General features: G+C 46.9%; 1 protein-coding gene across 2 annotated transcripts; it reads right to left on the bottom strand.

Annotated features, from left to right (window-relative positions):
• Window positions 1-55,289: 55,289 nt before the first annotated feature.
• XDH (xanthine dehydrogenase) lies at window positions 55,290-126,685 on the bottom strand. Of its 2 annotated transcripts, none has more exons than XM_066378550.1 (38): window positions 126,583-126,685; window positions 124,233-124,362; window positions 123,733-123,868; window positions 110,537-110,594; window positions 109,431-109,527; window positions 108,156-108,264; window positions 104,881-105,007; window positions 103,923-103,984; window positions 100,074-100,142; window positions 99,685-99,771; window positions 98,033-98,174; window positions 95,702-95,794; window positions 94,967-95,118; window positions 93,215-93,308; window positions 91,613-91,722; window positions 89,508-89,692; window positions 88,262-88,436; window positions 85,947-86,030; window positions 84,326-84,495; window positions 82,124-82,247; window positions 79,970-80,089; window positions 79,407-79,503; window positions 78,407-78,531; window positions 77,547-77,680; window positions 77,052-77,139; window positions 74,980-75,066; window positions 71,953-72,144; window positions 71,609-71,754; window positions 70,286-70,367; window positions 69,656-69,751; window positions 68,119-68,247; window positions 67,393-67,467; window positions 64,839-64,891; window positions 62,998-63,112; window positions 61,125-61,190; window positions 59,576-59,764; window positions 57,922-58,098; window positions 55,290-55,892 (listed from the first exon to the last, which is right to left on the bottom strand). In XM_066378550.1, exons 3-38 carry the CDS (start codon window positions 123,772-123,774, stop codon window positions 55,842-55,844), a joined length of 4,002 nt encoding a protein of 1,333 aa, XP_066234647.1. In that variant the 5' UTR covers window positions 123,775-123,868; window positions 124,233-124,362; window positions 126,583-126,685; the 3' UTR covers window positions 55,290-55,841. The 2 variants fall into 2 exon arrangements, with proteins under 2 accessions (XP_066234647.1, XP_066234646.1); XM_066378549.1 differs by having other exon boundaries at window positions 99,685-99,774; window positions 126,583-126,684.
• Window positions 126,686-134,577: the final 7,892 nt, after the last annotated feature.

Raw genomic sequence — 134,577 nt, 5'->3', positions numbered from 1 at the left:
TGCAGCCACACATTTCTCTTTCTCATGAAATGAAGGGCAAAGGGAGGACCAGGCAAAGAGGTCTAGCCTCCTAATCAAGTGCCAAGCCCAGCAGAGACCACGTGTCCACTCTGTGCCTTTAAGCTGAAGGAAAATGGGAAGGAGACCACATAGGAGGGGGTGGAGTTTCTGTCTTTTGATTTTAGAAAGAAGGGGCTGTCTTAGTGCCCTCATCCCACCGCCACTTGGACACACGCCCCACCTTCCTGCCCTGCCTCCCCCCTGCGTCTCTTTCCTCCCTTCAGGACTCCAACCTGGAGAGACCTCTGAGGCCCGGGAATTCTGTGTTGGCACTTTGCCATCTCCCAAGAAAGAGGAAATGGTACTTGAGGCCCCTCTCAACAGCTGAGGGTCACTTTCTCTGGGACTGTCCCTCTGGTTCTTGCTGCCTCAGCCTACTGACCCCTTGCTGGCTCCAGGGGTGTGGGAAGATCCAGTGCCTCAGCCTGGAAAACATTCAACACAGAAAGTGGAGGCACGCCCCTAGAGGCCCCACTGGGCGGTGTCTCCATTCCCCCATACCACTCTGCCGGGGTCACAGAAGTCATCAGATAGGAAGAACAACACTATATCACTGCCCCAGGAAAGCCCGCCCCTGCCACTGAGGGCTAAGTCATGACCAAAGTCTAGCTGCGGACAGGGACACTGCTGGTCATAGCGGGGCCTGGGCCTCGGTTTGCAGAGTAGTGAGAGTTTGCCCCACGTCATCCCCACTTCTGTGCGTCCCCTCTGTTCCAAGAGCTCACGGTTATGTGTCGGCTAGTCAGACAAAGCAGAGCACTCTGGGGGGAGCAGGCGTGTTTCTCTCCCCTAGGAGATGTTAACTGGTCTACACCTATTCAGTCCTTTATTCATCCACTTACCCATCTGTCCATCCACCCATTCTTTCACCCAGAAGACCCTGAGAACCTCCTGCAGAAAAGACCCTAGGGCAAAGAGAGTCACTCACTGAACCATTGAAAGGTACTTCGCTAAATGGGGAGGAGGGGCAATTCTAAACCAACGCGATCGGGTTCTTGCTCTCAGAGTTCACAAGCCTCATCGGGGAAGGGAAGCATTTGTGCAGTCTGATAACAAGGAAGGACCAAGACAGGAGTGGGGGGTACAGGTTATGGGGGGGGGGGACACATAAGAGTCAGAAGTGGCTTCATTGGAGGAGGTGGTCAGAGAAAGCCCGGGGTGAGGGTGGGACACGAGAGAAGACCCTAAGAAGCCCGGGGTCTGCCCCTGGTGCCCGCTGCCTTTCCCCTCAACCCCAAGGAAGCTAGGATTTCATACAAAAGTAAACACAGCGCTCCCAGCCCACCACATCACGACAGACTGAGAGCCGCCGGTGGGTCTGAGGAGAAGCACGCTGAGAATTTTGCCTCTGGAGACGGGGCTGGCTTTTCAACAGCTCACTTTCAAGTAAAAATTTTATCGGTACCTTTGAAGTTGAATTTTTCAGTGTGCCTGGCGGAAAAGAAAAATGGTGATGGGGGGATGTCGGTTATTGCAGCTGGCGCAGGAGGGGAGCGGGAGGATGTGAGGGACAGCTCTCCCCTCGACCTCCCACCGTGGGTAAGCAGGGCTGCTCCTCAGTCCTGCCGGCACAGGGGAGGACTGGACTTTCTAGCCCTTGAAGTGAGGTGAGCTGTGTGACTGTTCGGCTAGTGGAATGTGAGGGAAGCAACATGCCCCTTCTTTGCAGAAAGGAGTCTGCAGTTTGCTACTTTTTGCATATGGGAGCAAGTGTGAAGATGGAGCCTGGGCCAGCCCATGTCCCGAGGTCACATGAAATCCCTGACCAGCCTGCACTGGACAGTGGCATGAACAAGACAGAAACCCTAATCATTTTAATGTCAAGCCACTGATAGCCGTGGGTTATTTATCACCCAGCATAACCTAGACTATCAGACCAAAGACCTAGTAAATTCTTCCAATAGTAGTAGCAAAGGAGACTAGGAGACTGAGCCCCTGCCTTCTTAGAAACCAAGGCCACCTGAAGCTGAAGTTGCTGGTGGTTTGCACAAAGTCCTTTCGAGTCTGAGCCACCCTCTGCAATGCCCCAGACCCAGCCCTTCATCATCACTCTCTAAACTGAGTAACTGCACTAATGGGATCAAACACCGGTAGGACTTGCAATAATGTAGAGACTGGGAATTGACTGGGCGTTTGTCTGCCTAGACCTGAAACAGAGGGTATAAACTAAAATCCCCAAACTCCCTTGCAGCCAGGTTCAGGGTGTGATTTCAGGTCCTGCCAATCAGATGTACACGTGGGAGAGTTTGCTGAAGCAGAACCGGCCAGAGGTGGACGCAGCAGCTACGCTCAGTCAGGACAAGAGCTTCCTGACTTTGCAGGTTTCTTTCTATGTTCAAGAAGCTAGAAGTCTTGTTTGTGAGGTCAGCTGAAGCCGTGGCCTGCACCAGGAGCAGCACTGTAAATGACCATATGCTGCCTCGTGTTTACCTACCTTGCCCAGGTGCCCGAGCACTGCTGAGAGGTGCAGAGGACGCCCAGCTGCAGCAGAGAGGGTTCATGGAAGGGGTGTGCGCGTGTTAGGAGGATAGGCTCATGTGGCTCTCGCTGCGAAAGTGAGGAGGAGAGGGTGTGGTAGGGCTTTCCAGAGAGAATGATGGCGGGAGACTTTCAAAGTAAGAATCCCTCTCTGAGAATCCAGAGAGTATAAATGGGTGCACTTAGAACACTTGAGACTAAAATAAGGACATGTTAAAAACAGCAGCTCTGGCTTCTCCCTTAGAATTTCATGAGGGGGCAGTACCTGCCACATCCCAGGGAAAGTCACTGAAGTGTAATGGTGGCAACCATGGCTGGAGGGCAGGTCAGCTGTCACACTGTTCCCCCACATCGTTCCACAGGGAGAGACTATTCCCCCACACCGTTGCACAGGGGAGAGACTGTCCCCCCACACCGTTCCCCAGGGGAAAGACTGTTCCCCCACACCATTACAGTGGGGAGAGACTGTCCCCCCACACTGTTGCACAGGGGAGAGACTGTTCCCCCACACCGTTCCAGTGGGGAGAGACTGTCCCCCCACACTATTCCTCAGGGGAGAGACTGTCCCCCCACACCGTTGCACAGGGGAGAGACTGTCCCCCCACACTGTTGCACAGGGGAGAGACTGTCCCCCCACACTGTTGCACAGGGGAGAGACTGTCCCCCCACACCGTTCCAGTGGGGAGAGACTGTCCCCCCACACCGTTGCACAGGGGAGAGACTGTCCCCCCACACCGTTCCAGTGGGGAGAGACTGTTCCCCCACACCATTCCAGTGGGGAGAGACTGTCCCCCCACACCGTTCCAGTGGGGAGAGACTGTCCCCCCACACCGTTCCCCAGGGGAGAGACTGTCCCCGCACACCATTCCAGTGGAGAGAGACTGTTCCCCCCACACCGTTCCCCAGGGGAGAGACTGTTCCCCCACACCGTTCCAGTGGGGAGAGACTGTTCCCCCCACACCGTTCCCCAGGGGAGAGACTGTTCCCCCACACCGTTCCCCAGGGGAGAGACTGTTCCCCCACACCATTCCCCAGGGGAGAGACTGTCCCCCCACACCATTCCCCAGGGGAGAGACTGTTCCCCCACACCGTTCCCCAGGGGAGAGACTGTTCCCCCACACCATTCCAGTGGGGAGAGACTGTTCCCCCCACACCGTTCCCCAGGGGAGAGACTGTTCCCCCACACCGTTCCAGTGGGGAGAGACTGTTCCCCCACACCGTTACACAGGGGAGAGACTGTTCCCCCACACCGTTCCCCAGGGGAGAGACTGTTCCCCCACACCGTTCCCCAGGGGAGAGACTGTTCCCCCACACCGTTCCCCAGGGGAGAGACTGTTCCCCCACACCGTTCCCCAGGGGAGAGACTGTTCCCCCACACCGTTCCAGTGGGGAGAGACAGTTCCCCACACCATTCCCCAGGGGAGAGACTGTTCCCCACACCATTCCCCAGGGGAGAGACTGTTCCCCCACACCGTTCCCCAGGGGAGAGACTGTTCCCCACACCATTCCCCAGGGGAGAGACTGTTCCCCACACCGTTCCAGTGGGGAGAGACTGTTCCCCACACCGTTCCCCAGGGGAGAGACTGTTCCCCACACCGTTCCCCAGGGGAGAGACTGTCCCCCCACACCGTTCCCCAGGGGAGAGACTGTCCCCCCACACCGTTCCAGTGGGGAGAGACTGTCCCCCCACACCGTTCCCCAGGGGAGAGACTGTTCCCCCACACCGTTCCAGTGGGGAGAGACTGTTCCCCCACACCGTTCCACAGGGGAGAGACTGTTCCCCCACACCGTTGCACAGGGGAGAGACTGTCCCCCCACACCGTTCCAGTGGGGAGAGACTGTTCCCCCACACCGTTCCACAGGGGAGAGACTGTTCCCCCACACCGTTCCACAGGGGAGAGACTGTTCCCCCACACCGTTCCAGTGGGGAGAGACTGTTCCCCCACACCATTCCCCAGGGGAGAGACTGTTCCCCCACACCGTTCCCCAGGGGAGAGACTGTCTCCCCACACCGTTCCCCAGGGGAGAGACTGTCCCCCCACACCGTTGCACAGGGGAGAGACTGTTCCCCCACACCGTTCCCCAGGGGAGAGACTGTTCCCCCACACCGTTCCCCAGGGGAGAGACTGTTCCCCCACACCGTTCCCCAGGGGAGAGACTGTTCCCCCACACCGTTCCCCAGGGGAGAGACTGTTCCCCCACACCGTTCCAGTGGGGAGAGACTGTTCCCCACACCGTTCCCCAGGGGAGAGACTGTTCCCCACACCATTCCCCAGGGGAGAGACTGTTCCCCCACACCGTTCCAGTGGGGAGAGACTGTTCCCCACACCGTTCCCCATGGGAGAGACTGTTCCCCACACCGTTCCCCAGGGGAGAGACTGTTCCCCACACCATTCCCCAGGGGAGAGACTGTTCCCCCACACCGTTCCAGTGGGGAGAGACTGTTCCCCACACCGTTCCCCAGGGGAGAGACTGTTCCCCCACACCGTTCCAGTGGGGAGAGACTGTCCCCCCACACCGTTCCAGTGGGGAGAGACTGTTCCCCCACACCGTTCCAGTGGGGAGAGACTGTCCCCCCACACCGTTCCAGTGGGGAGAGACTGTCCCCCCACACCGTTCCAGTGGGGAGAGACTGTCCCCCCACACCGTTCCAGTGGGGAGAGACTGTTCCCCCACACCATTCCCCAGGGGAGAGACTGTCCCCCCATACCGTTCCCCAGGGGAGAGACTGTTCCCCCACACCGTTACACAGGGGAGAGACTGTTCCCCCACACCGTTCCCCAGGGGAGAGACTGTTCCCCACACCGTTCCAGTGGGGAGAGACTGTTCCCCCACACCGTTCCAGTGGGGAGAGACTGTTCCCCCACACCATTCCCCAGGGGAGAGACTGTTCCCCCACACCGTTCCCCAGGGGAGAGACTGTTCCCCACACCGTTCCCCAGGGGAGAGACTGTTCCCCCACACCGTTCCCCAGGGGAGAGACTGTTCCCCCACACCGTTCCCCAGGGGAGAGACTGTCTCCCCACACCGTTCCCCAGGGGAGAGACTGTCTCCCCACACCGTTCCCCAGGGGAGAGACTGTTCCCCCGCACCGTTCCCCAGGGGAGAGACTGTTCCCCACACCATTCCCCAGGGGAGAGACTGTTCCCCCACACCATTCCCCAGGGGAGAGACTGTTCCCCCACACCGTTCCCCAGGGGAGAGACTGTTCCCCCACACCGTTCCCCAGGGGAGAGACTGTCTCCCCACACCGTTCCCCAGGGGAGAGACTGTCTCCCCACACCGTTCCCCAGGGGAGAGACTGTTCCCCACACCGTTCCCCAGGGGAGAGACTGTTCCCCCGCACCGTTCCCCAGGGGAGAGACTGTCCCCCCACACCGTTCCCCAGGGGAGATACTGTTCTCCCGCACCGTTCCCCAGGGGAGAGACTGTCCCCCCACACCGTTGCACAGGGGAGAGACTGTCCCCCCACACCGTTCCCCAGGGGAGAGACTGTTCCCCCACACCGTTCCAGTGGGGAGAGACTGTTCCCCCACACCGTTCCCCAGGGGAGAGACTGTTCCCCCACACCGTTCCCCAGGGGAGAGACTGTCTCCCCACACCGTTCCCCAGGGGAGAGACTGTCTCCCCACACCGTTCCCCAGGGGAGAGACTGTTCCCCCGCACCGTTCCCCAGGGGAGAGACTGTTCCCCCACACCGTTCCAGTGGGGAGAGACTGTTCCCCCACACCGTTCCCCAGGGGAGAGACTGTCCCCCCACACCGTTCCAGTGGGGAGAGACTGTTCCCCCACACCATTCCCCAGGGGAGAGACTGTTCCCCCACACCGTTCCCCAGGGGAGAGACTGTCTCCCCACACCGTTCCCCAGGGGAGAGACTGTTCCCCCACACCGTTCCCCAGGGGAGAGACTGTCCCCCCACACCGTTGCACAGGGGAGAGACTGTTCCCCCACACCGTTCCCCAGGGGAGAGACTGTCTCCCCACACCGTTCCCCAGGGGAGAGACTGTCCCCCCACACCGTTGCACAGGGGAGAGACTGTTCCCCCACACCGTTCCCCAGGGGAGAGACTGTTCCCCCACACCGTTCCCCAGGGGAGAGACTGTCCCCCCACACCGTTCCAGTGGGGAGAGACTGTCCCCCCACACCGTTCCCCAGGGGAGAGACTGTTCCCCCACACCGTTCCCCAGGGGAGAGACTGTCCCCCCACACCGTTCCCCAGGGGAGAGACTGTCCCCCCACACCGTTCCAGTGGGGAGAGACTGTCCCCCCATACCGTTCCCCAGGGGAGAGACTGTCCCCCCATACCGTTCCCCAGGGGAGAGACTGTCCCCCCACACCGTTCCACAGGGGAGAGACTGGCAGGGGCCAGGAAGGGGGAACCAGCACCAGCCATGTGGCCGCTCTATGCTTGTTTCCTTTCTCCTAAGTAAAGATCACTTCAATCTTTTGGAAATATTACAAGGACACAAAGAGATGATGGATGGGAAACTTCACTAATAACAAACAGTCTAGATAGGTGAGCTCTGTTGGCATGTGCCAGAAAAGTCATGGTTCAGGGGAGAGGGAAGAATATTACCCTCAGGAAGGAGAAAAAGCCAGAAAGCCCAGAGGGAGGCAGGAACGAAAGTGGAGACACGGAAGGTCAGGAAGAGCAATGCTTATACTGCTTGGATTCCTGAGAGGTGCTGGGAGGCCCAGAGATGCCTGTGTGTGCCTGCGGGCCCTGGCCTGCCGTGGACCCTGCCACCTGTGTAAGTGCACAGCCCTGAGTCCCTGCCTGGCCTCCAGAATCATGGTCTGTGGGCTGTGGACCCTCACGGTGCACTTCCGTCGGGGTGGGTTTGGGGCAGGGTGGCATGGTAAACTGATTGCCTAACTGCAATGCAGCCTACCTACAAATTTCATAGATAATAGCAGATCCTCCAATATAGTGAACGCACAACCCAAATGGCAAATGTTTATTTTCATTCACAGTTTCAGAATGACACTACTGTGTAAGGTGAAGTCTCCTTCTCTGACAGCCAGTGTCTTTTCATAGCATATCTGAATCCTTGTTTTAAGAGGAGCTAAGGCAATAGCAAATACCAGAGCAGTGTAGAGAGGAAATAACACTCAATACATCTCAGTCTCATCTGGGGTTGGAACTTGGATTTAGTTCACCTCTGAGAGAATCTCAGACTTGTTGGTGTAAAGATGATGGGGTGAAATTTGACTTCAGTCCAGGTTTACTTTTTCACCAACTACTTCCTCTCCCTTCCCACCCTCCTCCTGTCTTCTTTCCACCCCATTCCAGGATGTTGAGGGTCATGCCTGCCCCAGCTGAGCAATGTGCATAAACACACATGCATGTACGTACACACACACACACACACACACACACACACACACACACACACACACACACACTCCAATTCCATCATCCCATGGAGTTGGTCTTGCTATGAGACCACTGGCTGATCTGAGGAATCAAGAGTCTGCATGTGTGACCATGGGGTCAGATGCTGTGCCAGGACCCTGGTCACAGGTATGAGTCTAGCAGGAGCGCAGTGGGAGAGGTTCGGGTCATCCCGGCAAAGAAGAAGATGAGAGATTCAGGGTCAGGTGGCGTCGGGACACACCAACATGCAGGCACCTGCTCAGACACAGGCTTTCCCTCTGGGTCTTGTCTGCTTCCCGAATGCCTCCACAGCTCTCTTGGCAGTACAAGGCAATTCGCTGCATTCCAGAAAATTCTACTCCTCAGGAACATTCCATGGAATGAAAAGATAGCGCTCACTGCAGGGAAGTCAGCTGCTGCGTCTCACCCCGAGCAGAGCACCGGTCCAGGCCCCAGAGCAGATGCAGCCTGTCCTCTTTGTACCCTGGCATGTCAGCAGCCACGGGAAGTGAGGCCTGAGATAACGGTAGCCCTGAACCCCTCAGTGACATTTCCTGGAACTTCTTGAGATGAAGAGAAAACAAGCAAGCCAACTCCGAGCCAGCACTTGGCCAGATGTCACTCCTCAGCCCCAGGGGGTGACTGCATGCCTAGCTTGGACTCCAGGTCTAGTGGTCTGTGTAAAACAAGCCCCACTTTGTGCCCACAGATTTCTATCAGCTACCTTGACTGGTAATGACAAAAATCCTCAAGCCATGATTTTCCAAGACCAGGTTCAAATGCTCCCCCACCCCCACCCCCACCCTCCCACCTCCGAGCACATGACACTGCCATTTCTACCAGCATCCCCTCCATCTGCAAATCCCCAGAGTTTCAGAGCTCCATCTGCCTGTTGCTGTTTTCATTCGCAATGCTTGTTTAATTTTACCATCTAGATAATAAACTCCTTTAAAGGCATAGATTGTGCTTAGCACAGTGCAGTGGACGCCCTGCTGTATTCTTGGACCTAGATTGTCCTTGAATGCTTGTTTCCCCAGTTACAGGTAGTGCTGCCAGCTGTCCCCAGAAATTGCCTGCAGCCACTAAGATCTCCTCCCCTAATGCCACACCCGCTCCCCAGGGCGGCTCCTGTGAGTGTTCAGTGAAGGCAAATAAGGCCTGGCCCCATTGCCTGCACCTGGAATAGTCCTGAAGGACTGACCCAGCTTCAGAACTCCTCATGGGGTTGACCAAATCCTCATGACTGTATTGCCTCCTTCCCTTCCATTTCCAAGTGTTCAACCCAAGAGCACTCTCTAATAAACTTCCTGCATGCTAAACTCCATCTCGGAGTCTGCTTCCCAAGGAACCCAACCTGTACTAGAGGGTCTGGCAGAGAGGAGCTGCTCACTCAGTGCTGGTTGGCTTAATCAAACAGCCAGTTGCTCAGCGATAAATCCAATCATAGGATGGCTGCCCAGGGCCTAGTTAGTTGACCTGGGAAATAGGAGCAGTGGCCCTGCCAGAAAATAAGTACCACATGGCACCAGACCCTACTTGGCAGGCCACTTTGAATTACTGGGAGGAGCTGGCGCTATGGAACACATGGGAAAAGCCAAAAATGGTTCCATAGCTCCATCACAGGCAGCTCCAGCCACAGGGCTCTTTATTAGCGAATAATGAGAAGCACCAGAGGACTCTTACCCTGTGCAGAATGAGACCATTACAAATCACTCTCTATCTGTAATTTCTTCTCTTCCTCCCCATTCTGGGACTTGCCACCACTCTGAGAGAGACGGAGATCAATAGATGAGGGGGTGGCCCTGGCCAGGCAGCTCAGTTGGTTAGAGCATTGCCCTGATACATCAAGGTTGCAGATTGGATCACCAGTCAGAGCACATACAAGAATCAACCAATAACTGCATAACAAGAAGAACAACAAATTGATGTCTCTCTCACTTTCTCTCTCTCTCTCTCTAAAATCAATACATTTTTATAAAATAGATGAAGGAGAAAGCATCTTTTCCTGGGTTGCAGCTCCAGCCACAGCTTTTCAAAAAGTAAATACTAGAGGAAGGACACCTCCTTAGGAATGAAACTGATGGCGAAGGTGCTTATCCTTAAGCAGCACTCTGGAGCCCCTGCATGTAGGGACTGAGACTTCATTTGATAGAGAGCCCTGGTGATCAGGATGAGACTTTTTAACATTGCAGACTTGTAGGATAGAAAAGATGAGTGAATGACACAGAAATGGGGCACCAAAAGAAGAGCTGACGGGGATCCGGATACTCTCTGCTGCTGTCCACATCCACATGGCCACGGACAGGGAGCAGCTGCCCGGAACACCGAGGAGCGGAGGCTGAGCCCCTGTGTGGCCTCTGTGACCAGGCAGCGATGACTTTGCTAGCCCAGAAATGAGGAACTGTGGCCCATTCATCTTAGACTCAACTGCCGCCAGTTTCTCAGAAAACAGTTTTCCATTTTAACACCACAGTCATATTGTATATTACAGGTGGTTCATTATATAAATATAAATAATGATATGTTAGACATAGCTAATAGTTTAACAAACCATGCAGATCTAATTCCTTATCTTCAATTGTTTTATCATCTTTGAGAAGTCTGGAGAAAAACAGTCCTCTTCAGATACTATTCAACAAATGGAAGCTTGGACACAGTGAATCCCTGTTGGCCAGAGTGGGCAGAATGGGTCAGCAGCCAGCCTGATGGAAATGCTTTCAAAAGACTTGCTCCTGATTGCGTCTGGACTCAGTTATAGAATCACAGGTCTTGGAGATGAATGGGACCTTGGACACCATCATATCCATCCAGCTTGACACCCACCAATGGAGTTCTGTTTCTTTAAGACTGTCTCTGGCCACCCACATATCTGGGCCAGTTTTTCCTGGATGCAGTTTTTTCCAGCAGTCATTATCTAGTTATTGCAATACTTTGCTTTATGAACATGGAACTTCATCAGAAAAGAAAGTAGGATCAATATATATTTGTCAGAACCCACAGGACATACAATATCAAGAATGTAAACAATGGGCTTTGGGTGATCATGACATGTCACTCTAGGTTCATCGAGTGTAACAGATGTCCCACTCTGGGATGGATGTGGATAGTGGGGGAGTCTGTGCATGTGTGGGGACAAGGGACATATGGGAACTCTCTGTACTTTCCACCCAGTTTGGCTATGAACCTAAAACCGCTCTAAAAATAAAGTTTATGAATTTTATATAAATAAACAAACAAACCCAAGCCCTCTCTGTACATGTAGAGCTCAGTAACTGCACGCATCAGTAAACGAGGTGCTCCCTGCCTGAGCTCTGGGGTCCACAGGGCCCTCGACCCCTTTCCATCTCACTCAGACAGATTAAATCACTGACTGCTGTGTCATGTGAGGAGGTGTTTGATCTTTGAGTTGGGGGAATTAGGGTCAAGAAAAGAAAGAAGGTTTTCAAAGATGACCTTTTAATTGATGATCGGCAACGTCCTCATCGTCGCAACTGTAACTTGTGTGGAGAGCGCTTGGTTTCCCTTGCCCCCATCTCCCTCTTTCCGGCACCCCCTGGCCAGGGAGTGAGAGCCTGCCTTCCACTGTGGCCACGCTTCCAGATCATCTTGTCCCACCGTTTCCCTCTGCTGTTGGTCTCAGTTGATTCATTCGTGGAAAAAAATAACTCACGATGACTTATTGTTGAAAGCAAAGGAGATAAGTCACGAAAAGGGAAAATATATTTTTTTTCTGAAGCTCAGGAAATACAACTCTCTAGATAACTTTTTTTTTTAGAAAAAATGAACTCTTTTAATTTTCTTTCAATGCAAAAATAAAATTTTCCTTAGAAACCAAATGTATCATTCAAGTGTCCCAAACCACAGGCATTGTTTTTTAAAATAAAGCAGGCAGATTTGAGATGGGGGGTGATAATCAATTTCAGTCCACCCTCTTTCTCTGTGAGCCTTAATTAAACAGGGATGAAAAGTAAGATAATCCTCCCAGTGCCCTTCCCCTGACTCGTCCCACTGCCCACAGAGGTCTCACCCAGAGTTTTTCCAGCTATTGTCATTTCTGGCCCTAAACCAACATTTTTGCGAAAGTATGTGTTAGGAACACTGCAGTGTCTACGGGGCTTCAGCACCTGTGTGTGCATGCACATGTGTGTATTTGTTATTAGTTTGTGTGTGTGTGTGTGTGTGTGTGTGTGTGCTCGTGTCTGTGTCGATAATTGTTTTTGTCCTGTTTCCCTGGTAGGATGACAGTTTACAGAGTACCTGAGAACCACTTTACTCCCCTTAGCGGAAACTTCTATTAAGCAGCTCCGGCTCTGGAAAGGCAACATTGAAACGTGCCTCCAGCTGAGCAATTTGAAGATTCAGGACAATGTTTACATGTCATTAAACAGTCAGCTCTCAAGGCCACCAAGGCCATTACTAGCACCTCTACAGCATAACACCTGGGCAGAATATTGAAGCCTTCTTCGAGCCCCAACTGTTAAATATAGAGAATTAAGCCTACCATCACAGGTGCTCATGGGAATGAAAGAGGACAGTGTAATGGACCTCACACAGAAGTGGTGCTCAATCAGTGACAACTGCCTCCCTCTCTCTCGCCCCTCTGTGGGGCTCGGGCAAAGGCGTGGCTCTGCACCCTTCCTTCCTGGTGTCTCCTGTTGACTTGCCCCCAGCAGCAGCCAGGAAATGAGCCGACTATGATTTTCACCACTTCCCCCTCCTTTCAGCCCTGGTCATAACTCCACTGTGACCTCTTCCTTTCCTGAACTGGAGTGCACCCACAAAGTCAGCACCTGATAGCATAACACTGAGCTGCTTATTAAGGGTTTCATGTGTCATTATTTTGTCTGCTAACCGGACTGTAAGCCAACATAGGGCAGGCTTGAGTTTCCCATTCCTGTTTTATCCTCTCAAACTGACTAAACTCAGTGACCTGTTGGTTGATGGTGGTGGACAAATTTGGCACAGTGAATGGAGTCCCTGGAGGGCCAGAGTCAGAGCAGCCTTCACCCAGCCTTGCGTGAACATGGGAGTCACACACCCACTCAGTGGAGCCTGAGGTTCAGTCTGGCCATTAGAGGAGAGCTCTCTAGCCCTCTCATACCCAAAGCATCTGCCCCCCTGTCCTCTGAAACTGAGGCAGGCAAATGGTGATAAAGACAAATCTTGGAGGGAAGCGTGTGCTTGCTGTTAACAGTTCATCTTCAAGCTCCTTTCCCCATCAGGGAAGCCCCTGTGCCCACTACACACCTCATCTAACCTCAACTCCAATAACTATCACTTTCAGACCAGCTGTCCAGCTCACAAAGCCGAGCACGAAAGTCTTCTATGTTGCTCTTGCTATCGCTGGGACGGTACTACCCTGTGCAGGGGAGGTAGAGTCATCCAGCAGGACATGCTATTCTAGGGAGTTAGCAGGCCCAAGATGGAAGCCCAAATCTACCATGTATTAGCTGTTGGGTGATTAAATACTAGTATCTTCTACCTGCAAAATAAAGGTAAAAAGGCTTCGATCACCAGCACTTTTGTAAATAATGAAGTTATTTATCATTGCTAACTTTTGTTAAGTACATACTATTGATATATACTGTCCTAGGCTCCTTATATGCATTTTAGTTGGACCTCAGAAAAGTCCTGTAAGGTAAGCACTATTATTATGACCCCTACTTGGCAGATGACAAAGTATGACTTAGATAAGACTAGAGAGATAAAGTCACTACCCAAGATTGACATCCATGAGGCTAGGATTAGTAACAGGAAGTCCTCTTAAGGGTTGTTGTTCTTATGCATATCTTGTCTTCTGTCTCTAATTAGAGACTTTTCAAGGATAGAGATACACCTTCCTCTTATTTTAAAGCAACCTCAGAGCCTTTAAAAACACTGAAAAGTGCTTCATAAAGGAATGAAGAATATTTTTAAAACAGAGGGTACAAACTCTTTAGGAAAATTATAAGAATTAAAATATTTTTTTAAATCTGCCCTGGCCCGTTGGCTCAGTGGTAGAGTGTCAGTCCAGTGTGTGGAGGTCTCAGGTTCAATTCTCAGCCAGGGCACACAGGAGAAGCTCCCATCTGCTTCTCTACCCTTCCTCTTCTCCTTTTTCTCTGTTTCTCTCTTCCCCTCCCACAGCCAAGGCTCCATTGGAGCAAAGTTGGCCTGGGTGCTGAGGATGGCTCCATGGCTTCCACCTCAGGTGCTAGAATGGCTCTGGTTGCTATGGAGCAATGTCCCAGACAGGCAGAGCATTGCCCCCTAGTGGGTTTGTCAGGTGAATCCCAGTCGAGTGCATGCGGGAGTCTGTCTCTCTGCATCCCACTTCTCATTTTAGAAAAATACAAAAAATAAATAAAAAATATATATATATTTTTTAAAATCTGAGATTATGAACCTATAGCCCCACTAGAGACCAGAAGAATAGACAAATTATTCTTCAAAGTCTTTTCTAGACTTGTAACGCTAGATACTAAAAAGAGCTGAAATATTTGAGCTGTTGACCTTGTTCACATCTTTAATTTCTTATGACCTACCTGTTCACTAGTCACTGACTATGTTGCTCTGCTCTGCCCTTTGTGCCAATGGAAAGATGAATGAACCCGTGATGAGTGAAAAGACTTTTATCAGCTGGGAGAATTTTTTCCACATTAAGAATGATTCCAGGACTTGACTAGCAGGTTCTCACCTGTCCCCACCAAGGTCCTGACTGCACTGTGAGAGCCTTGTGATCAGGGACTTGTTGATTACCTGCTTGGGAAGAAAGAGGGTACAAAGTTAGGTAAGGAGAGAGCTTTCTCACTCCAATGTTAGTTCAAGAACTCTTCTCCCAACTCAAGAATGGGGATATTTCCAAAAACTCTGAGAAGTGAATTCTTGCCTGTGGTGTATCCAGATTTATCTCTATGTATTTAGGTGAAAATATTCTATTTCCAGGTTGAACCATTCAGCCTATTATAAATTTGCTTCATGTAACAGCTGGACTCCAAAAGTGCATGCAAACCAAGGGTGGCCAACTCGATCAAAAACCTGCTAAAGTGAAAAACCTCTCTAGATGAAGCACAGATACTCTGGTTCTCTGTGTCTTTCTTAAGTCCCTTTTGGACTGGATTATCTTCCTGACTCTTTAGCCATTTGTGCAGATGAGTGAGGGCACAGGACCAAGACCTGAACCTTGAAGACCGTCCCCACATGGACAGAGAGAACAGAGGGAGCACTCACTCCCTAGACCTGAGACAGAGAAGCAGCAACTCAGAGCGAGAAGGAGAAAATGTGATTCCAGAACCCAGTGGCTATCAAGTAGGGCTGGTGAAGTTTGACAGGGGAAGCTCAGGAATCCACTGGAAGGTGAGGGGACTTAGTGAGATGGTGGACGACATGAGGAAGAGGTTTAGAAATCCGCAGATGAAAAAGGATGGAGTAAGAGCAGAAGGGAAACAGAATTGCTTAACCAGGAAGAGTCATGGGCATGTTCACGGGTTAGGAAGGACTTGGTGGAGAGAAAGATCTTTTTTTTTTTTTTTTACAGAGACAGAGAGAGGGATAGATAGGGACAGACAGACAAAAACGGAGAGAGATAAGAAGCATCAATCATCAGTTTTTCGTTGCGACACCTTAGTTGTTCATTGATTGCTTTCTCATATGTGCCTTGACCACGGGCCTTCAGCAGACCGAGTAACCCCTTGCTCGAGCCAGCGACCTTGGGTCCAAGCTGGTGAGCTTTGCTCAAACCAGATGAGCCCACGCTCAAACTGGCGACCTCGGGGTCTCGAACCTAGGTCCTCCGCATCCCAGTCCGACGTTCTACCACTGCGCTACCACCTGGTCAGGCAGAGAAAGATCTTTACAGTGACTTACCATCGTAATGTGCCCATAACAGAGACTTCCTGGCATGTGGAACTTTCGGTGCTAAAACTGATAAAGTCCCAGGGAATCCAGGAGTTGGTCATCCTGAAGCCTGCAAAGAGGATGGCCCGGGGATGGAGTGTGATAATAACAAACCATAGAAGAGGTAGAGAGACTAACCTGAAAAGGAGGATGGATGCTTTCTAGACACTAATTTTTTTTTTTTTTTTCTGAAGCTGGAAACGGGGAGACAGTCAGACAGATTCCCGCATGCGCCCGACTGGGGATAGACACTAATTTTTATTCCACTGAGAAGTATCTTGGTGCACAAAGAACACTGCAGGTTACAAATTATAGAAACACTCTCAGTTGCTCAGTTGGCTTGGCACAGGGCTTAAAGCCTTGGTGTCTCCCTCATTTCATGCTCACTCCAGTTTATCTAGAGCCTTCTGGTCACTGACCTTCCAGCTCTCTGCTCTCCAACTCAAGGTCAAGCTTTCACTCTGTTAGTGTCCTCAGCCCCTGACAAATAAAGCTCCCGAAAGGCAAAGCCCTAGAGCGGGCCCTGCTTTGCATCAACACTTTCTCCCAAACACTACATGGGGAGGAAGTGCTCAGCCCTGCAGCATGTGTGTGGATGTCGCTCGCATGTCCCCAACCTTCTCCTGCTCCCATCTGGCCATATGCCCACAAAGCCCGCATCCTCAAATCCCTCTGACACTTCATCTTTACCCAGCCTCACCCATCCTGGGTCCACTTCTTTTAATAGTGGTTTTTGACACACAATTCCTTTCTGGTACATCTCAGAGTTTAGGATATTCTCCAAAGCTGGCCAACCTCTTCCTTTTAAACCAGTAAACAGTTGGAAGCAAAGAGGGTGTCTTGAGAAGATAGAACCAGAAAATCAGGGAATCGCTGTTGGCTCTGCTCCTGTTCGTCACGTGACTCTGGGTCCTTTAAACTCCGTAAGCTTCCATTCCCTCATCTGTAAAATGGGTAAATGATGCCTACCACCCAGTGTCTGACTAATTAAATTAGAAGGGATAAAGAAAAACAGTTTGTCAATTCTTAGACACACTATAAACAAGCTAGCAGCACCACGAAGTAAGGAGTTAAAAAGACAAACTAGAAAGCCAGCAATGAGTGTTTGTTGGATGAACAAATAAGTGAACGAGTGAAGTGAAGATGGAATTGCTAAGGTCAGGAAGACCTGTGGAGAACCTAAAAACCGGTCACTGGCAACCTGGGCATAAAAACAAGGGTGAGCATTTCCAAGCTTATGGAGGTAGAAGTTTGAAGTAAGTTGGAGGCAGGAATGTGAGCTGGCAAGACCCCAGGGGCAAATCACCAGCCACAAAGAAGGCCTCAGTGAAGAAAACTGATCTTGCTGGGAGAAACCTCCTAAATACAAGGCCAAGCACAGGGAGCGCTGCATGCTGAACTGTGCTGGAATCACATGCTCAGAGGCTGCTGGAGCCAGAACAAGCTCAGACGCGAATGTAAGTGAGCAGGTGTAAGACAATAGGCGTGCTGGCTGCTGGCGCGCTGGAAAACACATGTCCTTTTACATGGAGGCATTTAAAACTCAGTTAAAAACAAAACCTTTGCCAGGCAAACAAACAGATGAAGATGCCGGCTCAGAGGGTGGAAGAGCCTGCCAGTCAGTTTCTGACAGCCTTGTTACTGGAATGTAGATCTCCCGACAGAAAGCAGTACTTTGTCAAGACTTTAGTGGGGAGAGGCGGGTCTGGTCAAACACGGATCTTCTGCTTTGGGTCCTCAGCTCGAGATGAGCTCCGCAGCACTCCGCGCACTGGCTGTGACCCAGCGCAGATTCAGAGATAAAAGAACAATGAGGAATGTGTGAGGAGCCCACATAAGGACCTAATGCCCGGTCGGTAATGAGACACAGAGACAGACTACCTGTATTAATTTGCTAGGGTGGCCATGAAAACGTACCACAGACTGGGTGGCCTAAACAACTGAAATTCTTATCCTCACAGTCCTGGAGGTTAGAAGTCCAAGATCAAGGGGTCAGCAGGCTTAGTTTCTCCTGGGGCATCTCCCTTTGGCTTTGTCTTCTATATATATCTTCACCTGGTCTTCTCTCTGTGTGTGTCTGCGTCCTGATTGCCACTTCTTATGAGGACACCAGTCATGTTGATTAAGGCTCACCCATGACCTGTGGTGGCGCAGTGGATAAAGCGTCAACCTGGAAATGCTGAGGTTGCCGGTTCGAAACCCTGGGCTTGCCTGGTCAAGGCACATATGGGAGTTGATGCTTCCAGCTCCTCCTCCCTTCTCTCTCCCTCTCTGTCTCTCTCTCCTCTCTAAAAAAAAAAAAAAAAAAAAAAAAAAATTATTAAGGCTCACCCTAATGACCTCAGTGAACCTTCATTAGCTCTTTAAAACCTTATCTCCGAATACAGTCATATTCTGAGGCTCTAGGGGTTAGCCCTCCAACATATCAATCTCGGGGGGGGGGGGGGGGCTGGGACACAATTCAGCCCGTAACACTAGCACTTGGTAAAAATCAACACTCCTTTAACATTTTGATGAGATTTATCCTCTCTGTACTGTGTGTACTAGAAATAGTTTTTTAAAAACTTATAGGAAGAGAACAAGGGGGCGTAGTCATGTGAGGTTGCAGCAAACCTCAGCTAATCAGCCTCCCCATCTCCCCAAACACCTTAATTCTTACACAGAAGAACCCTTTTTATGGATTGAACCTACTACATTTGGGGCACTCTGATTAGTGCTGGGGACACAGTGGTGAGCAAAGGTGACCTGACTTAGGCTCTCGGGTTACTTGGTCTATTGAAAACATTATTTCCTCTGGTCCCACCCTTTGTTACTTTTGAGCTTGCTTGACCCCAGTGCACCTCGGTTTGCACATCTGTGGGACAGAGAAAATAACGCCCATCCTTAGAGAAGATAACATGACACAGGGTCTGTCAGACTATGTGGAACTCACACATCCTCAATACACAGAAATCTCCCCTAAGTCTTAGCACCTCAGATTCCACATAAAATGATACATAGTAAAAAAAAAAAAAAAAAAAAAAAAAAAAAGTAACTTCAAATTTGACATGGAACATCTTTATGTTGCCTAAATATGCTACTTCCCATTCCAGGGCAAGACAAAAACAGGACCATAACTTATTAGTGGAGACAATGAATATGTTATCAATAGAAATGCACGTTCTGAGATACTGCAGGTCCTGCTTCCCAGGGTCCAGCTTATCCCCCCCTTCTAACGCAGTGGGTTGAGGAAGGACTGGCGCCATCTTGGACCATAAATCATTTCCAAACAGGTCCTGGAGGGCACAAACCCCCAGAGCAGTACCTTCCACACGCAGCTAAAGAATTTCCTGCCAAAACGGATAAGAATTTCCTGTTTTGCTTTTCATTATTACTTTAAATAATCATATTCAGAGTCCTGGAGGATCCTAAGCAGCAGGGGCCGAGAGGGTGTGTCAACATCTTTTCTAGATTAACTCAGCACAATTGCAGCAGCTTTAAAAATGGCAAGTTCCTATCTGGACAAAATGTACCAAAGGACCAGTTGGGAACTGGAAAGAAATACAGCTGACACATGGGATCCCCCCTTCGCGTGGCACTGGACTTAACTCGCGCTTTTGACCATGACTCCAGACGAGGCAAGAGTGTTCTCCCTGCCACTGGGCCTGATGCTTAGAGTCCAGGAGGGAGCCCCACAAGGCCTCATGGTACCAGGTACCCTTAGAAGCATGAACCTCCGGGGCAGCATCAGCAGTTCCCACACAAATCGCCCCTGCCCCTTAGGGGCATCTGACCTGCTCAGAGAACCCAGGCCGAACAACTCAACGACCCCCTGTGGGGTCCTGGGGATGCTGACTTGAAATCTCACATCCAGGAGGACTGCTTCACCTAACTGCACACTGCACCCCCATTCTCCCCTCTCCACACGCTCCCTCGTCCAGAGACGGGAACATAGACTCCCCCCTTATCTCCAGAACTGAGTGCACCTCGCACCTCCCCACTCCAGGCCAACTCCCCATGCCGACTCCTTCCTTCTGTAGAGGCCACCCCTTCCTTCCAGTCGTCTGAACTCAAAACTTCCTGCTTCTCTTTACTTCTCCCTCTTCCTTTTACATCACCAACCATCAACAAATGCAAGCCGTTTGAGTAGCGTGCCAAGACCTGTGTGGGTCCTTTCCCAGGAAGTCTCACTTGCATTTGTCCTGATTCTTCCGCTGTCCCCACCCCAGAATAAAACCCTAGGCCCTGAAAGCTTTGTCACCTTCAGCCCCAAGAAGAGCTGTGGCCTCCACCTCATCTCCCCCACTTCCACGCTATTCTCCTTGCCCCTTCTCCAGAGCTGCGTCCGCACACTGCTTAGTAAGTTCACAGACCTGCTCGGAAATTTCAGAGCCTGGCAAGCACGGCACACACCCCTCTCCTGGCACTCAAAGCCCTGTATGATCTGCTCTCAGATTTCTCTTATTATTCCTCCCCCTCATGCACCCACACTTCAGCCAAATCTGGCGGTTCCCCACTGTTAGCATTTCTTATCCTTTGCCACACCCCTGCGTCTGCTCCTGCTGCCCCTCCTGGATCCGGTATTTTCTAACCTCTGCCTCTCCAAGTGCAGCCTTCTCCCTGAGGTCTTCCCATCAGCCCACTTGGGGCAGGTGCTTCCAACCTCACCGCCCACTGCCCACACAGCCCTGCACTGTTTTGTCCCTATGTGCACACCATGTGGGTGGTAAGTCTGTTGTCAAGGGTTGGGGTCTTCTCTCCTTCTGGTCATATGGTGAATGACCTGTAACTTGCTATGGTCAGCAAAATGTAAATGAAAGTGACCTGTGTCATTTTGTGCCAGAAGCTTTAAAAGCCAGTGTTCACTTTGCCACATCTTCTTCCCCGTGACACGCATGTTGAGGTGGAGCCTCCATCAGCCAGAGTCCCTGCTGGCTGGCTATGATCACATAGCGTGAGTGGGAAATAAGTTTCTGCTTCTTTGGCCACTGAGATGTGGGGATTGTTTGTCATCACAGCCAAGTCTGGCTTATCCTGGCTACTCGAACATGAGACCTAAGACACCACTGAGTTCTGTCGCCTGCTTTACAGATGAGGAAACTAAGGCTTAGGGAAGTGAAATGACTTGCCCAAGGTCATATCATTAGTAGTGATCAAGTAGAGCCAAGGTCCCCTAATGTCCAGTCCAATACCTCTTCCATGATACCCTCCTGCAGGATCTGTGAGACAAAGACCTAACAACAGAAGTCTGAGATAGTGGCTCCTGCCCTTCACTACTTAGCTAAGTAATCCAGGGTAGTCACTCCTGCTCACAAGCCTCAGTTTCCCCTCTTCTAGAATGAGACTGTGGAACAAAAATCCCTTCAAGGCTGTCTTCTATGTACCCCTGTGTGTGCATTGTCTTCCCCCCAGTGCTCATTATGGTGCTGTGCAGAGCGAGGACTCATGATGTACTGATGACCACCTAGCAGTCTCACAGGCATAGCCCAGCCTCCCTGTGCACTGATGACCACCTAGCAGTCTCACAGGCATGGCCCAGCTTCCCTGTGCACTGATGACCACCTAGCAGTCTCACAGGCATAGCCCAGCTTCCCTGTGCACTGATGACCACCTAGCAGTCTCACAGGCACAGCCCAGCTTCCCTGTGCACTGATGACCACCTAGCAGTCTCACAGGCACAGCCCAGCCTCCCTGTGCACTGATGACCACCTAGCAGTCTCACAGGCACAGCCCAGCTTCCCTGTGCACTGATGACCACCTAGCAGTCTCACAGGCACAGCCCAGCTTCCCTGTGCACTGATGACCACCTAGCAGTCTCACAGGCATAGCCCAGCTTCCCTGTGCACTGATGACCACCTAGCAGTCTCACAGGCACAGCCCAGCTTCCCTGTGCACTGATGACCACCTAGCAGTCTCACAGGCATGGCCCAGCTTCCCTGTGCACTGATGACCACCTAGCAGTCTCACAGGCAGAGCCCAGCTTCCCTGTGCACTGATGACCACCTAGCAGTCTCACAGGCATGGCCCAGCTTCCCTGTGCACTGATGACCACCTAGCAGTCTCACAGGCACAGCCCAGCCTCCCTGTGCACTGATGACCACCTAGCAGTCTCACAGGCATGGCCCAGCTTCCCTGTGCACTGATGACCACCTAGCAGTCTCACAGGCATAGCCCAGCTTCCCTGTGCACTGATGACCACCTAGCAGTCTCACAGGCAGAGCCCAGCTTCCCTGTGCACTGATGACCACCTAGCAGTCTCACAGGCATAGCCCAGCTTCCCTGTGGGAGTAATCCACACAGCTTCTCCAGGTGGGCAAAAGCCAGACGCAGTGCACTGACCCACTCTGGAATCACCCTTCACATCTTCCAGCTTCTCATATAGAGAAACTGCCCAACAGATATGAGTCTAGTTTCAACTTTCATCTACCTGGCTCTGCCTTTAACTGTTACTCATTGAATTAACATCCAGAACCCTTACCTGACTCTACTAAAGTACCTGGCTTTTGGCAACAGAGCAAACCACTACAATGAGAGGTGTGAGCTTCTTTTCTGGTGTGTGTTTCTTTCTTTTGTTCTTTTCCTATCACACCCTAATTCTTGAGTATTCTAAAAGCTGTCAGCCTTCTAACCAGGTCATTGGTTTTTGTCCATGACATGCTCTAATTCCTTTTTTTTTTTTTTTTTTTGTCTTTTTATTTCCTTTCCTTAGGCTACCATTGCATGAAAACAACTAATTCTTTGGACCTTAAAATATTTATAAGGATTCAATTTTTCTTTTTAATTTTCCCATTGATTTGAGAGAGAGAAAAGAAGGGGGTGGTAAAGAGAGAAAAAGAGAGAGAGAGAGAGAGAAAAAGAGAAGCATCAACTCGTTCATTTAGTTGTTCCATTTAGTCGTGTACTCATTCCCTGATTTATTGATGTCACCCCAGTAAAATTAATAATAATAATAAAAAAATTTAAAAAAAATAGTTGTGTACTCATTGATTGCTTCTCCTACATGTCCTGACTGGGGGTTGAACCCACAACCTCTGGCTCTCCAGATCAATGCTTTTACCACTGAGCCATGCAACCAGGGTGATACTTATCAAGGTTTCAAAATGTGCCAGACCATCTCTTACTCCTGGACACACTGTCAAAAATTGAGGCTGCCTCTCAATCATTAGCCATATGCTTGGCATTCGTAAGGGGCTGATCAACCTCAAAGAAAGAAGAATCTCAGAGTCAGGGTGACCTCTTCCTCATACTGGTGACAGAGAGGGCGGGCTGTGACCTGGTGTGGCTCCTTTCAGAGCAACCATCTGGCCACATACTAGGTCACTGGCAGTTGCAAATTTTCCCTGTCCCCTTTGGGCTAGCCCTGTGAGGGACATTCAAGGAAACGAGGAGCAGCCAGAGGTAAGGGTCTGTGCAGCCTCCAAACAAGAGCCTTCCAGTAAGCCCCCTTTCGCCTAACCCTGAACATGTGAACTGACCGGACCAAAAGTGGAGAGGGACCCAGAATGTCTAATCCTACCTGTCCACGAGAAACATAACACGAACCACATATATTTTTTAATGTTCTAGTAACCATATTAGTAAAAAGAAATAGGTAGGTAAATTTAAATATACTGACTTATTTTATTTAACTTAATATACCCCAAATATTATTCTTTCAGCATGTAATCAATATAATGATTATGAATGAGAAAGTTTACATTCTGCTTTTTGATCCGTCTTTGAATTTCAGAGTGTATTTTACCTTTACAGCATATCCCAGTCTGGACTGGTCATGTTTTAAGGGCTCAGTAGCCACTGGTGATGAGTGGTCTCTGCCCCGAAAACCCAGGGCTAGTGAAGCCTCATATTACTGTAGATGAGGAAGCGAGGCCCTGGGAGGAGAAGCAAATTGCACCAAGCCCCCAGCTGCGGAGGCGGGGTTAAAGACCAGGTATGTTGCAACACTCTTTTAGTAGTACCACTTAAAAAAAAATCAGAAAAAAACAAAAATACCACTCAGCAAGCAAATAAGGTATTGGTTCCTACCAGCAATTCGCAACCAGCATGCCACAAGAATTTTTAAAACAAGCAATACCTGACTATTTAGTCATGGGCACTGACCTCTTTTCCCTTAGATTGTCAAATTTAAATAATGACAATGGCTGTCTGACCAGGTACAGTGCATAGAGCATCAGCTTGGGGCATTAAGGACCCAGGTTCGAAACCCTGAGGTCACCGGCTTGAGCATGGGCTCACCAGCTTGAATGCAGGGTCACTGGCTTGAGCACGGAATCATAGACATGACTCCATGATTGCTGGCTTGAGCCCAGTGTTGCTCTCTTGAGCAAGGAATCACTGGCTCGGCTGGACACCTACCACCCTCCCTTCATCAAAGCACATATGAGAAGCAATCAATGAACAAGTCAAGTGCCGCAACTATGAGTTGATGCTTCGCGTCTCTCTACCTTCCTATCTTCTGCCCCCGCCCCCCGCCTGCCCTGATGCATGAGCACACACATTCTAAAAAAAAAAAAAAAAAAAAATGACAACAGCCAACAAAACAGCCATCTGGTGTGAATGAATCAATATTATACTTTTTTGGGGGGGTCAAATCAGCAAATAATATGATGTCTTTTTGGTGTGCTGCAGAATTTTAGTAATTAGTTTATGTGTCCCCTGAGATGAAAAAGATTGAAAATCACTGGTTGATAAGAATCCCGGACAAAAGGATAAGGGTGTATTAGCAGGGTTATGAGGAGTCAGGTGACTCTCAGGTTCAAACATGCTAGGCATTGCAGGAAAGAAAGTCTGACTGCCCTGAGTGAAGTCGTTGTTTGTGCTACAGTTAAAGCCGAGTAAAGGCAGCTGCCCTGCTAAACAGGCAGATGTCCTTCCCACAGGAAGGCTGCCGCTCACCCACTGGCAGCACCCATGCTAGTGGCCACTGCGTCCATTAGCTTGGTTTTTGACCTGCAGCCGGACGTAGAACAGAACAGTGGAGGTAGAGAGGAAAGAGCGTGAGTTCTGGAATCAGGTGGATGCAGGTTCCATTCCCCAACAGCCTCTCTGAGCCTCTGCTCCTTCCTCTCTGTAAAATGGGGCAGATGCCGCTGCCGCTTCCCACCCACGGCTGCTGGAAAGACCCAGGCCCTGCTCGTAAGTCCTTGGCGCACAGGCAGGTGTCAGTAAACTTGGAGGCTTCTCTTCTGTGCTGTTGTTCCCAAGGTTGGTTTCTCACAGCAAGTCAATGCCATTCCCCTACCTGCTTTGGGGAAAAGGGTCCTCTGGCTTAAGGGTCACCCTAGGCCAGGCCACTTATTTAACTTGAGAGCATTGCTTACTGGGGCTCTCTCCACGTTTTAATGAGCGGCGCAGCTTCCTGGGTCCATCCACGACTGGCGTGGAACATCGTCCTCCTAGAGTCAGATGTGATCCTCAGGGCAGTGCTGCTGCCTGGGGTTAGAAAGAAAACCAAGTGGGGATGTCACAGCGCTCAGTCACACCATGCCATCGGGGCTGGTCTCCGAGGGAGCAGAGCGTGACGCAGCAGCTCTGGAGGAGAGTGCCTCCGTGGGGATAAATTTAGTGCCCGGCTGGGATATGGAAGTGCCTCTCTGGTATTTTTAATCTAACATCAAGTAAAAATAGAATTTCCTGTTGATCTGATAAGAAATTCCTGTTTTTCCAGGGAGCATGGCAGCCTATATTGGGGGCACGGACAGAGGGGCTTACCAACCACTTCCGAGATGGATGATTAAATAAAGGAGGGGCCCAGAGGCCCTCAGTTCACATTTATTTATTTTTAAAGTGTAAAGACAGCTCATACCCAGAAGAATCACAGTGTATAATTAACAATTTCCTCCATACATGGAGGACCTTGGCCGGCTTTGGGGAAGCTCCCGCCGGTTCCCTGGAGCCTGGGTATTTTTAGTTGCCTGTTGGGTCCAGACTTCTCAGGCTGGGCTCTTGCACCTCACACGTGGAACACGGCATATAAGGGCTGCTCCCTGCAGGGGGTGTGCAGGTGACAGGCACCAACCTTTAGCCCAAATCCCTAGTCACCCCAACCTGTGCTCAGCAGTGCCTGCTGTGCTAACTTCTGCATAAACGGCTCAAGGACTTTGTCTCTAGTGGATATTTGAGACTTCGGGACCTCCCAGCCTCCACTACCTCCGCCTTCTGATACAAGCACCCTCATTTCCATCTGGGGAATCACCTCTGCCCCACAGTGTGCAGGCCTGATAGAACTGTTAATCAAAGATTCTTGCCCTCCCTAGGGGGCTCATCAACCAGACCCTCTCCTGGGATTAGGAATCCTGCCCCTGGATGCCCAGACTTTGTCTGGCCCCCTGCCCTTTTGAGCCTGGTTATTCATCTCTCCAATTCTATATACTAGCCAGGAGCTTTCTGAACATCTCCATTTTCTAATATTTGCAAATAACGCAATGTGACGAACACAAACCTGCACCAATGCTGAGTCAGAAATGTCACCTTGCGTGTCTCCTAACTGAAATAATAGTCACAGCACTAACGTGTGATTCATGATTACCTGAGAAGCGTCCCTACATAAGACAGCTCATTGTCAGTTTTTAACAGCTCCATGAGAAAAGCAAGCAGCAGTCATTGCACCTTTTAAGGAGTGAGGAGGCAGCAGTTCCGAGAGCTGTGCAGCTACCACCCAGCCTGGAAGCAGCGGAGCCATTCCAGCAATGTGGGTCTGTCTTCTGACTTCACCCTAGGATGGTCTCCACCAGACCACTCCGTCTCTGCCAAGCCTCCTGAGCAGAACTGGAGCTGTTTCTCCAGGATGGCTGTTATTCAATATTAGCCTCTCTGCCATGTCCTGGCTCACCAGTAATTGAAATTGGGAAACTAACATCTGAAATGTATTTCATGAAGTCACTCTGACCTGCCACAGCACCCAAGCAGAGGGCACAGAAACATATCTTCAAAGTCACCTTTAAAATGTCATCAGGGGCCCTGGCCGGTTGGCTCAGCGGTAGAGCGTCGGCCTAGCGTGCGGAGGACCCGGGTTCAATTCCCGGCCAGGGCACACAGGAGAAGCGCCCATTTGCTTCTCCACCCCTCCGCTGCGCTTTCCTCTCTGTCTCTCTCTTCCCCTCCCGCAGCCAAGGCTCCATTGGAGCAAAGATGGCCCGGACGCTGGGGATGGCTCTGTGGCCTCTGCCTCAGGCGCTAGAGTGGCTCTGGTCGCAACATGGTGACGCCCAGGATGGGCAGAGCATCGCCCCCTGGTGGGCAGAGCGTCGCCCCATGGTGGGCGTGCCGGGTGGATCCTGGTCGGGCGCATGCGGGAGTCTGTCTGACTGTCTCTCCCCGTTTCCAGCTTCAGAAAAATGAAAATAAAATAAAATAAATAAATAAATAAAATGTCATCAGGACTAGATGTGCATGTTTCTACCGACTACTTGCAATAGCCCAATGTCCGTTAACAGATGAATGGATAACAAATTTTGGTTATATCCATACAATGGAATATTTTTCAGCCACTAGAATGAATGAAGTACTGATGCCACATGAAGTACAATGTGAATGACTCTCAAAAACATGCTGAGTGAAAGAAGGCAGACAGAAAAGGTCATATGTTGTATAATTCTATTTATGGTCAATGTCCAGAAGAGATAAATCCATAGAGTCACAAGACAGATTGGTGGTCACTAGTGGCTGGAGGGAGGGAGGAATGAAGAGAAACTGCTTAATGGGTACAGGGTTTTAACTGGAGTGATGAAAATTTTTTGGTAACTAGATTACTGTGGTGATTGCACAACATTATGAATCCAGTACTAAATGTCACTGGATCATTCACTTCAACAAGGTTAATCTGATGTTAGTTAAATTTTACTTCAATAAATTATATAAAAACTTAAGTTGACAAATAATAATAAAACTAACTTAAAGTGAAATAAAAATGTCATTGGGATCCATCCTCCCCTTTATTTTATTTCTATCAGTCTCCCTGACTCATTTTCCCTTCCTTACATAAGCAGTCAGACTCGTCTGTCACCACCGGGCGCCCTTCACACCATTTTTAACCACAATGCTTGCACTCTCAACAATGATCAATGACTCCCCAGTGATGACAGACGAAGGCTCATTTGAGTGTTCAAAATCTTCCAGTCTCTACATCTAAACTCCCAAGCATCTCCTCCACTTTTCCTGGGATTTTCCTGACCCCATCATTCCTGACCTCATAGGAGAGATAATCTTCATGAATCCTTATCTATAAAAGTGGGTGATGATGGTGATGATAATGATGATGATGATGATGATGGTGGTAGCGGTGATGATGATGATGGTGGTGATAATGGTGGTGGGTGGTGCTGGTGATGTAATTAAACCACTGCTGCCACTAATAATACCATTCATTTGTTCAAAACTTTGTATGCCCCAGCTGTCCTAGGTGTTTTATTAATTTATTTTATTTATTTATTTATTTATTTATTTATTTATTTTTATAGAGAGAGAGAGAGAGTCAGAGAAAGAGATAGATAGGGTCAGACAGACAAAAACGGACAGAGATGAGAAGCATCAATCATTAGTTTTTTATTGCGACACCTTAGTTCATTGATTGCTTTCTCAAATGTGCCTTGACCGTGGGCCTTCAGCAGATCAAGTAACACCTTGCTAGAGCCAGTGACCTTGGGTCCAAGCTGGTGAGCTTTTTGCTCAAGCCAGATGAGCCTGCGCTCAAGCTGGTGACCTCGGGGTCTTGAACCTGGGTCCTCCGCATCCCAGTCCGACGCTCCGCCTGGTCAGGCTCCTAGGTGTTTTATATTGAGGAGGCTTCACATAAGAACTGAGACTTTTCCTGGCTCCTACTCCTGTGTGGTATTAACTCTGCTCTGGTGACTACTTCACCCCCTTTCCTTCTGCATCAGACACGGAGCAGCCTTCTCTGCATTTCTTCCACGATAACCTCTACTCTCTTTTGTTTTACATTTCCCCTTCCCCTCTCTCCTAGTTGATATGTAGGATTTATGTGGTTTTGGTATTTGTGTGACCTACTGAGGCTATACAATGGCACTGGAGCCAAGATATCAGGACAATTGCCATCTATCAGGAGCCTTCCCAAGAGGTGGGGCTGCATGTTTATGGGCCAAGAGGTCTTAAGAAGAAGATAAAGTAAGATCTCCTGAGAACAAAGATCTCTGACTTGAGGGCAAAGATCCCCTAGGCAGGCTGGCCACTGCTGAATGGAGGATGTGGCTTAATCAGAGAAGTGCTAACTAAGTGTTTGTTGAGTGAATAAATGAAAAGGAAGAGCACCTTTTGGATGTTGTTGCAATGTCTGGTTCAGCTTCCCCTGAAGGGGTGTCGCTGCCTCGTTCCACCTGGCCAGCACCCAGGCCTGCGGCGACACAGCAAAGGGAATGGAGACACTCTGACTAGTGGGCTGACATTACCGTCAGCCGTGGCCTGTCAACCCCCTACTTAAAGCTCATGTCTCCTCTTGTTCCACAGACAGACCTGCCATTAGGTGCTTCCCATACCCCAACCCAGCTGCTCTGAAAAGCAGTAATTAAATAAGCAGACCTCAATGTCTGCTTCTGTTCTTTTCACACCTGTCTGCCAACAGCAGGATCACTGGGGGAAAGATCTCGGCTGTGCCCAGACTGGGGAGCACCCTACAGAAATATCCAGAAGGCCTGAGGTGGCAAGGAGGGAGGTGGTTGTCAGTGGAGTGCAGACCAGCATCTAAGACATTTCTTTGGGGGCTGCCCTGAGGTCTGGGGGAGCTGTAGGTGGGGCTGGAAGGAAAGAAGTTCCCATTCAGAGTCAGCAATAGGCTGCTGCTACCGGCAAGGACTAAGTGTTCGCTTCATGAGTAACTACTGGGCTTCCATGCGGCAGGGGCTGTGCTGGCACCTCTGTCTCCATTCCTTCCCTAGCTGGCCAGAGTGGAGCATTTCCCCAGGTTGAGGACAGCACAGCACGCCCACAAGAAACATTCTGAAAATACCTGCAGCCTGGGCAGGGGCAGAGGTAGGTGACAGTCGAGACCAGAAGCCAGGGCTGCAGCAGGCTCAGCTCCTGAGCCGCGTCCCCCTCGTCCTCACACAGCTCAGTGACCCGCCCTGCACAGTGTCCTGTGTTTGGGACAGCAGGCTCAGCTCCTGAGCTGCGTCCCCCTCGTCCTCACACAGCTCAGTGACCCGCCCTGCACAGTGTCCTGTGTTTGGGACAACAGGCTCAGCTCCTGAGCCGCGTCCCCCTCGTCCTCACACAGCTCAGTGACCCGCCCTGCACAGTGTCCTGTGTTTGGGACAGCAGGCTCAGCTCCTGAGCCGCGTCCCCCTCGTCCTCACACAGCTCAGTGACCCGCCCTGCACAGTGTCCTGTGTTTGGGACAGCAGGCTCAGCTCCTGAGCTGCGTCCCCCTCGTCCTCACACAGCTCAGTGATCCGCCCTGCACAGTGTCCTGTGTTTGGGACAACAGGCTCAGAGGAGTGGAGAGGAGATGCCTCCAGCCCCCCAGGGGCTCCTCAGAATGCAGGTCACCATGTCACTCTCCTTTCCCAGGACCCCCTGTGGTCTTCCGTAAACACACATAGCTTGGAATTCCTGACAATCCCAGCTGATTATACAGGAAAAAGAAAGAAAGAACCAGAGAGCCCCCATTGAGCCCTGTCCCTTTCCAGGTCTCATAAATACTCGGATGTTTAAAAATACCTACAACCCTGAAAGGGCCATCTTACTCACCAGAGCCCGAGGATGGGGCCCCAGGCCCCGAGGCAGCAGGAGCAGTCCCTAGCAGAGAAAGCGGGAGGGTACCTCTGCTCTGGGGGCCTTGCTAAAGAAAGTGGAAGTGGAAGCATCCTGGAGCCCAGAAGGCCTAAAAATGTCTGCAGGAGGCCTGTTGATTCCTACATGGAAAAACCTGTGTGTTTTCCTTTCAGCTGGAAACACCAATGCAATGAAAAGCAGAATACTCTGCTGCTCCCTCCAAGTGGGAAAGCTTTCTTCCCCAATGGGCCCTGGACGATGCTACCTGCCGGGCCTGTCCTTGCCTTGCAGCACCCCAGGGAAGGCCTGGGTGTGTGCAGGCTTGACGTGCCCTCAGGAGGGACTGAGGTGCAAAGGAAAGTTTCCACCCTGGGGAGGCTGCGAGTCTGCCCCCATGCTACTGCCGGTGTGTGTGTGTGTGTGTGGGGGGGGGGGGGGGGGGGTGTCAAAGTCTACACTCCATTGCTGGTATGTGTGTGTATGTGAGTGTGGTGTGAGTGTATATGTGTGGTATATGAACGTGTCTGTGTGTGTATTAGTCAAAGTCTATACTACACTGCTGGTGTGTGTGTATGCATGTGAAAGAGAGAGAGAGAGAGAGAGAGAGAGAAAATAAATGAGACTATGGAGGTGGGGGACACAGACACACAGGAAGGCAGCTATGGAAGCAGGCCATAAACAGGTATAAGCCCTGAGCAGGGAGGACATGCTGCACCTTCCCTGAGCACTGGATGACGTCAGAGTCCTACTTTGGGACAGTCCATTCTGCTCACAGAGAAGCTTTCCTCAAACGTCGATGCCAGCCTCAGGTGCCCTGGTGGCAGTATTGCTGCTCCTGGCTCTGGGAACGAATGCTGCTGAGTTGTGTGCGCGCTCATCCAGGCTGCCTTTTGAGGGGCCACGGCCCCAGTGGGGAGAATACGTGGGCCTGGGAAGCAAGGGGCAGAGGCCATGCTTCCCATCACTCTCAGAGGCCTTCTTGGGGAATTCTTCCTTCCCATCTCTGAAGCTCTGGGCTCTGCAGGTTCGGGTTCTAGTTCTCTAAAGAGGACCTTCTACCAGAGATCACGGAAAGAGTTCCACTGAAGCATGGCTGTAGGTGCCACCTGGGCCCTGGGCCACCAGGAGCCCAGAAATCAAGAAGTGGACTCACTGTCTGGCAGAGGTAACTGACCCTGACAGCAGGAGAGGGGGCTGCTCTTGTTCCATTGGGGCAGGAGGAGTAATGGTACCAAGTAATTTGCTTGGCTGTCTCTAGGCATTTTGCCAATCTTGACAGTGAATGGGAAGTGAATCCATCATGGGCTTAGAAGAGCATTGAAGAGCCTCAAAGATCTCAGGGGTGAGGACCTACCTGGGGACCGCTGAGCCCAGTAGACGTGCTGGCTTAGAACAGCCAGTGGAGGAGGGAGGCCTGAGAACTGATGTGGCCCTGAGACCAGCGGCAGCATTGAGGGCTGAGGTTTGTCTCATTTCTGCTTATAAATTTTCCCCAGGAAAAGAGGCCAGCAGAATTCTGGAGGAGCTGCTTCCAGAACTTGTAAAGAGAGTGGATCTGCGTGGCACATAGCGTGGACCATTGTCGGTGCTATGATGAGCAGCCAGCCGCCCCTGCAAGGCTAAAGAACTTCCTCGCTCAGCTAACGCCCCAGGTCAGAAGGGCGTGGAAGGAGAGTCCCCTCACCCAAAGTCACATCCTCTTCCCAGGACTACCTGCATCCAATGACTGGTCAACCTTGCAACTCAAGATAACACTAAAGGTTCACCCCGGCTTCTGGGCTCCCCACGGGTCTGGCCACTGCACCACACCCCAACTTTTCCCTCATTCGATCCTGCTTGCTCATTCCCTTCCTCCCACACATGTTAATCCCAAGAGCACTCCCTCACACCCCACTCCCTGCATGCTGAGCTCTCCTGAGCCTGGCATACTGGCATAGAGCAAGCACCCCAGGTGCGTTTGGCCAAATAAATACACTCTTTGAAGTTTGTTCGCTATGCATGTATTACTTACTAAAAAAAATTAAATAATAGTATTAGGGCATATTAAACTAATCTCCTCTGCACCGCCCTTCTCCCACACACAAGCCTATGGAGAAGCCCCGGAGCCATCGCTAGAAGCTCTCAGGAGTGCTGAAAGTGTCCCCGAAGGCAGAGGGGGTCCTGGGAAGGGCGTGGGTTCCTGTGAGTTTGAGCTGTGCTTCGGCCCCTTCAGCTGGGTGAGCTCAGACAGCTCAGCCCACACCTCTGCACGGCCCACCCTCATCTGTAAAACAGCTGTGACCTGAACTGCCCACCCCCTCCCCGAGTTGTGGAGCTCAAATGAGACCTTCACACATTATATTTGGAAGTGCATTTTAAACTGTAAAGGGCAATGCGAAAATAAGACAATATCCCTTAGTGCAGGGGTCCCCAAACTTTTTACACAGGGGGCCAGTTCACTGTCCCTCAGACCACTGGAGGGCCAGACTATAAAAAAAACTATGAACAAATCCCTATGCACACTGCACATATCTTATTTTAAAGTAAAAAAACAAAACAGGAACAAATACAATATTTAAAGTAAAGAACAAGTAAATTTAAATCAATAAACTGACCAGTATTTCAATGGGAACTACAGGCCTGCTTTTGGCTAATGAGATGGTCAATGTCTTGTTCCATATTTGTCACTGCTAGCCGTAACAAGTGATGTGACGTGCTTCCGGAGCCGTGAGGCGTGCATCCCACGTCACTGGAAGTAGTACTGTATGTGAGCGATGCCATGCTTTGCGTCTCTCACTGACCACCAATGAAAGAGGTACCCCTTCCGGAAGTGCAGCAGGGGCCGGATAAATGGCCTCAGGGGGCCGCATGTGGCCTGCGGGCCGTAGTTTGGGGACCCCTGCCTTAGTGGGTGGTCAGTGAATTGTGTTCATTAACTGTGTTCGTGACTAATTCTGCCCATTCATCCCCCCCCCCCCAGTGTTTGATAAATAAGGTATCAGGGAGACCACCCTAAAGACATCCATGGTCTTTCTCATCTGGTTCATTCTGAAACTCAAATAAGATGAGTATGAGAGTGTTTTGACATCATACCTGTGTACATAGCTATGACACGCCGTGTGTGTGCCTGGGGCTGGGAGTACTGGCCTGGACCCAACAGAGAAGACCTGGGTTCCATCCTTTCTCCACCACTTCCTAACTTAGTGGTCGTGGTCAGATCACTTAACTGTTCCTCTGTTAAATGGGAATGGGAACCCATGCTTTGCTTTCCTTACAGAGTTGTTTTGTTTTGTTTTGTTTTGTGAGGGCCAATGAGAATATGTATTTGGTAGCATTTGGGGTGGGTAAATAGAGGCCAAGAGACTTACAAAGTCCTGACCTCTTGTAAGTGGAGAAGTTGGATTGAACTCAGGGCCTTGACTCCCAAGCTCAGCCTCATTCTAGACTGTCACGTAGCATCTAGTAATAAAAATAACAACAGTATGCTGATTACAAGCAGTGATCACCATGGTCTTTGAAATATCTCAGGCCACTTGGCACTTCTGTGCTCATTAGAGATGTGCCCTCAGACTGAGGAGACACAGCTTGGTGAGGATAGCAACGTCTTTATTTTAGGCCCCTTTCACCTCCCACCCCTTCTGCCAGGCACTCTTGGGCAGTCTACCAGCTGCCCAACTCCACATTGGCAGCCCCCCATGGTTATCACCTTAAGTTCTTACTTGTTTTTCTGCAGCAGGGTGGCTGTGTGTTCAATATTTCACGAATTCCAAGGCTGGCCCCTCGTAGAACAGTGAGATCAGTGAGCCAGAGCACAGAGCTGGGCCAACAAAGGAGAGGGCCAACCTGACAGACAGAGAGACAGACAGACAGACAGACAGGCAGCACCCTCCATCTCCTCCTTTCCTAGGAGACTAGGGGAGACAGTGCAGCCTAACAGCAAAGGGAAGAAAGAGGATCAGAAGGAAAGGGGAGACAACCATGTGATCAAGATTTTGGTCAGGCAGGTTCTCAGCTCATTGGAGAGAAGAAGCCATTATCAAACTTGCCTTTAGAGAAGGGACACAGAGAGAAAGGAATTTTGAATGTCCCCAGTGTTTCCAAAGGGTCTTCCCATTGCTGTTGCAAGCTTTCTCTCCACAACTGGGAGGTCAGGCCTCCCATGTAGCAACCAGACGCCCATGGCCCTCATGGCAAGAGGAGCTGAGCCTTCTTGGGTGAGAGCTGAGGAGCTGGGCTTGCATCTCAGTTTCCTAGCACACCAGCCCAGTTTCTTCCCTGGCCCCTTCTCTTCCCATTTATCACACATTTGTTTCTTCTGGGCGTGGGCCAATGGCAAAGCTAGTTTTCGTGCATCTTGCCTTTCGGAGACATGACCCAAGTTCTGGGGTACACAGGGCTCCATCCACTGCTAGCAGCTGTTGGAATAATTCAACATCTAGCAAAAGCCATGTGGTAGCGGTTGGTGAAGGCAGTCAGCCCGGACAATACTCTATGTGCGTTACCAGGTCAGAGGAGTTTCTGGATCGGCAAGGTCAATGGGTTATCTGATAAGAGCACAGTTTCAAGCCAACTGACCTAGATTTAAGTTCTGACTCAGTTACTCACCCAACCAGTTCATGAGTTGAATGAATTAGCTAACCTCTCTGAGCCTATTTCCTTATTAGAAAAGTAGAATTAAGGCCCACATCATGTTGTCACTGTGAATTTAAGCTGAATTGAAAACCAAAGTGTTGTGAATTATGAAAGGGTACATGAGGTGGGATCGTGTGAAAGTGAAGAACATGGTGTTTGGAATTAAGGAGCCCTGCCTGCGTTTGGGTGCCAGTTCCACGGTTCACTAGTGCCAGGACCTAGGACAGGTACTGAAACTTTTTTTTAAATACAGACTTTATTCTTTAGAGCAGTCTTAGGTTCACAATGACATTGAGCGGAAATCACAGAGACTTCCATGCACCCCATCTCCCTCCCTCCACAGCCTCCCTGACCATCTACGCCCTGCACAAGCACAGTTCATGGTTCTGATGAACCTGCATTGTCACCCAAAACCATTATCACCCAAAGTCTACAGTTGACATTAGTGTTCACTCTTGGTGTTGTACATTCTGTGGGTTTTGGCAGATATACAATGACATCTACCCTTCATTACAGTATCATACAGAATAGTTTCACTGCCCTAGAAATCTTCCGTGATCCACCTGTTCATCCATCTCTCCCCACCCCAACCCTTGGCAACCAGTGAACTTTTCATCTTCATAGCGTTGTCTTTTCCAGAACGTCATACAGTTGGAATCATACAGTGTGCTTCCTTTTCAGATTGGCTTCCTTCAGTTAATAATATGCATTTAAGGTTCCTCTGTGTCTCTTAATGGCTTGAATAACTCACTTCCTTTTAGCACTGAGTAATATTCCATTGTACTAGAGTCTATTTATCCATTGACTTACTGAAGGACATCTCGCTTGCTTCCAAGTTTGGACAATTATAAATAAATCTGCTCTAAACCTCCATGTGCAGGTTTTTGTGTAGATAGAAGTTTTCAATTTGTTTGAGTAAATACCAAAGATCACGTTGCTGGATCACATGGTTCTGACAGTTCTTGCTGAGCCTCGTCTTCTTCATCGGTGAAATGGAGACAGCACAGCTCATAGGGCCTGTGATGTTTAAATGAGCTCATGCACGTGAAGCACTCAGTGCACAGGCAGTGGTAGCTGTGCTTGTCACCCTACTCAAGTGTTAGTGACAGCACTATAATGAGACACGCGAGCTCAAGCACTGACTGAGGGAGATGACCTGTGGGTATGTCGTGGTTGTGAATCATCTGTCCACAATCCCAAGAAGGCATGTGGCAACAAGAATGTTTGGAAGGCTATCAGAGCACCACTGCCTGCGTCGAAGAGGAGCGTGGTGGGCTACCGAGCAGCCTGGGCTAAGGGGGAGCAGCAGGAGATGAATCCACAGTCTCATAGCAAAGTCTGGGTCTTGGGGGGAATCGTGTGCCCTTAGACATCCGTTGTCCTCCACTGTGCCCTCCTCGCCCTCCCAAGCTTGCTCCTCTGGCAGCTTCCCCAACTCCCTGCCTCCACTTGACTCATCTGAAGCTAAGCCCCGCCCATAACCAGAAGCTCAGAGGTGACAAAAACAAGGCTTTTTTCTGTTTTCACCTACTTCCTGTGAACTCACTTCATTGTTCCCAGAATTACCAGGCCACCAGGAAGTTTTGCCAGCTCAGGGCTTTTGTTTGTTTGCTTTTCTTTCTGCTTCTCTGGAATCAAGCCCTCCGTGGGATCTAGAGGGCTTGTAAAGCTTGTGTGTAAAGCTTGAGTGTGTGATGTTTCTTTGAAACCCACTTCTTTAGAAGGTCTTTGGAGAGGCTGAGTGAGGGGACGGCACTGAATGGCTGAATGAGGTGCCCTGTGGGGTGTGGTTTTCAGAAGGCAATGCGTTCTGAAAACCACATGCAGAAGTGACTGAAGGGCACGTTCTCTGAGCCTCCAGCACTGGGCCATGTTAGCTGGAAACAATAATGGTGGCTGTGTTTTGTTTATATCCCACCCTTCCTTCTCCAGGATGACAGAATTATACAGTGGTCGAGTCAGAACCGAGCCTGAACCCTCCGGGGCCTTTGCTTCCTCAGTCACTGCCAGTAGCTCCTTAGTTTAGTCTTCCGTCAAATGGTGTCGTCACACCATTCGTGTGTCCTTTGCTTCTGCTGCCATCCCCCTCCTCAAAGACAAGCTTGGGGGATACGCGAGAACGGCTCTGCCCTTTCCTTCTGGAAGCAAAGCCCTTGGAAAGCTGATGTTTCTGCCAATGATGCTTGCAAAGTGTGGGTGTGGAGGAGGCTGCCAGGTGAGAGCCGGGCGTAGGTACCACTCTAGTGACGTCATTTCAGCATCCTCCAGCACGTCACCTCTAAAGCGAAGGTGCTGCACTTGTGACCTCTTTGATCTCTTCTGGACCCATTTAAAAATACTTTTCCAAGTGATCTTAGCACTAGCCAGTAGAAGTTTCTGTGATGATGGAAATGTTCACTAAAGCTAGGCGACCAAAAAATGGCAGCCAGTAGCCCTACGTGGCCACTGAGCACTTGAAATGTGTCTAGAGCAGACAGGAACTCTCTAATTCATTTAAATTTAAGTCTCCACAAGGGGCTAGTAGCTACCATATTAGACAACCCAGGTCTAGGGAGCAGAAGTCTGTCTTTAAAACTGTGTTCTCTCGACTCTACCTGAAAACGCTGTCATAGGCGGTCCACGTGTCATTTCCAGTGTCCACCCTTAGGCAGAACTGCCACCATCTCCTCTTGTCTTATTTCTTTTCTCCTGTTTCATCCCTATGATCCTTTCCCCACAGCACAGAGTAAGTGATCTTCTTAAGACACAGAATTGACCAAGTTACTCTTCTTCCTGAAACCCTTCAGCAACATCCCATGGCAGTAAAATTGAAAACCGTTTATGAGGCTGTGTGACCCTGACACGCTGAACCCTGCCCCTCAGGCCTTGCCCTGCTCCCGTGCCCCCCCCAACCCCGCACCCCAACAAAAGCTTTTCCAGCTCAGGTCCTTTGCATAGAAGTGCCCTTTGTTCTAGAGCCCTGCTGTCCAATGCAGTGACCACTAGCCCCATGTGGCTTTTTAAATACATATAAATTAATTGAAATTAAATTAAATTAAAAATTCAGTTCCTCAGTCACACTTGACACATTTCAAGTGCTCAGTAGTCACATGTGACTTGTGGCTCCAGAGTGGACAGCACAGATACAGAATATTTCCATCGTCCCAGAAAGTTCCTTTGGATAGTATAATTCTGGGACATTCATTCCCTGTGCTCAAGCTTGGCTAATTCCTACCCATCCTTTAAGTCTCAGATTAAATATCACATTCTGACAGGGGCCTTTTCTTACCCCCCAGTATAAATCAAGAGCCCCTACTTTCTTTTTTTAGAGCCTGAAACTTTTCTTTTTCATTCTTACAGCTGTTTGCAAAGTTATAGTTAGGTGTGGGGTTGTCTAGTGTACGTGTCTGCTGTTAAAGTCTAGTGTCATTTTTTGTTTACCAGTCAATCCTTGGCCCCCATCTCAGTGCCTGACACTTAGCAGGAACTCATTCACGGTGGGCAAATGAATGAAATGGTGGAACATTATTTACTCACTAGGTAAAGAGTGGGAACTGGGGAACCATGAGGTCCTGGAATAAAATCCTGACTTCCATACTTATGTTAGCCAGTTGAACCTTGTTGAGCCAACGTCTCCTGACAAATAAGATGCAGTTCTATTGTCCAGCTCAGAGCACTGGTGACAATGAACGGGATAGCGCAAGCCATTCGCACGCAGTTGGGGCCGTGTGAATGTGCATTTCTCTTCTCCCCTGTGTCCTCTCAGCCCTCTCTGTGGTCCCGTCCCCCTCACACTGCATCTCCGGCTTTGCCCTCTCAGTCTCTCACCCCACAGACCCATCCCTCTCTAAGCGGCCTTCAGTATCCTTTAAGCTCTCACAACTCCAACATAGAAAGCCCACCTTATTTGGGCCCCTCCTCACTGCCCTCCCCGTCTCTGGCTGACAAACTAGCCTGACCCCCCTACCCTCCCAGAACCCATAAAGGCACCTAATGCTGGGAATGCTCCCCGAACAGCGGGTGTGCCCAGCACCTGGTCAGAGTGGCCCCACTCTCTTTCTAGGGCATTCTCGATCAGTGTGTGCATGTGGACCACCTGTATCAGCAGCCCCTCCAGTGCTTATTCAAAATGCAGGTTCCTGAGCCACAATCCTGACCCACTTCATCTCTGCGAGGGGGACCCTGGAAGCTACATTTCCAGTAATCAGCCCAGGTGAGTCTATTGCTCTAGCTCCAGGCTTCTCGATGTTTAATATTTAGCCCCGTGGGGTCACTCACTGGTCCCCCTGTTCATTTGTATAAAATTTCATTTTTACATTAAAAGATTACTTACCAATTACCTACCTAGTGAGTTAAGTAAATTACTATTATTTGGGACCCATAAACTCACATTAAAAATCTACTGAGGGCCCTGGCCAGTTGGCTCAGCGGTACAGCGTCGGCCTGGCGTGCGGGGGACCCGGGTTCGATTCCTGGCCAGGGCACATAGGAGAAGCGCCCATTTGCTTCTCCACTCCTCCCCCTCTCCTTCCTCTCTGTCTCTCTCTTCCCCTCCCGCAGCCAAGGTTCCATTGGAGCAAAGATGGCCTGGGCGCTGGGGATGGCTCCTTGGCCTCTGCCTCAGGCACTAGAGTGGCTCTGGTTGCGGCAGAGCGACGCCCTGGAGGGGCAGAGCATCGCCCCCTGGTGGGCAGAGCATTGCCCCTGGTGGGCGTGCTGGGTGGATCCAGGTCGGGCGCATGCGGGAGTCTGTCTGTCTCTCCCCGTTTCCAGCTTCAGAAAAAAAAAAATCTACTGAGGTTTATAGTGGACCCCAACTCACTTGGACCCCAAGAGGAAGGCATTCATCCAGTACGGAGCCAGGGCTGCATGTCCACAGACATCATTGGAAGTTCCTACAGACATTCAGGAGGATTCACTGTAATCAGAGGACAATCTCTGTTATCTTGAGTTGCTCATGAGTCTAAATTGCTGCCCTTTTTGGTCTTTCATGAAAACTGATGGTTGGTTCATCATCATCATTTTAGTTGATTATGGGTTACACCCCTGTAGTATATAGGGATGCAGACAGCAGTAACACAAGTGGAACCTGTATGTTCCCAATAACTAGAGTTTATAACGTGCGGCTTGCTCTTCAAATATTAATCATCGTAAAGCTAAAGAATTGTGTGTGTGTGTATATATATATATATATAAAATACTTCCAAAATTTGCTTTAGAATATTTTATTATAATCAAGTTAACTTCCCACATGATGGTATGGGCTACAGAGTCATTTAACCAGCCCAGGTATTATTTCTCTTCTGTTTTACTGACAAAGGAAGAAAAAAAACCCAACAAAAACCAATCCTCCCTTTGCACCCAGGGCCACCTCCCTCAGCCAGTACTGTTGCAGTCTCAGGCACCTGCCTCACCCCTCGCAGAGGTTTGCTCCACTTGCCACTCCCCTGTGCCCACCCTGGGAAGGCCCAGCCCAGCAGCCCTGGGTTGAGGTTTCTCTGGCCTCAGAAGTAGCAGCTAGAAGGGCTCCCAGCCTCCATCTCCTTCCCCCTCTTCCCAGGGGGCCCTTGACTCCTCAGCCCCTTGCAGGGTAAATCAGTGCGTAGCAGCAGCCCAAAGCTGGCTGCAGTTTGCCCTGGAAAAGGCACCTAGGTCCAGGAATGTGGCAGGCACCATTCTGGGCTGTTATATACCGGGACCGAAAACCCTCACCATGGCCCAAGTCTGCAAAGTCACGCTACATCTGTCCCTTTTGTGCAGATGAAAAACTGGGGACAAAGCTGAGCCCCCCCCCCCCAAGGACCCCTCCCTTATGGCAGGTCAGCACCTAGATAGCCCTCCTGCGCCTTTCTTCCTGTCTTTACTCTGCCTTTTCCCATTTATGTTAACTGGCTCAAAAACAGCAAGATTCTGCTAGTTTGCAAATGTAGAACACATTTACTTTTTTTTTTTTTTTTAAAGATTGAGGATCATGAAATGTGTAGTTCTTAAGCGCACCATTCAGCAAGTTTTGATGGATGCTTAACACACACCCTGTTCAAGAAACAGAATGTTTCCAGAAAGATCCTCCTGCTCTTTCCCAGTCAATCCCCACCCTGGAGGAAACCACGGAAGGAAGGACGTGTTTAGTTTTAAGATTCCCCCAGTTCGTTCAAGCAGTTGGAAGCAGCAGAAGGAGCACCGGGGAGAGAGCAGAGGAGCGGGAGTCTGATAAAGTGAGAGAAGCACAAATATTGTCCGTGTCCTAGCTGCAGCTGGTAGCAATAGACTGTCCACCTTCCTTGGTCCCATTGAAGCAATACGTCTTTTGCTATTTTCTTCCCCTTTCCTTCCAAAGGAAGCAAAGTCCAAGAGTGGGTCCCAGGAAGCTCGTGCCTCCCTGGTGGCTGCTCTCTCCAGGCCTCGGAGCCTACCCAGCCCCCCACTCTGAGACTGATACCCAGCTGAGCTCCCCCTGTCCTCCACAGCTCTCAACCGCTGTTCTGACACCCCCTCCTCATGATGCAGCTGCAGGGTCCCAACTGGGGCCATGGGGTGTAGCTGGATCAGGTTAGCAAGAAAGTAATGGCCACGGGTACAGCCGAGAGGCCCAGATGAAGAAACTGGGCAAGGGGCCGTCCACCCTAACAGCTATGACTGCACCCAGGCCCCCTCTGCATTCCTGCGGAGAGTCTGATGACATCCTGTTCGACATGTCTGTAAAAACAACTCTTGTTATGTTCATCTCAGCGTTGTTTATGATAATAAAACAGCTTGGGAACGAGCCAGATGTCAACACTGGCAGATTCATTAAATAAAGCATGGTACCATCCATACAATAGAAAACTATGTATCCATTAAAAATAACATCGAGGAAGAACATTAATAGACACGGAAAGCGGAGTAGATACATTGGTAGTTTGAAAAGCATCTCACAAAACAACAAAGCCTTTAAAGTTCCGTCTGAGTGTGAGGACTATGGGCGATTATTACATTCTTCCGATTTGCCAGTACTTTGTGCAATGAATATGCAATATTAAATGAAATGAAAGTTATTATTGAAGGTTTTCAGAATTACACAGTTCTATTCTGAGGAACAAGGCATACATGGGAAGCATAGAAATGTTACCACGGCAATCTCACTTGCAAAACTGAAGCAGGTGGCACTGCGCTCCCCACCCTCCTCATATCAGGAGCCTGGGGCTGACTAACTCGCATCCCGAAGGACACATTCTGTCCAAGAGCTTGCACACATTCTCTCATCGTTTGGGGGAAGCTTGTTGGTTTACACCCTGAGAAGGTTTGGTGTTCTCTCTGCTCCCTGCACAAGGTATCCTGCCTCCAGGGTTTGTTCTTTCCATTCTGTCTCCTAAACAGCTCTTGCATGGCTCAGCATATGGTAAAGTCTACCTTTAGGCGGTTGACAGGATAATGGCTCTCTAAAGATATTTATGTCCTAATCTCTGGATCTTGTAAACTGTTTGGTTTGCAGGGCAAAAGGAAGTTTGCAGATATAATTTAGGTTATAGAATGAAAATAGAGAGATGATCCTGGATTATCCAGGAGGGCCCAATCTAATCATACGAGCCCTTAAAAGCAGGGAACTTTCTCTAGTGTAGCTCTGCTGAGTGCTCTGCTTAGCATTTCACAAGGTCAAAATCAAGGTGTTGGCAGAGCTGGGTTCCTTTCTGGAGACTCTGGGGATGAATCTGCTTCTGAGCTATTCAAGTTGTAGGATTCAGTTCCTTGTGGTGGTCAGACTGAGGTGCCGGCCTTTGTGGCTGTCAGCTGGGTGGCTGCCTTTGCTCCTAGAGATCACGACATTCCTCATGTTTTCCAAGTTGCTCCCTGCAGCAGTGGGGGTTGAGCCCCTCTCATGCTTTGAATCTCTCTGACTTCTCCTGCCACATCTCTTCAGACCCCACCTAACCTACAGAACCGTGGGATAGTAACTCAAGTCTTAACAACTTTAGAATATGCAATACAGTCTTATTAACCATACTCGCCATGGTGTACGTTATAATGTGTTGTTTTAATGCACTAATTAGTGGTGATTTGTTATGGTAACAACAGAAAACGAATGCACCATTGTTGGTCAAATAAGTTTGTAAAATATGATTTTTATGTTTGCTCACTTATAGTTTGCATTGGGGGCCAGGCAATGCCAGATATATGTGGTCTGTGAAATTGCTAATTACCTTCCTGCTTGGGAAGGGCCATTGTTTTGCTAACATTTGCTGGAGGAGAGGTTTTTGTGCCAGAAAGTTTTGAAAGATAGAGAAGAAGGAGAAGAGGCATGTAAAGCCAGCAGCCAAGGCCACCACCACAGCAGCCTGGCCCATGCAGGTTCGCATTGGATTCGGACAGTTGGTAAAGAAACAACAGAGCCAAAAACTGATGGGCCATCATCTTTAATCCTAGCTTGCACCCGGCGGGCAAGTAAAATACACACACTGGTGGCCCTGGCCGGTTGGCTCAGTGGTAGAGCGTCGGCCTGGTGTGCAGAGGTCCCAGGTTCGATTCCCGGCCAGGGCACATAGAAGAAGTGCCCATCTGCTTCTCCACCCCTCCCCCTCTCCTTCCTCTCTGTCTCTCTCTTCCCCTCCTGCAGCCGAGGCTCCATTGGAGCAAAGATGACCCGGGCGCTGGGGATGGCTCCTTGGCCTCTGCCCCAGGCGCTAGAGTGGCTCTGGTCGTGACAGAGCGATGCCCCAGAGGGGCAGAGCATTGTCCCCTGGTGGGCGTGCCATGTGGATCCCGGTCGGGCGCATGCGGGAGTCTGTCTGACTGTCTCTCCCCGTTTCCAGCTTCAAAAAAATAAAAAATAAATAAATAAATAAATAAATAACCACACACACTGGGCTCCAAAACCCACTCACATTCAGTGCTCACAAAGCTACTGACTTATCCAAGTTTCCTAGAATCAAAGATTTCTAGCTCACCAGACTTATTCACCTCTGTTCCCCATCTCCTTCCTTCTCCCTGCACAAACTCTGCACAAACTGGCCTCTCACTCAACACTCCACCATCTTGGCTGCTTCTCCTGGCCTCCTCCACATGGCCTCTCTCTGCTCTCTGCTCTCTAATGCTAATCTCAGGAACCAAGAGAGCAAGCTCCTGTTCTGCCCCCATTTTATAGTGTAGATTCATAACCTTTAATCCAATATACGAAATAGGAAAGTTTCTAATACAAAGTCACTTATCTGGGGCATGATGGGATTGTACCACCCCACATCAAAACAGGTGGGAAAGGCTTAATCCTAAAACCAAGCCCCAGGCTACAAGCCCACAGCCCACAGAGACACACATTAATATCACCTGGGCAATGGCCTCCACGTGGGCAGCGCCATCTTTAACAAAGTGAGCATAATACATTTTATCCACCCAACAAGGCAGAAAGAAGCTATGTTTGCAGAGTGAGAGGAGAGAGAATGTAGAGTGCTGATGTTGTAAAGTAACTAAATCCACAAATCTGCGGGTGTTCGTAGAGGCACGTAGTCCAAATAAGTTTTTTGAAAAGTTTTATTAAAGGAGGAAATTATTAAATATGCCAGCCACAAATGGCTGACACAGGGCAACAGACCCAAATTGTGCAGCCCCCCAAAAAAGTTCAGCCCTGGCCAGTTGGCTCAGTGATAGAGCGTCGGCCTGGCGTGCAGGAGTCCCAGGTTCGATTCCTGGCCAGGGCACACAGGAGAAGCACCCATCTGCTTCTCCACCCCTCCCCCTCTCCTTCATCTCTGTCTCTCTCTTCCACTCCTGCAGCCAAGGCTCCATTGGAGCAACGTTTGCCCGGGCGCTGAGGATGGCTCTGTGGCCTCTGCCTCAGGCGCTAGAATGGCTCTGGTTGCAACAGAGCAACGCCCCAGATGGGCAGAGCATCGCCCCCTGGTGGGCATGCCAGGTGTATCTCAGTCGGGCGCATGCGGGAGTCTGTCTGACTGCCTCCCCGTTTCCAGCTTCAGAAAAATACCAAAAAAAAAAAAAACCCAAAAAACAGTTCAGGAGCTGTTTATATACTCCTAATTATACATGGGAGGGGAGAAAACCTGACATCACGACATAAGTTTATATCTTTTGTTTAGAGATACATACATTAATTACATGCTTTCAGGAGGGGAGGGGTGGTTTCCACGGGAACAAATGCCTGCAAATGGCCCATCAGCCCAAGAAAAGATTTAATTCTTTTCTCCCTAAACCTGACTAGCCATTGACCCTTTCCCTATAGGTATGGGGAAGGTCAGGGAATCCAAGTCTCCTTCCTCTTTCTGCATTTACAACACAATGCCATCTTGGTCTTATGCTAATAACACAAAAATATAAGGATTATTTTCAAAATCTCTCTTTGTATGCCTAGCCCAAACCAATAAAATGTTCTTTAAACTTCCTAAAATCTTAATATTAATTCTGTAGCTTTTGGCACCTTACAACACTGAGAGAGAAGCGATGTTGGCAGAGAGAGAGAAGGTGTGCGGATGGGGAACCAGAGGTGAGGGGCTTTGCAAACTCCGCTGAGACTGGTGGGGCCTTTGATTCCAGGAGGAACTGGAGAAGATTCTCCTGGTTGTGGAACCAGAGAATGTGTCAGTGGCTTTGGGAGCCCTGTATGTTTGCTCATTGGCCAGTGCAAGACTTTTTAATAAAGGAATGGCCTACCATATTTTGGCTCCAAAGTTTCTTTACCATCTGCCTAAATCCAAAGGGAACCTGCATGTGAATGGCTGGAATGGCAGCAGCCCCTGGCTATACAACCATTGTTGGGCAAATAAGTTTGTAAAATGTGTTTTTTAGGTTTGCTCACTTATATATTTTGCATTGGTCTGGGCAGCACCATGTGTCTGTAGTCTGAGAGGTTGCGGTGCTTGCCCTCAGGGTGGCAGATTGCAAATTACCTTCCTGCTTGGGAGAGCCATGGTATTGCTAATGTTTGCTGGAGAAGGGATTTTCCCCAGCCTGGGTTTTGCAGGCAGAGGAGAAGGAGTGCAGATGTGGAACCAGAGCTGAGGAGCTTTGGTAGCTCTGCTGAGGCTGGTGGGGGCCTTTGATTCCAGGAGGAACCAGAGAAGATTTTCCGGGTTGTGGAACCAGAGAATGTGTCAGGGCTTTGGGAGCTCTGAATAGAGGGAAGCGGTCTTCCCTGCCTGTTTGTTCATCGGCTGGTACAAGATTCTAATAAACGTAATGGCCCACCATTTTTTGGCTCCACTGTTTCTTTACCATCTGCCTGATTCCAGTGAGAACCTGCATGGCCACAACAGTGGTGGCCACTGGCCATACAACCATCCTTCAACACCAGTACACATGCTACTTCCATAAAGTCTTCTCTGATTTGCGTCCACCAGATGTAGGTGAGTGACCCCTTTGCATTATCAAAGTCTCTGAGTCTCTTCAGCCATTACCATTGTCCACCTGGCACTAGTATTCTTTCTATACCTGTCCTATTACTCCTGCTAGAGTCTGTATTAATCAGGGCAATACCTGAGGCTTATTCAACTTCATTTTTCTTCCAGGGCATATATATGTAACACATATCTTATATGTAGTCAGTGCTAAATTTTTGTTGGAAAGATGCCTCATGACCTGTATGGACAGTTATTGTTTAATAAAATGAATTGCTGTGGCAATTAGGAATTGACAGGTGGACCTTAGAAATATTTGCAAATAGAGAAAGGACTAGCTGCCTGGTAATGGATACTGAAAGCATAAGAAAAACTGGAACATGCAAAAGTAGGATATACTAATTTTGGAATCTGAGCACTCCAGCAGTTGTCTCTGAAATGCACATTCATACACAAAATAAATAGGACTGAAATTCGGGGCCAAAATGTTTTAAAATATAACCTCTTAAACGTTTCAACTTTTGGCAACATGAAGTTTTAATTAAGTGAATGTTCTGCTTCATATGGATATAAATGTTGTGGGAAATGTAACACAATTTTTTAATACTGAGTTGAGTTCAAAATCAAAGAAAGGGAAATCCCCAAGTTCCAGAAAGAAAGAAAGAACTCAAGGTCAGAATGTTAGGAGTAAGAGCTCCAGAAAGACCTGTGGTCTCTGCACTGCAGTGTAGGATAGAGCCCCACCACCATCCTTCGATGTTGACTAGGAGTGAAGAAGCAGAGTGAATCCCCAGCACAATGAAGAAAACGGTCATCCATACCTGGATAACGGAATACCTTCACAGAAACAAAGCAGCCAGTGAGAGAAAATCTATTACCTGCAAAAAATGACAATTGGGTGGACATCAGAAAAATAGAGTCTAAAAACTGGGAGAAATAGCTGCTACCTAGAATTCAATACCCAACTGAATCATCATTTGAGGATGAGGGCAAAATAAAGACTTTTTTTAAAAATTTGGGTTCACCATTCACAAGCTCTGATCAAAAAAACTATTAAAGGATGTGTTTCTAAAAGAAGGAAATTGAATCCAGAAAAGAGGAGTGAGATATAAAAGCAATGATGAGAAAAGCAAAGGTAAGCATAGAACAAAATATTTGACTGTACAAGAATAACAACAGTGACTAATGGTAGTGCTAACACGCGGCGAAAATCCTAACAGCAGCATAGAGGAAGAGACAGAAGAGAGAATTAATGCATTCTAAGGTCCTTATACTGTCTGGTAACAGCAAAGAAATATTAGTTAAGCATAGGCTTTGCTAAAACTCAGTGTACATGCCAAAAATTTAAAGATTACTTCTACAAAAGTAGAAGAAGAACCTAAAACTTCCAAACTATTGTAGTAGAAAGGACAGGGTGGGGAAGGAAAGAAAAAGCTTGATTAAACCAATGGAAGACAATGAGAATAAGAGAAATCCAGAATATAGTTAATAGAAAAACACCAAATAAGATGACAGAAATAAAGTACATTATTAGTCACAATTGCTGCAAACACATTATTTTGCCAGTTAAAAGAGAAATCTCCCAAATTGCATTGAAACATACATGCATGAACACAAATGTATGTGTGCATACAAACATGCTATTCCTAAGAGACCCCTGATGAAACATGACAGGAATGGTTGAAAATAAAGGAGCAGAGAAGACATACCCAGAAATGCCAGTTTGGGGCATGGACCTTAGACAAAAATTCTCAGACCTTGCAGAAACAGGGATGTTCAAATATATTATTTATAATAATAAAAGATTGGAAACAGCATACACATCCATTAGTATGGGATGAAAAAATAAATTTTGGCTTATATGTATAATAAAACAATATAACAGATACATGACTGACCTAGATAAAATGGGCAAAGGGGATACGCATTAAAGGCATAATGTTGAATGTAAAAACAAGTTGCAGAAGGCTATACCATATGATATTATGGATGTAGGTTTTTTCCAAAGGAAACTTTCTATTGCAGAATAATGTATGTACATAAGAACGTACAAATCTGAAGAACACGTCTATGAATTGTCACAAAATGACATGCCCTGGAACCCAGCACCCTGATTAAGAAGTCAAACCTAACCAAGCATCCCAGAAGACCCCCTTGCTCTCTTCCAGCTCCTGTAGCCTTCCAGAGGTAACTATTATTGTAAATTCTAACCCTACAGATTGTTTTAGGCTATTTTTGAAATTTATGTACATGGGATAATACACCCAAAAAGTGTGTACTCATATTGTGCCTGTCTTCTTTGACTCCATGTTATGTTTTGACGTACGTACTATTGAAGCATGTAGCCATGTTTATTCCCTTTGCTCTGCTAGGGTCCCACTGGATGACTATGCTATGACTCATTTATGTACTCTATTGGTCGTCTCCATTTGGGATTTTTCTTAGTCTGGGGCTATGGTTGATCTTGAACTTTCTTTTGGTGCATATGTGCATGCATTTCTCTTGGGCACACACTCAGCAATTGCTGGGTTGAGGATATCCATATTTTCAGTGGAGATTCTCGGGTAGTTCTTCAAATTTGTTTTTACCAATTTACTTCCCTAGCAGTGTAGGAGAGTTCCAGCTACTCTGTATCATATGAACACTTGCTTTTTAAGTCTTTCTAATTTCAGTCATTCTGGTGGTTCAGGGGTATGAATTTTAAAACACACTCACACATAAACACTGTACATCACCCGTGGATATATACACAGTAAATATATAAAATCATGAATGGGAAGGATAGATGTCAACCTTGGGTTATTGATTACCTCAAGGCCAAGGGGAGAATCTGAGAGGGGAGAGATAAAATGGAAGGTTTCAACAGTACTTTTAAAATTAATTTTTAAACCTTGGAAACAAACATTTTTAGAACTGCGTGGGAAGTACATATGTGTCTTTTATTTTTTTCAAATTACTTCTGTTTGATATATACTGTAATTAATATGTTTAATTTAAGAAAAGAGTTCTTAAAAGAAAATATATATATATATATACCCTCCACAAGGAAGCAAACAAATTCACAGTGTATCTAGTTATAAACACAATATTCAGAACATGACTAATAGACCAGACATTCCACTTCTGGGTATAATTATCTCAATACATAGAAATGTTTTAAGGAGCAATATTACAAAATAAATAATTATGTGGGTGTGATAAAAGATTCGAAGTAAATAGCAAAGTTGAGTATTACCATTTTTTGCAGAGGGAATTCACTATGCTTGGGTGGCTACCTGATGAGTGTCCATTTAGAAATCAGAATTTTTAGATATGTTGTTATACTGGGAGATTTCTAGCAGAGGTCCCCAAACTTTTTACACAGGGGGCCAGTTCACTGTCCATCAGACCGTTGGAGGGCCGCCACATACAGTGCTCCTCTCACTGACCACCAATGAAAGAGGTGCCCCTTCCGGGAGTGCGGCGGGGGTCCGGATAAATGGCCTCAGGGGGCCACACACGGCCCGCGGGCCGTAGTTTGGGGACGCCTGCGAGAAAACGTTATCACGCACTTGCTACACAGGACTGGTACTATGAGGACGCGGAGACAGCAAGATCAGTAGAGAGAACACGACAGACTTAAAGCCTGCCTCTGCCACCCCCAGAGTCCTCTTTTGCTTCCCAGATGTCAAGATGGTGGGATAGTTAAGGGTTTCTCAACCTCAGCACTATTGACATTTGGACTGACTAATTCTGACTCATTGGTTCTTTCTTTTAACATTTCAACACTGACTCTCCCCCCTTTTATAACTGAGGAAACCAAGGCTCAGAGGCCGATAAGGGCAGAGGAGCCCACACACTCTGAGCCCGTGTGCTTTCCAGCACAACCTGAGCGCAGCCTGGCGCCTAGCCCTCACCAAGCACGTGGCTCGTGTCATTGGGAAGGGGAGGATCTGACCGTGGGACTCATGGAATCGAGAACTGAGCCGCTCGAGCCGTCCTCATCAGCTGAGGTCCACAAATGACCAGCCACTGTCTCACAGCCTCCTCTCCCAAGATTGAGCTCCATGGGGAACCAAAGGGAGGGGCCGTCTCCTTCCAGCTGGGAGACAGCTGGGTGAGCCCCTTAGTCAGCTGGGGTGAGCCCCTTAGTCAGCCGGGGGGAGCCGAGAGCCAGCCCTCCTCCCCACCGGGCGTGCTGGGAAATCACATCTGTGGGAGAAGCTGAGACACACTAATCAATCGTTTTTTTGTCATTTGCACTAAGATATAATAATATCAATTGGCCTTACCTCGTGTAAGACCACCACTCTCTGTGTGCCAGTTCCCCATCAACCCACACCTCAATATGACTCCTCGCAACTTCCCTCAGATCTGTGTTCTGATCAAAGATCCAGAAGCAACGGCTCTGCACTCGTCAAAGTGCTTTTAACCCCACCTCTCTCTTTCAATCTTCCCAACAGTCAGCAGGTAGGTGTGCTCACCCAGGCCTATTTACAGATGAAAAGACTGAGGTCCAGAGGAGCTGAGTGGCCTGCCCGGGAGAGAAGAGGGAAAAGGAGAAGAAACAGAGGGGCTCGGCCAGCCCCACACTGTTTCATGCAGCTCCTAAACAACCAGGTGTGGGCTGAGCTGGGGCGGCTGTCACTTCCCCGGAGTGGGAGCCCAGGCCCGCCACCATGGGTAGCAAGGAACGGCAGCACCCTCAACGATGGCAGGCAGCCAGGAGGACCCCTAGAAACCCACCACCTTGTGAGAGGAAGAACCGAGGGCCAACGCATGGGTCAGTTTAATATCTGTCAGATCTCAAAGGTTAGGACAACTGGCTGCAAAGGAGACGGGACTTGGTCTGCACCCCCACTAGGATGTGTTGAAGATGCGGAGGTGAGGCGGAAGAAGAGGGAGCAAGCCATGTCCTGCTTAGACTCTCAGAAATGTGCTCTGTGCTCCCAGGGCCAATGCAGAACGATGTTGGAACAATAGGAGCGGCCTGGGTACCACGTTCCAATGTCCCCCTCAACAATCAGGGCTCATTCTCAGGAAAGGGACCCGTGGTTTCACTCTCAGGCTGTCACAAAGGCACAGTAGAGAGCTCTGCTGCCTTCGTCCCTGCTAAAAGGTGTGTGTGTGTGTGTGTGTGTGTGTGTACACACTTCTGAGTGGTCCACTCAAAGCTCCCCCTCCAATAGCCTGGTCGGGGGAATGATCTCTCTCTCTCTCTCTCTCTCTCTCTTCTCTTTGGTAGGAAGGGAGCACAGCTTGCTATCTCCAAAGAAATTTTCTCTCTCCAATCTCCCAAACTCTGTATTTCAATCCTTTGTTCCCTTGAGGTAGGTGATGAGCTAAAGATGGGAAAAGCAGTTTCCAGGACCCCCTCCACAAATCTCTCATAGATGACTCAACATCTCACCTTGGAACGAGGGGATGTTTTGCACTTACTATTTTGTGCCCATGTGTGGGGCTTAAGAAAGAATTCCACTGTAGTATCCTGTCCCAGGAGCTTAGGCAGCAGTAAGGCCTATGCCCCTCCTTGACACAGTGCTCATCTTGGACCCCAAGCTCTCATATCTTCTTCCCAACCAGTATAACTAGATTTCTATCATATCCCCCAGCAATCTGACCCACATGCATGAGAAGTCTCACTTAGTGCATAGAGGTAAGACTTAAAGAGTCTGGACCAGGACTCAGTCAGCCTTGTTGTAAGCCGATCTCTCTCACTACAGGGTTGTGGGACCCTGAAGGAATCAGTCATCTTCTCTGGGCTTGTTTCTCAGCTCTAACACAAAGGGCTTGAACTTGATGGTCCCCAAGGTCCTTCCAGCTCTGGGACGCTGACTTGGTTTGAGGGATCGTGCGAGGCCAGTGCCAGGCCAGTTCGATGGCAGAAATGACGCTGCAAACCCCTTGGGCAGTGCCTGACATGTCCACTCCCATCAGTGGACTGCTTTGTTTCAGATGACAAGATCGTCACAGGATGTCTTCTACCTTAGGGAACAAGTACTCTCCCAGTTCAGGATAGAGACAAAAACAAAAGGGCAGGCCCCTGAGCCTGGGGCCCCAGGGTGATGTCAAACCTCAGCGGGTCCAGGAAGCTGCATGCTCCAAATAGCCTTATCCCAGGATCTAAAACAGGCAGCAAATGGAATGGTTTCCAGAATCCCCTTCAGCTAAAGATAAAAATATCATGGGCTCGGGGATGTCCCAGCCATAAATCAACCAGTGAGGCCTATTTCTGTCCTTACCCCTTGCCCAGGGTTTCTCCTATGACCTCCATCCATCCTGAACTCCCCGTCCTGGACTCCCAGCCACCTTAGCACTGAAGTAGGAAGAAGTTCATTCTTTGACTTTGGGCAGAAGTTCAGCAGTTTGGCCATGCCAGCATGAGAATCCCGCCCCTGCTGACAGGCAAAGACGTAAGCATTCTGGTGCCTCCATGGGTCTCTGTGAGCCTGCTTAGCATGAGTCCACTCTTGACAGGCTGGGCAGCTTCTGGTATGTAAAGCCAGCAGGCAAGGCCAGGGCCACTATCACAGCAGCCTGGCCCATGCAGGTTCGCATTAGATTCGGACAGTCGGTAAAGAAACAACGGAGCCACAAACTGGTGGGCCATAGTCTTTAATTCTAGCTTGCACCCAGCGGGCAAGTAAAAAACACACACTGGGCTCCAAAACCCAGTCACATTCAGTGCTCACAAAGCCACTGACTTATCCGAGTTTCCTAGAATCAAAAGTTTCTAGCTCACCAGCCTTATTCTCCTCAGTTCCCCATCTCCTTCCTTATCCCAGATACAAACTCTGTACAAACTGGCATCTCACTCAGCACTCCGCCATCTTGGCTGCTTCTCCTGGCCTCCTCCACATGGCCTTTCTCTGCTCTCCTCTCTCCTCTAATGATAATCTCAGGAACCAAGCGGGCAAGTTCCGTTCTACCCCTATTTTATAGTGTAGCTTCACAACCTCTAATCCAATATACAAAATAGGGAAGTCTCTAATACAAAATCACTTCTCTGAGGCATGATTGGATTGTACCACCCCACATCAAAAAGGGGTGGGAAAGGCTTAATCCCAAAACCAAGCCCCAGGCTACAAGGATTCTCAACACACATTAATATCACCTGGGTGACGGCCTCACGTGGGCAGCACCTATTTTTAACAAAGTGAGCATAATACATTTTATCTGCCCAACACGGTACATGCCCAGTTTCCTAGCCTGGACGGCCACGTGGCAGCCCACGGCTGCTGTGGTTTTCTCTGAGTAACCCCTCTGCCTGGCTGAGTAGGGCTCCTCCTTCATCTCATTACAGAAATTAAAGTCCCACCTCTTAAGGGCACTGCGAGGATTAAATGAGATGCTGTAAGTAAAGCACTAAATTTAGCACCTGGCAAGTTGCACACTCAGAGAATAAGATTTGCCCCGCCACCCCCACTGGCCATTAGCAGGAGCCAGACTTTTACGGCTGACTCATGTCTGCCGAGAGCTCCTTTGAGGAGATTTTTGTCCATTTGAAACCCTAAATCAGCTTCCAATCCCCCAGTTGGAAACACCTTTGAAGACACTTGGTCTACTCTGAGATCCTGAATCAGGCGATGCGGGGCCAGCGGAGACCTCGGTCTCATGTCCAGTCTTCTACCGCCCTCTGCAGGTTCCAATGTGATACCGCAGGCATGTTGGCTGCCTCCCTGTGACCAAGGATCGTCACTCTATAGACCTGAGGCAGTGTACAGAGTAAGACAGCAGGCAGGGCAAGGCCAGGCGTCTCAAGAAGACAGCACCTCAACTAATAAAACACGTGTGTTTGATTTTCCATGACCACGTTGCCTCGCCTCTGTCCCTAAGCTCAAAAGGGAATTCAGTCATTGTTCAGCACTTATGGCCTCACTAATATAGCTGGCACATCTCAGTCTCCAGGTATGCCCTAGAACATTCCAGAAAATCCACTGAAATATACATATGGGGATATCAGTGTAAATACTGGTTCAATTTCTAAAGCTCTTTTGTTTTAATCACGCCATCTAAAATACTCAGAGGAATGGAATTTTGTAAGAAAAAGTGTGTGTGTGTGGGGGTGCACATGTGAGTGTTAGGCATGTGCATGTGAGTGTAAGGCTGGCTAAGATATGGCCGATGTTAGCATTTGGTGTGGTTATAATGATTAATAAGCATTTCTCCTGTGCCGGCCAGCTAACAGTTTGCTTAGTAGTGACATCAAGCTGCAGGTTCGACTGCATGGTTTCCACTATCCTTCCATGGCCAGAATCATGAACCCTGTTGGGCAGAAGGTATTTTATACAATGAAGGCACATGACAATGTCACATCATCCCCCTAGTGCCACACAGTGATGGAATCATCTGTTGGAGTAACTACAGGAAATGTCTGCCTTTCTCTTGTCTCTCTACCAAACTCTCTAGCAGATTTCATGAGGCCCAGATAAGTACATCATAGTAAGGGAGTCAAGTTGTTGATAGCTGCAGATTCTTTATATAACTGGAGCTTTCGGGTCATATATTTATAGACTTTTAGAGCTGGAGAAGACCTTAGAGATTATTCCAGTCCAATTCTTTCATGTTGCAGTGAAATGAAGTACAGAAAAGGGAAGTGACAGACCAAGGTCACATAGAGACACAGCTGGGATGAGAACCCAGGCTCCCTGACTGTTTCTCTTCTGGCTGATGTTGATTTTTGGTAGTATTGTTTCTAGATGGAAATTACTCTGGCATCAAAGGAAGATTTTTAAACCTGACCCTTCTTCTGCTTCTTCTTTTTTTGTGAAATATACAAAGGGCAAGAGAAGAAAGCTAGCACATTGTACGCACTCAATAATTGAGTTTGTTGGTTTTTGGTGTTAGGGAGTAATCTTACTTAGTGCAACTTAACAAAATTAGATTCAATTAACCTTGAATTTGTTTCATTCTTTATTCTCTCCAATGACCCAAAGGTGATTAGAGGTTTGAATCTCACCACACTGTACCATTACAAATTTGAGTATGGATCTGAGGTTATAATATGACATTCACTGGTTTGAAGGAAAGGCTTTCTGAGGAAGGCACATGGATTTAAAGTAACCTTGGTGTAAGCTGGAGGTCTGTGGGATTCCTCTCTGAAGGGCAGAGACTGTCAATACTTGAGGTTATATGGTCTGTCCAGTGAGTTGGGACATAGTACTTCCTAAATCTACTTGATCATATACATGATTGATTTAAACAGATATGAAATGATTCTTAATTGCATAGTAGCCACTTGGGCCTTGGGCCTAATAGTTCTGAATTTGCTTGTCATTATGTTTGCAAATCACATTTTTGATCAAAATCTTCCAATGCACTCTGAGTTCTTCCAAACACCATTCTGCTGAATCACAGCATTGTCATCCTGCGACTTCTATAGATTCGTGTTCTGCAGGGTACAATCCACACTCCGTGGAGCCCCGGGTAGTATCAGAACAGTCAGCTGGGGGCTTTCTCTTCAGACCCTCAGAGACCAGCGTTTACAATTCTCTGGTACATCAGCGACACACTAGAAAGGAATGATAGAGAATTCACTGCTAGGGTCTTCCCATAGCAAATGTCCCCTCCCACCCTCTGGTACACATGCTACTTCATACCCCTGCCAGCCACCATTCTTAGACCAACCATTCTGCAGTTCCAGCTGTTGGAAATGTCTCCAGGGTAGGATCCCTTAATTTCCTAGTCATTTATTTATCTTTGTTGAGTACTTTCCACATGGCAGGCACTCTAGTGGGCTCTGGAGATACAGGGATGAGCAAACACAGAAGTAGCCTCTTCTCCCAGGCACTCCCAGTCCTTCAAAAGCACAGAATCAGCTGCTCAGTCAAATCTACTGCAGGCATTTTAAATCACTGGTGTGCTTTCACATAGCAAGGGGGTTTAGGTTAGAATCTCTGATTTAGGTCTGGGGCCTCGGAGGGGTTCATTAAATCATTGAGTTGTGCATCACATTGTTTGAAGGAGCCAACTTTGCAACCTGTGCAAGCTGATAGGGAGTCATGCCCCCCCTCTCCTCCCAGGGAATAAAGTTTGGATAATTGTCAGCACTGGGGCCAAGGTGGGAAGGTTCTGGGCTGTGGCAAGGTTGCTGCAGAGCTATGGACATCCTCACTGCCTGGTAGCCCCACACATTGTCTGTGTGGCTTTCACCCCAGAGCTGAAGCTATTGACAGGATGGCCTGACTAAGGACCCATCCCACCCCCCTCACAATCAGTCCTGATGTCTGGGATGGTCGATATGCCTGGCCTGGGGGCTCTCTCATCCCTGCAACACTTTGGGTCCATAAGTACCCCCTTTACCTCTAAACCCAAAGAACCTACCAAATTTCCCACCAAACAACCCGGGAGGAAATCCAACTTGGGGATCAGGAAGAACCTGGTTCTGCTACCTCAACAGAGGCTGCCATGGCGGGCAACTGAAGTGTATGCAGGGACCACCTCAGCCAACTCAGAGCCTGGGCTGGTTCTGAGGGGCCAACAGTGGGAGAAACTGTCCCAGCCTGGTCTTCTTTTGCCAGGCATTATTCACCACAAGTACCACATAGGGCAGGGGTCCCCAAACTTTTTACACAGGGGGCCAGTTTACTGTCCCTCAGACCATTGGAGGGCCGGACTATAAAAAAACTATGAACAAATCCCTATGCACACTGCACATATCTTATTTTAAAGTAAAAAAAAAAAAAGGGAACAAATACAATATTTAAAATAAAGAACAAGTAAATTTAAATCAACTAACTGACCAGTATTTCAATGGGAACTATGGGCCTGCTTTTGACTAATGATGGTCAATGTGCTCCTCTCACTGACCACCAATGAAAGAGGTGCCCCTTCCAGAAGTGCGGCGGGGGCCAGATAAATGGCCTCAGGGGGCCGTAGTTTGGGGACCCCTGACATAGGGCCTTCCCAAAATGATTATGACAACTGTGGGATTCTGTGTACTCTGCTACAAACATTTCCAAGGTAGAAACCAAACACTGTATAATGAGATCATCTGCAAAGTCTTCCTAAAAGGCTGCAGTCTTCAAGGGCACTGCGTGTCCCCAGTATCAGCATGGCACTGGTCATCACAGAACAACTGTGGGTCATCTAATTAATTAAAGCACCCTTTTTCTCTCTCCATCTCCACGGTTCCTCACAGTGTTTTTAACAAAGGAGGATCTCAAAAAACATGCTAGCGATGGACACTAAAGATCAGGCTCTTCTGGACTTTTATCCATTACCCTCATCTTCACAGAAGATGAATTAATAAAAATCTGTGGGTGATAGCTGTGTATCAAACAGCCGTCCTTCCCATAAGGAGGCCCAGCTACAAGCTGCAGCTTTAAGGGAGGGGGTTCTTGTTATTTTCCCACAAGTTCAAGGGAATGCCTCAACCAAATAGCGGAGGGCGGCACTGACTCCAGGCTTCCCGGCTGAAAAAGAGCCTAATGTCTCACTGTTCCATCTGCAAACGTTCCCCTGCAGTGGACAGGCCTATGCCCAGGCCTCCGCCAGACTGAGTGGCCACAGACTGAGTGGGCGCGTGAGAGGCGTCGTACCAGTGTGGTGAACTTGTCCACGCAGGCATTGCGGATCTTCTCCGGGGTGGCAGGGCTGTCCAGCCGGAAAAGCTCCCTCGCATTGGTATCCGTATGCTGAGCGCGAGCTGCACGGATGGCATCCTTGATGGCAAAGAAGATGGAAGCAGCCAGGAAGAGGGGCGGCTCTCCAACCGCCTGAGGGGACAGAGTGGGGGACAGGAAATCAGGAGGAGAGGTGCCATCCTCCACAGCAGGAGCCCCCGGATGGTTATTATTCTTCAGGAGCCCAGCGATGCTGGACCCTCAGCCACCAGCACTAACCGGCCTCAGATGATCAAAGGCCAAGAGCAATCAATCCACTAAGTGACTAGACCTAGTTGGCATATTTCTTTTAACTCTTACTATGTGATTCTGTGGTGACACCATGCACACATAATGTACAACTAACTAGAAGTAATATTTAAGGCCCTGGCCAGCTAGCTCAGTTGGTTCAAGCATCATCCCAACATGCTGATGTTGTGTGTTTGATCCCCAGTCAGGGCACATGCAAGAAGCAACGAATGACGGCATGAATAAGTGGAACAACAAATCAATGCTTCTCTGTGTGTGTGTCTCGATCACTGCCTCTCTCCCTTCTTCTTTCTCTAAAAATCAATTAAAATTATTTTTAAAAACAAATAAAAGTAATTAGTTATATTTTATAAACAACAAAAAAAAAACCCTGACATAAATTTTACCCCTTTCCTCACAGCTATAAGCCTAGGGAAATAATCTACCTGCAACTCTAATACCAACATTTACAGGCACCATAGTGATGCTTACAGCATCTACTGAAATGTAGGCATCATGACACACAGGAATCAAAACATCTAACAGAGGTGGTTTTATTCCCCAGAGACTATGTCACTGATCAGAATCACTAGGACCACTTGTTTAAAATGGGTGATCCAGGGTCTTATCTCAGACACACTGAATCAAAATTTCCAGGAGTGGGCCTCACAGAGCTGCATTGTTATCATGAGCCAACGGCAGGGACTGCAGAGTGTCCCAGACGCTCTCATTGTAATGGAACCCGTGAGGTGAGCAAATGTGGGTTTCATTGCTTACAGGTGATTATCAGTCCCCCTTAGACCTAGGACTATATCGATCAAGTTTGTTGATTTTTAACCATTTTTTCATACTTATTGGGGACTCGGAAGAAGCAGAAGATGGTTATTATTCTTCAGACATGCTGACCAAGTGTTAAGGTCAGGTGGCAGCCACTAAAGGAAGTGACAGGGGGTGTAACATGAGAACCACAGCGAATATGTGGTTCTCATGTTGTATCTGAGAGGTTTTCTCTAGGCCCAAACATCAAGAATACACACCTGAGAGATAGGTAAAGGTCAGGGTTTGACCCACAGGATTGGATTAAGGAATCCCTCACTGTTCCCAAAGGAGCTGCGGTCAGCCACATGCCGGTGGTGTGATGCTCAACCCAGTTTTCTGGTTCTCAGGCAGGACTGCTCGCCCCTCCACCAGCACCACCAAAGCCAGTGTCTGGCCCTCTACTCTCTCCCAGACAAGCCCCCTGCAGATCCACACGGCGGGTAACGGGAGCCCCCGTCACCCCCCCCCCCATAGCCTCCCACAGTGCAGACAGGAAGGCAGCCCAGACCGAGGTCCACAGTACCTTCGATGCATAGATGGCCTTCTTGTTGGGGGAGTCACGGAGCAGGGACACCCTGAACTCAGTGGGGATGCTGCCAAATGCAGGGATCTTGTAGGTGCTGGGGCCGCGGCTGAGCAGGCTCCCCTCAGGGGAGTAATGCAGCTCCTCCAGGGTGAAGAGGCCCAGGCCCTGGACAAATGCCCCTTCCACCTGCAGGGCAGACAGAGATCGTCCACACAGTGCCTTCCCACTCTCCAGGGACAGGTACTGCTCCCCACAATGGGCACCACGCCCGACCCAGCGTGGGGCCTGGAAAGGAACTGAGAACAGCTCTGCACTGCATCCCTGGCTCCCGCACCCGGGCCACCTCCCTGGGCCTTCACCAGGCGTCGGCACAGACTGAGCCCAGGCATTAACACTGAAGGTCAGTTTCACAGCTTGTCAGCGATTCCAGGAGGCTCAGGCAGAGGTGAGCATAATTTCCCATTAAAACCTGCCGCAGGGCCGATGAAGATGTTCCTCCCATGTCGCCACTGGGGAAATGGTGACTCCAAGCTGAGACAAAAGCTCACAGGCTAACTATTGCCGAGCATCCCTCAGGGGGCCCCGCTCCTCCTATGTGCTGAGGAGAAACATGCACTTTTGAGCAGCTTCACAGGAGAGGAGGAATTTTTTGGATAGCTTCCAGGTTTTTGATCTCTCAGCCCTGCTGGTCCTCTGGGATAAAGAGTGTCCCTGCTGTAGCTTACGGATCTGTTTGGGGGCACCTGCCACACTCTACTGGCCCTGACTCAGTCCTCAGAATCAGGCAGGTGGTGCCACATAGCCAGACAAGAGTGTTCTGCCAGAGACTAGGGGATGGCGTCTTTATGTCTGTGGTGCCCAGCTTAGTGGTGCTCATATTAGGGGCTCCCCCAATGGCTGTTCAATGAATGAATGAATTGATTGACTAATGATGAAATTTCTGGATACTCAGTAATTGTCCATTTCTGAGAAATATAATTTACATTTTCTACCAGATGCTCAGTACCTCAGGTCCTGATTCCTCCCCATCTCCTCCTGTTGTACCTGCTCTGTCCAATACTTGCATATTTTCCAAAAGTGCTTTTCTTTGGGCTATCTTTTTACTCCTCTTGCTCAAACCTATGCTTGAGTACTTTGGTGTCCTGGGGGAGGGGGGAGGAGGGGAAAGCTCCCCTGACCTCAGACCTCACTTCCTGCACATTGATCTCACACTCAATCTCCATGCCACTATGCTGCCTTTCACACTGTGCGTGTGTGTGCACGTACATGTGCGTGTGTGTGCACACCCGATGTTTTCCCCATTCATCTTGTTTGCCAAGGTGTGAGTACCCTTTCCAAGTCAATCCACATTAATCTGTCTACTGCCTCAAGAGGTGGGTGGACTGTCATCCATCTACCTCCCACTCTGAGGGAGACACTCTTGGTACCATGTCCAGATCCACATAAAAATGACATTGACAAGATGCTGTGGCTGGTGACCATAGGAAGGGAATGGGGCTCTTCAGTAGCCAAGTCCATCACCACCCTGGTTCCCCGTGAGCCTTACCTGTCCAATATCGATGGCAGGGTTCAGACTGCAGCCAACATCCATGACGATGTCTGTGCGAAGGTTCTAGAGCGGACAGCAAAGTAAAACAGTTGGAGAAGAAAAGAATGTGTGGAATGATGGATGGGTCTTGGTGACCCTTAGACTATGTGCCAACCCAAATAGTACTTTCGTACTATTCAATAGTATTTCGTATGATCTGGGCACATTCAGGCAGGAGTGTTCACCCTCCGGCCAGTCTCCACAGCCATCGTCACTGCTCAAGATTGAGTTCTTAAGAGCAGCTGGGGAAGGGGTGGGAGAGGCAGTGGTCTCCGTAACCTGAAATAACTGCACACACACCCACATGTGAATGGGAGGGCAAGGTTGACAGGTTACTGGGGCTTTGAACTTGAGTCTGGGTAGATCATGTGAGGGAAGGGGTCAACAAACTACATTCCATGGGCTGGATCCAGCCAGTCCTCCTGTGTTTGTACAGACCGTGAGCTATTAATGATGTTTACATTACTAAATACCCGACCAAAATAAAAAGAACATGTGGCGACATGTGAGAACTGCATGAAATCCACACTCGGCATGCAACAAGAACGTTTTTTGGGAGCACAGCCATGTTCATTTGTTTCCATGTCTGTGGCTGTTTTTGTACTACAGTGATAGAGTGGAGGCAGCATCTTTGTGGCCAGAAAGCCTAAAGTTTTTTTTTGTTTGTTTGTTTGTTTGTTGTATTTTTCTGAAGCTGGAAATGGGGAAAGACAGCCAGACAGACTCCCGCATGCACCCGACCGGGATCCACCCGGCACGCCCACCAGGGGGTGACGCTCTGCCCACCAGGGGGTGATGCTCTGCCCCTCCGGGGCGTCGCTCTGCAGCGACCAGAGCCACTCTAGCGCCTGGGGCAGAGGCCAAGGAGCCATCCCCAGCGCCCGGGCCATCCTTGCTCCAATGGAACCTTGGCTGCGGGAGGGGAAGAGAGAGACAGAGAGGAAGGAGGGGGTGGGGGTGGAGAAGCAAATGGGCGCTTCTCCTATGTGCCCTGGCCGGGAATCGAACCCGGGTCCCCCGCACGCCAGGCCGACGCTCTACCGCTGAGCCAACCGGCCAGGGCTGGTGTTAAGATTTCTTAACAGCATAATAATTGCTCCAATCTTTAATCTCAATTTGTGAGGTGGCATGCCAGAAGGCGGGACTATTTGAATGCCGTGGCAACTTCACCCCATTGACTAGTACAGTACGCAAGCAACCAGTAAGCTATCGGTGACAAACAGACACTTAAGCTGCATATAATAAAGATAAGAGAACTAGTATGATGCCACATATGAATCAATAGAAACCAACAGGTTGCTCAGTAGAAACACTACAAAATAGATATAAATAAATATTATATATATGCACACGTTATTTCATAAATCCATAGATTCCCAAATAGCCAAGATAAAGAAACGTTGACTTGTTCTTGGAAAATCCAGTTCATCCTTTCTAGGGGGAGCAGAGCACGGAATTTTACTGAGGCTGAGCCGATGAATGTGCTTCATCATCATTAGGAAAATACAGCCATGGGCACAGCAGTGTATGCCGTTGCCTCATTAGATGCCACAGAGAAAAGTGAACTGAGAGCAGAGGGAGAGCCAGTCCATCTCGAGAGAGTTTGTAAGGAGACTTCCAGGCTGCCTAGCGCCTGGCGTCGTTATTCTCTTCAGTCTAAAGTGTTCAAGAGAAGCCGAAAGTTTTTATCTCTGGTCCTTTATAGGAAGTTTGCCAAGCTGTAAGGTACGGCATTATTTTCCCAACCACAGAGTTTGTCTCTTGGTATTGCAATTCAGTTGTTTCTTTTCTTTTTTCCCCTCTTAGTACTGAAGTTTTGCAAACTTCTCACCTTATGATCCCCTGTTAAGCAGTCGATTTCCACTTCAGAGCAAGCCACCCCGTAGGTGAAGTAGTGGAAGGGGTTCCCTGAGTTGGTCTCAAAGCTGTAGCCAAGGTTGGGTGTTCTGGGGGAGGAAAGAGAAAGCACGCACGCATACTGAGATGAACGTGTACCCCGCCCCCGACACACACAAACCCCTGTCCCACACAATCTTAAGACCCCAAAAGTTTTCTCTTTTCATTCAGCTGTTCTTCCAAAAAGTCTGTATGTTTTGAATATTTTTAACCTGCTAGTGAAACCAAGGTATTCCAGAGCACTGTGCCTCTTGTCTCTGTTCTATTTTGCCAATGGCCCTCATATGAATCATTCTGCACAGCCAGCAGTGTTTAGTAGCAGCACGCTGGCCTCTATGTGTGAAAACAGAAGTGAAAGAGTCCCCTGAGGTCACGAAGGACATGCAAGTCACACTCCAAAGGATCTGTGAGCTAGAATTTAAGATCTCAGAACCAAGGCCCCTGGGCTGACGCCTGGGCTGCTCACACTGGCTCACCCGCTCACCAGGCTGCTCACCTTCCTCAAGGTGAAAGTGAACAAGATCAGTAGCTCATGCCCACCTGGGTGCAGCTTTAAGTGGCCATTGCCTGCATTATTTCTCATCTACTGGTCCCTTCAAAGTTTCGGCAAACTATTTGAGGAAAGTGCTATTAATAAAGCAAATGCTCTCTTCTACAGTTTTTCTTTTTCAATCTGAGTGATCTTATAGAATTCTAATTTTGCATATATATGTACATGCAAATGTGTGTGTACTCTCACACCAGAGTTTACTGTACTCTGAATCTACATCCTTCTCTACATTATACAGAAATCATGTGAGCTGATGGGATCAGAATCTACATGAAAATAAACCCAGCACGGGGCAGGGCAGAGGGAGAAGGCTTCTCCCAGAAGAAACTGCCACTTCTTTGATCTTTCGCTTAATCATCTTCACCTGGGTGTTCCGGTCTAGAACCCCAATTTTATCAACTCCAAAATGAAATAGGAACTTATCAGAAAATCTGTACTACTTTGTGTTTATATAGGTCAAATATTACATAACTGAGGTAGCATTGGCAAAACATTACTTTGCCTAAAAAATAAAAAAAAAATTTTTTTTTTAAAAAAGCTTTTGAAGCAAACATTGAACTATTTGCAAAAACCATTCTGTGAAAGAAAAGGCCCTAGGTAAATTTCCCAGGGAAAGCTAAAACATTATGGCTGATAGTTAATATGATTATATCTTGTTACAGCTTCTAAATCAGGTGGGCTGGGTCTCTAGCTCTTCATGTGGCCACTGAATTTTAAATCTCACTGTAAGTTCCGCTGAATTCTGCATTTTGTAACAAGATCATGTGCTCTAAATCCCCCTCTCATTCTCTTGATGGAAAGCTCTGTCAAGACATCTGATGCACAGTACAAAGTGACACACAGGGGTAATTCAGAGCACAGGACAGCCCTGGTTCTCGCAGGAGAGTGCTGATGGAGGTTGGTCATTGTCCCATTCTGTGATAAATGAGGAAATAGGCTCAGAGGGAATCACTGATTTCTCCAAGGGGAGTAGTGCACTAAGCCCAGAACCAGAACAGGGGTCTTTCGCAGTGGCAGCTAATGCTTTTGCCTCCTTGGCACAGAGGTTGGTGTTCCTACATAGAGCATCTTTAAGTTGAAATTAATGTAAGTCCACTGAGGAGATAAGAGTTTTGGTGGAACTGCTCTCTTCTGACCACAGGCTGCCAGAATTCAGGGCTGGAGGGACCCAGGAGGTTAGGATGGTGGCACATTTGTGAGATGGGTAAGATCACCACCATACATACTTGTAAAACCCAGTAGCGGACAAGCTCACTGCATCCAGGTACGCAGCTGTGACCTAGGGACAAGAAATGGCCATCAGGAAGGGGTAAGCGTGGTTTCCAGAAGCCCTGACCCACACTAAGATTTTGAAAGCTCAACCTCCTCACGTGGAAGTTGATCAACACTTCACTGGTGACTCTCACTTCCACACCTTACCTCGCGGTCTCACTGCCACTCTCTGCATCAGGCCCTTGACTTCCAAACCCTGGAGGGCTATAGCAGCCCCCTAACTGGTCTTCCTGCCCCAAGCTGCCTCCCCCATCTGCTGTGGCACCCAGCCCAACCAGAGTGATCACCTAAACACACCGCACTGCCCATGTCACCCCCTACTCTAGAGTTTCCAATGACTCCCCATTGCCTGACATTAAGGACCCGAGTTGTCACTGGTATAGCACACACACCATTGCCACTCCAGCCAAACTCAAGTGTTAACTCTCTCCCAACCCTTCCATGTCCCCATTCCTGAGCACTTCTGTTGACATGTTTCCACTGCCATATCTGTCCAAATCCTTTTCTTGCCTCAACAACCTGCTCAAGCTTGCCTCTCCAATTGCCTCTCTTTGGTGAATCCTCCCTATATTGGCTGTTACAACAGCAACTCTCTGTATTACTCTTTTTTTTTTTTTTTTGGTATTTTTTCTGAAGTTGGAAACGGGGAGGCAGTCAGTCAGACTCCCACATGTGCCTGACCGAGATCCATTCAGCATGCCCACCAGAGGGTGATGCTCTACCCATCTGGGGCGTTGCTCTGTTGCAACCAGAGCCATTCTAGCGCCTGAGGCAGAGGCCATGGAGCCATCCTCAGCACCCGGGCCAACTTTGCTCCAATGGAGCGTTGGCTGCATGAGGGGAAGAGAGAGACAGAGAGGAAGGAGAGGGGGAGGGGTGGAGAAGCAGATGGGTGCTTCTCCTGTGTGCCCTGGCCAGGAATCAAACCCGGACTCCTGCACGCCAGGCCAACGCTCTACCACTGAGCCAACCAGCCAGGGCCTGTATTACTCTTTTAATATCTATGTTCTCATTAATACTTTCCTATTAATAAAACTACCCATCTATCTATTCATCCATCCTATCTCCTTAACTACATAGTAAGTTTTTGAGGGTACCTCCAGCACTAACACAGCACTAAAATTTAATTTATTGTTGATATAGTTTGCATCACAATTGTTGGCAATTACCAAGCTCTTTACTATGTACCAGATGCTATTGAGTAATTTGCACATATTATCTTACTTAATATTCAGCACAACCTTATAAGATCAGTACTATTATTACCTTCATTTTACAGATGAGAAAACCAAGGTATAGAAAAAGTTTCTCTAGGATCCTTACCTATTGATAGTATCAAATATATACATAGATAGTGGCGGTGGTTATAATGGCTTGTTTTCAATACAGTACAGACACAGCACTGAAGAGATTTGAAGGAGACATTGAAGGAGACTTGTCATCTCCTGACCACACCTTTTTGATCACGGCCTTTTGAGGTTATCTACTTAAAAGGAACACTGGACTATCTGGCTAATAGTTGAGGACAAATCTTAGATCAACAGGTTATAAAAGCTGTTGTTGAAAATACTTATATTAGCATTGCCTTTCAAATCTACACTAAAATCTAAACTACCCAAATCACCATACATTCATGTGGTACACGTGCATGTGGAATCATGAGTGTGGGAAGGGAAGCAGAGGTCTCGGGAGGCAGAGGAAGACGTGTGGGTATGACAGAAAAAGTTGATTTTCTTTGAATCTGTCACACTACCTGAGCTGGCTCGTGTGCAGTCCCATTTTATGTGTTACTGCTGTGCCCAGTTGTCCCATTCCAACACCAGGGGAAGGTGAAGCGGGGCCACCATCAATGTCTCTGCTTCTTTGGGAAGCTAAGCCTCCCACCTGAGAGAGACTTCCTTGCAGCTTTCCTCTGTGGGTCTCTGACATGCAGGCCTCCCAACCAGAAACCAGAGAACTGGGTTCATTCTTATTAGGAGTGCTGATTCTGTTACTCCTAAAATCACAGGAATGGTACCAGATCTTGTATAATGTCTTTTCCTCCCACACCCTTGAAAATGGAGTCTCAAAGGACACAGACTCCAAAGCTGGGGAGGGGAAGACGCTGATGGGGGCAGACCTCTGAGAGATGACGGTTTGAAGAAAACCAGGCTCATCCAGACTGTGGACCTGCGAGGTGTGGGGCCAGGCCTGAGCGAAGAACTCACAGTGAGGGTGCTCACTGACTTCTCAGACTCAGGGCCGCCACACCCCCGACCCCCACAGAGCTATCAAAATCCTGGGTCAAAAAGTTTCCTCAGGTGACTTCCCTCAACTATGAAAACCACTGTGACAGGGACCCAGCAAGGTTGAGCATTTACTTGTCCTGGAAAGCAGACAGACCCCCTCAACTTCTCCCTGCTGTGTGACCAGACCACAATCTCCTCTCCCTGCTCAGGGTGGGGACAGGGCCCTGCCCTTCCATTTCATGCTCATTTGCAAAAGCCACTTGGGTCAGCTCAGACTTACCCAGTCTTCCCAGGAGCCACTGGGATTCTTTCTCTTGAAGGGTTCCAGCCTTCGCAGGATGGTCTGGCAAGCTTCCTAAAGAACACACCACCCGCACACCAGACACATCAGTCCCCTGCAGGCCCTGGCACAGGGGAAATCTTGAGGGCCTTGGCAAAGACACCTCCAAGTAATGCTGTGCCCAGGCTGCCACTGAAACAGCCTGGCCACCCTCTCGGGTGTTACCGAAGCCTAGAGTGGAAACCACGGGACCACCACTGGCCTTTGCTTGGAGAGCACTTCTTGACCCAGTTCTTATGCTGACAAAGAGTAAGATGTTTGAGGGGTCCCTTAGGAGGTGCCTTCTCTCATCAAACTCCTTTGTTTGATGACATCTTCCACGTGGGAAGAGAAGCAAGTAGGTCTGACCTGGCCAACCCCACAATCAAGTTTCAATTTCGGCCCATTGTCTTGCGGCCAGTTCTCACACCAGGGAGTATGTCTTCCTAGAGCCTCCTGCGTTTCCTCCAACTCGCCTCCCCCCCGCCCCCCTACACTTATCCTTCTTGACTTTGGTGGAAGTGACTGTGGCTCTTGGACCTCTCTTTTAGCTCAGCATTTGGAGGAACAGGTTCCCCAAAGGCAGAGTCCCAGCCAAAGAGCCTGCAAGGACCATTTCAGCTCCCCACCCCGGGGACTCTCTGGGCCCACAGCCCTCCAACGCCGCTGGTTCCTGAGGCTCCTTACGTAGACGGCCTGTCCATTGATGTCGGTGCTGACAGAGGCGGCCGTGGGAGAGGTGTTGGGCACCGTGCTAGTGCTTGTCTCACTGATGTAAATCTTAGAGGTGGGGATTTTCAGAGCTTTGCTGGCCACCTGTGAAGAAAGACGACACCACTCTATAGGGAGGCGGTGAGCATGGAACCTGTCATGTTCACAGGTACAGGCAAGAAAACAATTCTGTAAACTATAATTCTACTGTGACTGGAATGCTCTCATGTCTGCCTGAACTTGAAGCAGCAGTTTATAGAAGGTTTGGTTGGAGAAAAACTTCTTAAACATCATGGTAATTAAAAGTGCTTTTTAACAAATTGCTAGTTACAAGACAGTCAGTGGGATGTAAAGTACAGCATAGGGAATACAGTCAATAATGTTGCAATACTATGTATGGGCCAGATGGGTACTGGAAATAGCAAATGAACACTTTGTAAAATATGATTGTCTGATCACTATGCTGTACATCTGAAACTAACACAAAAACAATATTGAATTAAACTATAATTGATAAATAATTTTTAAAATGTGTTTTAAAGCTAGCCCTCATTTTTTTTTTTTTTTCTGAAGTGAGACATGGGGAGGCAGAGAGACAGACTCCTGCCTGCACCTGACCAGGATCCGCCCAGCAAGCCCACTAGGGGGCGATGCTCTGCCCATCTGAGGTGTTGCTCTGTTGCAACCCAGAGCCATTCTAGCACCTGAGGTGGAGGCCATGGAGCCATCCTCAGTGCCCAGTTCAATTTTGCTCCAATGGAGCCTTGGTTGCAGGAGGGGAAGAGAGAGACAGAGAGGACGGAGAGGAGAGGGGTGGAGAACCAGATAGTACTGGAAAATAATCAAACCTGGCACATCCACATGCTGGGCTGAAACTCTACCACTGAGCCAACTGGCCAGGGCACCCTCATTTTAAAAAATCTGATTTGTCTAGTCCAGCAGGTATGCCCACTGTAATCCAGCACCACCATCCAACTCCACTGTGAGGAGTCTCACATGTGTGCAGAACTAGCTACCTTTACACACATGCCACACCCACCTTATACACAGTCACAGAGCCCTAGAATGTTGGTAACAGAAGTGACCTCAGAGATCACATGACCAACCTCTTTGTACAAATGAGGAAACCCGAGGCCTAGATGGGAAGTTTTGCTCAAGGTCACATTTAAATGAGCAGCAGAGGTCCTGGCTGGTTAGCTCAGTCAGTTAGGGCATTGCCTTGAAACACTAAGTTTGCAGGTTTTATTCTGGGTCAGGGCACATAGGGGAAGCAACCAATGAACGTACAACTAAGTGGAACAACAAATGAATGCTTCTCTCTCTCTCTCTCTCTTCCTTCTTCTCTCTGTCTCTCTAAAATCAATTAATAAAAATAAAAAATTTAACAAAAAATTTTTAAATAAAGGAGCATCAGAGCCAGGGCCAGAGCGTGGGCCTGATTCTGCCTCCAGTGTGTCCCCTGCTCGTTTCTCTCAGCACCTCCCCTCAGACAGCACATTCCCAGACTGCTCACCTGCACCATCTTGGTGTGGAGGCCTTGGCCCATCTCGGTGCCCCCATGGGTCAGCAGCACAGAGCCATCAGTGTACACATGAATCAGGGCTCCTGCCTAAGGAACGGGAAGAGTGCCAGACACAACATGTAGCAAATCCTAGTTCAGCTTAAGACTTGAGGCAAAAAGTACTGCAGTCAAGGGGAAAGAGAGCCAGCAGCAACATTTCGAATATAAACCCCAGACAAAAATTAAAACAGCATCAATCTCATGCTTTGACTGGATAGCCCTTCAGCATTTTAAAAAAATTTTATCTCTCTCTCTCTCTCTTTCTGTGCCTCCCATCCTCAGAGAAAACCATTTATTTGTCCTCACTCTACAGATGAAGAAATAGAATCGGAAAGGCAAAGTAATTTCCATGGTCCCACAATCCTGACCGGCAGGAACTAGAGTTCAACCCCAGGTCTCTGTGTCTCGTGCAGCCCTCACTGTCCCACGGTCTACTGGACAAACAGGGCATGGAAATTCATGCAATCAGCAACAAGCTCCCGTAGTCCGCTCTGGTGCGAGCGGCAGTGAGCTCTCCCTCGCAAAGAGGGGGAAATGGCGACCAGTCCTGAGAAGATGGACAGAATTATAAAAAGCAATTACCTGATTCAGGAAAGGAACAGTGAAGCATATTCCAAACTTGGTAGGAATTATGCACAATCCTCTCTTTTTCCAGCAGTTCTCCCTGTAGAGAAAGGAACAGTCTCACAGAATCTTTTGTCATATTTACGGCAGGTTGAACATGTTTTCAGTCAACAACTTTGTAAAATTGAAATTAGGCATTCTTAGAGCCGCCCCTACAGTCACTGTGATAACTGCGTTGTGCCCCTGTCGTGTAGACAGGATGAGAAAGGTAGGGCTTTGCGTTCTGGGTCCTTCAGGGCAGCTGGAGTCGGACACGCACCCCTATCCCGAGCATCTGACTTTAAAGTATCATCACTGTTCTTCCCCAAGTGGAATTTGAACTGGGTCAGGGTATCTTGGTGACCTCGGCTGTGATTGTTCCAGGGAGAAAAGTTGGCTCACTGATGCTAATGGTGATGCCTCCTCTGTGCTTTATATTTGTTTTATTTTTTTATTTTTTTTATTTTTTTTGTATTTTTGTATTTTTCTGAAGCTGGAAACGGGGAGAGACAGTCAGACAGACTCCCGCATGCGCCCGACCGGGATCCACCCGGCACGCCCACCAGGGGCGACACTCTGCCCACCAGGGGGCGATGCTCTGCCCCTCCGGGGCATCGCTCTGCCATGACCAGAGCCACTCTAGCACCTGGGGCAGAGGCCAAGGAGCCATCCCCAGCGCCCGGGCCATCTTTGCTCCAATGGAGCCTTGGCTGTGGGAGGGGAAGAGAGAGACAGAGAGGAAGGAGGGGGGGGCGGGGGTGGAGAAGCAAATGGGCGCTTCTCCTATGTGTCCTGGCCGGGAATTGAACCGGGGTCCCCCGCATGCCAGGCCGACGCTCTACTGCTGAGCCAACTGGCCAGGGCCTGTGCTTTATATTTGGTTTTCCAAATAACTCAGTAAAGAAGACAGCACAAGCATAATTATCCCCACTTTGCAGATGATGAAATTGAGGCCCAAGGAGGTGGGGTGACAGCCAAGGCCATATTTATAGATTAGTGTTAGAGGGGCAGGCACCAACTGCTGTGTCCTTAGTCCTGGGCAGTGCCCCCTAGACCGTGGTAGGCCCAGGCAGCGGACAAACATGTGAAGATGAACTGCGCTGAGGGGCTCTGATGCTGCGTGCAGGCTGTGAGCCCACCTGCCCCTGGACTAAGGGCACTTCCCAGTCTATGGATGAGCTGGCAAACTCAGCAGCCTCATAAGTTATTTATTAAATTATTGTATTCTGAGTTCAGCAAAAACACTCGAATATGAAACCCAAGGGCACCAGAATGTTGGGCTCCCCCCCTCCCGGTGCTTACTTGTTGAACTTGTCAACCTCGCTCTTCCTAGCGTGAAACTGAGAGCTTGCTAGACATTCTTCCCAGCACCTGGGCAAGTTGAACCCCTCAAGCTTCTGGTTGAAGTGTGTCAAGTCCCCTTCTTTGTACAGGTTCTTCATCCGCACCTTCCCAAGGAGAGAGACATGGAAGCCGTGTTGTTGGCAGCCAATGAGGGGGGCGAAACTTAAAGGTCAGCTTTCAGGCCCCTCTCCTCAGCACCTGCCTGTCCTCTGCCCCTAGGGGAGATACCCAAGATACAACGCCACTGTCCCCTCAAAGTAGCCTAACCCACTCTGATTTGTGCCACCAAATTTCCAGCTTACTTCCTCAGCAGGCAGCCCACAGGTCACTGCAACTTCACTCATCCAGTGCTCGGCAACCAGCATCCCCTGGGGCCCCCCGAAACCTCGGAAGGCCGTGTTGGAGGGCAGGTTGGTCTTGCACAGCTGCCCAGTGCCCCGGATGTTGGGGATTTTGTAGCAGTTGTCCATTTGGAATAGAGCTCGTTCCATCACCTAAAGCAGAAGGAACCAGAATGGGAGAGAATGGGGCGTTGAGCTGATTGGCTCTCTGCCTTTCCCGGCCCCACAGTCCACTGCTCTTCCTCAGGCCCAGGTGACTTCTCCCCTGGGATATTGCCACAGCCTCCTTACTGAACTCCTGGCCTTCCGTGTCTCTGCTCTCTAATCTGCGCCTCATACTAACATATTAGGTCACAACAGGTTAAGTCCTTGCTGAAAACCTGCACTTATCCTCTCCAGAGTAAAATCAGTATGCCTTCCAGCATGGAATTCAAGGCCTTCCTCTAATACATTTTTATTCTTTCCTAGTTACATGTTCCTCTCACCTGTCATACCCCTCCTATCCTTATCCACCTGCTAAAACCCCCATTCCTCTCTGGGGAAGCCTTTCCCAGACCCTCTAGTTAGAATTGATTACTTGCCTCTTTAAAAAAAAAATAGGTTAATTTATTCATTTTAAAGTAGTTTTTTACTTCCATTAAAGTTGTACTGCAGGTTGATTAAAGAGTCAAATCCTTCCAAAAATCATGTCATGCAAAACAGTGGCTCCTTCCTTTTCCTTCCTTCCACTCCCCAGAAACAACCACTTATTTTTTTTATCAGATATTTAATTAACATCCACATTTCCAAGTAATGTGCTAATATTGTCACTTCCTGGCTTTTTCAGTTTTAGACTTTTAGAATTTAGTTTCCACCTAACAACCTTTCCCTGAAAACACCCCGGCTTCCTATCCCCCATTATATTATATTTTGATCTGATCAAGCCAGTTTAATGTTACTTACACTGTAAACACTACTTACAGCTGAACCATGTAGTAATACTATGATGACTTCTCTTGCTTGATAACATTTCCCCCCTGGAGTTAATACATTTTGTCTTTATTTTTCCATTTGCTTAGTTTTCCGTGCACTTATTACTAAATCAACTTTAAAATGTACGTTCATCAGTTTGGAGAAATTGCTGATATTACCTCTGATCATTCCCTTCTCTCCTTCTTCTAGTCTTTCTTAGTGAAAGTTCTATTATATGGATCTTCTGGGCTGGTCCTTGAGTCTTTTTGTATTTTGTCTCCTATTTTTCCGCATTATGTTCTCTTTTGGGGGGAGAGCTTCTTGAGTTTCTTTCAAACCTTCTGCTTCCACAATTTTCATTCACAATTTCATTCACTTTTATTCTCTGACCGTTCCATTTTTATAGTGTACTGTTCTTTCTTTAAGGTGCAGTAAGTAATCTCTCTGATGTGATACATGGTAGCTTTTGTTTGTTTCATTTGGTTATAGCTTACTTCCCATGTATAGTTTCTCTTTCCTACAGGTTGCTTTTTGTGTCTAATTCTTTCAGTCCTCGTTAGCCTACACAATTTTTGTATGTCTCAATTAATTCCCTTCTTGCTTTTCCTGACCACTCTGCCAGCTTGTATTTTTATTTCCTTTTGTCTGTATTATCAGTCTCCCCCACCACACTGTGGACATCCTGAGGGCAGAAACAATGCCATATGCTTCTATATGTTGCCACTCTCAGCACTCAATAAACATTTGCTGCATTGAATTTAAAAGCTTGTAAGATCTTTGGGGACAAGTACTATGTCTTTTTCAACCTGATTTTTCTTAGAAGGCCAAGAAGCCAATGTTATAAATGGAAAGAACACTAAAAATGTTTCCTTTTTTGAACAGTTTTTACACCAGATCTGAAGTGTGGCATTTCCTAATTGAGCCAATTCGAGAACCTTTAGCAGAGAGAGGGCGGGGTAGTGAGGAATGACTGCTTTTCTTGCAAGGCGTGACTTTTACTTTACAACAAGAATCCATGCGTATGTAACTGGTATGGGTTATAAAATTAAGATTTTTAAAAACTTGAAAACTAGTACCACTAAGGTAACTTATTTACTTTTCAAAACTGACAAAAATATGTCTTACAAGACTCATATGAGAATGTTCAGCGCTGCGTTATCCATAAAAGCTAAAAACTGGAAATAACCCAGATGTCTATCACGTGGTCAGCAGAAAACAAAATATGACCTAACTGTATCAGGAAATAACATTTATAAATGAAAAGGAATGAAGGACTGATGCATGCTATAACATGGATGAACCTCAAAAATACTCTGGGGGGGAGAAGAGCCAGACACAAAAGGGTACACAGGGTATGATTCTAGTGATATGAAAAGGAAACTCTATAGAGACTGAATAGATTACTGGATGTCTGGGCCCAGGGATGGGAACAAGAGTGACTGCAAATGGGCACAAGAGGTCACTTGGGTGTGATAGAAATGTTCAAAATCTGGATGCTGATAATGGTTGCATGACTTTGAATTTACTAAAAAGAAATTATATCATTCGAATGGGTGAACTTTATGGTATGTAAACTGTACTTCAATAAGCTGTTTCTAAAAAGTAACTCAACTCATTATTTAAAATTCCAACATCACAAGAATGTGCAATGGAGAAAATGACAGTGTGTCCTCCCTTAACTCACCCAGTCACTGTTTGATGTATCTTCTTTCAGACCTTTCCATGCATACCAGCATACACATGTGCATGCACACACAATGTCACCATGCTATATATAAAGTTTTGTAACTAACGTTGCTTGCTTAATAAAACGTCTTAAACAAGAAGGGTGAGTTTCTAATCAAAGAAATAATATGATCATCTTTGTGCTTAGAAATTAACCAAGGATGGAGAAATTGAAGGCAGGGACCAATTGAAAAGCTATTGCAACAATAATAGGCAAGAATAGAAGAGGCTTGTGCCTGCCTGTGTGAACAGGCTGTGGGGCACACCCTTGACCTCCCAGTCACCCTGGGATGCAGGAGGAATCCTACTTACACTCCCAGAGAGATCCTGGGTGTTCCCGGCATTGCTATAGTGATCCACTTCTAGAGCCACAATCTTTCCTGTCTTCATGAAGCCAACCTGGTGAGAAAGAGAGCGATTTCTCAACAGTCCCATTTCTTTTTATCTCTACCTCTCCCCTCCCATTTACGCTACCTGGAGGAAACAGAAAGAACAAGACCTCACACCATGAAAAAAAGATGAACATATGAGACAACCAGAACAAGAAGAAAGGAACTAACATCTTCCCAGTAATGTACACTTAGTTCATCCCTGGATGACCTTCTCCCCACATCTGTCCTCCTTTCTACCTACTCCTGTCTTCTGCTCTACCACAGGGAGTGAAGGGATATTAAAGAGAATGTTGGTCATGATAGGCAGGGAGGAAGAGCTGGGAAGAGAAACTGGGAAGGAAACTGGAGTCTCCCCTCATAGCTTTTGGCCAGCAAACAATAGAAGCTACACTTTGCTAGAGCCTCAGTGTGCTTTGACAACCCTTACCTAATGTGATCATTGAAACAAACCTGGCCCTGGCCAGTTGGCTCAGTTGGTATAGTGTTGGCCCAACATATGGATGTCCCAGGTTCGATTCCCAGTAGGGCACACAGGAGAAGAGCCTATCTGCTTCTCTACCCCTCTCCCTCTTCCTTCTCTCTCTCTCTCTCTCTTCCCCTCCTGCAGCTATGGCACAGTTGGAGCAAGTTGGCCCCAGGTGCTGAGGATGGCTCCATGACCTCCCTTCAGGTGCTAAAATAGGTTGCCAAACAATGGAGCAGCAGGCCCAGATGGGCAAAGCATTGTTGGGTAGGGGGCTTGCCAGGTGGATCTCGGTTGGGGCATATGCAGGAGTCTGTCACTCTGCCTCCCTGTTTCTCATGTAAGAAAAAACAAACTTGTATTGATCATTTTATAACTGAGGAAATCAGGACCCCAAAAGACCAAGTTACTTTCTTTAAGCCCACATAATTTGGAAATAAGACAAATATAATCCATTTTGGGATAGTTGGTCATGAAACAATCGGAAGAGGTCATTGGGGGATATTCAAGGCCAGCTTGTGGAGAGGGAGACTCCCAGGTATAGAGCTAGACTAGGACCTGTAGGGTTGCACTGGTTTCTTTTCTTTTCTTTCTTTCTTTCTTTCTTTCTTTCTTTCTTTCTTTCTTTCTTTCTTTCTTTCTTTCTTTCTTTCTTTCTTTCTTTTTTTTTTCTGAAGTGAGAAGCCAGGAGGCAGAGAGACAGACTCCCGCCTGTACTGGACCAGGATCCACCCAGCAAGCCCACTAGGGGGCAATGCTCTGCCCATCTGGGGTGTTGCTCTGTTGCAACCAAAGCCATTTTAGCGCCTGAGGTGGAGGCCATGGAGCCATCCTCAGTGCCTGAGCCAACTTTGCTCCAATGGAGCCTTGGCTGTGGGAGGAGAAGAGAGAGACAGAAAGAAGAGGTGGAAGGGTGGAGAAGCAGATGAGTGCTTCTCCTGTGAGCCCTGGCCAGGAATCATACCCACGACTTCCACACACCGGGCTGACACTCTACCACTTAGCCAAATGGCCAGGGCCTGCACTAGTTTCTAAGGGACAAGATGTATGGTCAGACCAGGAGCTGGTCATCCATAGGAGCCCAGGAAAGGGAAATTGGGCTGTGCCCAGCCAAACGTGGCCTGACAGAGCAGGTGCTTGTCCAGGCCCAGGGAACTTTTATTTCCATCTGTGAATTACTAAGCAGTCATTCTGATTCCATATCAAGCTGTGAACACGTTAGCATTAGGACATCCTACAGGAAGGATTCACCCCAGGTCTGCTCACAAATCCTGTTTCTGAACCCAAGTAGACAAATACCAGATTTAGAACAGAGCAAATTCACAGAAGTAGTGAATGCCACCCTGTGACGTCGCTTGGGAGGTGGCCTGCCAGCCTCCCCCAGCACCACCCCTCTATGTTGCTATTGGCTGATTTGAATATCTCATGTTGCTATTTCTCCTTGAACTTTCACAGCCAGTCATAAAAAGTCAGAGTACATCCTAATGAGATGGCACTGCTGGCCTTGCACAGCCCCCAACATCTGGAACCTTGTATATGGCCAAGAAGGGATGTCTGCCGCCAGTTATCAGCATGTCCTCATCACGATCCAGCATGCAGCGCACAGGGCGGCCGGTCCTGGGGGAGGCACCAGAGGGTAAGAACACTGGGGTCTCTACAGCAGCCTAGCCCTCTGAGTCTTGGGGATGAAGACAGCAGGGAAGCTTTCTTTTTCTACCTAGCACTCTCAGCAGACCTGAGCTGGGCTGCTTTGCTGTCTAAGCACTGGGCTGGACAAGGTGGAGAATATAGTATGTGAGCTGTGTCCTTCCCCTCCAGGCCCTCACAGCCCCGTATGGACATATGCATGAGAATATAAAAAACAGGTGATGTTATCATCACCCCAATGCCCCAAAGTTCTAAAACACAAGGCTGTGAAAATGCAAAGCAAGGGGTATCTCTTTTTCCCAAAAGGAGAAACCCAGAAAGCCTTTCTGGCAGAGGCATCCTTATTCTTCTTTCCGGAGTCCACTGGGAGAACTCACTTGTATGCAGCCAGGGCCACTGCCGTGGACACTACTGTGCTTCGAGTCTCCTTCCCTCCAAAGCCTCCTCCCAGTCTCTTCACTCGGACCGTAATCCGATTCGCTGGAACCCCCAACATGTTTGCAACAAAGCTCTGTGGGCAAAAGAAAAAACACTCACTCTGAATGCCTCATCTGAACTTTAAGCTTGACCCAGAGCCTGACTGATATGCACAGGCCTAATACTGCTGTGAATTCTGAAATTCCCAGATTTGAAAGTCCCCCTTCCCTCCCAGTGCTGATGCTTGGGTAGCGGTGCTGAGGTTCAAAACTCATCGGTCACTGAAGACTGAATTCAGACACTTGTTTTTAGCCAGAGGGTCAAGCAGCTAGTCACAGCATACTTTCAGAGCAAAACTTACTCTCTTAGGCCAGGAACTGGTGGGTTGTGAGGGTAGAATCAGCTGTCAAATGTGCTGACACCCACTGTCACATTACAGGCATTGAGAAATGAGGAATATTTGAGCTGCTGCAGATACTTTATTGGTCCCTGTGGCTATCACTTACCCAACCCCTTCATTCTACAGACGAGGAGATAGAAGCCAGACATGATGTGACCAAGGCCATATAGCACTGGATAGGCTCAAAGCACATATTAAAACCCATAGGATCATTCCAACAACCCAACCAAGTCCCATTGTATGGAACAGAAAGATTATGTAGCAAGCTCAGTGATACCAGCTTGTTAGTGACAGGGTCTGGTCCAAGACTACTACCGTCCAATTCCCTTCTGGGAAGATCTCCTTCTTCCCAGTTCCCACAGTGACAGGAGCTCCCCGGGGCCCTCCCCAGGCCCCTGAGCTGGCCCACGGGACACCTACCTGGGTCTTCGTGGTGTTCTGTGTGGATACAAAGAGCTCCATCTCCCCTGCCTCGCCTTTTGGGACAGCGATGGTGCAGTTAGTCTCCAGGTAGAAGTGCTCTTGACCACCAATGTACAATTCACCTGGGGAAGCAACAAGACCCCCCACAGTGAGCCGGCTGCTGCAGAGGGGACAGGTTTGCTTTAGGAGAGCATGTGCTTGCCAAGTCCCAGGCAAGAACCAACTGCTCACAGGTAACCTCTAGGTTCCCTAGCCAGTGTGAGAAAGAGAGCCTCAGCAATCCGGGAGCTGATCCCTCATCCACACACCCTAACAAAGAAACCAGAACGACACCGAAATGCATCAGGCATGAAGCTCTTTTCTTGCTACAGTGGAAATGAAAGATTTTCAAACTATTACTACCATGTTTTGGAAAAGGTAAAGAAAGAATCAACAGATGTGCTTGAAAAGCTAAAAATACCTTCCAGAGTTGAAGCAATCAGGCCAGTTAGAGAGCTAACTTACAAGTGACTTAGGGATGCACAACAATGTAGAAAACAATGCCCAAAGGGGTCTGAGCAGCAGCAGCTCCGCCCTGTGCGGAGAGCTCGGGCCTTCACAGTGTGGAGGGAGGCAGAAAAGAAAAGGAGGGGGAGCAGCTGAAGATGGGTGAGGACTGCCTTAGGTGAACAAGGAGGGCCAGGAGTCCATGTGGTTAAAGGCCCGGCAGATTCAAGGCTAACGAGGCATGTGTGGTCATTATCTTCCCAAATCCAACACACTATGATCTCTCTAGAACCATTTAGGAGTGCCCAGCCTAGAGTCAGGAGAGTGCAGATGAAGATGATTGAAGTTCTTTCCCAGCCAACTATCTACTATTTTGTTATAAACATGAAAGGAACTCATTTGTTCAGAAATTATAGGACATCACTTCCCTGCCCCAGGACTGAAGGTACAGCCCTTGAATTTCATTCATAAACCGGCCGCCCATCCCCACCACTGCATGGTGCAGCCGTACCTGAAACAACGTTGTCTGCTTCCGAAAACCCCTTCTTGAGGTTTCCTTTCTCAATCTTCACCTCAGGTCCATAAAAGGAGTTGTTTTTTATAGCATCCTGAGGATCAAAAAGAAGCTTCAGGAACTTGTCTTTCAGAGGGAGGAAGGTGGTTTCCCAGTGAGGGAGAGAAGCTCCCAGAATTGTTGCCTATCTCCTCTCACACAGGTATCTCTGCAAGCTTCCTACACAGACTTCAAGAAAGCTCACGTGTAGCCCAGAAAGGCACACTCCTCCATTCCCTTAGATAGAGGTGAGCAACCTCAGATCTTGAGAAAAGCAAAGAATCCTACAAGGACCCAAATGGAGTTGAAATTCGGTAGGAGGGACTCAGTGTGGCAATTAAAGGACTGAGTTTAAGATCACAGTGGGGAAGGTTGCATAGAACTACACAATCCCAAGGCTGGAAGAGATTTAAAAACCTATCTAGTCAAACCCTACTTGCTGCTGCTTGAGGATCTTAAACAGTGCGCTTCCGGAGATAGGGAGCTCGCCCTTCTCCACAGACAGCCCTTTTTTTGGTTACCTCAATGGAAATGATGGCCGGAAGTTCCTCATAGGTGATTTTCACTCCTTGAGCTGCTCTCTGTGCATGTTCTGGGGTGTCGGTGACCACAGCGCCAATGATGTGCCCAACACAGGTCACCTAGCAGTAAAGCCAGACTATTGAGGACCATCACAAAGCTCCTCATAAAGCCAAGTATTTTGTACTGTTCAAAAGGACAAAGGAGATCCCCTGTACCCACAAATTCCTATTAAGGTACATCTTAGGAATACTCTGGGGCCTTTTCATTTCCTTATTCTATTGTTTGAGTTGAGTGCTTCTTCATTAAGTGTTTAAAATCTGTAGAAGTAGAATAGAACTTGGAGGTAACTGGTATCAGGATGGCAAACTCACTTTGTCTCAAGGGCCAGTTCTGATGATTTAGTACTGACAGCCTGCTGAGCCCATGATAGAATGTAGGGATTGATTAGTGATGTCTGTCATGAGCAGAAGAATGGGAGGTATGGCAGCATGAACTGTATCTGCCAACTCAGATCTACTTCATCTTCCTTGCTCTTCATACAGAGAGATGGAGACCCAGACAGCAAGATCACAATTGGCTTGTTACCAGATGATAATCAGATCTTAAGCCTCGACTCTCAGTTTTATTTTTTTCCACCACCCTACTCTCTTTTATCTTCTGTTTCATAGATTTATACCAACAGCTTCTCAAAGGCAGCAATTACATTTTATACTCATCTAGATGCCCAGGAGCAGTAGTTGCCAAATGCTAGTTCTTCGACTTGATGACCCATAAATTAGTTTTTGTTAGATTTATAGAATAATGATTATTGTTTTCTTTTCATTTAATAATTCAGTTCCTATAAAAGCTTAATGAATCTCCTTCACAGATAATTTACTCCCAACATACTCCAAAAAATAAACAACAAAATATTGTCCAACTCATCACTTTGGAATATGAGGTTTCTGACAATGGGAATCAATATTACCCTGCCTGTCTCTCATAATTATTTCTTGAGGACTCTGTTATCAACTTAATTGGTTAGTACAATGGTTGTTGAACCTGAATGACTATCAGTAATCATAATGCTAGCAGTTCTCCTAGCATTATGGGGGCTCTTGAAGTTTGGAAAGCAATTTGTTTTTCTATCAAATGCTCTCCTTTTGGAGTCCTTGTGTCTTGGGTCCAGAGCATCTTCACTTTTACAGGAATAATAAAATGAATTTGCCCTTCAGCAATACCGACCCGCTTCTAATTTGCAACATTTGATCTGTATTGGAATTTTAAAAGTGCCTGAGAACTACTCTCTCAGTGTATGGATTTTTGTAGCAGCTGTCTTGAATGTTTAGAAGTTTGTTTTTTGGAAGAACTCTGTAGACTGTTGAAATCAATAGATGGACTTTCATATAAGTGAATTATCAATACCCATAGTGGTGGTATTGTGATTTCTAGCTGGTAGTTTATTTATTTATATTTTATTTTACTAAAGGAACTTAATATTGTACACTTAAGAACCTGAATGTTAATTCAAGTACAATTGCCAGCCTTTTACTAATGCCACTTTGGCATGGGGTCATCCTGCTATGTACAAACAGCAGCCATCAATTAAATTAACAAGTAAACACTGAGTTAACATTAATAGTGTATCATCATCCTTTTACTGAATGTCCTGAATATTGGCCAATGGAATGATGGCAACAATATGTGCAAATGTATAATGTCTTCAGTAGGAGGGATTTGGAGGAACACACACAAATTAAAACTTTAGTACGTATGTCACTAACCTCATATTTTATTTATTACTTTAATTTTATTTTTTACAGAGACAGAGAGAGAGTCAAAGAGTGGGATAGATAGAAACAGACAGACAGGAACAGAGAGAGATGAGAAGCATCAATCATCAGTTTTTCATTGCGACACCTTAGTTGTTCATTGATTGTTCTCTCATATGTGCCTTGACCGGGGGGCTACAGCAGACCGAGTAACCCCTTGCTCAAGCCAGCGACCTTGGGTCCAAGCTGGTGAGCCTTGCTCAAACCAGATAAGCCCACACTCAAGCTGGCGACCTCAGGGTCTCAAACCTGGGTCCTCCGCATCCCAGTCCAACGCTCTATCCACTGTGCCACTGCCTGGTCAGGCACTAACCTCATATTTTAAAAAAATCCAAGATGTACCTTATCCTTCGCAAAGACTGTTTCATCATTAAGAATTCCAGTTTTGTTACTCCCGGGAATATCGTCGGCAGAGATAAAGCAAACAAACCCTGGTACTTTCTGAGCTTCTGAGATATCTATGGACCTGCAAGAATGAGTGATGTGAGGGGCCAGGCAGGAACACTGAAGTGGAAGACCCATCACCCACCTGGATAACCCTGTCCCCATTTCAACGGTTTTTCTTCCACCCTAATTTCTCCCTTCTCTAAATCCTATCCTATTCTATCCTATCCTATCCTATCCTATTCCATTCCATTCCATTCTGTTCCATTCCATCCTATCTTATTCTATTCTGCAAGTGTTGATTAAATGCTTACCATGCAAAGGCCACTGTGCTAAGTCCTGCAGGGGAAATAAGAGAAATAGGACAGGCCTGCCCTTGTGGACCTAATAGTAGTCTGTTCTAGGGTCCAAGCACAAGGGAAATAAATTATAGTGAGCAACAAATTAAACCCTGGCTAAAACCCACCTCACGGCTAATCCCCACCCAGAATCAACACATCAGGGACCTTATTGTACCACTCATCCAATGGACCTGAACATCACCACACAGACAAATTTCTCTCCCTACATTCACAGAGCTATCCTTGAATGATGGGGCACCCTGGCTATAATTAGGCAATTCAGATTTCAAAGGGAGAACTCCTGGAGAGCTCACCAATGCTAACAGTCTGAACCATGTCCTGTTCACCCTGGCCCATGCCCACCTGGGGAAACAGAGCAGAGGCACCTCAGAAAAAGGGATGGGAACTGCTCTGAAGTACCAACCAACTTTCAAACAGGTAATCCTCACCAGAGCCCCAGAAAGCCACTGTCATTATTCCACTTTACATTTGGGGAAACTCAATCTCAGGAAAACGAAAGAGCCTGTCCAAAGTCACCCAAGCAGAGAGCAGCGTAGCTGGGCTTAGGACTGAGGTGAAGCGATGAAGAGGGTCAAAGTCAGGTCTGCTGCATCCCTTCCAGCAGCAGGAAACCCTGATCACTGCAGCTACTACAAAGTCCCCCACCCACCCCCTTCCTCCGACATCTATTCAGATATCGCTAGGATGGAGCAAAGTTGTTTGAGTGTAGAAAGTGTGGGCCATGGTACCGTCAATATGGACTCCAGACAAGAACAAAGGCAAATGTATTTACCTCATAGCTGGCTGACAACCATATCATCTTAACATTTGTTTTTTAGGGACCTGGAAGCATTTCGCCACTCCTGGAACCTTTCTCAAAGCTAGGTGTAACAGCAGAGGGAAGACCAACGACAAGGAGACCCGGCCTCAAATCCATGCAGTGGCAGGGCCCTAGGAGGGTCATTCTGAGCTGCTCTACTCAGTGTCTAGTGCCCACCGGACAATGAAGCCCACGGTCTCTGGCCTGAACGTGCAGAGGCAGCAGAGCACAGCCCGGAAGAATGCTGCCAGGCTTCACATTCTGGTGATGCCACTTACCAACTGTGTGACCTGGGGCAAGTAACCTACTCTGCCTTTGCTCAGCTTCCTCTTCTGGAACATGGAGATACTATACTAACAGGACCCGCCTATAGGGCTATTGTGAGGAATAAATGAGCCAATGTATGTAAAACCAGAATGTGGCAAATATGAAGTTCCATATAAATATTAAGTGGTATTACCATCATTATTAATATAACACAGGGGCATTCTTGATATTCAGGCTCTCAAAGTTTCACAGGCAGGTACAGGTGATTATTCTGCTAGGTCCTTTGTGAACACTATCGCTGACCCTCACAAACACATCCTATTCCACATGAAACCTAGAGCTTAAGCACGCAGGCCAAGGTCACAGTTGCTAAGCACTGGAGCAGTGATTCAGTCCCAAGTCCATCAGACTCTAAGGCTACGTTCTTCCCTTTTGTGCTGACTCAAGTTTTTGTGAAAATTTGCATTGATGTTTAAGCTCAACATCCAAAGTGCAGAGCTAACCTGGTCCTGTTCAGGGCCTCTCAGCAGCTTCTCATTGCTTTCTGGATAAGATCCCTAGGCTTTGCTGATCCGGCCCCTGTCTATCTCTGCAAGGCCCTGGCTCTCCCAGTCCTCTCCAGACTATAGTTGTAAGATCCCCATCTTCACCTCTAGACCGGAAGGGCTGCATCTCCAGGGCCTGGCAGGGCGCTACCAATGCCCTCCTCCCAAGTGTATTTACTGCACTCACTTGATCTTGGCATGGGCCCGGGTGCTGGTGACCAGCCGGAGGGACAACTCATTCTCATAGCGAGGGATGTCGTCACAGTACACAGCCTCCCCGGAGGCCTGCATGGCGGCGGCCAGGTGGGGCAGGGGCCGGCCCACCGTGTCCTCCTCAGGCTGACCATTGGGCACCTCCTGGAACAACATGATCACCAGTCAGGCTGAGATGTTCTGGACACTGTTCTCCTAGGGGTCCAGGGGAACCATGGAGAGTTTCAGGCCAGGGGGCAAAGCAAACCTGAGGAGTATGAATGGGGGAGGGGGCAGGAGGGGAGCAGGCGAAGGAAAGAGAACGGCAATAAGAAGCAATCGGGGAGGTGGTCATAGCATCACCATATACAGGAACAGAAAAAAACACAGGAGGAAGCTACATGCCCATTCACTGGGGATTGGGTAAATAAACCATGTTACCCTCATACGATGGAACAGTATGCAATTGTTAAGGCATACTTTTAATTAGAAGAAAAGAAGCTCATGTTAAGTATAAAATCAGGACATAAAACATTACATGTGTGTATGTAAAAATGATTTGAATTTCATAGTATAAAGAATATGTGTTATGAATATTGTACACACATGTCCATATATACATAAAAATAGAAGGTAAACAAAAATATAAAAATGTTTTTTCTTTTAGAGGTGGGATTTGAGGTGATTTTAATTTTCTTCTTTATACTTTTCTGTATTTTTTTCAAAATGTTCTAACATATTCATTTCATAATAAAATTCTGTTTTATATGTTTTTCAAAGTAATAATAATAGTGACTAATATTTATTGAACGTTTACCATATGCCAGGAACTATCAAAGCCATTTACTTTTACTAACACAGTTAATCCTCAAAACCATCCTAGGAAGCAGGTGCCATCATCGTCCACATTGTGGACGACACTAACTTGCCCAAGAGGCACCGCAAAGTGAAAAACTTGTCCAAGCTTACCCAGTGCTGAAATGACACAGTGTGGACTCAAGTCCAGGCTGTCTGGCCCCAGAGTTCACTCACCGACCCAGCACACTCTAGTGCAGGGATTAATAAACTATAGCCCATGGGCCAGACCTAGTCCACTGCCTGTTTTTATAATTAAAGTTTTATTGGAACACAACAACATTCATTTATGTTTTGCCTCTGGCTGTCTTTGTGCTGCAATGACAAACTGGAAGAGTTGCAGCAAAGACTACAAATTCCAAAATGTTTATAGGAAAGGCTGACCCTTGACCTAGCGCCTCTCAAAAATTTTATTGATAGTAAGTTGTGGGGGGTTTGTTGTTATTTACTCACTTACATGCTCCAGAGAATTCCTGACTCTGCACATTAGTCCCACAGACAAAATGGGGGGAATTTTTTTTTTCTTTAAGGCACTAGTGAAGAAAAGAGCAATCCCAAGAGAAAAATTTAGGTGAGTGACAGGGGAAATAGCTTCATTGACATTAATGTGATTCCCATTTTCTTCACTGGATACTTATGCACAACAGTAAGGAGCTTTAAGCATCTACATACAATTCAAGGAAGTCATTTGCCAATGGTCAGCATCATCTGATGTGGTCTGCAAGGGCCCATGACATTAGTTATATATTGTCTATACTCACTTGGAAGAGCTGGACGTTGGCTGGAGGGTCTTTCTGAAAGAGTAAAGTAGCACTGGCAAAGGTAGGGTCCAATTTACCACACTTCTGTGGAGGCAAGATAACAGCGGTGACCTTGACTATTTCTGTCATTGACACTGACCTTGGTTGTCCCCAACTGGTATAGTAACAACTGTTCCCCTCATCTCCTCATATTACACTCCTACTAGTACCAGAGGGATCTATCTCAACAACTGAACACGGGCTTTGAGAGTGCAGTACTTAATCACAGCCTCAGCCTCTCCACCACAACCCCTTCCCCTTGCCCCCTGCATAATGAGTGGTTTATACTTCCCCCAACACACGTAACGGCTTCCCTCCCTCCTACATTTATGCATGCTGCTCTGCAGAGATGTTCTTCTCCCCCACCCTTCCTGGAAAAGTCTTCCTTTTACTCCTCAATTCTGTGGGAAACATTTAATGATATGGGAAATGTTCGCAATATAATTTCTACAAAATCAAGGGGGAAATAAAACTATTTGCATCATAACCCCAAATTTATTTAAGAAATTATATATATATATATATATATATATATATATATTTTATTCAGTGAGAAGAGGGGAGGCAGAGAGAGACTCCCACAGGCACCCAGACTGGGATCCACCCCAGCAAACCCACTAGGGCGCAATGCTCTATCCATTTGGGGCATTGCTCTGTTGCTCAGCAACCAAGCTCTTCTTAGCACCTGAGGAGAGGTTATGGAGCCATCCTCAGCTCCTGGGGCCAACAGGCTCCAATTGAGCCATGGCTGTAAGAGGGGAAGAGAGAAAGAGAGACAGAGAGAGAGAGAGAGAGAGAGAGAGAAGTGAGAGGGGGAGGGGTGGAGAATCAGATGGGTACTTCTCCTGTGTCCCCTAACCGGGAATCGAATCTGGGACATCCTCATGCCAGGCCAATGCTTTGCCACTGAGCCACCTGGCCAGGGCCGATGTATCATTTCTTACTAAAAGATAGTAAGATGATAGTTATATTGACGGTTGGACAAAAGGACAAATAAGAAAGAGAGAGAGAGATGGAGCAGACAAACAGAATGAGACAGATAGATAGATAAATGTAAGGAAAAGTTCAGAGGAATAAGCAAAAATAATAGCAGCGGTTTTCTCTAGGGTCTGAGAGTAATTTTTTCTTTTTTTTCTTTTTTTTCTTTTTTTTGTATTTTTCTGAAGCTGGAAACGGGGAGAGACAGACAGACTCCCACATGCACCCGACCGGGATCCACCCGGCACGCCCACCAGGGGCGAGCTCTGCCCACCAGGGGGCGATGCTCTGCCCCTCCAGGGCGTCGCTCTGCTGCGACCAGAGCCACTCTAGTGCCTGGGGCAGAGGCCAAGGAGCCATCCCCAGCGCCCGGGCCATCTTTGCTCCAATGGAGCCTTGGCTGCGGGAGGGGAAGAGAGAGACAGAGAGGAAGGAGGGGGAGGGGTGGAGAAGCAGATGGGTGCTTCTCCTATGTGCCCTGGCCGGGAATCGAACCCTGGTCCCCCGCACGCCAGGCCGACGCTCTACTGCTGAGCCAACCTGCCAGGGCCGTAATTTTTTCTTTATACAATTCTGTATTTTATACAATTTTACACAGTAAGTCCTTATTGCTTTTATAGTCAGAACAAAATAAGTACTGTGAATGTTTTTAAATGAGGAATTCTGCTCTGCTATTCCTGTGAAGCCTTCTCTCCTTTTGTCCCCCGGCTCCATCTCTGCAGTGGTCACTCTAGACTACATTGGCATGTTCTCTGCCACACTAGGCTGCCCCCTAGTGCCTAATGTAATCTTGCTGTAAGGTATAAAATAAATGTTGGTAAACCCATCTGGGGAGCTGGGCCCCATGTCAGCCAGCACCCTCTCCAGAATGCACACTTTGCAGTGGCTGTAGAAGCCCCATTCTATGTTCTCATTCTAACTACATATAAAACCATGATAGCATCAGCTATAGTACTGAAGGATCATCTGGTCTACCCACCCCCTTTTGCAGATTTTATAACTGAGACTTAGAGAAAGTTGTGACCTATTCAGGTTCTCACATGAGATCATGACACAGCAGGGACAAGAACCCATGTCCCTGACTCCCAACCCAGTGCTCTGCTCTCAGCCAACCGGTTGGCTCCCATCTCTGAGTGGCTCCCTGGGCTGTGCCCCTGGTCCTTGCTCCTCTGCCTTTGGATGCCCAGAGGAGAGAAGCAAGTTCACCACTGGGTCCACAGCACTGTCTCCCTGACAGCAGCTCCCCAACCCCCAAACAGAAGCGCTGCCCAGTCGGTGCCTCCCAGGCCCACACTCACGTCGTCGGCATGCTCTAGGCCCAGCTTCTGAAGTACCGTCAGGTAGAACTTGAAGAAGAAGCTGAGGGCGAGAGTGCGCCGGAACTCCACCATGCCGCCGGGCGCATCGGGGGGCAGCTGCAGCTCCTCAGCCAGGCCCGCGCTCACCTCCTGCAGCAGCGTCTCGTTCCAGAAACTGCCAGAGAGCAGGCGGCAGAGAGCACTCTCATCCCGCCCTCAGTCATCCGCGAGGATGGTTAGGGTCGTGTGAATCTTGCTTCAAAATTTGGCCCAGATACTTAAGAGTTCAGTGACTTTGGGAAAGATACTTGACCCCCTTGAGCCTCAGTTTCCTCATCTTTAAAAATAGGTACAATTTCAAAAGACTACAAAAATAATAGTGAAATCTGTTGAGTCTTTACAATGTCCTAAGTGCTTTGTATGAAATATCATTTTTTTAGTTAAATTAAGAAGTATAGTAGGAAATTTTTATATTTATTTTACCAGTGAGAAAACCGAGGCATGGTTGACTTATTATATTACCCATCTGGTAAGTGTTGGAGTCAAGAATCGGAACCAAGGAGCCAAACCTCAAAGTTAAGCTTTCTCTATCTCATGGCGAGGATGACACAGGATAGTGCTAGAGAAGGACTTGGCACCCAGTTGTCATCATGTGGTAGCCACAGTCATGCCAGTAGCGATAGGAATAGTGTAGCAGTAGTAATAGCAGTAGTAGCAATACCAATAGTAGTAGCAGCAACACCAGTAGTAGGAACACTAGCTTTGGAAGATGCAGTGCTAGCAATAGTACCAATGGAAGCAAAAGCAATAGTAACAGTAGGAACATAAGTAATATAGTATTAGTAGAAGAAGCAGTAGTAATAACAGTAACAGCAGAAGCACCAGTAATACTACCAGTAGAGGTAGAAGTAGCAGCAATAATAGCAGTGATAACTACGATTAGGAGTAACAGTAGCAGTAGATTCAGCAGCAGGAGTAGCAATAGTAATAATAGTTGTATCTGTGTAATAATAGTAATAGCAGTAGCAATATTAGCAGCAGGAGTAGCGATGGTAATAAGTACAACAACAGCAATACTGTATTAGTTTTAATGCTACTAGTGGCAGCAGTAATCATAGTCGTAGTAACCATGGCAATAGCAGGAGCAATAGTAGCAGTAGCAGCAATAGTAATACAACTAGTAGCCATTGTAGTAGCAGCAGCAGTAATACAGTAGTAACAGTTTTATTTTGCTATTAGCTCTTACTTCGACAGCTGCTTCTGAGTGGTCTTAAAGGCTGAGATGGTTCTGTCGGCCATTCCACCGTAGCAAAGGGCCAGCTCCTTCACCTGTGTGGTCCCTGGCTGGAATAGGACTCTCATGCCAGTAGTCACCTTGGCTATGTCATCATCTCTCCGGGAGGCCTGCTTAAATGCTGAGAAAAACTCACCCTGCAAAAGAACAGAAAGGTACCTGTCTTCCACCCTGTTTTACAAATGGTATGCCTGGAATACAGGGATGTGATGTGAGGTGAGGAGATAAGACCCTCACAAATCAGCAAGGAGCTGGTGAAAGCCATCACAGATTGAGGCATAACTGACTATTACATTTTCAGGAGAAGTCCCACATAACATTCCCAGAACCTGAAAGGATCAGGTTTCTTTCTATTAATCAGGAAAACTAGGTCAGGGACAAAGAAGAATGGGGTTCTTTCAACCAAACAGGCGAGAGGAGGAAGAGTGTTTTCATCAAGTCTCCTCGGAGACCCTCTCAGGCCCGCAGTCTTCCCCATCCTGGACCCCAGGATCAGAGCGCACCGGCCTCTCCGGGGCTGTGCCGAAACCTCTGTAGGCCCAGCTGCCTCTCAGGTAGATACACTAGAATGCCAAACAATGTCTGAAACAACCTCTGGCTGGCAGCTTCCACAGGTGCCTCCAACTTGTCTCCCCACTAGTCTACTGGCTGCGGTTAGAAATCTTGCTTCTTGACAGAAAGGTTCACACGGAGACAATAGCTACCTTTGTGCTTTGGCCATACGTTTACCCTGGGCCTAAGCCAGGCTCTGTCTTTGGGGATAGGAGAAGAGTGTGAGTTACTCTTCAGGTAAGAACCATCTGACATCAGCCCATTCTGTGTCAGGTTCCAGTTGAGGTTCGAACTCACCCTGGCACCACAAATTCTGATGCACATAGAAGGTAGGAGGTTTAAGGGAAGGTTTTCTGGAGAAAGCACACTGAGACCCACTGCTGAGGTCCAAAATGACCACAGGCTTTTGTCTGAAGAAGCCATAGAGACCCCTCCTGGTGATAAAGCTAGTCCCAATGCCTGGTGTCAAACATGGCCCTGGGGCATGGAGCCCAGAGTCTGAATGTGGTTCTGCTCACACCCACAATGGTGCCAATCCACAGTGGCGCCTTCACTGGGGTGCCATGAAATGCTCATGTCACGCCAGCAACTGTTCTTTCTGGACAAATCTTTCTTAATTCTGGGTATTAAAGCCTCTTTTCGTTTATGACATATTTTGTGTTTATGTCCCTTGCCTGACAGAATAAAGCCTGAGCAGTCCTATGCCTGTTTTTGCCTCCTTCTCCAACCTCATCATTTATATTTTTTTGATTTGTGAAATACATAACTCTGAGAATCACTGCTCAAAATGGTCATAACAATGAGCTAGAAAACCATTAAGAAAGCAGCTCAGGGATGTAATTACTCTAATTTAATTAGCATTCTCAATAAGAGGGTTAAAATTAGCAAGGGCAAAACACATCTTGTAAGACTCATTCAAGCACTAGTTGTGCTAAACTTTTAAGACACTCCCTGAGAGCCATTTTCCCACTTCTCAACAATCACTTCACCAACAGGCCCATCATGGACAGTATGGCTGCTGAGAGAGGCCAGAATCCCACCACGTGAAGTCACCACAGATCCCATACTTCCCTTATGAAATCGAGTCTCTTCTGACCAGGGCAGGAATACTCAACAGGGTGTGTGTTCTTGAAACTGTGTTACTGGCTACCAGTTGGTGATCTCCACTGGCTCTCAGGCATCTGCCAGGAACCTTATGAATTATTTTTCAGTCCTCACAATAACCTGCTCAGAAGGTAGTATTGTGCTCATTTTACAGATGAGGAAACTGGGGCTCAGAAAGGTGAAACGACTCACTCGGGATCACACATCTAGCTTCTGTCCATGCCCTGCACCCCCTACTCTAAAACTTCCCATTGTCCATAGAGGAATATAGTTGGTCAAAAGCAAAGTTCAGAGACAAGAACGTCGATGTTAAAGATGCTAAGGTTGGTCCCAAGGCCAGCTCCGGTCTCTCCTTGTCTGGAGCCGGCGGGTGTAGGAGGGATTCGGGCACAGCGTCTCACCTCCCTGCTGAAGGGGATCTCGATGGAAAGCAGTATCTCCTCTGGACCTAGCAGGGTCTTTCTGTAGCCAGGGAAGAAGGTGTGGTCCATCCGAACAGTTCTCCTGGTGCCTATACAAAGGCGAGATGAAGGGGGGCGAACGTGAGAGAGCACAGTGCAACCCACCAGGGGGTTTCTCCATCCTGGTCTCTGATGCCCACAGTCAAAGCGAGTGGATGCCACAATTGGGATCAAGGCCAACCATCTTGAGCAATGGTGTGCTGGTAAATATTTAACAATCAACTCTTTTTTTTTGGAGGGGAGCCCTGATTTTCTAGTTTTTATGGTATTAATACTTCCACTATAGCCTGTTTCAAGCTGCCAGAGTGACATTACGGCATGTGAAGTTAGAAAGGGGGTGACAGAGTTGATTCAGCAGGACTGCTGTCCTCTGAAAGTCCTGTTTACAAGGCTGGCACATTGCTGTCCTCTGGGAACTTGGATCTCAGGAGGGTTCCTGCCATTCCCTGATAAGAATGGTTCACTGTGCCCAAACTGTCTACAGAAGCACGTGGTTTACGCTGAACACTTGCTTTCCTCCTGGGCCTCTGGACTTTGGTATGTGCCCAGCAGAGCTATGTGACCAGCGCCCAATCAAAGCTCTAGGTGCTGACTGTCCAAAGCACTTCCCCGGTAAACTGTGCTCCTGTGTGTTGTTGAGTCCACGTGCTGCTGGGAGAAGTAAGCGCAGCCTTGGGACTCCATGGGGAGGAGACTCTGGGAGCTCATGTCCCATTTCTGCAGGAATGTGTGCCCTTCCCTTTGCTGATTTGCTTTGTATGCTCCTGCTGTAGTAAGTCGGTAGCCATGACTACAAGTATATACTGAGTCTGTGAGTTCCTCCAGCAAATCATCAAACCAGGGGGAGGTGCTGAAGACCCTCTGACAAGAAAGGTGCACAGAGCACATCATTCTACAGCATTTCCTCTGCAGATACAATAGACAGAAGAAACCCCAATAGCACAGACAATAGAAAAATAAAGTGGCAAATTTAAAATAGTCATTACTTTTGTTATAATTATCACTTATCTCACTGTAAGTTTATATAATTTAATTTTTTTAATTTATTCATTTTTAGAGAGATAGGAGAGGGAGAGAGAGAGAGAGAGAGAGAGAGAAGGGGGGAGGAGCAGGAAGCATCAACTCTCATATGTGCCTTGACCAGGCAAGCCCAGGGATTCGAACTGGAGACCTCAGCATTTCAGGTTGACACTTTATCCACTGCACCACCACAGGTCAGGCTATATAATTTAATTTTGAATAATGGCCATGTTTAACACAAACTGAAAAGCCAGAGCTCAGCTGTGGCGAGCTGGTGCATTCTGACTAGCACACCACCAGGTAAGGCATCTGGTGACAGAGTCTGTTGTGAATTCTTAATAAAGAAATGCCCCAGCTCTCCTGGCCCCCAACACAAATGATCCCTTGTAGCTTCCAGGAATCCGACCCATAGGACAGCTGGGTCATTGAACCTTGGACTCCGTTTCACCAGGAAGTACCCTATTTTGTAATACTTTCCTCCCCCAGGACCCTTTTTCCTGACCTCTGCACGAGGCAGCTCACCTCTGGACACGATGGTCAGCTTGGCCCCACAGGCCATGAACACCGGGTTGAGGTCGGAGATGGGGCTGGCGGTAATGATGTTCCCTCCAATGGACTAGGACAAGCAGAATGTGTGCGTGAGAGCCCACCCAGGACACTCGTGCTCACCCAGCTGACTCCCAAACACAGGTCAGGAGGGTGACACCCGCTGAAGGGAGACCTGGCCTCCAGCCAGCCCCTGAAGACACAAGACTGGCACAGTGAGAATTCCAGAGCTCGGTACAACATGCAGAACTTGAGATCCAAACGCTTGCGATGCGGGCCCAGCTTTGAAATTTACTGGTCAGTAAACAGGAGTCAGCCCCTGAAATTTGTTCGCTTATTTCACCCAACCTTTTTCTGAAAGGGTTAAGGTGGTTCATCACAGAGGCCACATGGAGTCAGGAAAGCAGAAATGAAAGATAAAGATCAAGGAAGAAAAGGAGGAAGCTTTATTTTATTTTTTTAGAAGGAAGCTTTCAGGATGAACAATTTGTTCTAACTGAATCTGAGCTTCCTGGCCACTTAGCAAATGTAAGGAGAACCTGGCACAGGATTCTCATTACTGGGAAAGAGGAAGAAAACTGCTGCCCAGTGAAAACCAATTCTTCCTGGAGGTAGAGTCCAGCCAAGCTGGGATCTCAGTAGAATTTCTGGGTTTGTATCTCCTCATCTACAACCAGAAGTGGCAGGTACTTGGGGCAAGGAGTGGCAAATGGGAGTAGGTGTTTTGATTTGTTTTAATTTAAAAAACATTTATATATATATATATATATAACAGTATATATATAACAGTAATACATATATATATACACACACACATATATATATACACACAGTGGTACCTTGAGATATGAACAGACCAACATACGAATTTTTTTAAGATACGAGCTGAGACTCGGTCCATATTTTTGTTCAAGATCCGAGCAAAATTCCGAGATACGAGTCATGATTCGGGAAACTGCTGCTAGTTGGCGCAGTGGCACACAAGTCCAGTATTGGCAGTTTGATATATGAGTTGACTGACTTACGAGCTTGGTTACAGAACGAATTAAATTTGTATCTCAAGGTACCACTGTATATTATATGTGTGTGTGTGTGTGTGTGTGTGTGTGTGTGTGTGTGTGTGTGTGTATCATGATGAAGCGATAAAATGTCCCCTAACTTTTGTGAGCAGTATAGAATAGAAAGGTTGGCTTTCCTCCCAACACCATCAACGATTATGAGCCTCAGATGACACCAGGTGTGCGAGCACCACCTGCAAACTGGGAATTTCAGGGCTAGTCTGAAGGCTGATTGTGACAGTCAACAGGGGACCCCACCTTCCTCTCAGGGGGTCTACCTCTGGTTCTACCTCCAACTCTGCAAGGTAGTGCCCCTCCCTAACTTATCACTCATCCACCTGCTGAAAGCCTCAGCCACGTTCAGGAAGGAGGGGGCGAGAGGCTTCATCTCTCCAGCCTCCGGAAGAAGACTGAGCCACAGAGTGAGTGTTACCCGGAGTGGCCCACAGACCTTCATCAGAAGCACCCGCAGGGCTCCGCCCTAGCCCTACTGAGCCGGACTCTCCGAGGGCAGGGCCCAGAATCTGCATCTCAGACAAACGCCTCAGGCAGTTCTAAGCACTAAAGTTGGAGGCCCACTGGGTCTGCAGCAGAGGCCAGACTAGCCCCCTGCCTTGTGATGAAAGGCCCCGTCCCGTGGGCCTTGAGGTGCCCCGATCAGGGGACTCACCGCCACAGATTTGACCTGCTTCCCCGCAAACCAGCGCAGCTGCTCCAGGACCCCTCTGAGCACCTCCGTTTTGTGGACAGGAAGCTCGGCCACGGCATCCTTCAGGGTCTTTTCCACAGAGCTCAGGGGGCAAGCGGCTCCAAAGGAGATACCTGGGGACACACGCTCAGAATGACAGCGATCCCTGTCGCAGCTCAGAAAACACTTTCACACACAGCACCCCTGAAGCTTCACAGCGGCCTGCGTGAGGCTGCCGCGGGGCTCACGCCCTGTGCGGATGGGGACAGTAAGGCCAGAGACGTTAAGCGGCATGCCTAACACACACAGATAAGAAAAGCCAGGACTCAACCCCAGTGCTCTCACTACACCAGTGGTTCTCAACTCAATAAAATCAGATCTCTGAGGGTAAAGTCCTGGCATTTAGAAATTTAAAAAAAAGACCCAAGCACTGCCCCCCGACCACCACTTGACCCTGAACCCCGTGAGCAATTCTAACGTGTAGCCAGGATGGAAAGGACTATTGGAAATTTCACAGTCCTTGCCCACTGGCGCCCTACCGTGGACACTTGATGGAGGAAGACAGTCAAGGGTGCCCCTTCCCCTGTGCAAGGTGGCTCCAGGACAGCAGGTGGCAGCAGGAGCCAAAGGGGAGGCCGTGCTGGAACCCAGCATCCCCCTGTGGGGACCATTCCCGACCTCCCAGCCCCGCTGGGGGCTCAGGGAAACGCCCCTTACCCTCTGGTCCACGCTCCACTGAATTCAGCTCAGGAATCCAGGCTGGGCAAACGATCACAGGAAACAGCCTGTTCTTAAACTTCATCTCAACGCCTCAAGAGAAACGGGAAGCCTGAAGTTAGAGGCGTGTGTGTGTGTGTGTGTGTGTGTGTGTGTGTGTGTGCGTGCACACGTGTGTTTAATAACAATATTAGAAAACATGGGACATTAAAATATGTCAGTAACCCTCCAAAGCACTACATATTTAACTCCTCACAACAGTCCTGGGAGATACAGTGATTTTTCTCTGTTTACAGAGGAAGAAACTGAGGCAAAGGGAGATTAAGTTTCTTAAATTCTCCAAATTACACAGCTAAGAATGGGCACATTTCAGTACCTGAGCTATTATTAGAGTTGGGGTGTAAGAGTAATAATAACACAAAAGACTGACATTCAGAGGAAAAGGAAAATTGAGAGAAGAAAATTTCAAATCTGCTAATCCAGGTAGAACCCTCTCTGAACAGACTTGCCTCTGTGGCTCAGACTCAGTAATCCGGCACCTCTCTGAGCCCTGCCCACAGGGCCATAGAGGAGGAAGGCTAAAAGAGAAGTGACTGCCCATCTTCCCACATCCTCTTGCACACTGTTAAGGATTTCTGAAGGGTGACCCAGGCTTTGGTGTGTCTGGCCAGTCTGAATATCAGCTCTCAGAACAAAGAATGCAAATGGAGACAGTGAGGCTGGACAAGGTTCTCTCTATGCCCAGCTTCCCACACCTGTCCCAGCTGGGGGTGGTTACCCTGTTGGGTGGGTGTATAAGGGAGGAGGGGGTGGAGCAGAGGCAGTGGTCTTAAGAAATTATTTCTAACTCGGAGCTTACAAAATCTTTGGGAATTCTTTCTCTGAGAATCTAACTTGGTCCACGATGTTGTATGTAGTGGCAAGGAACTTGTCATATGTCAAAGGCCCTCAAAGATGCTTCCAGTAGGTCATTCTCCAGTTTAACTCATGCTACCCTGGAACCGTGGCCATGGCCATATGGGCCACCAGGATCACGTCACTTGAGGCAGGTCTGACAGGCCACCCTGCCATCCCAGTGTGTCACAAAACTTGGCTGACCCTAACCCTAATCCTAAAACTTGGCTGAGGACCCTGTGCCAAGCTCGTGCTCACCAGGGCACACATGGCCAGTGTGCGCTCCACCTGTGCAGAGCCCAGCCCTCTTCTCTGTGGCTGCAGATCCAACCAGAACCCAGGGATCGAGACTTCTTCCAGAAGCAGAGCCAGTAGTCTCCCACAGGCAGAGGCGGATTAAATGGCGGGCGCACCAGGTGCACGCCCTGGGCCCTGACTTCTGAAGGGCCCCGCAAAACCCCAACTTTACACTTTTTTCAATGACACCAAGTTTGGTTTCATATGTGCAATTTTAACATTAATAGTACATAATATTTTTATTTATTTAAATATATAGTTAATATGTATTTTTATTTTCCCTGTCTCTCTTTTTTTTAAGGGGCCTAATATTTTCTTTTGCGCCCAGGGCCTCAACCAACCTTAATCCGCCTCTGCCCACAGGCTTGGCTGTTAAAAGCATGTCAAGTACCCCGACAGACCTCAGCTGTGCCACAGTCTTCTTCAGTCCTCACTGGGCTTGGGACCCAGCAAAGTAGAAATGGGCCACGCCAGTTTAGAAATGGGTGCCGATGACCAGGGGTCTGGGCATTTCTGCTCCTGTCTCTTCAAGCACCAGGACCAGGAGCTGCACAACTCAAGTCTTCCTGACCTATTGGCATATTGTGGGCCTCAGGCCCCATGTGGTGGCACCAATAGACCAGGTGGCCATGGCTGTAGGCAACATAGTCATACATGGACATCTCCGCTCCTTTGCCTTCCCATGGCACCCCCAGAAAAGGGTGGAAACGAGAGTGACATGTGGAACCCCTAGCATCCATCAGGCACCGCCTGGAGATTTTACCTCCAGCGCCCCCTCTTCCCAAAGCCTGTGAGATGCGTGAGAGAGGGAACTTTGTCCAGTCAATCTGGGCACTTGGGTCCCTCCCAGAGCACGTGGCACAGAGCTGGTACTCTGTAAATGTTGATGAAGAATAATCATCAAGGATCAGTTAACGCTCAAAACAACCCTTGAAGGAGGTATTACTAGCCCCATACATGAACTGGGGAGATGAGGGCGGGGTGGGGGGAGAAGTCATTTTTCTGAGGACACGCAGCCAGCAAGAGGTTGAACCCAGTCTGTCAGTGCGACTCCAAAGCCAGGGGTTTTTCAGAAATTCAGGAGCCCAGGGTTCCTCGGTGGGTCGCTGGCCCCCAGGCAGCCCCGGGGCTGCCCCTTACCGATCTCTGTGTTCCCCACCACCAGCTTGGCCTCGGGGTGCTGCGCTTTGAGGTCCAGCAGCTCCTTCAGGGTCAGGGCCTGGATCCAGGTCACGCGCTCCCCTTCAAAACGCAGCTGCTTCCGAGGAGCGTCTTTCAGCCTCTGAAAAATGTTGTTTTCTTCCTGAGCTGTCTCCTTCTGCCCCACTGCCATTCCCATTGCCCCTGCATTAAATCCATGCTGGGATCAACTCATCTATTGATTTGTTTACTACTCAACTCACATTAAGAATTCATGTGGAAGAGAAGTGAGGGGAACTACCATGAATTGAGGCAGAAACTAGGTTGCAGCTCATATATATTATCTCACTGAGTCATCTGAAGATTCAGTAAAGGAGGCATCAGGAGCCCCATCTTTTACAGGTAAAGGAGAAACCTGAGGGGCCCTGGCTGGTTGGCTCAGTGGTAGTGTTGGCCCAGCATGTGGATGTATCCTAAGTTTGATTCCTGATCAGGGCACACAGGAGAAGCACTCATCTGCTTCTCCACCCCTCCCCCTCTCCTTCATCTCTATCTCTCTCTTCCCCTCCCACAGCCAAGGCACCATTGGAGCAAAGTTGGCCCGGGTGCTGAGGATGGCTCCATGGCCTCCACCTCAGGCACTAGAATGGCTCCAGTTGCAATGGAGCAACACCCCAGATGGGCAGAGCATCGCCCCCTGGTGGGCATGCTGGGTGGATCCTGGTCGGGTGCATGCAGGAGTCTATCTGTCTGCCTCCCCACTCCTCACTTCAGAAAAATACAAAAAAACAAAAAAAAAACAAAAAAAAAAGAAGGAGCAATCAGGATTGTCACATGACCTGCCAAAGCTCACAAGCCACAAAGCAACCTGAACTGTCCCCACTGTCTCCGGGAGGAGCCATGGACAAGGTGTGGGAGAAGACGGGTGGCAAAGGAAGGGGATCCAGAGGGAATGTGATGGAGAGCTGGTTCTGTGCGTGAGGGATGGCGCTGGGAAAGAAAACCCAGAATCAAACGGACGTTTTCAGGTTGCACAATCTGGAGAAGGGTATTCTGGCGGCCTGCGGCAAAGCCTATCTCTCTGGCCCTTGAACTCATGGAGCCCTCCTGTGCTCAACAGCCCCTGGGGAATCTGCACTTGAGGAGCAATGAGGGTGGCTTGGTTCTTTCCTCGCTGTGAATGTTGGAGTGAAGGAGCAGAATCATCAAGGCAAGAAAGTAGGTGTGAGAGGTGTCCTTAAAACAAAGCTGCAGGCCATGGGTGGTGGCTTGTGAATACAGTTTTCTTTGTTTGTTTGTTTAATAAATGGACTGCTTACAGACAGGAGATGGAGTGCTACAGGGGGCTTATGCATTAGATTTAGCCAGGAGGTCAGCAGATACTTTTGGAGCACCTGCTATTATGCAGGTGCCAAAGAGATCCAGTTCTTGTCCTCAGAGTCACATGTGAGAGAAGGAGGGAAATGTGGGTCCCTGTGGGAGTATGTGACAGAAGGACTTACCCCTGGGTATCAGAGAAAGGAAGGCAAATTCAGGCTGAAACTTAAAGGACAAGAAAAAGACCAAGTTCCCAGTGGGTATGAAATAAAGTGGGTCCCCAGGGACTCGTGGCTCAGAGCCTCGGATGGGCTTTTCCCTGGGGTATCACCCACCAGCAACTCTGGGGGGAAGATGGGCTCCTGGGTGGGATCCAAGGGCATGAACTCTTCTGGGTTGAATAAAGATGGCGAGAGAGTGACCTGCTGGGAAAGAGAGCAGATGTGTGGTATAAGATCTCCCCTTTTAAAATGCCCTGTAGGACCAACGCAGCCCTTTGTCTAAGTGAGCTCTTTTGCCCCCAGCAGGCTGGTGGAGGAGCAACCCACTTCTGGAAGGCAGGAACAAGGAGGTCTCGCCAGAGGACTCAGAGCTAATGCGCACAGTCACCACCCTCTTAGTCTGGCTCTTCCAACCACCCTTGCCAAGAGTGTAGAGAGAATCTACTGGCTTCTTTGATCTAAGATTGGCCCCCAGACTTCCAGGGAGTGAAGCACCCACTTACTGTGTGGTCCTTCTTCTGGTTCATGCAGCAGTTTGGGTTGTCGACATTTCCTCCACAGCATCCACCATCCTACAGAGATGACCAACATTCACACAAAAATATCTGCTGAGTTTTTCACAGAAGCTGAAGAACCTACATTATTAATGCCCAGTGCTATTCCATTCTTACACTTATTCTAGCATCGATAGTATTAGTAGATACCCTGCCTCATCCCACTTGCCTTTGCATAGAGGTAAGGCCCCTGCTTTAAATACTTTCTCTTGTGTGGTTAATGTAGACTAAACAACTTGTGAATAAACAAATAAGATCTCTCCTGGAAACAGCAGGAAAACTTGATGTTACGAACATTTCTCCATAAAGATAGGACCTCTTACTTTATCAAAACATATCTGCATGCCCCTTTTCCCTCCCCGGTCCTCTTCCTTAGGAAGCCTCTCGGACAGAAATTCCCCTGGTTCTCTCAGCGCTGACGAGCTCCCTTTTCTAGATCAATCAAGTTCTTCTCTGGGTGCCTCCCAGGTTGGATGGAGTCTTTGTGGGGCTCCTGACAAGGACGTCCAAGACTGGTTCCTGGGTCCAGAGATGTGTCCAGCAAGTGTGCCTGGTGGCCTCACCGATGATTAGACACTTCTTGTCAGAAAGGTAAGCACTCTTTATTACTCACTATGGGCCTGTTCTGGAAGAGGTGTGCAGGTCTGATGACCCAATATCCAGGGGGAAAGGACTGCTCAGGACACTTTGGGGTGCCAGTAGCAGAGCACAGAGTACAACCTAGACTGCTACCTCCCAGAACCGAGGCACTAGGGGAGGATTGGGTTCACCTGACTGATCTGTCCCCAAGAAAGCAGGATGCTCAGTTCAAGACCTTAGGAGACAGTCCAGAATCATGGAGTTGTGCTGACAGGTAAATGTGGGAAAAACTCCCAGGCATAGCCCGGGCACATTTCCAGGGTAGCTAATCCCTGGAGGAGCAGACTGAGAGCAACATTTCTGCACATGAATCATAGGAGACACCATTCTATCCTGACATTTCCCAAAGGATGAGTCACAACCCACTAGTGTTGCCGAGAAAGCTCTCAGACGGCCACAGGGGCCTTTGAGAACCAGAAAGTACTGTCAGACTTGGCACTGAGGAAAAAACCCTCCCTTACCTCAACCCCCTGCAAGTGCTGCCCCCAGTGCCAACCAGTCCTACATTCACTGCTTCGCTAGCAGATCTCAGAGCTGCTCTGCTTTGAACCTGCCCATCACCACATTGCCCCTCGCCTTTCTATTTAAACAAAAGGAAGGAAGGAAGGAAGGAAGGAAGGAAGGAAGGAAGGAAGGAAGGAAGGAAGGAAGGAAGGAAGGAAGGAAGGAAGGAAAGGAGAGAGAAGTAAAGGAAAGAAAGGAAAAGAAAAGAGAAGAGAGGAGAGGAGAGGAGAGGAGAAGAGAAGAGAAGAGAAGAGAAGAGAAGAGAAGAGAAGAGAAGAGAAGAGAAGAGAAGAGAAGAGAAAAAAGAAAAGAGAAAGAAAAATAGGCTTCTGTAGTTCCTCTTCTCATCTCTCTTTTTGGAGGTGTACTGCAGGAGGACCCCAGGTCCCAAGTGAAGTGAGGGGCACCAGCCTCACTCACCCAGTCCTGTGGGAAGGATGTATTTTACAGAAGTACATTTTCCATACAATTAAAATACCAGCACATTCTAATATAAATCTTTGTTCTTGATAATTCATCGATGTGTTCATGGCAAACAATTGTGATAGACAATGTGTCACTGCCCTGAAGGTTTACTAAGGTTGGATATCACAGTTTTTTCCTCCTGGAGAGATTTCCACTTTTCTCAGTAGGCTACAGCTGCTGAGCTCATGCTTATTTTTACGGTTCCTCTGTTCCCTTCCTTGCTGTTGGAGGGAGGAACAGTGCTACTTCTTGCTGTGAACAGTGTGGCTCCCTCCAGCAGGCTCCCCTCACCCTTCTCTAGTATATGCTACAGGCATGAAAACAGATAACCAGGTTTGTTAGAACTGCATGTAAAATATGAGTTAAAAGGTTCTGAATAAAGGCTTGGGGTGTCTCTAACAAGTCATGCCCATGAGCTTCGGAGACGCCCTGTGTGCAGGTCACGTTAGCTGCTCAGAGCACTCGGCTCCGCTCGGCTCCGCCAGGCAGCTGGATCGAGGGCAGCACCGCTGAACATGGAACAAGGAACCAGCTCAGCCCTGGGCAGGAGCAGAACCGTCAGCTGCCCTCCAAAGCCCTTCTCTTCTGCGAAACCAGGAGGGCTGTTTAAAGTGTTTCTCTTTGAGAAGCCACCTATGTCATAAATTCATGGACAAGATGAACAATCCCTGGTTCTCAGGGAAGACTGAACAATTTCTAAAGCTCAGGGATTGAGTCATGGAAGAAATATACCAGCATCATGATTTATAGCTGCCATTTACTGAATACTTAAGATATGCCCAGCACCCTTCTGAGGGCTTTACAAGAAGTATTTTCTTTTTTTTTTTTTTTTTTTTAATTTTTCTGAAGCTGGAAATGGGGAGAGACAGTCAGACAGACTCCCGCATGCGCCCGACCGGGATCCACCCGGCACGCCCACCATGGGGCGACGCTCTGCCCACCAGGGGGCGATGCTCTGCCCATCCTGGGCGTCGCCATATTGCGACCAGAGCCACTCTAGCGCCTGGGGCAGAGGCCACAGAGCCATCCCCAGCGCCCGGGCCATCTTTGCTCCAATGGAGCCTTGGCTGCGGGAGGGGAAGAGAGAGACAGAGAGGAAAGTGCGGCGGAGGGGTGGAGAAGCAAATGGGCGCTTCTCCTATGTGCCCTGGCCGGGAATCGAACCCGGGTCCTCCGCACGCTAGGCCGACGACAAGAAGTATTTTCAACAAACATTATAAGATAGGTATTATTATGATTCCGATTGTAGAAACAAGAAAATCTGCCCAACATCATGAATCAGTGACGAACTGAGATTTGAACCTAGGTCTGCAGACTCTGAATCTGAGCTTTCAATCATTTTCATTTAAATCTACCTGTCTTAGTTCTTCATCAGGGTGTGGTGTTTCCCACCCTTATAAGCCCCCTTTCCCTCTCCAAACTTTTGAATTATTTGGATGAAGCACTTCTTTTTGTAATGCTACAAGCCTACAGGTCAGCAAAAAATCACAGGAGTCTGTGACCCTACCATCAACCCGGAGTCAAATTGAGAAGAGATGACTTGTCTGGCGTCAGGATCAACCTGACCCAGTTGGAGAATCCAGTCAAATCTGAGGAGGTTAAGCCAAGGAAGGAGGAGCCTTGCCAGCTGGCAGGTGTGTCTGTGTTCAGGTAAGCACCGCCTGCACACCTTGGCCAGGGCTTCTCACCCAGAGTTCTGTGAACACGACAGGGGTTCACAACCCATCTGGAGACCTGATTAGCAGTTTAAGAAGCCCAGCAGAGTGCCAACTGCAGAAGGCAGCCAGAGGGGAAAGGAGGAGGAGCGTGGGTGCTGAGCTGGGCTGGACTGTTATTACAGGCCACCTTCAGCACCCGTGTCACAGGTTGAGCATGCCAGTCTCTGAGGAAGGCTGCCAAGCCTAAGTGCCCTTAGGAAGTCAGGTCTTGGACAGCATGCCTCTTATAGGAGCCAGTTCCCCAGGCTTTTCCTGGACAACAGTGCACGTGCTATTAATGAGAACCGCTCTCTGTATAACAATGAAAGAGTCCACTGCCCACACCAGGTATCCACAGTGAAGGGACCTGCCACCTGGCCATCTTATCTCCCCTCTCTGTTTTCCGGAGGCCTTTGGCATCCCTCCCAAATGTGGTCCCTGAGTGTTGCTGCTTTAAGAGCAGAGCCACTGATGTCCCGGGGCCCCCACTTACCCTGGCAAAGGTCCGGAAGCCCTGGAGGATGGGTCTGTAGCCCGTGCAGCGGCACAGGTTCCCTGCGGGACAAGGGACACGTGGCAATGTCAGTGCGGGCTCCGGGGCAGGTGAGGGCTTTCTGGCTCAGCTCCAGCCTCAGTCAGATGCCTTCTGCGCCTTCTGTTTTCTCTCCCTGGAATTCCCTCCTCCTTGTACTGCTGACTTCAAAACAGTCCTCGCCCCTTCCAGCAAGTCCTCCTACGATGCCCAGTCTGATCCAGGTGCTCTTCTAAGTGATGCCATGCCGCCCAGTCACAGTTTTATGACTGAAATTATCAAACTATGTTAAAAATTCTCTCTTCTCCTTCAGGGTATGAACTCCTTGGAGCAGAGTCTTTCATCCCTGTGCCCCTTAATCCCTGTATAGTGTCTGACATATGATAGGACTCAATACAACTGATTGAATAAATAATGGACTGAAATGGTGAATGGACAAGGAGCCTTCCCTATTCAGTTCAGAGAAACTGACACCCGGCCCAGGCTCTTAAGCCCGTTCACAGAGGTGAAGTGGGAAGCCATCCCTGCCCAAGCCTCAGCAGCATGCTGCCCTCCTCAGATGTGGCCTTGGCCCTGCAGAATCCTGTCTGGTGAAAGCTGAGACAGAAAGCAGTATCACTCGCCTCTGTGGAGTTTCCCAATGACCTCCTCCTGAGCCAGCCCCCCACTGCCGCCTCGTACCCGTGCCGAGAGGGGGCAAGAAGACACCTCCGGAAGACAAACCCACTTGAGTGTTCTTCAAACTGACAGAGGGCCACCCCTCCAGCAGATATTAGCCACCACGTTGTGGTGGCCCGAGCTTTTTCTCCAAAGAGCAGTACCTCGAACTCCGAGCCCATTCCCAGCCCCCACTCGGGCCCTGCCCCTGCAGAGCCCCATCTGCCACCCCACCTCCAGGGCTGTGCTGCGAGGCCCGTACCTTGGAAAGCATCCTCAATCTCCTCGATGGTGGGCTCGGGCTGGTTCCGGAGCAGCGTGTACATGCTCATGACGATGCCCGGGGTGCAGAATCCACACTGAGAACCATGGCTTTTGGCAATTCTCTCCTAAAAGAGACAGATGACATGGACACCTGTGTTGGCAGAGCCAACATGCCTCAACTGAAGCCAGGCCAGTCAATGGGCCATGTTGGGTAGCAGTCACTGTACAAAGTCAAGTCTTGGTCCACCACTTACCAACTGTGACCTTGGGCACATTACTAAGCCTCTCTGAGCCATCGGTCCCTCATCCTAGGACTCACCTCTAGAGCTGTGGGAAGGATTCAGGAGATAATTCACTTAAAACTCAACATTATACCTGGCATATAGTAGGAATTCAACCAATGTTAGTTACTGGTAGGACAGTTCCTTCAAAGAATAGTGACTCTTAGAGCCAGAAGTAATTTCTCATCCTTCGCTCCCTTCACTGAACAGAGGAAGAAGCAGGTCCTGAGATTTAAGAGATTTATCCTGAGACACACATGGCAAATGGAAGAACTATGTCACATTCTGTTGACTACACTATCTTGCAGTCCAACTCAACCAGCATTTATTCAGAACCAACTGAATACATCCTATTCCAAATTAGAATACCACTGTCTTCTTAAGTGAAGAAAACCCTTGACAACCAATGAGGATGTAAGAATTGAGAAATGCGTCATATAGAATTTTCTATATGCAGTAAATGTCACAGAATTCCACTCAAACCTGCAAGATTCTCATTACAAGAAGATTCACCATATTATTATTGTTGTTTATTATTATTATTATTATTATTATTATTTTGTCTCTTGGGAGTCTATCTTGGTACTTATATAAAGTGAAATCATTATTAGAGTATTGTATCCCCATAGCTATTCATTCAGTTCATAAATATTTACTGAGAACCTGTTATGTGCCAGGTATGGTAGGGGATAGGGCAGTGAAGAAGAGAGATGAGGTCTCTGATCTCATGAAGTTTATGACACAAAATTAACAAAATATTGACACAAAAAGACAAAAACAAGCAAACTCTAGGTAAAAATCAGTGCTATGTGGAGAATTAGTACAGATGACAGGACCCAAAATGACAGTAGCTCCTTGAAGTGGTCAGAAATGGTGGCTCTGAAAGGGTGATCTTTAAGTTGAATTTAATAGCACAATCAGGGAAGAGTGCATCCCAGGCAAAGGGAACAGCAAGTGCAAATCTGGTGTACTAGAGTCACTAAAAGGTCAGTGGGGGTGGGGGTGGGGACCCGCCAGGATGAGAGAAACCCTGGGGAAGATCAGGCAGCTCTTCACAAGCCAGGGTAGGTAGGAATCCAGATATTTATTCTGGGGGTGATGGGAAGCCATCATGTGATAAGATCTAATTTATAGCTTTAAAGAATCACTCTGGCTATTGGGTGGGGATTGGGTTGTAAGGTGCAAAAACAGAAACAGGGGACCAGGACACTGTAGTGGTCCAATCAAGAGGGTATGGTGGCTCAGACCAAGCAGCAATAGAGAAATGGAGAGAAAATAGAGGTTTTATTGAAAGATTGGGAAGTAGACACTACTTCTGGATAGTTTGGGGTTGGCATATGAGAGAAAGAATCAAAGATGACTCCTACATGTTTATGTTGAGCAGTGGATGGATCTTTTCATGGACTCAGATAGAAGAAGACTGGGGAGGAAAGATGTAGGGAAGAATAGGGCTTTGTTAAGTTTGAGGCTAGGCATCCATGTAGTGATGCCAACGAGGCAGTTGGAAATTCCAATCTCACCTCTGAGGAGAGTTCAAGGCCGAAGATATAAATGTGAGTACCATTGCATGTAGATGGTATTAAACCTACTTAGGGAGGGTGTGAAGATGGAGAAGGGAAGGGGCCCAGGCCAGAGCCCCGGGGCGCTGCAGCCATAGGGGTTAGACAGATGAGGAGCCAGCACATGGTGCAGACATGGAGATGGGAGGAGAATGAGGGGAGCACAGTGTCAGGGAAACCAAGAGAAAAAATGAAGTAGACAAAAAGAAGTGGGATCTGGCTCTGCAGCTTATTTGGGAACCAAAATAAGAGCATCAGGCACAAGAATCTGTATCATTGGAAAAGCAGGGTTTTAGCCTAATTATACAGATATGATCCCAGTATTTAAACTGCTTATTCCTTCTTTCATCTATTTGTCTCAAAGAAAATTACAAGTCCTAATGAATCTTCTCACATCTCCTGTAGGTTGAACATGTTCAGTAATTTTCCCTTTTCATGCTAAAGTAATGAGGTCATGGAGGTGGAGCAGTACCACCCCACCCTGCTCTGACCTCACCTGTCTGGTCCCAGATGCTCTTCCTAAGGGTTGTAACCAACTTGCTCAACCAGAGGCCCAAGCTCCCAGATTCACCTTGGTGCCCAAGGAAAACATGCTCTGAACAACAGGTTTCCCTAAATGGTCAAGGCATGATTAAGACCTGGGCCTGACTCTGGCACCCTCTGTGATTGGAATCTCCCAAAGACCCCCTGCCTCAGTGTCCCCAAACAAAAGGCATTGAGAACAATGGCCTTTCCTTCCCACAGTGCTCTGCTCCAATGTGTGCACCATTCCACTTTGCCTGAGAGCATCCTGATTCTGTCCACAAAACTTCCCAGATTACTACCCATTCTACCAAAGCATTCTCCATGTCAACCTGTTCTCAGGTGGCCTGGTACTCCATCGTGGAGAAAGCCTTAGTCAGATACCTCGCATGTCTCTGTTCTCTTATTCAGAACTTGCTAACCTCCATGTAATGAGGATGGAGGCCTAGCAGTCCACATTTGTATTATCTGTGGGTGGGAGGTGAGAGGTACAATGGAAGCACTCAAGGAAGCAAGGAGTGCATAGGCTCATTATCAAGGGGCACAGAGCATTTGGAGTGTTGAATCTGGGAAGGTGCGAGTTTCCTACGCACACTCGAGCTCAACATGAAAACGTCCTCCCACCCTCCCTCCACTGCCAGTGCAGCCAGACTGTCCAGCACCAGATCCAGTTGACCTCTTGGTTCTCTTAGAGTCATGCAATGCTACATTCACCCCACCACAGGAGGGAGCTGCGGCTTGGGTGCCTCCCTTGTTTCTGCTTCACAGTTCCCCACTCCCCACCCTCACCACCCCCAAGGAGATGACAAGGTAGCCAGGCCACAATACCTCCTTCGCCCAGGGGCAGCATTCAGCCCAACTACCTAAAGCAATTCTGCAGCCTTGTCATGAGCCCCCTTTGCTCTGGTTACCTGCACAGGATGCAGCCTCGACTTGGTGCTTCCTATTCCTTCCACAGTCGTCACAGCAACATGGTGCAAGGAGCAGATGGGGGCCAGGCAGGCATTGACAGAAAAGTGGCTGTGACCCAGATTAAGGTCATTCCATTGTCCGTTTAGATCTTCAGAGGGGACCTGAGTGCAAGGCCTGGAGATTTTGTGATGCTGTGTCATTTCTCTTCACTCTACATTATGTTCTTTCCTCTTTTACCAGTGTCCTGGCCTCTCTACCTAGGACTCAGAGCAGGGGACAATGGCCACACTGCCCCCCATGGTGGGCCCTGAGCCCTCAGCTGGAGCAAGGGAGACAGAGTCACCTTCAGACACCTCTTACTCAGCCTGAGCCTGGAGGCTGAGGTAAGGGGAAGCTCCTGGTGGGTTCCAGGCCCAGCATGTGCTCCTCTCTCTGTAGGGCCCTTCCTTAGCCTCTTCCATTTCAGAACTTCCAGGCACATTTGCTTCCTTGTTTTCCCCACCTCTGCTTCCCCCATTCCCCAGGGAATATGTGACACCAACCCCTCAGAGCTTGCTCATGTCCATTTCTTAATTCATCACTCATTTGCTTACACAATCAACACTGGTTATTGAGTGCTAGCCATACACCAGGCACTCTGCTGAGGGCTGAGAATAAAGGTGAGTAAGATAAAATCTCTGTTCTGTAATAGTTTGCAGTCAATCCCCGAATATAGAGTCCAGTGTGAAAGTACAATTTAAATCTGTTATGATAAATGCTCAGGAGGGCTGTACACAGGGCACCATAGGACTAGCTCAGACAAAGCGCACCTGACACAGTCTTGGGAGATCAAGAAAGGCTTCCTGGAGGAGGTGACATTTGCCCTGTTCTAGTAACAGTTAGCCATGTAGAAAAATCCTGGAAGAAAATATATTCAAAAAGACTTGGAAAACAGCTTATACAAAGATAAGAAATCAGTGGGTATGAAGTATTAGTTGTTCACAGTTATCTCTGCATGAGGGACTAGGGTACACTGATGAGTGTATTCTGGGCCCATAGAGAGAAAGAAAACTGGAGAGGAAAGGCAGGGTATATTGTGAAGAGCTTCGTGTGCTAGGCCAAAACATTGGACTTTATCCTGGGGGCAATGGAGACCTATTGAAGGATTTTATGGAATGTGAAATGAGTCTGGATTTTAGAAGGTCACATATGTGCGCATACACACTCATTCACTCACAAGCTGACCGCTGTGCTATAGTCTTCACATAGGCAACCAGCCAGCAGGCAAAGGATACACGATCTTGTTCTGGAGATGGTCATACTTGGAAAGCATCACGGTGCACGCTCCACAGCCACCTTCTCCACAGCCCAGCTTGGTCCCGCTCAGCCCCACTGCATGGTCAAGCATTAAGGAACATGATAACCGATGGAAATCACCTTGAACTCCACCTGTACACAGTACATGCTCATGAAATGTTAGCTCCTGGTCTATTTTCACTATTGTTTTTGTTCCAGGGTCTCAGAGTATGTTCCTACTCTGAAAGAACAAAAGTTACAGGGGCTCATTACAAAACAGTCACAGGGATGTAAACTACAGCATAGGAAATATAATCAATAATACTGTAATTACTATATATGGTGCCCAGTGGGTACTGGAGATATTGAGGGGAACACTTTGTAAAGTCTATGATTGCCTAAGCACTATGCTGTATACCTGAAACCAATACAAAATAATATTGAATGGAAACTGTCATTGAAAACTAAATAAATAAATAAAAGTAAATTTTCAAAAAGGTATGAGGACTCTGACAGTCACCTTCCCCATGCTGAGTGAAGAGCAGAACCCAAAGTCTCCCAAGGTGACCCCTTGTCCCAAGCCTCCCAGAGCTGCCATTTCCAAGATGGATGGTGCCTCCATATAGTTCCACAGCTTGATATCCCTTTTCCAACCAACACCACTTTCTCTGACTATCCACCTTCCCAGAGCTAGAAAGTTTCCCAAGAAGCCCATTTATGTATTAGGCCAAGATTGGCTGAAGAAGGCCCAGCTCCTCCTGGGCAGGAGTGACCAAGAAGCCTTCCAGGAGCTTGTTCTAGAGGCCCAGGGTCATACCTTGGCATCACTAGAGACTTAGCAGAAAGAGATCTTAGGGAACATCAAGAACAGTCTTCTTATTCAACGACTGAGAGTTTTGGGCCCAGTACTCAGATGACTTCCCAGAGTGATACAGTTGCCATGTGACAAAGCTGCAACCAGAATGCAGGTGTCCCAAGCCCGGATCCACTGCTCTTTCCTCCACACTTCCTGGCCACCCCAGCAGCCACTAGAAAATGATGTGCAGCCCAGGGAAGGAGTTCTGCAGTCCCCTCTTTCCAGGCCCCCATTCCCAAGTCAGGATACACTTTCTTCTCAGGTAGACCAACAGGGTTGTTTCTGGGTCTGCATTTTTCTCCACCACCTATGAAAATGACAAGAAAATATATCATAGGTATACTTTGCCATTGTCCTAGCTGAAAATTTGTACAGTGAATGGGGATGTGCTGAATATCTTATGAAAACTAAAGTGTTTTTCTTGATAATTTTATAAGAATGAACATATTGAAAATCCAAGCAACCAGCAGAGGCTGAGGGATAAAGATCTGGAGGACGAGCTGTATTCCATATACCAACCTCAGATCCACAACCCCAACAAGCTTGCAAACCATACACAGAAAAAATGGGAAGACAGGGGAATGTAATCCATATGAATCAACAAGAGAAATACCCAGAAAAAGAACTGAATGAGAGGGAAGTAACCAAATTACCGATGCAGAGTTTAAAATAATGATTGTTAGGATGCTTAATGATCTCAGAGCTATAATGGATGGACTTAATAAGCACCTAAATAAAGAAATTGCCAGTATCAAAAAGGACATGGAAATCATAAAAAAGAGTCAATCAGAAATGACAATTACAATATCAGAAATGAAGACTACACTAGAAGGAATCAACAGCAGGCTGGATAAAGCAGAGGATCAAATCAGCAAATTAGAGGAAAGATAAATAAAAACACAAAAACAGAGTAGCAAAAAGAAAAGAGGCTCAAAAAGTCTGAGGAAACTATAAGAGAACTCTTTGACAATATGAAGAGAAATAACATCCACATCATAGGGATTCCTGAATGAGAAGAGAAAGAACAAGGGATAGAGAACCTTTTTAAAGAAATCATAGCTGAAAGCTTTCTTAAATTGATGAAGGAAAAAGTCACACAAGTTCAAGAAGCACAGAGAGTCCGGGTGAAGAGAAACCCAATGAGGCTTATATCAAGACATATCATAATTAAAATACCAAAGTTAAGAGATAAAAAAAAATACTAAAAGCAGCAAGAGAAAAGAAGTCAATTACCTATAGAGGAACCCCCATAAAGATGACATCTGATCTATCAACAGAAACACTTGAGACCAGAACGGAATGGCAAGAAATATTCAATGTAATTCAAAACAAGGGCCTACAACCAAGACTTCTTTAACCAGCAAGATTATCATTTAAAATTGAAGAAGAAATAAAAAGTTTCCCAGACAAAAAAACTTAAGAAATTCATTACAACCAAACCAATACTGCAGGAAATGTTAAGGGGCTTGCTGTTAAAAGAGCAAAGGGGAAAAAAATCAAGAAATAGAGGATTATAGATTTAAAGAATAAAATGGCGATAAACAACTACATATCAATAATAATCTTAAATGTAAATGGTTTAAATGTTCCAGTCAAAAGACATGGGGTAGCTGCATAGATAAGAAAACAGGACCCATACATATGCTGTCTACAAGAAACCCACCTCAGAACAAAGATACACATAGACTGAGAGTAAAGGAATGAAAAAAAATATTTCATGCAAACGAAAAGGAAAAAAAAGCTGGAGTAGCAATACTAATACCTGACAAATAAACTTTAAAACAAAGGCTATAGTAAAAGATAAAGAAGGTCACTACATAATGATAAAAGGAGCATTACAACAGGAAGATATAACTATTATAAATATATATGTGCCTAATATAGGAGCACCTAAATATATAAAACAGATTTTGATGGACAAAAAGGGCAAGATCAACAGCAATACTATAATAGTAGGGTATTTTAATACCCCACTAACATCAATGGATAGAACCTCCAGATACAAAATTAACAAAGAACTAGCCTTAAATGACATGCTAGATCAACTGGATTTAATAGATATCTTCAGAAACTTTCACCCCAAAGCAGCAGAATATACATTCTTTTCAAGTGCTCATGGTACATTCTCTAGGATAGACCACATGAGGATAGACCACATGTTAGGACACAAAACAAGCCTTCATAAATTTAAGAAGACTGAAATCATATCAAGCACCTTCTCTGATCACAATGGCATGACTCTAGAAATAAACTACAATAGAAGAACTGAAAAACATTCAAACACTTGGAGACTAAATAGCATGTTAAAATAATAAATGGGTTAACAATGAGATCAAGGAAGAAATCAAAAACTTCCTTGAAACAAATGAAAATGAACACACAACAACTCAAAATTTATGGGACACAAGTTCATAGTATTACAGGCATACCTTAAGCAAAAGAAAGCTCAAATTAACAACTTAACCCTGCACCTAAATGAACTAAAAAATAAACAGCAAGTAAAGCCCAGAGGTAGTAGAAGAAAGGAAATAATAAAGATCAGAGTGGAAATAAATGACATAGAAGCAAAAGAAACAATACAGAAGATCAATGAAACCAAGAGATGGTTCTCTGAAAAGGTAAACAAAATTGATGTACCTTTAACCAGACTCACCAAGAAAATAAGAGAGAGGACTCAAATAAATAAAATTAGAAATGAGAGTGAAGAAGTAACAACTGACACAGCAGAAATTCAAACGATTGTAAAAAAATATTATGAAGAACTGTATGCCCCAAAATGGGATAATCTAGATGAAATAAACTCCTTGAAAAATATAATTATTCAAAAATCAATCTGGAAGAATCAGAAAACCTAAACAAACCAATTACAACAAAAGAGATTGAAACAAAACAGTTATCAAAAAATTACCAACAAACAAAAGTCCTGGGCCTGATGGCTTCACAGGCAAATTCTACCAAATATTCAAAGAAGAACTAACTCCTATCCTTCTCAAGCTATTTCAAAAAATTCAAGAGGAAGGAAAACTTTCAAATTTCTTTTATGAGGCGAACATAATACTCATTCCAAAACCAGGCAAAGTCACTACAAAGAAAGAAAACTATAGGCCAATATCCCTGATGAATTTAGATGCTAAAATTCTCAACAAAATATTAGCAAACTGTATCCAGCAATACATGAAAAAAATTATACATCATGATCAAGTGGGATTTATTCTGGGGAGGCAATGCTGGTACAATATTCACAAATCAATCAATGTGATTCATCACATAAACAAAAGGAAGGAGAAAAACCACATGATAATTTCAATAGATGCAGAAAAAGCATTTGATAAAATCCAGCACCCATTCATGATCAAAACTCTCAGCAAAGTGGGAATACAGGGAACATACCTCAATATGATAAAGGCCATCTATGACAAACCCACAGCCAATATCATACTCAATGGGCAAAAATTAAAAGCAATCCCCTTAAGAACAGGAACAAGGCAGGGGTGCCCCCTATGACCACTCTTATTAAACATAGTTCTGGAAGTCCTAGCTATAGCAATCAGACAAGAAGAAGAAATAAAAGGCATCCAAATTGAAAAAGAAGAAAGTTTTACTGATTTGCTGATGACTTGATACTATACATAGAAAACTCTAAAGTCTCAGTCAAAAAACTACTGGAACTGATAAATGAATTCAGCAAGGTGGCAGGATATAAAATCAATATTTAGAAATGAGTGGCATTTATATACACCAACAATGAACTGTCTGAAAGAAAAATTAAGGAAACAATCCCCTTCACTATTGCAACAAAAAAAATAAAGTACCTAGGAGTAAATTTAACCAAAGAGGTTAAAGACCTGTACACAGAAAATTATAAAACATTGATAAAAGAAATCAAGGAAGATACAAACAAGTGGAAACATATACCGTGTTCATGGATAGGAAGAATAAATATCATTAAAATGTCTATACTACCCAAAGCAATATATAAATTCAATGCAATTCATATTAAAATACCAATGACATACTTCAAAAATATAGAACAAATATTCCAGAAATTTTTATGGAACCAAAAAAGAACATGAATAGCCTCAGCAATCTTGAAAAAGAAAAATGAAGTGGGGAGTATCACACTTCCTGATATCAAGTTATACTACAAGGCCATTGTACTCAAAACAGCTTGGTACTGGCATAAGAACAGGCATAAAGATCAATGGAACAGAACAGAGAACCCAGAAATAAACCCATACCTTTATGGTCAATTGATAGTTGACAAAGGAGGTAAGAGCATACAATGGAGTAAAAAGATAGTCTCTTTAACAAATGATGTTGGGAAAATCGGACAGCTACCTGCATAAAAATGAAACTAGACCACCAACTTACACCATTCACAAAAATAAACTCAAAATGGATAAAAGACTTGAATGTAAGTCATGAAACCATGATCATCTTGGAAGAAAACATAGGCAGTAAACTCTTCGACATCTCTCACAGCAATATATTTGCTGATTTGACTCCACAGGCAAGTGAAATAAAGAACAGGATGAACAAATGGGACTATGTCAAACTAAAAAGTTTTTGCACAGCAAAAGACAACATGAACAAAATAAAAAGACAACCCACACAATGGGAGAACATATTCGCCAACATGTCTGATAAGGGGTTAATAACCAAAATCTACAAAGAACTTATAAAACTCAACATCAGGAAAGTAAACAACCCAATCAAAAATTGGGCAAAAGGACTGAATAGACACTTCTCCAAAGAGGACATACAGATGGCCAATGGGCATACAAAAAATGTTCAACATCACTAATTATTAGAGAAATGCAAATTAAAACCACAATGAGATATCACCTCACAACTGTCAGGTGGCGCTCATTAACAAAACAACACATAACAAGTGCTGGTGAGGGTGTGGAGAAAAGGGAACCTTCCTGCACTGCTGGTGGGAATGCAGACTGGTGCAGCCACTGTGGAAAACAATATGGAGATTCCTCAAAACATTAAAAATCGAACTGCCTTTTGACCCAGCTATCCCACTTTTAGGGATATATCCTAAGAATAACAAATCACTGATTCAAAAAAAGAAATGCATCCCCATGTTTATTGCAGCATTGTTTACAATAGCCAAGATCTGGAAACAGCCCAAGTGTCCATCAGTAGATGAGTGGATTAAAAAGCAGTGGTATGTATACACAATGGAATACTACGTGGAAGTGAAAAAGAAGGAAATCTTGCCCTGTGCGACAACATGGATGGACCTGGAGTCTATTATGCTAGGCAAAATAAGCCAGGCAGAGAAAGAAAAATATCATATGACCTCACTCATATGATGAATCCAATGAACAATGTGAACTGAGGAACGGAAAAGAGGCAGAGAAGGGGTTATAGAGTCCAGAAGGAAAGCTGTCAGAGGGAAAGGGGATGAGAGGAGGGTATCAAATAAAGGAAAGACATTAGGGAAAATATAATATATACACATTACACAGAGAGATAGAGGGCAGGATAGTAAATCAGGGAGGGAAGGAGGGAAGGCAGTGGGGGGAGGGGGCAATGGGGGTTTCAAGGAGAACACGGAGCGGGGAGGGAAGGAGATATATTCGGGGGAATACTTGTTACTATGTAAACACAACAAATTCAGGGGAAAAAAAGAATGAACATATTAACTACAAGCCAAACTATCAATATATATGTACTGACATTCTTCAACCCAATTTGCTTGGGCTGCCCAAGGCAAAGCCCCCTTCCAATCAAGCATGTCATCTCATTGCCAGTGGCTGGATCAGGACTGTGAAGGCAGGGACAGCTGAGGCAGCAGCAGGCACAACCCAGCTTTGCCCCTGGAGCACACACACTCACACAGCAGAGAGCCAGTCTGTGGGCCCGTGCTCATAGTGGCGTGTTCTATGCATCGGGCTACCACAATCAACAACATTAACACATGGCAGAAATGGAGGAATTTCTGTAAATCTCAAACCAAAGAGTCACAAATGGAATTTTCAGTAAGATAGAGAAGGTTGTCTACAAAGTGAAGTGCTATTTCCCAATGCAAAATGTCCAAGGAAATCTATGAAGTACCATTTCGCTCCTGCTCATCTGTTATTGAGGGTAAAGGGTTTGGGTGATGGGGACTGTTATGGGGAGAGAATCTGTGATGAGGATTTCTTCAGCGAACCCTGTAGTATGAGTCCCACACCTTCCTAAAGCCAGTAGAGGAGTATCTGTTCACACCTCAAACCTCATGGGAAGGTCCCACAGCACTACATCTGAGCTAACATGTCACCTCGACAGTACAGGGGATGTGGTGGTCTGGCATGCCTCAACAGCTAGAGATAGGCTCACCAGCCAAGCTGAAGAAGAAAGTGTGTCAGTGTTGGGATTGGGATACACTCCTCTCCAACAGAGTTCAGAAGAACAAAAGATGGGAAGTACAGTATTAGCCGTGGACGTAGGGTAGGCTGTGAGAAAGAGGGAAAACCGGCTTGGAGGTGTCGAAATCATTCTCAAAACCAACTACAAGTGATGGGACCTCCAACTGAGTCTGTGTGGAGTGAACCTCCCAAAACCAGAGGCTGAGAGAGAGCAGCCAGCCTGACAAGCACATGCCCCTTGTCACAGAGCTGCGACTGAACTTCCCCAGAGGTGGGAAGTCACTACACCAGCTCCGATTCAGTGAAAACTCTCTTTGCCCTCACCTCTCTGTCCTGAACTGAGACTGTGTTTGGCAACTTAGAGATGGCCATAGCATTTTTTTTATTGGTCAAAAGTAATTCAAGAGGGAACAAAACTGCCGGAATTTGCCTCTTAAATAAAGTCTAAGGAAAGTGAGAGATAAATGAATTTTCATTTTCGATTATACTGCACAGATCCAGCTTATTCAAAGACCTGGTTACAAAGTTTTCACAAGAAGCTATGTCTTTTCTCTTGGAGGAGACATCATAAACACACAAAATGAAGATCCTCATCAGCTTTCCTGTAGTCGGCAGTGAGGGCCTCTTACCTCACTCTCTTCTCCTCAAACTGGTCCTTCCTCCTGTCCTCAGCTCTGCTTTCATCATATTGCATCAGTCCCTTGCTCAATACCGCCAGTGACTTCCCACATATTCAAGGTAACACCCAAGTTCCCTAAGCTGTCTTTCAATGCCCTTTAACATATCCCCAATCTTCCTTTTCAGCCCTTTCCTCTCCTACCTTCCAGGGAAGGTAGACAAGACAAAGAAAGTTGTTTGGGCCTGACCTGTGGTGGCGCAGTGGATAAAGCGTCAACCTGGAAATGCTGAGGTCACCGGTTCGAAACCCTGGGCTTGCCTGGTCAAGGCACATATGGAAGTTGATGCTTCCTGCTCCTCCCCCCCTTCTCTCTCTGTCTCTCTCCCCCCTCTCTCTCTCCCTCTCTCTCTTCTTTCTAAAATGAATAAATAAATAAATAATTTTTTAAAAAAAGTTGTTTGATTATGCAAATGAGATGCAAAACCAACTTTTATTTCACTGGTGAAAATGCACTATACAAAAGGCTGAAAGCACTGGAGTATCTGCACATTCCCTGATCCTGGAATTTTTGTGAGCAGTACCTTCTGGTTCCTAAGTCTTTGACCACTTCATTCCTCTTCCATCCATATCTTCACTTATCAGAAGGCCCTGGACACTTCTCACAGGTCATTTATTAATTATAAAGAAAACCTCACAGTGGGAAAATCTGGTGAACATCACCTTCACCAAAAGATGAAAGGTCACTTCACAACTAATGGGGAAGACTGACATTGTGTCCTCCCAAGAAGGGTACATCTGCAGACTCTGAATCTAATTATGTTCATCGCAGCATTATTTACAAATAGCCAAGACCTGGAAACAGCCCAAGAGTCCATCAGTAGATGAGTGGATGAAAAAAGCTGTGGTACAGTTACACAATGGAACACTGCTCGGCTGTAAAGAAGAAGGAAATCTTACCTTCTGCAATGGCGTGGATGGACCCACAGATTGTTATGGTAAGTGAAATTAGCCAGGCAGTGAAAGACAAATACCATATGATCTCACTTATCTGTGGAATTTAATGACCAAATTAAACTGACAAACAAAATAGAAACAGAAGGAAGGTCACATGGAACAGACTGACAGCTGTCAGAGGGGAGGGTGTTGAGGAGCAGGATGTTAGAAGGTGAAGGGATTAAGAAAAAATATATATATATACACACACACACATATGTATATACACAAACACACAACACACAGACACAGAAAACAGTGTGGTGATCGCCAGAGGGAAAAGGGGTTTGAGGGTAGATGATGGTGGGCAAAGGTGAGGGGACGAAAATGGGGACAAAGGAGACTTTGCTTGGGGCGATGGGCACACAATGCAGTGTGCAGATAATGATTTATTGAGTTTCGCACTGAACTTATAACTCGATAAATTCAATTAAAAAATAAATATTTTAAAACAACAAAATAAAATAAAAATAGACTGTTTCTGCCATAATATTTTTATTTTTAATTTAATGGGTAAAGAGACATGATGTCTTGAAATTTACCCTGAGATATAAAATTTTATGTTTTATATATTTATTTCTATTATTTACAAACATAAATAAATATATAAAAATATTTGTGTACTTATAATATATACATCTATATATCTATGTATGTATCTATAAATACATATATATGCAGAGAGAGATTAAAAAGTAAATATGGCAAAATGTTAACAGGTAAGTAAAGTTTATTTAATATTTCTTTGTATTCTTGAAACTTTTTTATAAATTTAAAATATAATGTTTAAAAAATAAATTTCTTTGGCAGAGGGTTTCTTAGGGCTTTTAATATTCATTTATTCACACCATTCACATTAATTGAGCACCTACTTTATGCCATTGCTGGGCTGAGTGGTTTAAGAATACCTAAGAAGAGTGTCTCATGGGGATAGTTTTCTGTGAAATACATTTTGTCATATTTTACTTTGCCTAAGCATAATCCACTTCTCCAACTAGTTCATAAATCCCTGAATAGCAAATGCTTCCAGCCCATATATATTCCACATGCTCAGGGCTGGGAGGAGCTTGCTAAATGTCAATGCTGTAAGATAGGAAAGGAGAGAGGGAGGAAGGAAGGATGGAGGGAGAGAGGGAGGGAGGGTTGACTCACTAACACCGATTTCCGTGGGGATCACTGTTGGACACCTTCAGCTGCAGCCTACAGGCTAAATCTTCCCAGACTGTTCCTGATGCCACAATCTCCACTAACAGAGGGATTGCTCAGAAAAACAAGAATCCTACCCTCCTAAGCATTATCACTACAATAACAACAAAATCCTGGGCAGCTCTTTCCTTTCCACTCTGACTCTAGGTCAGAAGAGGTGTGAACAACAGTCACCAAGCACTTCACCAGCACAGAAGGCCCTCAGGGTACTTGATCGTTCTATCTCACACCCTCTTCAGGACCCCAGCTAGTAAAGTCGTAGACAGCAGTCTGAGACAGAGGGCGTGGAAGGCTCACATTTAAGAGTGAGTCACCAAATTCTGACCTCTTCTTTGGTCACTTCTTTGGTAACATCCTGTAACAAAACATCTAGAACATTTGCAAACAGACATGGGAATACGCTTACTCACAGCTGCCTTAATTTGTCTGGGGATCTGCTTGCTGGGTCCTGTTTTTATAGTCTTGCTTGTACCTTGTCACTCCTTGCATTGCCTGTCCTCCTTTCCGGCAGTTTCTCAAGAGGCCACATGTTTACAAACTATAAACATGGATATTCATCACAAAAACTGGCAGTAATAGATGGTAGGGTCTGATGCCATAACACCATCTAAAAATTTCAAACTGCTTTCCTAAAGTGAAAATAAAATACATAGGAAAACAATTCTTGCCAAGCCAAGTTTCCCTGGAAATGTTCCAGAGCATCACAGCAAACCAGCCGTAAAGGAGAACAGAAGTTTGTACTGTCACACAGGAACTGATGGCTTCATTAATAATCAAACCCTAAAGTGAGACATGGCCTTGAAAGTCATTGAATCCAGCAGCCCCACCAATGTAAAAATTGCTTAAAAAAATTCCTCAGGGGAAGCCTTTGTGTAAGTAACCCTTCCAGAAAGCCAGTTCAATGACTGTTTCTTAAATCTTTGCAGTATAATTGCTGAATGCAACAAAATTGTTTGAAATGTTGGGTGCAAGTCTTACTACCACCCATGGAGAAGCTTTGGTGTATCTCTTGGCTTGGTGCCACGATGCCAATCCTGAAAAGAAATTGGCACAGAGAGACAACTTTGAACCTAAAAGAGCATGGCTGTCCCCATTCCCCAGTGCCTCCCAGTGACACCACTCAAACTGAATCCAGTCTTTGAAGCACAGATGTTACGATGACTCAAGGAATTTTCTTGCTAGTCATTCAAATACATCCTGACAATTTAAGCACTAGACACCCTATGAAGCACATTTTCTTGAAAATTACCTGGACAGTCACACTGTTTCCCATCTTAAAACTGCCAAAATAGCAAAACATATAAAACTGCTTGCTTGAGGGGCCCATTGGACACATCCATCACTCACATGGTCCACATGGTCATTTACAATGCGTAACTATGTATGTGTGGCTACCCTCTTACCGTCCCTTTCATTCCCAATGGGGGAACTAAAGCAGATGTGACCATGTCAAGAGTGGGGTTAGGAGGGCAGGTAGAGGATAGAGACAATGTAATGCACTGGCACGCTCTCTCTCTGCACTGGCATTAGCATTACAAAGGTCCTCATCCTTTCAGTGCCACAAGGACGGGTTCCCATGTCATAAGTGCCCCTCTGCCCTATCGCACCTTCACCTTGCCTAGGTCCCTGTGCACCAGCGAAGTTAATCCATGTGGTCAGTTTTCATCAAAGTAAAAGATTTGCAATGGCCATATTACCTGAACCAATGTACAAATTTAATGCAACCACCATTACAATCCCAATGTCATTTTTTTGTGACAGAGACAGAGAGAGGGACAAGATAGGAACAGACAGGAAGAGAGAGAGACAAGAAGCATCAATTCCTCGCTGTAGCACCTTAGTTGTTCACGACTTTCTCATATGTGCCTTGACCTGGGGCTACAGCAGAGTGAGTAACCCCTTGCTCAAGCCAGCAACCATGGGATCATGTGTATGATCCCACACTCAAGCCAGCAACCCCATGCTCAAGCTGGTGAGCCTGCGCTCAAGCCAGATGAGCCCGAGCTCACGCCAGTAACCTCAGCGTTTTGAACCTAGTTCCTCTGTGTCCCAGTCCGATGCTCTATCCACTGTGCCACCACCTGGTCAGGCTTGCAAGTCATTTTTAAAGAAATAGAACAAAATTTACCAGGTTTGTATGGAACCATAAAAATTCCCAGATAGCCAAAGAAATCCTGAGAAAAAATAATAAAGCCAGAGGTGTCACACTACCTGACTTCAAATTATACTACAGAGACGTGATAATCAAAACAGCATGGTACTGGCAGAAAAACAGACATACAGACCAATGGAACAGAATCAAAGCCCAGAAATAAAACCACATATATATAGACAAATAACCTTTGACAAAGGAGCCAAAAATACACAATGGAGAAAAGAAAGCCTCTTCAATAAATGGTGCCGGGAAAATTGGAAAGCCACATGCTAAAGAATAAAACTTGACTACAGTTTGTCCCCCTGCATGAAAATTAATTCAAAATGGATCAAGGACCTAAATATAAGATCTGAAACAATAAATTACATAGTAGAAAACATGGGTACTAAACTTATGGACCCTGGACATAGAGAACATTTTATGAATTTGACCCCAAAGGCAAGGAAGTAAAGGCAAAAATAAATGAATGGGACTATATCAAACTAAAAAGCACAGCAAAAAAACCCAAAAACAAAACAAAAAGGTAGCCAATCAAATAAGAAATTATATTTGCAAATAACAGCTCTGATAAGGGGTTAATATCCAAAATATAGAAAGAACTCACAAAGGTCAGCAACAAATAAGCAAACAATCCAATTAAAAAATGGGAGAGGACCTGAACACACACTTCTTCCATGAAGATATACAAATGGCCAATAGATATATGACAAGATGCTCACCTTCAATAGCTATTAGAGAAATGCAAATCAAAACTACAATAAATAGCACCTCACACCTGTTAGATTGGCTATTATCAAGAAGGCAGATGATAAGTGTTAGAGAGGCTGTGGAGAAAAAGGAACCCTCAATCACTGCTGGTGGGAATGTAAGCTGCTATAGCCATTATGGAAAAAGTATGTTGGTTCCTCAAAAAATTAAGGTTAGAATTACCATATGACCCAGCAATCCCTCTACTGGGTATCTACCAAAAATCCTCAAAAACATTGGTACACAAAGACACATGCACCCCCATGTTCATCATAGCATTATTCCCAGTGGCCAAGACATGGAAACAACTAAAGTGTTCCTGGATAGAGGATTGGATAAAGATGTGGTACATAGATACAATGGAATTCTATTCAGCCATAAGAAACAATGACCTAGTGACATTTATGACAACATGGATGGACCTTGAGAACATTATATGAAGTCGAATAAGTAAATCAGAAAAAGCTAAGAACTATATGATTTCACACATAAGTGGGATATAAAAATGAGACTTATGGACATAGATAAAAGTGAAGTGATTACCAGGGAAAGGGGGTTGAGTATAGGGGTTGGGGGAGGGGAGTAAAAAGGGACAAATATACAGTGGCAGAAAATAATTTGACTATAGGTGATGGGCACACAACACAATCAACAGTTCTAATGCTATAAAAATGTTTACTGAAAGCTATGTACTCTTATTGATCAATGTCATCTCATTAAATTTAATTTTCTAAATAAAAGTTTTGAAAAAGATTTATAATATTTATACAGTATGTGAACTAAGGGCGAGGGTAGGGGGAGCATGCCCTTTATGAAAATAAACATGGCTGCCACAAGATGTCAGTAAATGTCCTTACACAACTAAGCTGTTATAGTTCCATACATGAACTATCAGAAGCAAAGACTGTGTACTTCTTCTATCATGACAGTAGCAAGAAAACACATTCCTGTTCCTTCCCTCGGTAAAGAGATCAACAGAAGTCTTAGAACATATTTGATTAAATACAGGGGGGGAAAAAGTGCAGTGGGTAACTTCTAGTCTCACCTAGAATGCTGTGCCCTCTTCTCAGCTTTGTGCCAGTGTCTCTACTACTGCAGAGAGTAGAGGTGAGGGAAGCTCACAGACTCCTCTCTCCTCGCTTCCCTCCCCCTCATTTTGTTGCCCCTTGAGTAGCTTGACTATGTGCTAGCCCTGTGGTCTTCCTTCCCCAGTGTTACCCCCAAGGCAGCCACACCTTTAAAGGGAGAGAAAGAACAAATGAGAGCAAACATGACAGAGAGAGGACAGAACAGCCTCTTCCCCAGGACACACATCCCTTCCCAGGGAGCAGGGAAGCCAGAGCAAAGGTCAGCTCCTGCTTACCTTTTTGCCATTCACAAAGAAAACCAACTGGTCTGCTGTCATTGTCAACAGGTCAGGTCCCTGAACTCCAGGTACCTCACTCCTAAGAAGGACTGGCAGTTATCACTGCTCTGCAACTTGAAAAACACGCCTCCCTCTAAAAAAAGTGAAACCAAGCAGGCCAATGGGAGGGAACCTGCTTAGAGCTTCAGGGCGTAAGAGTTTCTAGCACTGGTTTGCATAATCAAGCAAAATGAAAGCAATCATTCACAGCAAATCACACCCCTCACATGTACGGGTCAAAGAGCACAGAGGAAGGACCAGTAAGTATATCAGCCTTGGTACATGTGGTCTTATACCCTGCCCTGGTGGAACCTGCTTCATCCTCCCACATGCTGAAGACAGAGAAGAGGGAAGGCCATTGTCAGAGTCGGGCAGTAGAGCTCATTCATGCCCTCGGCATCTACACTTGTCATTTTACCATTTATATATTGTTACAGCAACGCAGACTCAGCACTTACAGGCAGGACTCATTCTCCTGGAAGAATGTGGAGGTCACACGATGTGGTGGTGCCCAGTGATCCAGAGGCAAAATCTGGCCTTGGACCTCAGCCAGTTACTTATCACCTTCAGAACTCTGTTGTGTTCATCCTATACATGGGCACACAAATGGGGACACCAAGAGCAGAAGAAGCCTAAGGGACATGTGATATATTTTGGAAGAATTTTGTAAATTTGCAAAGAAATAAAATATTTATTATTACTACTGCTAATAGATTCTCAACAACACAGCAAAAATAACCCTGAAACAAATCATTTTTGAGGCTTTTCTTTTATCCAGGGGGACAAAAAGGTCAGGAACATGTCCTTAATAAGTTGCCAGAGTAACTGATAAAAATATTTTATAATATCAAATAAATGAAAATGTGTAAAACAACCTGCACATAGACCAAGTTAACTTGGAGCTGAAAACGTTCCCCCATCCAATATTCATTAACTCCTAATGTAAACACACACACACACACACACACACAAGCGTGCGCGCCCCCTCTGGTCTCCTTCAGTTCTAAAAAGAACCATAAAGTTACTCAAACAGCCCCTCTGAAATAGGTAACTTACCCTACACCCTCTGCAGGTTACATAGGGGCAAGAGGGGATAGAGGTAGGGGGTGCGGGTAAGAGTGGAGAAAAAGAAATATTAAGCAAATGTGCTTGGTACAGCAACAGCTTAGAGAAACTAAAGAATACCAGGTAACCACATTATCAACAAAATGCCTTTCTCCCAACCACAGCCTTTATTGAAGCAGGAGATGAAATTTCATTTGTAGGTTGACCAATCATCCCCGTTCATCCCTGACTATTCTGGTTTTACCACTGAATCCCTTCAGACCAGGGCAGACTGTGTTGGTTGGTCACCCTAAAACAATGGTTCTTAACTGGGGTGGGAGAGGATTCCCAACCCTAAAAGCCATTTGGCAATGTCTGGTGCTATGTTTTATTGTTATGACTGGGAAGGGTTGCTACTGGTATCTAGTAGGTAGAGGCCAAGGATGCTACTAAACACCCTCTAATGCACAGGACATCCCCAACAACAGAGAATTATCTGGTCTTAAAAGTTAATAGAGCCAAGATTGAGGAAACCCAGCCCTAAAAGTAAGAAGGAAAGAAGTGGAAAGAGAGAGGGGGGCTGAGCCTGGGGTAGTGTTTTGTGATTGGTGAATTCTCCCTGACCCTTACCCTTCTATGATGGAGAGGCTTTTGCTCTATTCACTGATTCACCCAGCTTTCCAAGCCCCCCACTTCCTTGCCAGTCTCTAGCCAAAAGTCCCAAGAAACTCTCAAAGTAAAGGGAGAGGACTGAGGTTTGATGGTAGGTAGACTGGCTTGAATAGTAACTCTACCACTTCTGCATGGACCTTTTGCAAAAATCACTCTCTTGGCCTCCCTATACTTATCTAAGTAATGGGGGTGACTATGCCTACTGTTTAAGAATCCACTATGTCAAGAATGAAATGGGACTTAGTTTAGGTGTGCGACCCATCATGGATGCACAATATATCAATATATGTAATGGTTTACTTTTCCCCACAAAGCCAGTCTTCAGCCTCCTTCTGTTGTCTGGAGGTAAAGTTACTCTCTGTTACTGTGAAGCACTGAAAAATGAAAGTGAAATACATTTTCAACAAGGGCATGTGCTATCATTTGGATTTTATTTCTGTGATAACTATAGTAATTTATTTTCTATAATACAGAAATTTGACAAAAAGAAACTTTAACTTATTATGATTATTTCTTATCCAGCAAAATATTTGGGACCATTTCTTTCTCTGTGATTTTTCCAGATGTAAATTAGGGGAAAACAGTCTAAAATAGCTTTTTTTTTTTTCCAAAGCCAATGAGCTCCTACATATGCTTTCTTTTCTTATTTTTATTCAGTGAGAGGAGGGGAGGCAGAGACAGACTCCTGCATGCACTCCAACAGGATCCACCCCGCAAGCCCACTAGTGTGTGATGCTCTGCCTATCTGGGTATTGCTCCATTGTTCAGCAACTGAGCTCTTCTTAGCATCTGAGGCAGAGGCCATGGAGCCATCCTCAGCACCAGGGCCAACTTACTCCATAGCTGCAGGAAGGGAAGAGAAAGAAAAAAATGGGGGAGGGGAGATGCAGGTGGGTACTTCTCCTGTGTACCCTGACCAGGAATCAAACCCAGGACATCCACACACTGGGCTGATGCTTTACTACTGAGCCAATAGGCCAGGGCCTATATATGCTTTCAATGTTGAATGAATTTTCAAATTTGGACTGAATTAAAGGATTTCATGGTCTTGGAATAAATAGGCCAACTATAACTTACATCAAATTAACTTACCCTGCTCCTCAAAAGAATGTCTCACTCTATAACTTGCACTGCATTGGCAGGCGAGGTCCCAAAGTTCATGGAGAAGTCAGATAAGTCCTGAGGCCTCCTGGACACAAGTCCTTCTCTTGGAACAACACTTTCAGGAAATCACAAGAGATAAGAAGAGTGAAAATGCTGCCAAGAGCCAAGTCATTATTTCTAGAATAGTGAGCTCTTTGGGGCCAAGTGTTCTCTGGAGTCTAGTCAGGGCTGGTGCTCTGGAGCTAGGGTCCTGGCAGGTCTCCGGCTTCCTGCAGAAGTTCCTGCCAGCCCATTGCCTGTGCCTGCAGCAGCCTCTGCTCTGCCTCTCCCTCTCTTTGAAGCCAGGTATGCATCTTTGTCTGCACCCCACAGGTAGACCCTGTTCAGTTTCTTCACTTACGACAAGCTTTACTTGGAATGAAGAATAATTACTTTTCTTTCTAATTCCCATTGTTCAGAGTTTTCTTGTTAAGTGTCTTGTGAGAGACCCAATTTTCCTCTTACACACACCCATTCCGGATGAAAGGTGTTGTCACAGTCTCAAAGCATCCCTGCTCAGCAGCCAAGTCCTCCCTTGTTCCCCCAAACATCTGGATTACTAACCAGTCCTAACGATAGCTCTTGATACCGGAAGCATTTCTTTTGTGCTAACATGATTTCGTTTGATCCTTATAAAATCCCTGAGAGAAGGGCAGGGAAGTTATTACCTTTCCTCTCCACACAAAGAAATAGAGAGTCAGAAAGATTGACTTGTGAACTGTCTCACAGTGAGTGAGAGCCAGTTTTTACATCTTTCACCCACTCCCCAGCAGAGAAGTCATCTCTGATGGTTCTTCTCTAACTGTGGGGCATAAACCCCAGGACTGTGAGCAGGGCACTCCCAGACCCTCCCAGTTGAGCTGAAATCCAGCCTTCTGGTTGGCGAAGCCCCTGAGATCAGGGGCAGAACTGTGCTTATTGGTAGATTGCTGGTACCAGGTCTATAAGAAGGATCAAGAAATGCTTGTTGAATTGAGCCTACAATGCAAAGAACAAGTGGAGTTTTCAGAAATGTCTAATTTTCTGCCTTTTACCAAATATGGAATTTTCTTCCATCATTCAATATATTAACACCATTCAACTTCCCTCCCCAGCAATTTTCCAACTAACCTTTGATCATTGATATTAGGTAACCAGCTACTGTTCCTCAACATAAAGGTCATATTACTCTATTACTAGGGAGGAAATCAACCCTCGTTACCTACACGCATCTGGGAAGTAGATCCCTTTAGAGTCAAGAAGGTGGGATTACTCAAAAGTGGACACAGAGACAGAATTAAAAGGAACCTCAGCCTGGGTTACTACTGCCAGCACATAAAAGCTAGAGGCATAGAAGAGGTCCAGAAGCAAACACAAATTTTTTCAGACCATGGAGCCACAGACACAGGGAGCTGTGGACACCTGGGCTCAGATCCCAGCCCCTTTGTTTACTAGCTGTTAGGACTGGGAGGTCCCTCCACCATTTCAAATGAGGCTTATCTTCCTTATTCTTAAAATGGGAAAAAATTATACTACATTGTAAGCTTACTGTGAAGGCTAAAGAAAATGCCTGTACAGTAAGTACTCAGGACACGCCACCATTTGCTTCTTAACTGACTGATCTAGTTAAATGAAGAACTCTTAATTGAGAGTTCCTGTCTAGTTAGACATTCTGTATAACAAGTGCCGATCCAGGCCATGTAAAAGTCAGGGTATATAATAAATAAAAGTGAGAGCTGTTGACTTTGGATAAGACCCAGGAAACCAAAATTGAGTTCTGGCATTTTCCTTATATTTCTTTTATCATGTCATCAGTTAGCACCAGGTTTCTTCATTAGTCTGCCCTACCTCAGGCATCCCAGGCAAATAAAAAGCATCAGTTTAATCAATGAAACCCCTCAAAGCTCAAAGCAGTCCACTAAAGTGAAATACCAGGCTAGACAATGGGAAAGGTTGTACAAGAAGGCAGAGTATGGTGGGAGGGTGGGGGGACTCTGACTCCCTTTCCTCTGCCTGTTCAAAGCCCTCCTCCTCCTCCTTTTCTTGTTCACTATTAATACTTTCCTCCAAGCTCTGGGCATTTACAAAATAAATGTCATTGCTCTTAAACACACTTAAGATAGGAACTCTGAGAATGGGCCTGAAACGTGGAGCCTGCAAGGTGTGTTGGAAAGATTACAGGCTGTGGAGTCAGACAGACATGGGAGTGGTTCTGGCTCCATGGCTTACTAACTCTGGGCCTGAGGCAAGTCACTTCATTTTTCTGAGTCTCAGTTTTCTTGGTCACAGTTAAGTGATAACAATCCCCCTTTTGCAAAGATACGATGAATGTATACACTCAGTGGACACAGAGTATGGCGATCGCCACTGTGGCAAAGACTGGAAAATGGGGTCAGTGTTGACCTGTGCTCTCAGGTCAGCTTGGTTTAGGTCAGAAACTGTATGGAGATCATTGGAGTAGCTGCAGGCTGTCTTCACCTGGAATGAGACCCTTCAAAGGGATTTTGTCTGGCTTACTTCAAATAGAACCCCAAGAACCACATCTCTCTCTTCTCCCAAAAACCAGCTGTGTTTGACCATACTACCTGGGCTGTCCAGAACTAACTGATCTGTGGGAAACAAGGACCAGTCCTCTTTGCTTTTCAATGTATCTTTATAATTGGTTCATGGCCTGAGAATGTCTCCATCAGCAAAAGAGAGCAAATTTTTTTTTTTTAATAATTTTATTTTTTAATGGGGCGACATCAATAAATCAGGATACATATATTCAAAGATAACAAGTCCAGGTTATCTTGTCATTCAATTATGTTGCATACCCATCACCCAAAGTCAGATTGTCCTCTGTCACCTTCTATCTAGTTTTCTTTGTGCCCCTCCCCCTCCCCCTTTCCCTCTCCCTTTCCCCCCTCCCCCCCGTAACCACCACACTCTTATCAATGTCTCTTAGTTTCACTTTTATGTCCCACCTACGTAAGGATTAATGCAGTTCCTGTTTTTTTCTGATTTACTTATTTCACTTCGTATCATGTTATCAAGATCCCACCATTTTGCTGTAAATGATCCGATGTCATTATTTCTTACGGCTGAGTAGTATTCCATAGTGTATATGTGCCACATCTTCTTTATCCAGTCATCTATTGACGGGCTTTTTGGTTGTTTCCATGTCCTGGCCACTGTGAACAATGCTGCAATGAACATGGGGCTGCATGTGTCTTTACGTTATCAATGTTTCTGAGTTTTGGGGGTATATACCTAGTAGAGGGATTGCTGGGTCATAAGGTAGTTCTATTTTCAGTTTTTTGAGGAACCACCATACTTTCTTCCATAATGGTTGTACTACTTTACATTCCCACCAACAGTGTATGAGGGTTCCTTTTTCTCCACAGCCTCTCCAACATTTGCTATTACCTGTCTTGTTAATAATAGCTAACCTAACACGTGTGAGGTGGTATCTCATTGCAGTTTTGATTTGCATTTCTCTAATAACTAAAGAAGATGAGCGTCTTTTCATATATCTGTTGGCCATTTGTATTTCTTCCTGGGAGAAGTGTCTGTTTATGTCCTCTTCCCATTTTTTTATTGGATTGTTTGTTTGTTTGTTGTTGAGTTTTATGAGTTCTTTGTGTATTTTGGATATTAGGCCCTTATCTGAGCTGTTGTTTGAAAATATCATTTCCCATTTAGTTGGCTGTCTGTTTATTTTGTTATCAGTTTTTCTTGCTGAGCAAAAACTTCTTAGTCTGATGTAGTCCCATTCATTAATTTTTGCCTTCACTTCTCTTGCCTTTGGAGTCAAATTCATAAAATGCAAGAGAGCAAATTTAATCGCAATTTATCAGTCTTCATCTGTTACGCTTTTTGATAATGTCTTTGGCATTCAATAAACTCTGTAAATCCAGGGTTTACATTTGTGGTGATGACAATGTGGGCTTGTCTGGACAGACAGCTTCTCTCTTTCCCATCTGAGCTGCTCTAGAACAATTCAGGAAGAAGAGCTTTTACTTCTTCGCTCAGAGGATCAACTTACATGTGCTGTATATGGCCCAATAAGTAACCATTTCGGAAAATTATTCTCACAATTGTTTGTATCCCCTATTCCCTTCCTCTGGCTTTTTTCTTATTATTCATCTGAAATATTATACATGTTTATTATCACTTACATGTTTATTATCTGTTTCCCTGCACCAATAGAAGTGTGGCAGGCATCTCTGCTTGCCTCCCAAATATTCATGCCCTTCTTCTCAGTTGAAGAGTTCCTGCTGGAAGCCACTGACCAGCCAGGAATGACATTTCCTAGCACCCTTTCTGCATGAAAAAAAAAAAGCCATATGATTGAGTTCTGATGAATGTAATATGGGTGAAAGTGATGTTAACAATGAATGTCCCAGCTCCCGTTTTCTCTTTCCCACCATCTGATGGCTATTGTCAATGCCCAAGGTGACCTTGGAAACCACACAATGAAGACAGCAGAGCTGCCAGTCATCCAAAGTCTTTAAATAAATACAGTGATCTCATTTCCCTCTCCCACCCTTGTCGTGTATTTTACTTTATAGGATCAAGAAACAAATGTTCTATGTTTGCCCACAGAGATTTCTGGGTTTGCTTTGAACAGCTGCTAGGACTAAATCCACTAACACATTCAGTTCCCCAAAGGCAGAGATATTGACTTGCTTTCTTCAGTTCAAAACATTGCATGAACATGGTAGGCACAATACTTATCTAAGGAGTGTTTGTTAAATAATGACTAAATGAATGAATGGCAGCAATGGTTTCAGTTAAAGGCAAGGGGGCACGGCTCAGACAGATGTCAGGCTGACCCACATGCAAAACTGCATGTGCAAATGTCACTGAGGATCATGGGCACATAAGCAGAAGACAACTTTGGTCTCATCCCCAAGTACTTGGCCTTAAGTGTCCCCATTCCACATTCTGTTTTTAAGGGTGGGCTTTAGAGCAACTTCTCCACTAGGCAACATTCACACATCCACTCATTTACCAACTTTATGAGACTGCATGTCTCAGGCACTGTGCTGGGCATTAACTATAGAGTCAAAGAGGCTTAAAGAGTATCCTTATTGTATCTCACAGATAATTCATGATCCCTGAGCCAACACTGTGGAAACTGAACCCAGAGCATTACCTTACCTCCTAAATATCACCGCTCCCATGAGCAAAGATGCAGATTTCAGACTATTTACTGATATCTTTAAAATAGTTATCATATGTAAACTTGAGAGCTTCTTTCACACCTGCCACAGCTGCCTCCATAGTTTTATGACAGTGGCCTCTGAGAACTCAATTTAGGATGCAAAAGTCTACAAGAAGATCACCTGCTGTTCCCATTCTAAATTTGTCCTTGAACTAGAACACTCTCCACAGGAACTTAGTGTTACTAATACTGTAATTTGCTTTATTTTTATTTTAAAAAAAGAAGGAACCCCTTCTCTCCAGAAAAAAAAAAAAGTCCATTAAACCATCATTTCATAATCTGAGACACAAAGCTCAAAAAGGAAGCATAGCTCCCAAAGCGACCAGGCACAGAACACAAGAAGCCACCTCAGGCCTGTTCGCTAGTATCTGTTCAGTTCTCCCAACACTCAAGGAGAGGAAAAGGAAACATGGGTGACTTTCTATGTAGAGTCTTCCCTGCTGCGTGAGTCCCTCACTGGCGGTCTTGTCCACGCCTGGCCAGTGCTGTCCTCTCTTGATGAGACCCTCCCTTCCATTCTTGGCTGTACTTTTGGAAGAGGTTTACCACTATCTCCAAAACCTTGAAGACCATTTGATTCTTGGCATACGTGGATGGATAGTTGACATTTTAGCTATTCAGGAGTATTCCCGAAGTTTTATGACATGATAATTGATGTTTCTCTGAAGCATGAATTTTAGTCCCATGAGTCACAAAGCAGCACCGCGTCACAGTGCACCAAGCAATTCTTGTTGAGCCACTTATGGGGATAACTTATATGACAGCTTTATTTTAGCACCTTTTGTAGTGACAGGGTAAATAGAGATGTTCATATTTTCTTACTGATCCAGCATGTAATCTTAAGCTCTCTTAGGAGAGTGTATAGTTCTATAAATGCTACAAGGAGAGGCCTCCAGTCCTGGGTCTAGTCTTACTGGTCAAGGCTAAATCACCTTCATAGTGGAAATATTTTGAAGAGAACATAGAGTTACAAAGCTGCTAATATGAATCTATATAGAGCTCCTTTATTTCCACAACTTCCCTATGAGGCAGATAGAATTCCTTGTTTCGTATACGTGGAAGCTGGCTGGGCTCAGAGAGGTTAAGCAATTCACACTCATATGGCTAGTAAGGAGGAATCAGTATTTGTACCTAAGTCCCTCTGATTCTAGAATCTTCTGACAACTCTAGAAAGCAGACAATAGGCTTTCCCTAGCTAGAGGAGACCCAGAATGGCCTTTTTACCACTTATATCGGTCAGAGGCAGAGGAAAAACCTTTTTTTTTTTTGTCAAAGTGTCACTTAACATTGAAGAGGTATCAGCAGTGAGAAACTCTGGCCTGGAGAGAAGCAAAGGGAGGGGAGCGGAAAAAAGAAATAGTAAGGAGACCGTGAGCAGCCTGTCCGAAGCTGGCTCGGGGCCCTTTGGGCCTGTCTTCTGAAAAACACACAGATGATTTGTGTCTCTGTTTTCACTCTTACAGTCCCTGTCAAGTGCTCTGAGGACAGAGATCATCTGGTGAACAGAAATTGGGTGCCTGACTACACTTGAGAAATATAGAGTGTAAAAATGTTATAGGGACAAAGAAGAACCGGATGGTGGGAAGTCAATACAATCCTAGCTGTCACCAATCAGATAATTTGGCAATTTAGGGACCTAGAAAAGGTCCCAGGGTCCAGCCTCACTCTGCCAGGATAAGCAAATAAAATGAAAGCTGTGACTATTGCCACCTCTTCCCACCCCACCCCCTAATACCCCAGATATGCAGAGAAGGGCCAAGGCAATAGTATTCTTACAGACTAGCTCACCCTTGAACTTGGCCCTTTTTCTCTGATGAGAACCAGGAAGCTTCAGGAAAGCAGGGCCCCTTGGTGGCTTTGAGTTTCCTGGAACATTGAGGGAACATGACCCTGAATGGGGAAGGTATTAAACCTGCATAGTAATACCCGTGAACCTGAGCAGAGATATCGATAGACTTAGACATAAGCAGGCAAGAAGGAAGGCAGAAAACCCAATGAGAGGAATACTAGGAGTGGATCCCAAGGATCATAAACATATAATGGCAACCACAGTTACTTCAGGCACCATGCTATAGCCTCTTAGCCAAGTCCCCATTCCCTGTGGTTCCTGGCTGTCATCTAGCTCCAGGTGAGTAGCCAGACCAGAAGAGGTAATAGTCCTTAGTGACCTGGCAACTATAATTTTTCTATCTTGATCACTATCAGTGTTTTCATTCTATTAATTGTCCCTTATTCATCATCTCTACCTTATTATCACCATTATTCTGAGAATCTCATACAGAAGTAGAAACCTGGATACCAAGAATCCCAGGAATGAATCATACCACCTCAATAGCCATGTCTCGGTGCCAATGAAGTAGCAGCGGGGAGCTCCTGGCAAATGTAGGAAGCACCTTGCCTGGAGCTAAAAGGAAGCTTCAGTGGTCGGTTTATGAGCACAGCTTTTGAATTTGTTCTCTGCCCACTCCTCCCCCAAAAAACCTTTTTCCTTGGCTAAATCTCACTAGTCATGCCCTTGTTATGGACAGACAGAGGTCCCATTCGACTGGTCTAGACAGTCCTAGACCATGGCAATAAAACGTTAGGTTAAGATGATGTCATGGAAAGAGTGCCGGTCTAAGAGACAAGAGACTCAGGTGGATAGCCAAGGATCTGCTCCTCTTGCTGACCCTTTCAGTAAGACCACTTCCCATCTGAAAAACGCCACGATCCTTCCAGATCTGACGTTCTAGAGTATTATGGTTTGGGAAATTACT

This window comes from Saccopteryx leptura, chromosome 3, assembly GCF_036850995.1.
Source record: "Saccopteryx leptura isolate mSacLep1 chromosome 3, mSacLep1_pri_phased_curated, whole genome shotgun sequence".
Classification (NCBI taxonomy): Eukaryota; Metazoa; Chordata; class Mammalia; order Chiroptera; family Emballonuridae; genus Saccopteryx; species Saccopteryx leptura.
The sequence above is the reverse complement of the archived record's forward strand: the minus strand, read 5'-3'. Positions and strand labels throughout refer to the sequence as shown.

Bases quoted from the DNA above. Each gene is read 5' to 3' on its own strand.
- XDH (XM_066378549.1), bottom strand. From the start codon at position 123,774: ATGACAGCAGACCAGTTGGTTTTCTTTGTGAATGGCAAAAAG. The intron at 88,437-89,507 runs GTAAGAGCTAAT...GCTCTCTGGCAG, and splicing joins ACTCAGAAGCAGCTGTCGAA to TTTCTGGAACGAGACGCTGC. The intron at 72,145-74,979 runs GTAAGTAGGATT...CTTCTGCTTTAG, and splicing joins CCCAGGATCTCTCTGGGAGT to GTGATGGAACGAGCTCTATT.